Source organism: Semicossyphus pulcher, unplaced genomic scaffold, assembly GCF_022749685.1.
Source record: "Semicossyphus pulcher isolate SPU_LCO1_2020_fin unplaced genomic scaffold, fSemPul1.0.p SCAF_18, whole genome shotgun sequence".
Lineage (NCBI taxonomy): Eukaryota > Metazoa > Chordata > Actinopteri > Labriformes > Labridae > Semicossyphus > Semicossyphus pulcher.
The window spans coordinates 22,738,282-22,882,460 of record NW_027211691.1 but is presented as its reverse complement, the minus strand read 5'-3'; the positions used below and the strand labels follow the sequence as shown (position 1 = coordinate 22,882,460).

Below are 144,179 nucleotides of genomic sequence, written 5' to 3'. Positions count from 1 at the left end.
TATTCTCTCTCTGTGTCCACCAAAGACCATTTTATAGACACAGATTTTTACTTTAAACTGCTTCACACAGTGTTTTTACACGTTTTAATGAACAGGTTCATGTGTGTTGCAGAGTAGGAGACCTCTACGGGTAATTCGGCATCCATTTAAAACCTAAGAAACAAAGAACTATAAGGAATCCAGACCTAAAACAAGCATAATCCTGCAAACATGCTAAGCTAAAGTTCCCCCGATATTTGCCGATATTAAAACTTTTTTTACAGATCATATTATACAGAAAACATGTCTGAATGTGCTGAGTCCATACATTACAATACTCTAGTGCTGTCAAAATTGGCGTTCGATTATTCCTTCTAAAGAAACCCATTTTTTGCAAAACTATTTTGCGCAATATGACGACGACAGACAGACCTACATGCAAAGATATATTTATTTAAACATAAACATGCCTTTTAAAAGATCAACATAGGCTTCTACATCTTGCAAAATACACAAATAAAACAATTAGGTTACGGTAGAACGGACATGCAGCGCTCCGAGCGAGCTGTGTTGTGCTGTGTATATTTAACTGAAAACATGTCTTAAAAAAATCAACATACGTATACCAAGCGGGGCTGGGATATGAATTCTCCGCCATCTTTAACCATACGCCACAGGGTGGCTCGTTTCAGCTAGACTAAAGTTAATTATTGACGTACAAAGCGACGTGTGCATTCATTGATGCTCCGTAACCAAGAGAGTGCACGTGAGGACATACGAGAACACGCGAGAGCTCGAGAGACAGTCGCGGCACTGCTGATTTTTTTTGACATTTTCTATTACAATTTGGTTATACACTCACAGGCCACTTCATTAGGTACACCTGTACAATCCAATGCAGTTCAATACAACAGCACTGCCATGGATTCTGCTTTTATGTCTAATCTTTTTTCTGTTTTTAGACCACTACGGGTAATTCGGCATCCATTTAAAACCTAAGAAACAAAGAACTATAAGGAATCCAGACCTAAAACAAGCATAATCCTGCAAACATGCTATGCTAAAGTTTGTGGCGGCTGGGCTTGCAGCCCCTCTGGACGTGCCGTGTCTGCTGAAGAGTCAGAGAAACACAGATTTCCAATGTGAAGCTGCTTCATTCAGTGCAGCTATGACTAACTTTACAGTCTCCAGTAGCAGTGCAGTGTTGACGTTACCTGAAATCAGTTCACCTTTGCAGCATTTCAGGCAGTAGGCTTTTCTTATACTGGTATGGAAACAACTCTGTTGGAAAGTTTCAAGGGAAATAACAGATTTTGGAAATGTTATTAAGCTGTTTTTCTTGGCTTCCTCTAACTATTCCACTTTTCATTTCCTTTGAGGACTTTCAAGGAAACTCCAGAATGAGGCGGGCCCCTCGTCTCTCCTTTTGTCTGTGTACTTTATTTTTAAACTTTCTTTCATAGATGTTTCCAACACTGCGGAACAAGGTCTATAAATAGCGCAAAGAGACCCCCGGGCCTCAGTGTCTTTGAGTACATTTGTGCCATCCCTTTGAGAAATCCACCAGATCCTCAGTCAACAGTGGGCAGGGACGGTCGTGGTCACAAAAATCACTGGAGGCCAAGCGCAGGCACAAGTACAAGCAGATGATGGAGGGTGCGTCTTTGCCAATGCCTTTGGTCTTCTGTTTATAAAGTTGTTCTTTGTTGCATCTCTGCATTTGGCAACCTCATAATATCGGGTTTTTATTGCTTGCCAGAATTAGAAAGAGAGGCAATTAGGGGGGTTATATACGCAATCTCAGTCCTTTGCATTTGTGATGAAATGCTTTCGATCTGACACGCGTTCAATCATCAGGATCCATCCAAACAATAAACACTCATCTCTGGCTGGACTCGACTCCATAACCTTAAACACAACCTCGCCGGCCCCCAATGGCAACTTGGGAAAGATTTCCTGTCACACAGGTGAATGACTATTAGTTTACTGACCCTAGAGGTAGAGGGAGATTGTAATGATTTTTAGAGAGGGTGCTCGGGGGCCTTTCATTATGAGCAGCACTGGAGCGCTCCTGCAGGAAAAGTGCGAGGTAGAAATAGAAATGGAATACTCCATTCTGTTGAATTGATTAAATCCTGCTGATGACTCCAGCGCTATTAGCATATCATTCTTAAAAGATAATGGCTTTGGGGGATCAATAAAATTCCTCTATGCTTATTTTAACCTCATTTAGGCTGTTTGGTGGCAGTCCGTTGACCTACCTCTGTTATTATTAAATAACAACTAATGAACGCTGGAATTGCAGCTGTAACTATCTGTTGTTTGGATAATCACTTCATCTGTTTGGTCTCTAAAATGCCCCCAAAAAATGGTAAGCACTTGCTATCACAAACTCACAGGAATGGAGGCGACGTACAGCGATAGGCGATACGCCCTATCAAAACGCATCCACACTAAGTACTTGTTTTTGCCACTGACATGCGAGGACGGCTATTCTTAGCGTCTACCAATATTAAGGAAAGGGTCCCTACAGAGGTTGACCTTTTTGTGGAAGCGTAAGATGCCATTTGGAAACCAGACAGAGTCATAACATCTCTATCTCCAAAGCCCCCAGACTGCACTGACAAAAAGAGTCATTTTAGCACACAAAAAAACAGGAGTAGCTAATTTTACAGCTGTACAATTTAGTCAACGGGGTCTGGAAGATATGATGAGAGCGATGTTAAGGCTGTTTCTGGTTAAAAAAGAAGGATCCCATCTTGACCTTTGTTGGGATGATTTCTCGAGGTTGTCAGGCACTTTGAATAATAATGTCAGCCTGCACAAAAACATGCACATTTCGTCGCCGTTCTTTAATCAGGTGCAAATTTGCAGGAATTATATTGCAGCCTTTTTCATGCCTACCAGCTGAGGCAATCTTCCAGGGCGATTCCAACACTTTTTGTAACCTTAAGTCATTTAGACCTCCACTTATATTACAATCAGACCAAGGTTAAAAAATGCAAAAGTGCCACTTTGAAGTCCAAAAACCAAACCTACTAATGTTTAGATAAGAGATTTTGTTGTGTAACCCAAACAATCAATATATTTGTAGGCGCCATAAGGCATGTTGTACTTAATTATCATTTCCGGTTATGGACAGGGGGCGGGGTTTTGTTATTATGGGTATCATTCAGCTGGGTGGCGGGAGCAGAACAACAGAGGGTTAGTGGGTTGAATATTTTCTGTTGACTAAATTGTAGCGACTAAGGTGGTAAAATGCTGCTTAGAGTGCAAGAGTGGGCTGTTACTTTGACGCGTATCGTTCCAAAAGAAAATCCAACGTCCAAATCCAATTTTACCTTTTATTAAACAAAAGACGATCAAAGTACTGAAACAAAAAAGGCAATAAAAGTAACTTGAAAACCACTGTAACGAAAACGGTCAACAGAAAATATTCAACCCACTAACCCTCTATTGTTCTGCTCCCGCCACCCAGCTGAATGATACCCATAATAACAAAACCCCGCCCCCTATCCATAACCGGAAATGATAATTCAGCCGTTAAAGTAGTGAAACGTAACAAATAATCAACACAAGTAAAACAAGCATTATGGCGCCTATAATATTGTTCAAAGTTTTCTAACACACTTTTCCTGAATTTCCCCCCCAGGGATCAATAAAGGGTTATCTTATCTTCCATAACATAATGCTAGGTCACTGTTTCCATCAGACATAACACTGGCATTGAGATAGTAAGGTACGCTGTAACCGAACACCACAGTGTACCATCTTACAACTGCTCCAAATTGAATTTCCTTAAGTCTGTGATAAGCGATGGTTGTGTTGGCTCTCAGGAAAGAGGTCTTTAGCTGGTATACTCAGCGTTTCCCTTTTTCCTCTCTTTAAAAAAAACCCCACAATTAATTCTGTCCTCTACTGTATGCCACATGAAATTTTCATTTTTATTCATCCACGTCAGAACTCATCAGCGTTTCATTTAAAGAAAATGTGCTCCTTAAATCACATCATTCCCCCGCGCGGCAGACACCACCGTCCTGTGAAGTACCTCTCAAAAAGTGTAACGTTTCACATTTTGCTTAACACACTTGAGCAAGTTATCCTCCCCAGCATATAGACTACTTTAAATGCACCCGTGCTGCATTAATGTTTTACTCTATTTCCCAGCTGTTCAGTAATCCTATCACAGTATCTCACACCAAATTCATGTAGCAGGTCAGACATGGACACCGTGCTGCATACTGTTGAGGGTAACCTGTTCTATGTAAGACACTTCCAGAAGAGGAATACCTCACAGAAATACGCTTGTGACTACAAAATGACAGAACAAAAAGGATATACTCATTTTAAAAACTGCTGCATATGTATTGCAATGTGTAATTTAAAGTCTGTGTGCAGAGGCTTGTGAAGGTGCTGAGGTTTAGTTTTAAGTATTTACCCATGGATGTCTCTCCTTCTGGTATCTCCTCTTATCGTTATCATGGCAGAGAGGGAAATTACATCATAACTTACTGGAGTAGAACACAGGCTGAGCTAGCACAGCAGTAGGCAGACGTTTGATAGGGGAGGATGGGAGCTAACTGCGAAGCTCGGTCGCACTTAGCCATGAAATATCCGCCTGCTCGTTTATATAATTATGAAGTTCTGGGTGTGTTGTATTTTGGATGAGACTGCCAGTCTTGTCACCTACTGCTGTTATGATGAAGGCTCCACTCTGTGACCACAGAGACATTTAAGTCTGTTAAACATGCCAAATAACTTTATTGTCTTTTTCCCTTCTACTGACTCATTAGATAATACAGAACTGTGATTTTCATTAACTTTATTTCACTCTGCGTTACAGCATTAGGATTCTGCAATAGAAATGGTACGCCAGTGTTTTTGCTCATATTGATATCTTTTCATGGAGTATTTCCAAACTCTCTATATCCTTAGAACTGAACAACCTAAGCTAAAAGTTTATGTAACTCAATAAAACATAATTAAAGTCATAATCTTGAAGATTTTCATTTAAATAAATGTCTATTAAGTTGCTATCACCGAATGATGATTGAGCCTATGGCCCACTGATTAAAGCCTTTGCATTTGCAGTATTACAGACTGGCTGTCTGTGGCGACTTTCAGGGAAAAAAATCCCAAGCGGCGCCCAGTTAGTGACGCGTTTCCCATCAGCCAGCAGTGGTTGGTCTGCCAGAGAGGGTAGGCGGAGCTAAGCAGCTGCTTTTCTGGTCTCTGCAAGTGTTGCGAGTAAACAGTAATCTACTATGGCTGAACAAACAAAGAAAAGATGGATGACTACAGATACAACTTCAACAAGAAGTGAAAATCCAAAGAAAAGAAACAAATTCGACGCTCAGATGAAGCAAACAGTCTGAAAAAGAAAGCGACCGTCAGCCAGGAAAATCAAGAGTTACAACCGTAACAGAGGGAGCCAGCCGTCTGGCTAAATTAGGAAGTGTACTCGTGCAATTACCGCGTATCGCCAAAGGTGGTGCCAAAGAGAATGAAACTGAAATCTTCGCGATTGAATCTTTAAGGATCAAAATGTGTCATTAATTTAAATAATGCAACATTCGGACATGTTTTTGCAGCAAACGAAAACTCTTCTAAACCTTATGCTCTAGCTATTTCCGTTATTATTTGTAACGTTATCTGTAAGGTGACACTATGGTGCCATCATTAAACGTCAACTTTCTGACACAGATGAACCACCAGGAAAGCTTTAATGAAATTGAACCATGTTGGGCTATGGACAGCAGAGAGGGTTTGCTAATAATGCTAGGCTAGCTGGACCAGCGTGTTGAGAAAAGGGTGGATCTTTATGAGTGAAAAGGGGTGGGCTGTGTGGCTTATAATAAGATATCTGAACAGTCCATCCAAGGTAACATTAAAAATACTGTCAACATAACCCCGCTGGAAGAAGAAGCCGCAGCAGAAATGTCAAACCAATGGAAAACTTTTGTGGCAGCCAGACAAATCTGAACTGTGACTCTGAACTGTGGTCTCAGATGGGAGCGTAAGGACAAAGAAACACTTCCCTCTGTGTTCATTCATGCTTATCTACCAACAAATGCCTTAGAGGGAAATGTCATTGAAGAGATAGGGCGACGTTGTCATCTGTTTCTTAGTTTACTATTCAGAAGAGTGCGATTTTAACATAAAATTACCCATCATCCCTCCTGCAACTAAATCATCATGACTCATAAGGACATCTTTTTTGTGTACTGGGTTTTTTCACTTAGCAGCTTACCATTCAAACAGGGCCGGCCCTTATGCTTTATATAAACCGTGAACCTGGGGAGTGATAAAGCATTGCACTTCTTCTATTAAATAGAATAAGAAATCATCTTGACAGACCCTAGATCTTGGCCTGGGTGAGTCTTCTTATGAGCGAGACTTCCTCAAGGTCAGCACCATCGTACTTTCCTCAGTGTGTGCAGCGCCTGTGATGAATAGGACACAGTGGAAGGAGGAGAGGAAGTGAGGGCCGGGAGATGGAGGGTGGAGGGGGGGAGATTCAGGCGGGGTTAATGTATGATGTTTACCTGTAAGTAGAGGCCGCAGAGAGTTGTGTGTTTCTCTGTTGTGACTGAGATTAAAGACACGAAAGTTTCAGGAAAATTTGGAACACAACAAAAAATGTATTATACTCTGAAATATGCTTGTTTGTGTTAGCCGCAAACAAATATAAAATATTACAGTTTTAGGAGTTTTTGTCATCAAAACAATTTGTGCAGATCGGAAGTACAGATTGGAATACTCGGGCAGAGAAATGTCAAAGGCAGTTTGTGTTTCCACGGTCTGCATCCTAGTTAATGTCTCGAGAGAACACCTTTGCTCCGGTTTATTTTTTCATTCATTTTTAGGGTTACCGTGAGAGTCCATTTCTCCTCAACTGAAAGTGAGCAGAAAATATTACACTTTGCAAGGAGGCAGCCTCACCACGGAGGAGGGCAGAAATGTGTTTCTAGTGTGCTTCAAAGCAAAGTAAGAAGGACAGAACGCTTTTTGAAAAAGGAGAGGATTGGACTAGAGAGAGTCTGGATTTTGAGAATCAAATGGTTTGGTCGGTGCAGCTGAGGGATGAAAATGTGGCAACAGCATCAAACTCTCCCTCTCGCCTTGAACAAAATCTAAACTGATTGGCTAACCGGTGCCAGGGTCCGAATACAGAACTGAACAGAACCAGGAACTGCTCCCCACAAAGGGGGATATAAATGTGCTTCAGTCTGTGGACGAACTCCTTTAAGTCTGCTTTATTTTTGTCGCTGGCCAGGTTACCATAGTGCTTCTGGATTTTGGATCTGTGCTCGATATGGAGACTGCATGGCGTGTTCGTGTGCGTTTGTGTCTGTTAACCTCCGGCATCAGCTAGCATGTGTTGTGCTTGCACAGGTGCATCGGCTTCTGTATCCTGCACATGTTTTTTAGATTCGACAAACAGTCCCGAGGAAACCCCTGTCTTTTTAACACTCTCAAAACACCTGTGTGTGTGTATCTCTATGCAAAGACCACTTTAAAGTGACTCAGTTTGGGTCCAGGAAGCACTCTTATCCTATTCTTATTTTATTTTAAAATGTATTTAAGGTTCGATACTTGGCTCCCACAGTATCAGCCAGTATTTTATGTGATACAGGCTCATCCCCGCCTTGTGCATGGGCTCATGAAAAGTCATGAAGGGTATATCAAATCTTAGAAATACCTTTAAACGGCGTTGAATCCAGCACCGCCTGGAAAAATGAAAAACCACCACCCCCGGACTGTTTTGTATATGATGGATGGCTGCTGCTCTGTCCATTTCTGAATGTAATAATAGTGCGATGTGTGCTGCTTGCTTGGCACAAAGTAAATTAGTCGGCACAGATGTCCGTGCACTGACCCATGTAAACATCTGCGCCTAGTGTTAATGCACATGTTGTGACGGCTGGGTGTTGAAGTGAGTGTACAGATTGGTTGGTTTTTCTCAGGTCTAAATACTATGAATACTAAACACTAACATTAAGTGGACACAGTGTCACAGGAGTGGCTGTTGTTTTCCACAGGTTCAGCTTTGCTTCTCTTCACCCGAGCAGAACAATGAGTCACAAGGAGCACGATTGAAGACAAAACCCAGAGGGGCTCGGGGCTCTGCATTTTGACAGCTGTGACCCCGCCTGCAGAGTTTGCTGATGAGCAAAGCTCCTTTGACTTCATTGTGAAGAGCATAAACAACAATATGCCCCGTCTTGCCATGCCTGTGTGGTACCCTTGTGCGAGCATGGCCTTGGCCAGCCGCATCTCTGATTGTCTACACAATCCACTGGAGTGACAGATCTATCATCTTTCTTAGATAGAGCTATAAATCACAGGGACTCTGTTTTGGGAAACAACTTTAAATTGGAAAAGTTTTTGGCTCAATAAGTTGCAGCAACACAACCGGCGTGTTGTTATTTAAAATGTTTAGAGGAGCCATTTCTTACCTTAATTAACAGTACGAGTTGGAGGGTGGATCCTGCACCTGCACAAACCTGCACCTGCGCATGCACCGACGAGAGAAAGACAGAAAATGATACCAAATGGAAAAACTGTATTTTAAATCTCCAATCCAAATTCTAGAGTCAAAATAACCTGTGCTACACTGTTCCCACAGACACTTACACTCGCCGGCCACTTCATTAGGTACACCTGAAAAATCGAATGTAATCCAATACAGCAGCTCAGCCATAAGATTTGCTTTTATGTTGCCTGTAATGTACAGGCTTCTTTCTGAGCTGTCATAGACGTGTTAATGATATTTCAGCGTCATGATTGGTGGTGGGGCCAAACGGAGCTGCATTATATTCAGAGGCGTTTCTAATATTCTGGCCCCCTCTTAATAGGGAGGGCAAAAAATGAGGCACACATCTGAATATAATTTAGTTCAGTATAACGACACCTTTAACTATGGCCTCAGTAATAAACATCCAGGGTTCCCGCTCTTTTTAAGACATCATTTTCGAGGACATTTTCCAGGAGTATTTCTTGACAATACAGGACAGCGCTTTCTTGTAAACTGTTATATAATTTACCGGAAGGCCTTGTGCTGGGTTCATGATGGAGTGTCCCCTTTTACACTGCCAGTTCAAGGCGGGATTATTACACCTCTGTTATGTTCCATATTCTATGTAAAATGAGTTACACCTGAAAGAACACAGCAATATATTAAGAAAAAAGATTGTAATACTCAAGTGTCATACTTTTCTATCATCTTTCAGTTGGTTAGAAAGCATCTCGATCTTATATTGTGCGCAGGACTCGATTGCGAATGTGACAGCTGTGGGAGCCGAGACTGGAGTTGAGATGGCAAACTTGTGCTACCAGCTCGCTGACATTCGAATATGTCATCGAGTAATTTTAGGCGGCGTTTTAGTTGTGCGCTAACGGAAATTAGCATGTGTGCTCATACTTACAGGAATATAACTAACTATTAGCTGCTGGCTTCACATTGTTAACAATCTGCTGCTTCAAAACTGCACACTAACCAGGTACAGCAACCTCAAAGGGTCAAAACTCAGAAACGCAGTGGGTTTAAAAATACAGCCACCACTATGAGGAGACACTGCGCGCCAGGAGAGGGCAAACCTGTCATACCGCACAGCTTATCCTACCAACAGTCAAGTTTCAAACAAAAATACGCACCTAGGTTTATGTATGCAATCTGAGTGAAATTTTCCAGGACAACATAAATTATTTCCAGGATATTTGGTCATTTGAATCAATTTCCAGGTTTTCCAGGTTTTCAAGGACGCGTGGGAACCCTGACATCATTGAATTTACACACTTCCGACTCTCAACTAAACAAAAGTCAACCAAAACTAAACTTCATAAAAGCAGAATCCATGGCAGCTGTTGTATTGAATTGATTGTACAGGTTTACCTAACGAAGTGACCAGTGTGTGTGGTTGTTACACAAGAACAGATTTATTTTGGAGTTAAATACGGCTTCAGGAAGTTTAGAGATTCCAGTAAATATCTGCTCGTTTGTCACAAACTTTTGATAATGCGGGTACTGCATTATCATTATTCATATATTCAAAGGAACAGTGATAACTGAACATATAAGATTCATGAATTAAACTGTGGGTGTGCATATGTTTCCGTTCTTTAAAGCCTCCAACTACACAAAAATAAAAAGTTATTTAGATTCACTCGAAGCCAAAATGTTGTGCGCCATTCCTTGATTACTTCTCCGGAAGGTAATAGTTTTTGCCTCAAACTAAAACTGTCTGAAGGAAGCAATGTTTCCTGTTCTATTATGCAGAACTCGTCTGGTGGCTAATGCATTCTGCCATGTGGCACATTTACTCTTAATCCATAATGCATCCACAGAACATACACACAACACAATCCAGCTCTGGGGTGCACGGATATTTTGAAATCTAGCTAATGCAGCGAGTGATCGTGGTGCACTCCGTAAACTTTGAAGATCTCATGTAAGGCAATTACAACAAGCCCCGGTGTATATAAACAGATCTTCCAGCAGGCACTTTATATTCTGTATAATGCTGTTTACTTCACTCCTGCAAGAAAACATTTACCTTTCACCTCAGAGAAACAGAATGAAAACAACCTGCAGAAGCTGCACGGGGGAGAAGATTATGTCTCCATATGTTAATGTGTGTTAAAGCATGATTAGTGCGTCTAAATATACAAACGTGTGTTAACTGTGTAAAGGCAAATAAATCAGAAATAATAAGTGGGACATGTGACTCATCCAAGAAACACGTGGATGATCTGGTATCATGAGCATGGATTACATAATTAACAGTCGCTCTGGGGAAATCATCATTTGAGGCTTGAAGCGTCTTGGGGGTAAAAAGAAGCAGCGTCGTGTCGTCACATTAGACAGATGATGTCTCACAGAAGCGGCTCATCAACACGTCATGTTTTTCCTTCCTTACTTTACAAATTCACACATGGGTTCATTTTTTTTTTTAAGTTATGCAGCAGCTTGTGTTACTGGAACAAGATTATCTGTTTTACTTGATTTATTTCCCAGTTGCATTATGGGTGTAATCGTTTAGTCGTGAATAACCTCCCAAAATGTTTGAGCATTTTATTTACGCTCTATTTAACGGTGAATTCCACTCATTGTGAGTAACCCTCTGAAAAACATAGATTATTGTTTACATTTTTAAATGGAGATCTATGAAGAAAAGAAAGGAAGAGCCTTCGTTCTTCTGTCTATCACGTCATCATGTTGTACAATGGGGTTACGGGAGATTGTTGGCCGCATAATCCTGTTTAAATTGATCTCAAACAAAAACCATAAAAGCTTGCACATTAATTCTTCCTGCAACGGAAAGCCAAGGCTTCCATCTATTATGTCATCACTGCAGTATGTAATGTGAGGTTTACAGCATGGTGAAAACGCAGTTGGCAGAGAGGGGTCACAAACTGGTCACTGGAGTTTTGTCGTTTGCATAATCCTGTTAAAATTGATGTTTAAAAAAAAAGGGAAGCATAATGGCTTAAAACACATCTTACATAACTTCCATAACCTTTAGGTTTTACAGGGACTGTACTTTTATTGCAGATGACACTCACCCAAATGTTTGTTCTCATATAAATAAGCAAATCTTTAAAATCAGGAAATGTTTACAGTTCAAATAACTTCTGAAATGTTAATGAACATTTTGATCATGTTTTTATACTCAGGACTGTTTTGGATCGATATGCTGGGTGAGATTCTTTAGCAAGATTTTATGGATAACCATCTTGATGTTAATTTGTTTTTCCTAATTGTCATAATCTCAATACTTGATCAATTACCCACCAAATGATGACATCACAAACTGCAGAAATACTAATGTAAGAACCGGGAGATCATTTCCATCGCAGAGTTTTAACGACTAGAATACTACATTATAAACATTACACACATTGGTTCTTACATTAGTTGAACTTTTATTGAACATCGCACATGTGTAGATAATAATAACAATAAGAGCTTTATTTTAAGGCTGTCAATCGATTCAAATATTTAATCGCGATTAATCGCACGGTTGTCCAAAGTTTTTAATTCTCTTATCAACATGGGGATGGACAAATATGCTTCCTTTATGCAAATGTATGTTTATTTTTACTGCAACATTCCAAGGACAAATACTGTCCAGAATATTCTACAGAATAACCCCAAAGGTACTGCATGCTCAGAAAATATGCTGAAAGCACAACATGGCCTGAAGCCCAACAAGCAACAACAGATTGCACATTGATCTGAGTGTAACATTCCTAAGTAATAAGTCATTGAGTCTGCAGTAGGAGATAAAATAATATAATTTTAGTCAAGGTTTAATCAGACATTTTTCACAACCTGGGGCTCTCTGCATCGGCTGTGTGCTCGGCCAGCAGGTGGGATTTAAGACTCGACGTACTCTGGTGGTCACTCCTCTTGACAAGACAAAAGTTCTTTGTATTTACTGTTGATGTGAACGAACCATCCAGCAGGGCTTTGAGGCTGAACTTGAAATTAAACAGACCCTGTTCTTTATCCATTTCTGCTCACGGGGGTTTCTGCTTGATATCCACTGCTTTCCCAAACTACGGGGCAGGCGGAGGGTCATAATAATAGAACACGCATCAAAATTAAAAGTGGCGTTCAAGTGAATGTGCGTTAACACATTATTATCGCGTTAACTTTCACAGCCTTATTTTATTTATGAAGCAACTTTGAAAACAGATGTTTACAAAGCGCTTTGACGGACAAAGCAAAGGCAGGAACTCAACAAGGACGCACAACAATGAGACCAAGCACAGAGGAGTCTAGAAAGTTCAACAAAAGGCAGGAACTCAATGCAAACACAAAAGGTCAACAAGGATAAGTGCAAATAAAAGTGATCGAACAGAAACACGTCGGTAAGAGAAATAAGAGATAAAGAAATAAAAGCAATACAATAAAAAGACGGGGTTAAAGAAAGAGTGAGGCAGCCGTTATTACCAGAAACAGAAGCAGAAAAGGATTTTTCTCTATTTCATCACAGGATCAGATTAGCTGTGAATCATTTACAGCCTACACTATGGGGCGGCTTTGGAAAAAATAAACACTTAATGGAATCCGTTTTATATTCACTTTAGCTCATAGCATTATGGATAAACAACTTCTATTTTCTGGGGAAGATTTCCCTCTTTTCAAGGAATTCACATTAACCTGCTCCAGTTTAAATACATGGCAAAAGCTTTTTCGAAGTTTACTCGCTAACTGGAACTGAATAATGTAGAGGAGGGGGGGGAAAAAAGGCAGAATGTGAAGTTATTCATAAGCCTTTCATAGCCATTGTCAGCATTAGACTCCATCTATTCAATATTTCAATACAGCTTGAAAAGAATAAAGTACAAATGGAGGCGAGAGCGAGCGAGAAAGTTCCTCCCTGTGGGACTTTTAGGGCCAGCGTTGTTGCCACACAGACCAGAGATATTGCATATCTGAAATACAGAATAATCCTTTCTAAAAGTCAGCTGGTGCAGGAAAAAGGTGTTTCCATTTTTAGACGGCAATAAAGGCATTCCTGTAAATATTTAGCTATCTCAAACGCAACAGTCAATATATTTGACTGTTAAATATAGGAGCCTCTATTGTAGGAATGTCAGCAATGATTCTTTAACAAGCGGCTTTCACTTCATCTCAACTTAACAATGCAAAAAAACACACACTCACGCACCAAGGCCTGACAAATAAAGCTTTTAACGCTGAGGAAACAAAGTGGCACAGACAGACAATCAGACAAAGGAAGCATTTCTACGCAGACGAGCATTAACTCCTGTACTCTTTATTTTCCACTTGGTGCATGGGACAAATAGGTTCCATTTTGTACCTATCAGTGTGAGTCATGAAACCCCAGTGCACCATCCTCAAATCTTCTTTTCCCCCAACTCTGTATGCCGTGCCACTCTGCATCATTGACCCAGTGAGACAGAGCCATCGCAGAAAAGACTAATTCTTAATCTAGAATATTGCTTTCTCATTATTCTCCCTCCCTCTGGCCTCCTGCGTGATAACTGTTTGATTAAGGCTGTTATGTCACTTGAGAGGCTGAAAGAGCCCACCTTTTAATATTACCTGGCTGACTGATTATACCAGCACTGCTTGAGGCTAATAATGTCGAACTGTGATGCTTGATTACCAATGCTGATGGGCCCTCTGTGAAAAAGTGGCCTTCAGAATGCTCAAATATTAGTCAATAAAAAATGCAAATTAATTTTCCCAACCGCCCCACGACTGGATGAGACCGCCGTTTCATTCTTAATGTTCAGCACTTACAATGACACTTCCCTTCTCGGCTATTTGGGTAGAAGATTGCAGCACCATTGCCGCTCAGGGCTTGGCGATAAACGATCTTAATATGGGTTTATTGTCAATAATGATGGAAGACTTTGGAATGTTTTTAATCATTTCCGACAGATCAAGCAGCCTATAATAAAGCTGAAATAAAAGCGACGGTCTGCAGTTGAAGCTTGCTCGCCAAAGTAATTTCCCGTCTACTACAAAGCATCGCTCCAGCTACGGGTGAGGAACGAAGACGTCCTCTAAATAGAAAAAATAAAATCAAAGAAAGGTCAATAAAGTGTTGATAGGTTAACTCAAATAAAAAAATTATTCAATTATTTGGACAAAAAGCGAACACGCTTCCAGCTCTTCCTCACAATAGATCCTTTGAGAGACCCTGATGCTCTTTAGATGAAACTGTTTTATTCTGTGGTTTTGAAGCTTTTCATTGCCAGGTCTGGTTGCTCTGGAGACAAGAAGACCTTGGCACATAATTTAGCTTCAGTAAAAAATCTTAAAGTGAACTATGAACACTGAAGGGGTCTTGCAGAGCACCTAGCAACAAGCTGAACGAATGTTAGCTGCAGCTCTGCGGACAGCCCCAAAACTATTTCTTAAACGTGAAAACTCTTCTCTCGTGAATTCATGTACCAGCTTTTAACTGTTTACTTTAAGAGAAGAATACGGCCTTAAAAATGTTCAAGAGGGAATTGTAGTGCATGTAGGGCTGGGCGATATGGCCATAATCCTATATCACGATATAGGCCTATCATGTTTTCATTGGTCCGTATGAAATAACCGCATGGTAAAGCCTATTTTTTAGTGAATTAAATACTTGACAAATAAAAAGAACTGAGTTTCCGTTTTAGCTTGGGCTGAGCCGGAGTCCTTTTCTGCACGTTAATGTCCATGTTAATAAACAGCGCCTGCCTCTATGGGTCGCTCCAGGTTCACTCCCATGTGCGAGGATTAGAACGTGAAGCGTTCACAAAGCAGGTCAGCCGCTGGTTTTGTGACATCGCGATAGTGATGATATAGAAAAACACATACGATAGACATTTTCATATTGCTTTAACAACATATATATATTGTCATACTGCCCAGCCCTGCATGCATTTTAAACTACGTTATAAAATTTAAAAGGTATAATAAGTAGCATTTGTCCATTTTGTCAACAACACAGGCGCCTCCCGGGCTCTCCGTCACCAGAAGCTCACTCTCACTCTAGTGCTAGAACACGCCCACCCCGCCGAGCTAACACCAACAGCATCACGGTTACTTTTGCACTAGCATGCTAACTGCCGGTTACCTTTGCGCTAGCATGCTAACCGCTGGTTAGCTTGTCCTACCCGGTTTAAAGCACCTACCTGTCCAACAGAAAGAAGGCCAACTCTGCATCGCTCTTTCGCCATGCTCGTCAGTCTGAATGGGGCCCAGTTGCTAATTTGAACCACTCCCACACTCACCTGTATGCTGTGATTGGCTGTCGAGTTTCGTCAAACCTGAATCTGGCAGCCCTACCGGCCCTACCGCAGCTGCCCTTTGTAGCTGCATGTTATAAACTGCATCATGTTTCTGCACCGAAAACTGCAGGAGAAGAAGTCGTGCTCTTGAGTGAAATCAAAAAACTGTCATACCTTCAAGAATGCTTTGATTAAACGCTCTGGGACCACTGCTCGTGTCACTTTAATTAAGTGCTGAAAAACACCAGTGCTTATGTAGATTTGTGAATGCCTTTGGAGGTCAGACTACTCCACTTTAATAGTGAGGCTCAGTTGAGGGTCCGTTAGATTATCTGTGATTTGAGATGGGGGCTTGACAGCTTGAGAAAAATGAACCTCAGGGAGGGGGGAGAGTACGCAGTGGGAGTCAAACTGCACTCAGAGACGGGAAAGACAACTGTGGCAGCTTATTTACTTCTAAAGCCGGTTTTCATTTGCAGTAAAGCAACAGATTTACAGAAAGTACACTCCATTGAACTGAGCATAAAAAATGTCCCTTTTAATTGAAAGCTCATCACCCTTTCTTCTCCTAACGCTCTCTGTCAGCTTTGTGCATTGTATTGTTTCCAGTAATCAGAGCCAGACGACAACAGGCGGCAGAAGAGGCAAATAAACGAGATCACAAGCGCTTCAAAGCGATAATCCCATAAAAACATCCACCTCAAAGTCACTGAGTCCCCTCCTATTTGCAGAAAAGGTATCACAGGTAAAGGTGAGCCTTTTTGGCTGGCACTTATCTGAGAGTAATATCGCCCAGCAGCAGAGTGCAATGCTGCAGACATCAATAGCTCGCGGTACCGATTGCTAAAAGGGAGGAAGATGAGATTCCACGAGGCACGCCGTTTATTTCACATGCTGCGGTCACCGAGGGCTGCCGGAGGCTAAATCCAGCACTCCATTCTGCCGTCACTCCTTTGATCTGCATTAATTAATTAGATAACTATTGCACTTAAGTTCCAGTGTGTGCAATGTGCATAATAGCCCATTAGTTTGAGATGATATGATTGGACCACTGAGTTTCTAACACTTGCGATGCTGATGAGGAAATGTTTACTGCTTTGTTTATCAGTCGTCTTACATTAACACTCTGCGCACTGCGATGCTCCTCATTTCCTCAAAGACAAATACAGACATGCACCGATATGTTCACGGATGCACAACCTTAAAAACACGACCATTAGCTTATAGCACACACACACAGGCGTGCGGAAAGCACAGACACCCATTAGCATAACCAATGTGATGATCATAGCTATACATCAGTGAGTCCCAACCCTAATGCTTTTGGAGTTTATCTTTGCACTGATAATGAGGCTCAGCTCAATGTGACTGTGTGCTTAATAACCCGTAACATCATGAAAAAAAATATATTTGCTTTTGTGTCTCTCTTTCTAGTTGTGTTTTTGCAGCACAGTTAAGCAGAAAATGGACAAAAGGTAGGAGAGAATGGAGGAGACATTAACTGCAAGGTTAAAAGGAAGCAAGTGGAGGAGGAGTTGAGGTTGACTGGAGGCCACAGCATGGTAACCTGTCTAAGGTTGATTCACTCCCCGCCCACCACCCTCCCCATCCCCCCTCTCTGACACAGACTGGAGATCGGAGAGTTCAGCTGCATCATTTTAGGTTCACTGACTTGGCAAAATCTACCGTTTAATGAAATTAGGTCCAGAGTGCTTTGTCGGGAGGTTTCATTTCAAGGACATAACGGCAATAAAGGAGGAAGAGGCCGGCTGTATTCCTGATACGATAGTCTTGTTCATGCTTCCACTTTCTGCACTTGTATTTCCATTTAAAAGATAAAATGTGTTTTGAGCGAGGGGCTTTCTGCATCCCGATGAGACATAACGCACATCTGTAAATAATAGAGTAGATGGATTTTGGCTGCAGGATATATTGTTCGAACATCAACATTTCCATGTGTGTATGTGCAGTAGCCAAATCACAGGACGTGTTATGCTAACTTCAGCACTTAACTGGGTTAAGTCACTTAATCACTTAATTTTTGGAGCTACCTGGCACTATCATTTCCTTTTGGATTAATAAAGTTCTTTCTTATCTGAACTGAAACTTGCACAAAGTTGCACATTTCAAATGTTTCTGACTAAGCTACACGACAAGTCAGTCTGATGGTCTCTTCACAGACACCTGCCCTCGACATTAATGTAACGCGACTACTATAACAGTCGCCTGGATGCCAGAGGCAGGTACGAGGCATCTTTCCGATACGTGTATTCCCATTTTAGCAGCACCTTCTTTTGCTGCTGGTTACAGCTTTTAACACATTGTCGTGTGCAGACCATTCACAGAGCTGTTTGTGCAGCGGAATTAATCCGTTTAGTGGCGACACCTTCGGAGCACATTCTGCACGGGGTTATGTGTGATACAGGCGTGTGAGCTTTTGTTTTAGAAAGTCACTTAGATGGTCTTTGTCTTAATGCAAGAAGCTCTGAACACAAAACACACAAAGAAAACTGACTGAAAATAACAAAACGACTGTACAGTAAGGCTGTGTGTGCTCGCTGAGGTGACAGGAGTTAGCCCCAAAGCTAGCGGCAGGAAAGACTAACATTCAGAACTGGGGAGGAAGGGGCGGGGGGAGACAACGCTCTCAAATATGGACTGGACTGCAGTACCCTTTTAAGCAACTGTCAATGTTACAAATTGTTCCTTTAAGTTGGAGAGTTTTACCATACCCAGCCGCAACAGGAGGCCTGTTTTCTACCATTTGTAAAGTTGATTTAGAAACGTGTTGTTTTTCCCCACTGAAACTTTCCTTTTTCTGTCCACTTGTCCATGCTGGTGTCAGAGTCAGTGGCAAAGCAAGTGTGGTATAAATGGGAGAGCTTTAAATGTTCCTAATTAACAACTATTATGTTAATTGGGTATCCGTCAATGACTGTATATATAGATGGAAAACGTGTCTCCATCTGCTCTCGTTGTACGGAATTGATGCCAAAATAGCCCTCGTGGTAGGTGCTGCCATGTTGCGATGGTGACGTCATTCGGAGCCAGAGACTGCGCAGTAGAGATCGCCGGTGGAGCCGCCGTAGCCACTTCCGCTAACCAAAACACACACTTAACTTACCGAAAAAACAGCAAGGATCCCGCACGTCGGCGTATTTATTTATTTAGCAGAACAGCTTATTTGTGTTGGTCTGAGGTTAACATTCACAGTTATGTAAACTTCAATGACTGTAGTGATTGTTTTCGTTACGTTTCCCCTCACTGATTGTCCTCTACTCTGCTAATCCAGAACAGATCAGCTGCAGGAGCCTGATTGGTCAACAGAGCTGTCAATCATCATTTTGACAGCATCAAATAACTAATTAAAAATACATTTGTCAGGAAAATGGATGCAAATCAGCCTGATAAGAAGTAACTATAATGACAGAAACCATGTTTGAGAAAAATGTATTTGACGTGTATTTTGATTTTATAGTTTGACTCATGTCCCATCTGTTAACATGGAGGAGGCGGGCTTTATGACTTATACTGCAGCCAGTCAGCAGGGGGCGATAGAGAGGGTTTGGCTTCACTTTTAGGGAGCTGTCATGTCGTACAGTTTCATACAGTCCATGGTATCCGTATATGAATAACACTACATGTGCATACTGATATTTCTTCTATTTTTCAGATCACAACATGTCTTGCATGTGATAAAATATATTTAAAATCAGTTGACAGACAGGATTCTTCATCAAATAAATCTTTCTGTCTACATCGATTCAGCTAAAGTGGGCCAGTGACCCAGCTGTGTTTTATGCATGTTACTTCAACTAGCTCCATCTGTTTTGGCATATGAAGTCTGTTTAAGAGATAAACATGAGATTGTTACACAACACTATGGCAGTGGGTTCACAGTAACAGCTGCCCAGCTGACCCAAACTGATGTGAATCAATGTCAACAATGATGTGTGATATGGGAGATCGTGCTAGCAGACACATTTCCTGTTTTTTATTGAAACAATTTATTGTGTTGTCCTTGGTAGAGTCTTCCGGCAAGATAAATGAGTAGACAGCCTCTCTGATAATGTGACAGCCAAATAAGACAACAAAAGACATGAAAAACGCATCATGAATGGGGAGGTAAAGTGAGGCTGATTAACAGGAACAGACAGCTAAAAGAAAAAAACTACAAAGCGAAGAGACAGGATGCACAATGGCTACCGCACGAGAGAAAAGTGAGGACAACAAATCAGGCTGCTGGCAATTTTCATACGTGGAGCCTTTCAAGTCTTTACTCAGATCTCTGGCCTGATCTAACCCAGGGGCAAGAGGGACTTATTCTTCCTCAGGTTAACCGCCCTTAAACAGATTAGATACCTTTGACTTAGAGTCTTTATAAGAGCTGCACTTTCTTGGAGTAGAGGTTGTACAAGTTCACGTGAAAACTAGAACACCTTGTTGTCACTGGTGGCATAAGAAATACCGAAACACTCCACACTCACACTTGAGTTGATTTAATTTGATTTCGCTCAGACAAAAATTTGTCATGCTGACATTTTGACACTTAAGCCAAGGGGAAATATCGATTAGAAGACTCAAGTGGCATTTGTTTAAAAATCCACAGCACTACCACACATTATCTAAAATCTATCCAAAAGCAGGGTGTAGAAAGCGTCATAATTAGAGCAAGACCAGCAGAGCCACATTTATCGTCCAGCTCAGATCCAATGATATTTCTACCCTACCTTCAGCTCTGTTACACATGACCTATTAAGCTTATTTGTGTATTGTCAGAAACACAGATTATCAGCGGGTTTAGTCCGAAACGGGGGAACCTATAGGTCGCACAGTGCAAACAATGCCCTCCATTACTGGTTCATGATCTAAGGTCCCACATCATGAATCAACAGAAAGGGTGTGCAGCAGCAACAGCTTGCACACCCACTCGATCCATTCTCATCTTTAAGGACAGTAATCCATCTTGGTAAACCTTTGCATTGGCTTATGAGGTCAGTGTCAGGTCTCTGGATTTGTCCTGCAAAAAAAAATATTGAACATTTAATCCATACAACACCCAGTGATAGTTCATTCCTTTGTCCCACAGTGTAAACAAAAGACACACTGAACCTACGTTCACACTGATTAAGGCTTCTGTACGATAAATCTAAATGTTAATGTGCTCCTCTCAGGGTTACAGCAGACTCCCTGCAGTGTCTCTGTCATTATTTGCGGCAACAGATGTTGTCCAACAACAACAATACCTGCGGTGTTTGAATCTATCAACATATGGATAGACTCAAACATAAATAGAGCTTATCACTGTTTACCTATGCTGATTTTGCATGTGTAATTTTGTGGTCCTTTGGTCAGAACATAATTTTCATTACACGCTGCCATAACAGAATTCATTATAGTGAAAACACTGCATGAAGTCCTGGGTTTCATTAAATAGTTATTTTTAGTTTGCTTGTGTTTGCATGTGGATATTCAGAGAAAACAAATGATTGTTAACAGATGATTGGAAATGAGGGGAAAGGCTTACATTTCCCACACAGGAGTAAAAAAACCTGTTTTCTATTCAGCTGAGTTTAATTTGGAGCGGCTGGGAAGTTGTGTGGTGGAATAATTGTGATCTCCTTATCCTCCTTTTGATGTTCATCCATTTGATGTAGTCTACTACTGAATCCATTTGAGGCATTAAATAATTAAGCAGACCTTTCCGAGTTAAAAATGTCTCATTATTTATTCTAAATGCTCATTGGACTACAGCAGTCACAGCTCTCAAACATAATTATCATCAGGAATGATTAAAAATGTGTGTATGAACCTGTTTCTCTTGTTACAGGCAAGCTCAACATGAGTTTGCAAATACAGATTATTCGAACAAAAGCTCAACATTTGCTGTAAGAACAATTCAAAAAGGCAGGTAACTTTTTAAAGCTCCTGTGAGGAACTTTCAGTTTGTGTTGATTTTGGCGCCCCCTGTGGACAAAACTGTACCTCTCATCTCTTTGCTGATTTTGTCCGGTACATGCTTCAGTGGTGTTTAACAAAAAATCTCTTCCTGCTTTCTTTAACAGTCATATGTATCACTCACTTGCCCTGGAAAATGTAAACAAAGGCAGCGTTCAGTTAATCGCTTCGTCTGACACCTACCCCCCCGCCAGCAATTTCAGGCAATAAAAATAACTATGTAGAAATAATCAATGTTGTCGCTGATGGTCTGGTTTGCTTTTGTAGGTCTTATAGATTCATCAGAATTAATTTCAGTCTGTTTCATGACCAGTGAAAAACTCCTCACAGGAGCTTTAAGTTGAAGTTACACTTATTCAATGTTTAATAATTATACTGCATATCTACAACTATTGACTATGCATTGATACTTGACTACCAAGGTTAAACCTAGTGATGTTTGACTGCAGTTGTAGGACGTTCACAGTGTTTTGTATATAAGCTCCATGTGCGGCTCTATTTCTATCCGTGATGCTAATTCTAACAGAAAGACAAATCAGCACCATGGACAGCGACAGAGAAGGAACAAGTTGTTTTGGGGCTGTGCTGAGCTGCATTACATTCAGAGGTGTTTCTTAAACTCTGGCCCCCTCATGTATGTAAATAGGGAGGACAAAGAATTAGAGACACATCTCAATATAATTTAGTTCAGTACAACGCAACCTTTAACTTGGCCTCAGTCATAAACATCATTGAATTTACACACCTCAGACTCTGAACAAAACAAAAGTCACCAAAAACTAAACTTCAAAAAGCAGAATCCATGGCAGTGCTGTTGTACTGAACTGCATTAGGTCGTACAGGTGTACCTAATGAAGTGGCCGGTGAGTGTATATTATTATATCTATGTGTGACTGAGACAAGACTCCGTCCAGACGTTTCCTCTTCTGTCGCCGACTAATCAGGAGTTCATTAGGCTTCGGCTAAAGGTAATTGCCAGTTCACCTTTAAGCGTGTTACACTATTCCTGTGGTGCAATGAAGTCTCATCATTAGTAATTGTGTTTCCAAGAGAATTCAATTTATCCTCTTGTTACCTGCCACTACATAACCCACATACCCTCAAGCAGAGGAAGAAATTAGCCCCTGCCACCTGTATTATGAGTAAATGTTGGTTGTGGCAGGTACTAAATTTCACCTGCCACCAAGGAAGATTTTTCACATATAAAAAATTATTTTTATAAAAATTAAGTTAAGTAGAGTCGGGAAACATGACATATCCCATATTTATACTGTCAGGTAGTGCTAGCTCAGTTTGTACACCTGTAAATCACACTACATAGATTAAGAAATTGCAGACGAGAAAATTACGTACCTCGCAGAAATGTTCAGTGACCTGGCGAGGAGGAAGGTGAGGATAAAACTTTACTTCAGAACCTGCCCTGAGGTCACTGTAGAGCACTCCTACGTCCTTAAAATCTGAAGTCTCTAAAATCACTGTTTTTATTTCACTTGTTGTTTTAGGTTTTATTCAGTATGTGGAATTACCATGGCTTTTTAACACAGTGATTGAAGGAATGAAGAACGTGTCAAATGCTCAAAGACAATGCCAACAGAGAGCAAAAGGAGACTTTTTTCATGTTTGGGTGAATTAAAATCTATGTTCTGCCTTCACTGTTTGTGTTCAGGCTCAACATATCAACACTGTGTACTAGGTCTACTGTTAGAAATACATTCTCTTACATTTTCAGTGTTTCATTTAAAATGAAAAGTTTAGGAAAAGATGGAGAAGTAAGTCACAGTGCAAACGTTCATGAGACGGAAAAAAAAGGATGCTATGTTATGCTCTTACCTGGTTTCACAGCAGTTCCTGAGGTCGTCATGACATAAAATACAAAAATGTACTTTTATTTGTTAAAGTCAGCAAAAATGTAAAGCCAATATTTCTATTGGAAGTAGATTTAGAGCCTGCAAGAAAAAGGATAGGGTAGGTGGTATAAAGAGAGATTAAGTCTATTTATTGTTGCAGCTGAGGGCTGATGGATGGGTCAGACAAACACGGGACTTTCACCCAGGAGGCCAAAACACGAGTCCTAAGTGCCATGGAAAGTCTACGTTAACTTGTTCATCAGAGACATTAAGTAGCATACGTCATGTATGGAAAGTAATATTACTGTCATATACCTATTCTAGCCCGAAGCACAAACTTTTAGTCAGCCTAACCAACTGTTTCACAAAGTTAATCACGATCGGAAGGCTTTCTTCTTCTCCCAGGTGCACTTTGCGGTTGTTTCCATGGTGCTGGCATGTTATTTTAAATCATAATGTGCACCCACAATGCAATGTGGTGTTCAGTTCACATAGTTGTGTGAGACCAGGCTGTAGCAGTAGTTAAGCATAATAGTCCTCTCTAAATTTTGATCTGTGTTTTGATCCTTGCGTTATTCTGGAGTTGTTCTTTGTTGCCAAAATGCCAAATGTTAAGTGAAACATCGAATCCACCTTTACGCTCCAACAACGCACAGACAGCTCAGTTTGTCAGCAGAGACTGTAAAAATGTATAATTAGCCTCAATTGAGAGCTCCTTCTTGCACTCATCATTCTCTTATCAGGTACTTCTACCAGCACAGATAGCACCCACAGTGCTGGCATTACACGGGTCTTTGACTCGCCGCTTTGTTTTAAAGCAAAATGTCAAGTTGTTTTGAAGGTTGAGCTTTTCAAACACTCTTATGGAAAATAGATTATGCTTCATACTGTGTAACTTTGCATGACATAAACTCCTGGTGACTGCACGGTAAAACTGGCAAACACACGCGCAAAAAAAAAGTTACTTTAATAAGCGAGGCAACAGAATTGAGTGTGTTCTGTTGAGCAGAAGTGGCTTCCCACTGGTAGATAACACACAAAAAACATTGATAGTCTTTCAACAACCATGCACTGTGGGAGTGTAGGGAGAGATGGTTGAAATTCATTTAAAACATCCTGCCTGAAAGCCCCCTTGTTAAAAAGAAAGATTGTAAAAAGGATACAATTTGCTGTCTCGTTTAGACATCCTAAACCTCCTAAATCTCTAGTGAGCAAGCGGAAATTAAAGTTCTGGGGATTTTGTTGCCCAAAAAGTGTAAACCTGATATTCTTTCTTGCAGGGCCAGCTTTCGTCTGTCAGACTTAAGCCAATAATTTGCATTTTATTCTAAACTCCAAATAAACTGCAACATTTTCAATACACTGAAGCATACTTGACGTCTGCAATTTATTTTAACATAAGAAAAAGGCCATGACGCAGTGATTTGTTGGAATTTTTCTATGTTGCAGGGATAGTTTGGAATTTCGACTCATGGGAGGCGGATAAGTGTCATTGCAGATAAATGTTACCTAGCTTTAAGAGACAGTGAGGACATAAAGGAAGTGGATGGTATTACACAGCCGTCACTCGTCTAATGAATTGGAGATGATAAAAAAAGGCCACAGCAGGCGACCCTGACCACAATGATAGAGTACAATTGAGTGGCAATGCCAAAGTAGCAACGTGCAGAGCAAGATTATTGGTATCAGACCACCAACACGTTGGTTTAAAGTTACACGAGGACAGTCACGTTCAGCTCCTGCGCCGCGGATGTATTTACAGTGCAGAGGAAGCGCGCAGATAGGAGAGAGCAACTCACCGGGTGTCACTCAGGACTATATCCATGCAGGGAAATTGATGGCAGGGGCAAGTCGGAAGGCAGGAATGATGAAGCCTTTCACTGCCGCCAATCCATATCAGGGCATCCAGGATAGCAGTGGCATCACACTGTGTGTGCGCCATGTGCATTTCCTCATTCCTGCCACAATGAAAGTAACTACACCGACGCATTTAGTGGGAAAAACTCTGCAAAGCTTCCATTAAAACCCAGATGGTAAATGCAGCCGTTTCCTCAAGGATTACATTTAAACAGTTTATTTAAAAGTAGATGCTGAAACTGTGAATTGATTAGATTCAAAATTAAACATCTGGATCATTGAAGAGAACCACCATGAATGCAGAACTCAGCTTCTGATTGCTGCTAGTAATATGATATATTTTAGTTAAATATTTCCCTCTTTATTCAACCCTGAGGGCTGCTTCAAAAGATTCTCTCCTCCGAAAGCTTTCCCGTTTTACTCAGCTAACTTTGTCCGGCAGAAAACAGTGTTGGAATCTGACTTCAAGGCTTTATTTTCCGTTCCGATTAGTGACATACTTTCTTTGTACAATATGTCAACACGATAAGCAGTCCTTGTTTGAGATAAGGTAGGAGAGGTAAAGGAACAGAAGGGGGAAAGCACATCTCAATTCTAGTGCACATGCTGTGCCAGAAGCATCATCTTGTTGGAAAAAGGGACAGTTAAAATTTGCATTTAGATTACTGTGGTAATAGAAAAACCATGGCGATGAATCTTGCTCTGAAAAAGAGACTAATGTGGTTGTATTTTGAATAAAAACTGTAAAGTTAAACACTTAGGGTAAATGTGTATGAAAAGATGTGTCACGGAGTCCAAGCTATCAAACCTTAACAATAGAAGCTCATCCACAGTTGTGTGGAAAACATCACATATTATCATAATGAATGTAGCTGTACATGCTGTTTTAATACTGTAAGGATGTAGGTTATGTTGCAATGACACAACAGCAAAACATTAAGCCAACTTCTAAACTGCAGTACCTCAACTGGCCACTTGAAGCTGGCTCCAAAAGCGAGTCAATCCCCATGGAGCACCACTATATGGTCACTTATATCAATACTAACAAGTTTTGTATTATAAGGGGTGTGGTTGCTCTGAGCGGCAGGTGTCTGCTGGGTGTCACCTCAGGCCGCCCAAGACGTCTGTTCTCCATGTCAGTGAAGTATTACAGCGTTTATATGCTAGCAGGTATCAGTGTCTGCACACACCACACCTGGCTTGTTAACTCATTCGATGTCATCTCAAACCTCGATTTATAAATGGCTGCAGCACTGCTGTGCGCTTTCCCCACAGAGAAGACAGCGGCCTGTAGAGATGAGAAGACTCGTTTCATGTAACCCGCTTTGTTATGTTCGCCTACTGCTCGTTCCTCCACCTGAGCTGTGTGTGACCGGGCAGCAGGCTCGTTACACTCCACAATCTCTCGCAGCTTTTTGCTCTAATAAATAAACAGTTCCGGTCAGCAACAGCTACAATTAGAATCTCATTCAATGGGAAACACTGTCATTAACTATCCAATGAGCTAGCTAATGAATTCGCCTTGAGCACGGTGTGAATAACTTTTCTCAGAATCTCCCTCTGCTAAAATCTCCCTCCTCTCGTCCATATATGGTCACTTCTGGCTCCATAAGAAACAGGACTGCAATAATGTCACAGTGGCGAAGTCCCCTTCTTAGAAACAGTTCCATACTTTGAAGATAAATCTAGTTTATGTAGCAAACAAGTGTGTTGTTACATTAGGAAAAGGAAGGAAATTAATATATGTTACATTTACTCTCTACAGATAAATCTCCACACAAGTAAAACACCATATGTGTTCCTCTTACAAACATGGGGAATGGTAAATCTGCTGTCAGGCTTTCACCACAAGCCACATCAAGTGCTGACTCTCATATGCATGAGCACCACATTGTTTGTCAATGTGCAAAAAAAAAGTCGTAATTTTCTTTCCCAGTTCTCCCCCATCCTCCCATCGCAAAAGTGACGGCTCCACAGCAGCCGGGCTACTTAATTAAGCATTACCAAGCCTCCACAGATACACACTTTTAAGAGCTGTCGCACATAATCAAATAATAAAAAGCGTTCATTTGGTGAGAATTCCCCCGTCGACCGCAGTCATTACTGCAGTGGGAGGAAATATAAACACAAGGAAAGAAATGCAAGTTTTTGAACACAAGCTGCAGAAACTTCCTTTTTTTTGTGCTTAATTTAAAGTTGAGAGAAAACTTCATATTGAAGCACAGCATGGCAACAAGCTGGCTGTTACCCGACACTACCGGCAATATTGTCCGTAAAGTTTTTTGCAGGGTAAGAAAGACAGAGTTGTGGCATAAAAGATGTCAAGCCTTGAACAGTTCAAAGCCTTAGCATTCAGTCACCTACAGAGGTGAATGTGCTTATTAAACACTGAAAGCAGAGCGCTTCAGGCAGCCACAGGACATTGATGTTTGAATAATCCCATTTGAATGGATCTATCACAAGTCTTTATTCTTATTGAAAAGGAGAGCTATGACTTCTGTCGTTTGCGTCATTTAGTTTTATGTTGGTCGATGATGTCATTGCATTAAGTGCATGTGGTATAACGTGGTGACAACGGGTGGGCAGCAGGGGGCGGCTGCAAACTCACAGAGAAGGATCATTTTTTGTCGTGGTCAGCCCTACACACGGGTCTGTATGTGACTGAGTAACTCAGTGAGTGAGTGGCGGTACTTTCAGAGCCCTAGAGAGAGAGAGTTGCGACATCGCACTGGCAGATCATGAAGCATATTGGACCTCCACTGACGGGACTCTCTGTCTATACGGCTCTGGACACTTTGTTCGAGGAGTAGGCAGGGCTGCTTGTCCGCTGTCCTCACCTACGTCCGCAGCGCGTACCTGCTTTCAAACACGTTGTTATAGGCCTCTTAAGGACAGTCCTTGTAACACATTGCCCACAAAAGCGCACATTGCCCTGATGCGGTCAGCTACATACGAGGTTTTGGCTTAGCCTTGTTGATCTTAACAATACATGAAAGCTGCAGAACTTACACAAACTTTTTTGTTTTTCTGCATTCAGAGAAAAACGCCTTTTCTTTTCATAGCAAAATTCCAATACTTTCATCAATTATAATGGTGAATTGTATAACATAAACTTTTTAGCTTTCACTGTACTTTGGCTGGGATACACACTCACTGGCCACTTTATTAGGTACACTGAAAAGTTGATGTAATCCAGTACACCAGCTCGGCCATAAGATTTGCTTGTATGTTGCCTGTAATGTACAGGCTTTTTTCTAAGCTGTCGTAGAGGTGTTAATAAATTATATTTCAGCATCAAGGTCATAAATGGCAGTGGGGCTGTAATGAGCTGCATTATATTCAGAGGTGTTCCTAATACTCTGGCCCCCTCATGTATGTAAATAGGGAGGACAAAACATTAGAGACACATATATATCATTTAGTTTAGTACAACACCACCTTTAACCACGGCCTCAGTAATAAACATCATTGAATTTACACACTGACTAAAGTCAACAAAAACTAAACTTCATGAAAGCAGAATCCATGGCAGTGCTGTTGTGGTTAACTGCATTAGATTGTACAGGTACCTAATGAAGTGGCCGGTGAGTGTCATCTGAAAATACTAAAGGCAATCACATGTAGGCACTGAAAACCATTTTAAACCATTGTATAACAATGTTGAGGAGCTTTCTATTTATGTGTCAGTACTCCAAATGCAAGATCCCATTCAGCACACGCTTGCAAGATTTCCTTTCCCCTTGGACAACCCTCAGCACAGAGTTATCCGTCCACTGCATCAACATGTGGCTGCGTTTGATATAAAGGCTGTTATTTGGTGAAAGCCTGTCCCGCTAAATGTTGGCTAAAAGATGACATTTTAAAGCAGCCATGCATAATAGCTATGCTTTTAAGAACGTAGCTGCAAGACAAAAAGAAACCGAAAAACAGTGGGAAGAGAATAGGGTGAATATGTCCACAATAGTTGATTAGAATAGAGACTGGCACCTCTAACAACACCACAGAAGCGAACATGGCAGGTTCTCTTTCTGCTACCTTTTAATGGGAATTCAGGAATTGTTTAGGCTGCTGCCCATTCTCTCTCTCTCTCTCTCTCTCTCCCATTCTGTCTGCCTTTTTCTCTCTCATATCTAATTTACCACCATCTGCTCCGCCTGGGTGTAAATCTGAACGCAGACTGACTTGCTCGCCCAAGCTTTATCTGTTAACATTTAGCAATGTCTAATTAAGCAAAAATGGGAATTGCGTTGGCTGAAAAATGCCGCGACCGGATAATGACAGTCATAATAGTTTGGGATATATGTCTGTCACAGCAAGCAAATGCACTTATTAGATCAGGGTAATTAGAGGAAGACAACAGCTGTAATGGGCAAAAGCTGTTCAGCTGTGATTAAAGAGGCTAACTAGCAGCACATCAATTGTTTTCTGCTGTGCAAATGACTGATGAAGGTCACACAACGCAAAACACCTAAAGATTCCCTGCACTCACCGAGGGTTGATAAAAACCTAGAAATAGTGAAAATGCTCTTTTGTCTAATCTGATAAAGGCAGATAAACACTAATTAACGGCGCTGGATCAGCTCCAGAATATTGAATCACAACAGAGTCGGCTCAATACAAAGCTTTAAGGTGTGTTGTATCCACCAGCAGAGAGAATTGAGAAACGACAGCTGAATCACTGATTGCTTTTCTATATGTATTACGTGCAACCGGAGATTCATAGACAGGGTAAATCTCTGCGCTCTGTACTGTGTGCTTGCTGACTGAATACTTTGCCTGTGACGCATACAGATGGGTGACAAATTAGAGGGAAAGCCTCCATACTTAGTGTGTGGAGTAACAGCTCCAATGCACCAAAGCATTTATTCTATAAGTGTGTGGAGCTCTGCTGGAGGGAGAAAACACATGAATCTTACATTAGTGTAAAAGTGGGTTGAGACCTGGTGACAGCGAAGGCCACAGCGTATGATTTCCATGATGATACTCATGCAACCATTCAGGCTGAAACAAACAATTATTCTTCGATTAACGTGCTAAAGATTTTTACAGTTAATTGACTATAGTTCAGTCTATATCAGAAAGTAGTGAAAAATGCCTATCCTAATTTCTGAGAGACAAAAGTGACATCTTCAAATCGCTTCATTTATCAAAGTAGAAGTCCAAAATCAAAGATTTTCATTTTAAAAATGACCCTGAAACAACATTTCTTGCTTGTAGATCCACTTGCCTACCGTCATTTACCAAAGTACGAAACTAAGGCCATGTCTACACATACACGGCTAATTTTCTCTGGCCTTTCCTCCACACACAAACGCTGTTTTAGGCCACTGAAAATTGATCTATTGTAAAACTCCGGCCAGGGTGAAGACTTTAAGGGGGCCCGGACCCGGATCGGAGTACACTTGACAAAAACTCCAGTTCATTTGATCCATGTGAACACTGTGTAACGTACTCAAGCACGGTTCGTTGATCTGTGCCCGGGTCCTCTTGAAAAGGTTGTCTCGAGTACGCTTCATGTGTACTCAGGTACGGTACCCATCAGGTGTGAAAAGCTAACCATACTAAACCAGGGAAGTGGACCGCTTTTTATAACGTCTCCTCCGAAATCCACTTATGCACGCACACACCGCCGATCTCATCCTCTGAACTGCACAGTAGTGCTCCATTAGGCTACATTGTCTGGCCTTGGCATCATGCGATTCACACGCTTTTCTACACTGGAACAACTTAACAATGTTCCGTAGTTGATGTCACTCTTCTTCTTCTCCTTGATTTTGAGGTGCATTACCGCCACCTTCTGCTTCGGAGTCCTACCGCAACTGTACTCGGGTACAGAACAAAATTATTAATGTGAAAGCTGTGTGAATCAGCCAGTGACCGGCGGGGGAGAGGATAGGGGGGCAACCGCACTCCAAACTCAGTTTCCACGGAGACGTGTAGACGAGGTAAACGTGTTTTTGGCTTGTGCGCCATTATCTCCTTTGTGAGGCGTGACAAATGAGGTGACATTCCTTGCAAAATGACGGCCAAAAGCAATGATGCTTCTAACGTAGCTAACAGGACTTTTTATATGTTTACACATTCATGTACAGTTACAGTTACCCACTATATTGAGGAACAGAGGCGTCGGGATGCTCTACTTCCCGCAATAGATTTTTTCAGACCTTTGATTGGCCGTGATTTTCTTTTTCTTCTTTGAATGACCGGGTTATATCACCACCTGTTGGTGTGGCATTCTCATGACAGCGTTTCTGTTGTGTTTATGTGTTTTTGCGTTTTCGTTTGGACGGGGATTTTTGGAAACGAAGGAGGGAAAAATACCCGTGTCTGTGCAGACATGGCCTGAAGTTGATTAGAAGTGACACTCTCATGTGTCCACGATCCTAACAATCACAGTTTTCCACCTAAATTCTGCTTTTGCGTGGTTGTAATGCAGCTGTTAACAGGAATCTGTGAGTGCTTCGGAAACTGCTCAAGAAACTCTGGACACTTCTTCATGTGCTGCCAAATCTGTACCAGAAGAGATTCCCTGACTGGTGTCACATAAAACTCCACTGAGTTTATACAATGATGCTACTAATTCAAGGGGAAAACAGACTGAAGGGCAGTTAACAGCCCAAAGGTAACCCCTTAATGATGCTCCTGCTACTCAATTTATCCCTCCGTAAAGGGGTTTAACCCATGACTACGTTTAATGCACAGTCAAGTGAGGGGCCAAGTGATGCATTAAATTTAGCGATTTAAGAGAGAAGATTTACATTGCATTAGGGACAATGAAGGCATTTTAAACTGACTTCAGTCCCTTATCAAGCACTACATCTCTCGAACTTTGGGACCAATAAAGGACCCTCGTGATGGCAGGAGGAGATCTGTGATTCAGATGAATACTTGTTAACCTTTAAAGTGGGACTGTGGGACTGAGACGCATGTCCTGAGCAGTTGTGGTAGCAGGAGAGTAAAAAATGACATTATTTTACTGTCTCATGCTTTGCAGCTTAGCCTTGGCCGGTCACCAAAAAGCTGTGTTTTGATCCTTTTTGTGGCATGAAGGAAAATAAAGTGAAGACAGGAATGTTTCAGAGGAAGGTCTGGACATGCTAACTCCTATGAAACAGGCATTTTAGCCTGAATAAACACTTAACCCACTTAAATATTACACTATGATAGTGTTTCATTGCAGGCGGGACTTTAATTCAGCATATTACAGAATTATTGGCACTTAAATTACAATGTCAATAGTCTTTTTGCTGTAACGTTTATGAATCAGTCTTTGGCAAATTGCTTTTACCTCCAACTAGTAATTTTACAATTATGAAAAAACAGTGTTTTTCCTTTTTTATTTGCAGGGGCAAAATGTTTTGACTACATGTAGTTATATTTTCCTTTTCACAGGTGCTTGACCACCAGCCCGATGCTATCCGTCTTGTTATAATCTCACTGACCTTCCAAAACCTCCTCTGTCAATACTTGGCATTGCCTCCAGCAGGATTTAATGACACACTCTGTAACACAACAACAGGGTTCAAAAATTCAGCCTCGGAGTTTGCCTTTTCTTAGTTCAAGCTGAAGCAGCGGGGGGCTGAAGCGCTATCTGAGTTTGCACTGCACACACCCTGTTGTAGCAGGTGAAGCGAGATTCCCCCTACTGTCAATTTAGCTTGTGGGCTCGTAGTCAAGCTGAGTGCTGACAGCTCTCCCCACTCCCACCTTTTTTATTTTAATGTACGTTCATTCGCTTCAGATCAGAGAACAGCGGCAGCTTTGACTCAAGCAGCAGGAACCAAGCATCAGTTTTGAGCTGTTCCACCTTTCAGGGTACTTGTCTTTTTTTTTGTATGCGTGCGTGTGAGCGTGTGTGCAATATGTCACCGATTATCCAAAGCTTCTAAGCGTAAGGTGGAAAGAAATCCATAATTTAAATCCTGGGAGCCTAACTGAAGTTTTATATATATATATATTTCTTTTTTAATCATAACCTTTCATTGGAGCCATATCTGTTGCATCATAGACTTTGTTGGCAGGGGATCCAGACGTGCTCACGCTGGGGAGAGCTGAGTCAGTGTGGTGCTTCTTTATTGCCTCAGGCCAGTTTTGTCTCTACAGTTAAGCCTGCCATATCTGCAGGGGGGGAAAAGTTCAGTTTCTAACAGAGAGGCAACCTTCGTTCAGTAGGACACGCATCTAATTTATTTTTCATCATCACTGGACTATATTCAAGGTGGTATAGCATCTCAGGGAGTGCGTGCACTCAGTGATATGAAAGGTTCCTAAATGGATAAAACTGAATGATGAAACCATTTCCTGTCAGTTTATAACGTCTGACTTTTTTTTTTCCCTGAATCACAGAATGATGGGAAATGTAGCATGAAGGGGTAATTCAGGGTTTCAACAACATCCCAGAAAAGCTGAACACATATTATATACAGAACCAACATGGCAGAGCTGGTTTCACAGCTCTCACAAAAGATTAAAAGGTGTCCATGATGCCCATTTTATTTAAAGAACTGAGAACAAGTTTTCTACTATTCTGTTTTGACATCCCAAATTAGGCCTACCTAATGCATGACATTTACCGCTGAAGACACGTGGAATAAACAAATTAAATCTGGGTTTTAAGAGTATTCTTATATTATGTACACAACACATTAAGATTACATGCCTGAGGCCTGTTGTCTGTTTCCGGTCAGCTCCGTTTGTTGTTAAGAAACCATTAAGCCAACATTTTACAAGGCGTTTTGCAATTGCGTCTCACATGAAAAGCAAAACGTTGCCTCACGGGTAACTTAAGGGAAGCAGGAGGATTTTCCAATTCCGTTGAGGTTGTTTTTGTTGATTCACCATCATCTCCAGCTCCAGCAGTGACCATGTTGTCTCTTTCTTTTTGCTTTTTTCTCCCATTTTGTTAGTTTTTTCTGACGTGCAAACCAAAAGGGATTGAGTGAAAAGGTTTTAAGAGAATCGCCAAACTTCCTTTTGATTGCAACTTTTGAAATTGACATCTCATTCTAAAAGTTTTTTCGCCTTGGAAACAGAATCTTGAGACCTCTTAGAAAACATAAAAACAAGAAGATTTGTGAATTGCATTTTAAGGGTTATTGGTTAGCAGCTTTCAACACATTTGGCCATCAGCTGCATTGGCAGGCTCCTCTAACAGGCTGTTCACAGCAGACACATTCAGCCTTGTTTTCCAGTTGTCCATCAGACACAAGTGTTATGTTGATTACACTGATACGCCTCTTTTTAATCAATGCAGCTGTCTACACCGCTCACGCACACAACTCCCACTTAACATGCATGGCTGCGACCTCAAGCATATTTTTGGAAGTCTGTTTGCCTCAGACTTACACACATGGCAACAATAATTATGTATTTGGCTGCGAGGAAGTGACAGTCCCTCATAGAGAGGAGAGCCCCCACAAAAGCGTTTTCAAGCAGCACAAGTCATGGGGTCAAGAACTAGCTGTAGCCCTCCCTGCTCGTGAACTGTCTGCCCGGATGACAGCAGTTGCCTGTGCACCAATGGCGCTCCACGGCTGCCTTGGGGCAAAAGAGCTGCTTCATTTCATCTCTGTAGCTGCCTGTCTCTCACCGCTCCAGAATAAGATCAGGCGTGTCTCCTGACTCTGAATATTTGTATGTGTCAAAGCTTTAGATGTCAAAGGCGTGATAAGAGATCCCTGAGCACCACATTATCAGGATGTAGAACACTTAAGGGGGAAAAGGTTTGTTGATTTCATTCTTCCTTGTTTGTGGTTTTAATGCAAAAAAAAGTCAGCGATGGTTTAACTTGGAAAACAATGATTATGCCTGAGTGAACTAACTTTTTTTTAGGGGAAATGGGTTTTGTCTTACCAGGTATTACTTTTTTTTGCGCTTTCAAGTGAAAATATTGCAGGTGTCAAAGTGAAAATGCAGGAGTGACAGGGTGACAGACATTTCATCTAACAAAACTACATGTTGACATCTGTTGTGCTTCTGGCTGTGACAAACCTGACCTTGTCTCGTTTGCTTTTATTGCCAGACTCTGCTTTCTGACACTCACTTGTCAGAGTGTTTCCAATATAAACATGGGGAACGTTCCTGAAACCTGGGAAGGCCCGATCCAGATCCTTTAATAATGGGTCTAATCTGATCAAATACTTACACTGATACTTGTGCTTACATGTTATAAGCTTCTTGATCTATATACTTAAGGCTCTGTTTCTAAACTAGGTAGATCAATTCTAGTCCAATAATGAAAGTTAAACCTGGAAAGTTTGACTCCTTAATAGCTGTGAAGTGATCCCTCTGTTAGCATTGATGGATCTATAACAGCCGTCTTGGTTGTGCAGTGGTGTTACAGTTCTTCCCTTTGGCCGAGTGCAGACACAGGGGTCCACAGAGCACTTAAACCACACAACACAAGTTTAATTTTGGCCTGCAATCAAGTTACTAAGGGAGTCACCATTAATTAGCTACGGCTGATATGTGCCACAGTCAACGAGGGTTGTCATTGTAATTGGTAAAAGTGATGGTCTGAGCTAGCAAAAATATGAGAAGCTGCCACCTGAGTGTTTTGTAGGTTGGTGTCATCCTGCTGTACTTTGTATCAGAGTCGTTTTTTAAAGCGCTTTTTGCTAATGAGAAAGAGAACAGTCAGAGCTCAGCGAATAAGTGTACAGTTGTTTTTCTTTACCGATTCAGGTGTTAAAGCTAAGAGTTACTTGCACTGTTGCACGCAATTACAACCACATTCATATTGTTGTACTTGCCTGCAGGTTACATTCTGTAGAGATGCTGTTGAGACTGGCTGTGGTAAAGAAGATCAGAGCGGCATTACTTGCAGGCAGAGTTGGAGTAAACACAGAGGAGAGAAGAGAATCGTGATAGCCTTTATTTTAATGCTGCTCCTTCCAGATATACCCAGATAAGCCCTGTTATCCAACGAGATGGTCAGCAGAAGAGCTTGTTGGTTGTGCAAATTTACACATTTCCTTTAGGGTGCTAGGAAGGACTTACTCGCAGGTATTGATTGGTGTTCACTGCAGCCAATAAAGCTGAATGTGAAAACATTGAAACAACCTGTAGCTGCTAGTTAGCTCTTTGCTACTGTGTTGGGCCATATGATGGTGTATAGATGACAATCAGTGCAAGGCATATGAACGTTTTTAAAAATATTTTATCTCTATTTGTCTTCAAAATGAACTTTAGGATCAGCCCAGGAAGTCTGTAGCTTAAGTATTATTCCAAAAACTGTAACTTGATACAACGTAGTGATATAAAGGAAGCATTTGTGACTGAACTACTTGAATTTAATAGATTTCTTGAATGTAAATCTTCTTTACTCCAGTATTTCCCAACATTAAATAACTAACAGCAGCACATTAAACTACATTTAGCAGCTTCCCCAACTTGTCCAAAACCCTCTGCAAAGTCTCTCTCCAGTCTATGTTCTGCCGACAGAGCACTTTGGAGAAGTAAGCATCAAGGCACATTTATCACAGAAATAGCCTTGGCAAGAGGAGTTGTTGCCATTTATCACTATTAAAAGAGAGTGTTTTGTCTTACTGTCTCAGTGTTCTAATGAACTCATAAAGAAAAGTTCTTCACCGGGACAAATCTAAGGTTCAAAAAACAGAGTCCTGCATTTAATAAGGTTATCATCTCTTTTAATGGTTGAATTTGTTTTTTTAGAAGGGTAGCAAATTAAAAATGCTTCACTGGTGGTCCAAACCCCTGTAATGTGCAAGCTCAGGGGCTGGACAAAGTAATATAAATGTGATATGATGCGATATGATGCGATATGATGCGATACAATGTGATACGATGCGATGCTATGTGATACAATATGATGCAATACGATGCGATACAAGGCGATACAATGTGATACAATCTTATGCGATACAATGCAATATGATGCGATGCAATGTGATACAATCTAATGCAATACAATGTGTTACAATATGATGCAATATGATGCAATACGATACCATGCGATAAAATGCGATACAAAGTGATATGATGCGATACGATACAATGCCATAATATGCAATGCGATGGTTACAATTCATTATACTGAGATACTGTAGGCAGGGCAATAATATTTTAATATACAGCCCTGCCTACAGTTTCTCAATATATCACAATATATTAAATATATTGAATATATTATTAACCTCATTTTGGTAGGCATTGTTTTTAATCAAAGTTTCTGAATCGAACTGCTGACTGGGCAAATTAATTTCCATTTTTCTATATTGGTAAAAGAAAAATAAAGTCTCTGTGTCTTTAATTAAATACTGATTCAGTGCTTTGGACACAAGGGAAACAATTTTGCTCAAGCAATTTTTTTACACCCCCACTTTTAATATAACCAAACCAGATAATCTTTATTCTGCTAACTTGTAAAATAAAGCGTCTCATTAATTTAAACCCGACTTTAAATAAAAACACTCCTTTTGTAAGGATTGGGTGGAAACAATAATGGTTGTGACACACTGAGGGCCAACTTTCAAATAAAAACTCATCACATTTCTTGAACGGGTGCCGACAGACTTTCATATCCGCCAAAAAGTTTAACAACTGCCCAGACGGAATGTGAGTGGAAGGCCTTCCTTGGCTTTCCCCAAACATAATGTGCGTGGGATGCAAGAAAAAGTGGGGAAGACAACTCATCAGATCATATTAATGTTCCCATTGTTCAGGGAACCAAGTTCTGCGCTCCTTACAGCTTTGTGCACAACACTTTGCATGCAAGCCCCCCTCAAATAAATACCATAAAAAGAATAGAAGAAAAATAAGTGCAGGTTCTTTTCCAAACATATCCTTGCATCTAACAATATGTGTTATTGTTTCACACCTAGCCCACAGAATAATTAGTCTAAAAAGAGTACATTTATCTGAGTAACTAACAGAGGAATTTTTTTGTGCTATTCATTAGTTTGGTTGAGCTATAACCTACGCATGAGGTGTTCTTCGATAATTTAGCTTGACTGGCCAGCTGTGTTGTTACTCCCATTTTCATTACATTGCTTCCACCTACAGTTCTGTCCTCCCACTCTTCCCCTGAAGGGTTTCAATGATATTACACTCTTCTTTGGCCTTAGCCGTGCAAAAACAATGCCTTCACAGTGATTTCCCTGAATGACTAACACTGTTTTCCTTTATCTTCTCAGCTTTAGTGCACATATTTTTAGTCATCAGTCAGGGATGTGGGTTCAATGATCAGCACTAGTATGCTACTGGTGCATAGAAACAAAAAACAGAGACCTCAAGTCTTTCAACAGTCTGTTTTCTTTCCTTTAATTGCTTACAACTGGTGTTTGTTTTGCCTTAGACATCTAATACTTATGTCTCAGACAAGTTAATGCGAGGGCACCTAAAATCTTTCCTTAAAAAGACACTTTATATTAGAGGTTCTAATTTCATAACAAAGAAAGCTCAGAGATAAAAACAAAGGGGCCTGGGATCATCGTCTTCAATTGTCCAAAGGAAATAAGTGCGTCATTTCTTAGAATGTGCGTCATGTTAATATTACTTAATAGTGTTGTCAAACAATTAAATATTTGTAGGGTATTATCACATTTCTACAGGTATGACCCCAGATCAGCCACCTCTAGAGCCATGGTTCTCAACTGGCGGGTCGGGCCCCAAAAGTGGGTCTCTTTTCAGTGGGTCGCGGATGTGTGCTTGAAAGAAACATTTTGTGGCATGAAGTCGATGCTGCAGGGGTTTTCTTTTTCTTTTTCTTTTTCTTTTTCTTTTTTTGCCTTCATTCGATAGGACAGCTGAAGATAGACAGGAAATGTTGAGAATAGAGAGTGGGGGATGACACGCACCAGATGATTGGCAGACCAGGAGTGGAACCTGCGATCAGTGCGACGAGGACTGTGGCATGTACAGAGCATGGGGCGCCCGCCCATGGGTTTTCTATGACGTGTGCACTAGAAGTGTAGTTTATTCACACTCCATGTATCCACTGATTTGGTAATCCCAGCTACAGTTACATTTACAGTCTTGAAACTTGATGAGCCCGACAGTAGTTACATTTATTTTGCAGTTTATTTCTGTTGATAAAAGGTTGTTAAGTGAATAAATTGTCGAGGGGATATTTTCCTTGCACTTTTACCTGCTGGTCAGGTACCCGTCTCAAGTCCAAAATGCATCATCTTTTATTAAAATATATCAGTGGTTGAAGTTTTTCAGAAATTGGTGTTGTGATTGGTCATTAAGGAGGCGATGGTGCGTCCTGAGGCTAGACCAGTAGAGAACCACTGCTCTACAGAACCTCCAGGACTTCCTTTCTGAATTATTACATGTCAAATGTTTAAACCAGTGACAGGGTTCATGCAACATGAACTTATTGAATTATCTATATAATATTTATATATTTTTCCCCATGGTTGCACTACTGTTTCTCATTTGTACAGTGATCTACATTACATTGGACGTGTAATCGGAGGACTTTTGCCTCTATAGCACGGACTACAGCCCTTTAAACTGAGCGAGAATAAAGCCAGTTAATTAAAATTGTACTTGGATATTCATAGAAACTATGTATGCATCTGCTTTAAATGTGAATCGCTTTTCGAACGTGAATCATCTTTCTTGAAAACACCTTGATAAATAATGTATTCCAGTCTGAACGTAGGCAAGGCCGTAACCTCATCAAAACAAATGGAACTTCTTTATGTCTCTGAACGAGACTTCAGCACACAGTGCTGCAGCAGTTAAAGATGAGGGGGAAAGGGAAACATCTCTGCCCACATATCCATCAAGAAATGAAGCGTATGCAAGACGAGAGCTTGATACAGATGACTAATTTCTCCCCTCCATTCCACAAGTTAATGCCTACTTATTTGTTTGTCATGTTTATGGCAGCCTTGACGAGTAATAACTTTCTGTGGGAGTCTCTGGTGGGTGGTAATCTGCACCGGCAGATCGGCTAGCCATATGCTCTTTGATTATTGAAGGTGATGTGTGAGAACGCTGTCAGCCCACTGCGTCGTGTTATCTGAAGTAGACACACGGGTCAAGGCTCACAACCGAAGCCCGACACATGCTAATGAACTTATCTCATAAAATATGCATCAAGCCCTCCCAGGGCCGTACAGTGGCAGAGGCGTGATTTTGCAGGAATTATGGGAACAGTCATTTTCCATTATGTCAATGCTAAATGAGGAGTGACCCACGGGAGAAGCATGTCTGACCCGTGTCAAGATAGTTCCTGCCAATTTTGCACAGAGAACTTTGCAGATCAGTTCTGACTTTTAAGATACTGTGGTGACAGAGAGAATAAATGGATCCGGGAGCACGGCGTAACCTTGTTGAAGTAATCTCCCTCTGAAGCCGCTGTTCCAGGTCTGTATAATTAATCAAAGACAATGATGTCAATGAGGGCTCCGCTTATGAAATTAGAGGCACGCTGTCTTCCATTACTGTACAGCTTATAAGTGCATTAGGAGGGAAGAGAGGAACAATAAACCAGGTGTGGAAACCATTAGCTCCATTCGTCAATCCAAACGTTTGTGGTTCCCGTCTCTTGTTTTTCGGCACAATTAAGTGTCTCGTAACAAGGCCAGAGCTGAATGCCTGTGTGTTGATATGGCAGTCAGGACAGCAAACAAGGTGTGAACAGCAGCAGTGAAATAGCTGTTTGCTCAATAATGAATGAGGCTTAACAAATTAGGCTGGTTCGGTATTATTTATTGTTCTTGTATGCTTTTGGCTGAGTAATGAATGATTGTTTAGTTACAAAATCCCATATTGGTCCCATTAATTATAAAACATGCTACTTGTCCAAACACAACCCACCTGACATCAGCAAACACAGGAGAACAGCCTGAGTCCTTGTGTGGATTTCAAACCATATCTATATTGCGAGCTTATATTACGATGAAGTACAGTGACTATGATACCCTCTAGGTTCTGTTATTTTTATACTTTTAAATAAGGTAGACCAAAAGGGTCTGATTTATGACTGGGAGATTACATCAATCCCATTTTAATAAGAAGGAACACCATGCTGCATAAACTAGACATGGGGTTGATTTTCCCCTTTAATGGGTGGCGTCCACGACAGTGGACTGATGTTATAAGGCTATTATAACAATTTAAATGTCCCAACAAGCATATGATAATTATATCTGTTTGTATTTTGCATGTTTTGATAAATTACTTCCTGAATTCAAATTGGTGAAAATGGGATGCAACAAACTTAAGGACGAACTGTTAAACCCTAAGATATATATATTATTTTTTTTATAATTTAATTGTTAAAAATACTTTTAAAAAGATTTTAATAATATATTTTTGTGCATCTATTTCTGACACTGAGAATAAATCCTTCCACACCAGTGGATCAAAAAGGTATATCTTGCCTAACGAGCTTGTTTTAAATGTTCTGTCTTACTTTGTATGTTTTAAAATTATAACATACTTTAAACTTTAATAGTTTAATAAGACAACATGAAAACATTTTCCAAATTATAGGGAAGCACGATATTGGATTTTTTGCTGATATCCGATATACTGATATTTTCCAACCCTTTTTGCCAATTGCCGATTTCGATACAGATATATTAGGCATATAATACAGTGCTTTTTGACATGTACACAGTCACTGGGCGATATATAAGAACTAACTACTTAAACTTTATTAGGTACAAAATGCCATATTTATTTGTATGCAACTTTTTTTTTTCAAATAAAACTGTTATATTCATACAACTTAGACCAGCTTGGTTGATGAGATTTGGCCCCTCCTTGCATGACCGATGCTGAGCCACCATTGCAAATAGCAACCTTGCTGTCCCTTTCGGAAACTTTGAAAAACCGCCATACCGCAGACATCTTGCATCCTTCTTCACGCTTGACGGAAGAGGTGCGTTGCATGCAGTGCGCCGCGCACTCGCGCCGAGTTAATGTCGTAGCATTACGTCAAGATTTTTAAGGGAATCATTGAGCATTTAGGCAGAATGAAAGCGTTGTTTTATAGGCGGAAAATATCGGCAGAAAAATGACATATCTGCCAATGCCGATATGTCATTTTCAAGCCATAATCTTCAGATACCGATAATGGGCCGATACTATCGTGCATCCCTACCAATTTTGTTGTTTATTTCAGTGCCTACAGTCTGTATTTATTATGTAACTGGTTCTGATGATGGATGGTTTCCACTGCCGTGGACGTATATATAACTCCCTTAATATAATAAATATAATGGAAAAATGTAACACTGCTGTGCTTTCTTTCCTTGTAAAAATGGAAAATAGTCTTGAAAGATATGCGTACCTTCAGACCTCAAATGTATTTTTTCCTAAGTACACATGACATGCTTCATCGTGCCTATGCTCACCGCTCATTCGAACTCCCACTGATATGTGAAGACATAAAAAACATATTGGAGGAAAGATTAAATATTCAATTGCATGTCTGCTAGTGGGATTATATATTAGTAATCTTCTGTATGAGTTGCCTCTTTCACAGAAAGCACGTCTGTCAAATGACAGGCTGCGGCAGGCGGCACAATCTCATGTGGCCGTTGGTTGTCAAACGTGTTTTGCTGCTCACTGGGATGATGTCTGAGACAGAGCAAAGTATCTGAAAGAAGTGATTGTGAGCGTGTTGCTTTGCTCTCACGTTTCATACGGCACACGTGTCAATTTGATATATGAACTGCCAGTAAATCATGTTATATCTCCGCATGGTTGCCTGCAACTGACATATCAACTGCACCGTTTTCCAGCTTTCTGAGACGTTTTATAAAAATCACTACGACAAGTTTTGTGAACTAAACCTGAAAAAGCTCATCAGCAGCCTCTCATTACGGTGTCATTAAATAATACATGACTTTCAACCTCTATGGGCAATCAAGGAGCTGGAGTCAGGCTGGCAGGTCTGCAGCACAGTGTGGGGTGGCCCATAATTGACAGCAAAAATAAAGTCACAGCGTTCACTATGGAGACAAGTGGTGTAGCTAATTAGAGCCTACATCTAAGAGAAATGTCTAGTTTGGAAGTAATGTATCATCAGGCAAGTAATTAAGACGGTTATTTTTATGTTTCAGAATGTCAGAATCATTCGTCACAGATTTGTTAAAAAAAGGAGGGGGTTGGGGGCAAAGACGGGTCACGGAGTTATGAACAAAAAACTATTAAATGGGAATCAAACATGGGCCTTATTTCTACATAATTTGGGGTCTAATGACTAATGGGTATGAATCGCTTGAGCCCGCAGCCACAGAACGGCCTGTCAAGGCTGCAATGTGATTGTTACAGGGAAATCCAACCAATCAAAGTGTATCCACTAAAAGTGGTTGTTTTGCCACGGACAGACTGACATTGTTATGTCATAAACATAACAGAAAAACTTGGAGATGTTCGTTTTAAACCAGAAACAGCAGTTAGACCGCAGTGTTCAATGCCACCAGACTCCATTGACAAAAACAGTAATTTTACCCCAGAGATCACAGGGAGTTCTGGTCTATTGCCGCCATGATTGGTTAGTGTAATTGTACTGTAGTGTGATAAGTGATTGGTGTTTTCAAAGGGTAAACTCCAATCTACAAAATATCAAAAACAAACAATCGGCCAAACACTCCCATGTTCTGTGGGGTAAAATTCTGTCAATGGAGTTTGGTTGCTTTGAACAGCGATGCAGCTTACAGTTGTTTTTGGTTAATAAAGCATGCTGCTCTCTAATAACAAAGAACATCTTTGTTGCAATCTTTACGTAAGTTTGTCAGAAAGTTTTAAAACAATCTGAGACTGTTGGTTCACTTCTGGACACACTTGGGTGAGGTGTATTTGCCCTGAAAGATCAAGTTACAGCCATTACAGCTTGTCTCATGGCCGCCGGCTGAAGTGATCTACTGTCGACTTTTAGACCCCAAGTTTTGCAAAACAGGGCCCAGGTTTAATAATGCCATAATTCCCCTGTAACATCCCATATCTACTCTATATGATGACCATTTGTGCCATGAGACTTACAACTCTGCATACCTTTTTAACTATGTATTTTGTTTTCTTTCCTTCAGGTGATGAGCTCCATACATCTCTGAGTGTGATCCTGACAGGCCCAGGAAAACTGCTTATTTTGGGATTGCCACACCCGGCACAGCCCCCATTTTCCATACACCACCTCCACAAGTTGTTTCAGCGTGGCTCAGCTTTCATTACTGGACTTTATCCTGGGGACCTGAACCTCACAGATCGCCAATGCTAACAAGGAACTGCCTGCTGCTGTTCCTTTGGATTCTCGTCGACGAAGGCTCAGTCTCTTCTTTACGCGCGCCTTCGCCGCCGCTGGGACGGAGCAGGACGGGGAGGGAGCACGCCAGGAGCTTGGTGGGCCCGATGAGGAATGGGGCGGCTGGATTTCAGCGGGTCAAAAGGGGCTGGGTGTGGAACCAGTTCTTCGTGCTGGAGGAGTACATGGGGTCAGATCCGCAGTATGTGGGCAAGGTAAAAAAGCCTCATTTTTTTCCTGTTTTTTACGGCGCGAGAGAGGACATAAATCACATAGTAAGGAGCTTGGGAGAAATTGAATTGGTGGTAAATGGAGGGAGCGGTAGAACATGAGGGAGATAAAAGAGGAGAAAGGGAACAGGAAAAAGCACTAATACGGAGTAGGTTTGAAGTTTACTTCTACTTTCAGACAGGAAATTTCAGCAACATAAAATAGCCCTATGTTTTTTTATAAGCAGAAAATCACAATATTTAATCTACCAACACTGATAGCTATTGCTACTTATTGCCTCTGGAACTAAGCCTGTAAACGTGTCCCTGTCTGTTAGTGTTTTAAGATATAAATAGTCTCAAAAAATCTATACATGCTAATGGAGCTGTGCCAACATTTCTATGCCGGCCTAGCCAGACACACATGACATTGAAGTGGCGAGAGAATCGATGGCGTGGCAGAGATAAATTTAAATTACGGCCCTTGTAAAGCTGTCAGAGCATCATAGTTATGAGCCGCCGAAGATGCTGACAACAATAAAAAGGGGGAAAAGCCCAACAGCCTGAATTGAATCCAGACTGAGATATACACACATCCCATCAGACACACTTCTTTTTGTCCCCGCTAAAACCTTGGCCGCCTCTTTTTTTAGTGAAGGATTTTTTTATTCTCTGCTGTGGCTTAAGACATTCGTAAGTAAACTCTGTGGGGTTTTAAGGCTAAACTTGTAATTTGGCACTCCTAGCTTACATAGGATAATAGTAAGACTGACTTATCTGCCCCGGTGCCGCTGCAATCAGCCTTGACAAGCCATGCTGTTTGTGGAAGTCTCTGAGGCTAAAAGCAGGGGGAGGGAGGCTGCTGTCTGCCGCACTCCTAAGTCACTTAATCCTGGGCTGCTGCACCGCTTCAAAATAATTGACTGATTCTTTGCCATATGAAAAGCATTTGGAGATGAGATCCTCGGACCTTTGTCAGGACAATTTCAAAATGATTGTCGCTCTAACAGGATAAAAGCTAAATGGATAATGCCTGGGGACAGAGGGGCAGGGTGTGAGCGACACATCTTCCAAGTGCCGTCACAGAGGCCTATTAAGAATACAGCTTTGTTTTCAAGGCACATAAATGAACTCTAACGAACCGTGAGTCTTAGTCCAATGAACGCTTGTCCTTTAATACATCATTGTCTAATTGTAGTAATTTATTCACTCCAGAGGGTAAACATGATTTCCATTCATTGACCTGTAGAGTATCAGGACTATAGGTGCCTCAAGCCACTGCAGCTGTTCTGTACCAAATGAGGTAAATATAAAACAGTATTACTTCTTAAGTGTCAGAATGGATTTCTTTCAGTGACTGATTTGAAGAGGTCCCAGGGGTGCTCAATAAAAAAAATCATACGCAAAAATCCCATCAATATAGAGATCATGATTATTTAACATGATTCCTTCGCCATCTTGCCTCGAGCTGAATTAAACATGTCACAGACTGGCTGAGAGGTTTTAAGCAGACATGAGACGCCAATCTGAATGTAACTTTAGTGGACGAGAGCAGGGAGGTGAAATTAGGTGAGGCCACCAGAAAATACTCGCTGCAACAACCTCGATAACTTTTTGAATAATAACAATACGAGTTATTTATTCCTCCCCACCTATCCTGCTTTAATACAATGAGGAAATAAGATGCACTGTTGGTATAACGGGCTCTGCTTATACAGAAAGCACTTTTTTCTTGTTTGTTTTGCTTTGTAAGGCCATGCATAAGATTCTCGGCCAAGTCTGAACCGTTAGCCACATGGCTGCTTGGATTCCCTTGAATAATGGCTTAAAATAAACTAGTCTGCTATTCAAGCCAGATCTCTACATTTACAGCAACACTGGCTTCTATTTAGTTTGATTTTCTTGGATTCAGATACAAACTACTTATCCTGAGAGCTGCTGCCAACACATTAGCTGCGTCCCAATCCAGGGGCTGCATCCTTCGAAGGCCGTATTTGAAGGCGGATTGCGTAACAGCGGCGCGTCGGAGGCTGTCCCATTTTGAAGGCTCCTTCAGATGCGGCCGACAAATGCGTCCTCCTTTTGCCGGGCTGCGAAGGATCTGTCGGGTGCATCCTTCGCGACCCACCATATCCCAAGATTCATTGCGCGCCAATTCAAACGAGATGGGCGAGGAATACACTTTAAAATGTAAAAGTTTTTGGTTTTAATTCAATTGAATAGCTAGCGATACAAATGTTTAAAAAAAGAAAATGAAAGGGGCCTTGAAACAAGCTATCTTTAAAATAACGCTAGTTAGCCTGCTAGCTACCTGTTGCTAGGCGACAGGAGCGGCAAACAGGAAATCCTCCATAGACCAGACCGTCTCATTTCAGTTCGGCTTTAGCGTCTACGCAGGTTACGAATGGCTCATCCTCCTTCGACGGCTGCAGCCCCTGGATTGAGACACAGCTTCAATATTTGCAAAGTATGTGATGTGGCAGGGATGTTCTTTCAATGATTCATCTGTTGGAAATCATTCTACAGTGACAATGACAGTTTTAACAAAGAATTTGGACTTTTCCTTTTTAAGCACAAAGGAACTAGTTCATGTTTTGGCTGTTAAACAGGTGTACCCATAAGATTAGAAACTAGAGGTAAAAGTAAGCCCGCTTTTATCTGTGGATTCAAGGTCTTGTTAGCAGCTCTTAACTCGGAGGTCTCTGGGTCAAAGTGAAGTGTTTCATTAAGCTCTTAGGTTGGTTTCTCTTTTAACTCTCAGAGCAATTAAACTCACAAAAGAAGACAATGTTATTCAGTTAGTGTTATGCTTCCAACATTGTGGGAGCCTTGATGAAATTCCACACTTTTTTTGGGGTCTTTTTTTTTAACAGAAACCTGACCATGACAGCAATAATACAATCTATTCCAAGAGACTTGTACTGAATGCATCACTGCCAAGTATAATTGCTACAGTCAAATCACTTCTAATTAGTGCTGGCGATTAAGATTCACATAATTCACATTCCTAACCAGATGCAGTAATTCTGTTAGTTCTGACAGCATAAAGAATGCAAAACAACCCCTGGAGGAGGAGGAGGAGGGGAAGAGGAGGATAACGGCTGATGATGAAGTGGAGAGTCAGAGTACCGGTGTTACGGATCAACTAGTTCCCCTATTAACTGGTGGCGTCCGCCGGAGAAGCAGGCAGGTACTTGTAGTGACGGCAGATGTTTGGAAACAACACGATAACATTAAGTTGTCCTTGTGAATGTTTAATTGTTTCCTATTCATTAAAATTTCAAGACGTACTCATTTGAGTCTCAGACCTCATTAAAGTTAGAACCACAGGAAGAAGTCAGGCGCAGAGATTACAACGATCACAGTACTACGAGAATAATACGCTTACTCTACCTTATACTAATCTATGTCACCATTAAACCAGTGTCCAAGTAAGAGTCTGTATAAGAAGATCAGCTTCTGAAAAACTGTATTCTTGTGTCCCACATATATTCCTCATGGCAGACACCATGTTCAAAAGATTTCAGCAGAGGAAAACCCAACAGAGTGCTACCTCATACCTGCATATCTGCAATATAACCCATATTCTCCAACCCAGTGGAAACTAAAAATTACTCTGGTAAACTTATTAGAGGAGATAACTACTTTATAGCACAGCTGGCGTCTTGAAGCCAATACTACGATGATTGAAAGATGTCTCAGATGGAAAATCAACTTGGAGGACAAGCCATTTAACAGTGACACTTTTAAGAAATGACTCTGAACTTAGTTTGGCATTTCTGTACAGCAATTTCATGTTCCGAAACTGTTGACAAATACATTGATAATCATCTGCAATAAGCAATTAGTGGTCGATATATCTGGTTGATACATCAGTCTAGCTAGTTTGGTGTTTTGTATTTGACTGTCCTGATGTGATTATTTTGGAGGCCTTTAACTTTGGGGTCATTTTAATATTACGTACACTGGAAATTGTTTTTTGTAGTTACCTGAAACAGAGATAAGTTATTGGCTCGATTCTAATCTCCACACTCACGGACTTTGGGGCGCATTCCCGCTGAGTGCGATGAGTAACTGTCAAATCACCAAGCGTGTGAGGGCTCTGATGGGCACTTTACAAACGCCAAATTACGGCCTTTCTGTGAGTCCGCACATGTGCAGACTTTCCTGCGGGACTTACCCAGAGTTCATAGCGAAGTTGGTGACGTATACAAACGTGATTGTCCAGCCCTACACTAAATCTAAACAACAAAAAAATAAATGTAAACAAAGCGAGCGCGGACGGTGACGGGAACCGCAAATATGTTTATTTGTATGTGACATATAAAGTGACAGTTAAACATTCGTAAATGATTAAGAATAACACCTTTGTGACTCTTGATAGTTTGTTAATGTAAATACTGTAACGTAAGACAAGTACATGCTGAAGGTCGACTTTCTTTCCTATATTTAATAACGCATCTGTTTCCAGGCAACTTGTGATGCCATGATAGTGTGTCCAATTCCTGTTTTGATGCAGTTCTCAAACCCTCACAGACTCACGCACTCACACCCTGCAAGCAGGACATCATTAGAGTCCGTGGGGGTTCAGTGTTTAGGCTCAAGGGTGGAGATTAGGATTGTGCCATTGGTGGAGCATCCTGGGCAGTATAGGCGGATGGGGTCTTGCTTACGACCGAGTGCATGTCAAACTAACTTACAAACTTACATTAAAATCATTACACAAACTTAATGTTCTTTTCAGTACTTGAAAAATGACATGACAGCTGCTTCAAGAGTGTCATGTTGCATTCACAGGAGGGTAAAATAAGTGTTGTGCGTGGAATCGTAGAGCAAAGACGTCCAAAACAAACATGATCCATCTTTGCATGCTCTTTGCTCTGCCACAGATTAATGAGTGCAAGCAAAGCAACATTTCATCTCTTCTGCGACACAAGGAGAAAAATATGCCTCGTCTGCATTTCCAATTGTTTTTGTGGTATTGTTTGACTACAAAGTAAGAGTAAGAGAATGAATTTAGAGTCAAACTCTTGTACTGGTTAATGTATGCGGCCTACTTTGTGGATAAAAAAAATATTCAAATTGATTTTACACACAGACAATGCTACATCTTCATATATTTGCTAGAATTGATATACTCTTGCCTTTAAAGCCTCCTGGTCAGATAATCTAAAGTGCCAGACACCAAACATTTTAGAAGACAGACACAACCGACAGCTGCAACTTACACTACTTACTGCTTATCCACTTTGCTCCCTGAGGTGCAAATAGGGTCATGGCAAGCTGCAGCAGAGTCTTTAGCACTGCTACTTTTCCCTACTGCTGGCATTAATATGCAAGTAACTGCTCGGTGGGCTTGTTTAAGAGAAACTGAACTGTGGATGTTTAAAAAAACTAAACAAAAAGAGGGTTCTTCTTTATTTCACATGGAGTTAAAATGTCTCAAGAGTCTCTCACTTAGATTTCTCAGTGGGAAACGCAGCTGCTATTGAGTGTGAATACAATGTACTCTTGAAATAGCAGAATTGATGAATCAAAAACACAATGAGCCTGCTGTGGTACGAGTAAAGAAAAAGCAGTCTACCAAGGATGTATAAAAGACAGTTTAATACCACTTCTTTATCTGTTCAAGTTTATTGTGAGGCTGCTCTTGGGAGGGAAAACCAGGCCCGTGCTTGTTTCATTACCAATAGCTAGAGAGAAATAAACATTATAATTTTATGTTTGTCCGCCACTGTTTTAAAAAGACGTGCACAATTATTCTGTCACTTCAGAAACAAAAGGAACCACAACAACATGTTGAATAGAAATCACTTTGAGTACCAACATTTCACATTTAATACGAGCATTCATGTTGAAAAACTTCTGACAATCTCTCTTTGACAACAACCGCATTATTGCAGATTAGCAATTAAAGCCCAGAGGGCTTAAGGGGGTTGATGTAACAACCCCGTGCACTCACAATTAGATAATGCCGAGGCCTTTCCAGTGCTGAGCACTGATTATCTGCAGGAAAAATCTGCCATTAGTGGTGTGGCTGTATATCAAGCGAGGCTGCTTCCGCTCACTCTCTATTAAACTCTCCGCTGAGTTCAGCAGCTATTTCTCCAGCTCTTTCTGTCTAGCATCATGACACTCTCCATTTGAACATAATGGTTTATGAATTGCTGTTTGACATATTTTCCCTAGAATTACAGTAATGTGGCAATTCGGAATCCACTTAAAGAAACTGTGCTTGTCGTTTTGACGCATGATAAATATAACGCCTGCTTACGAGCCGTAGAGGTGTAATCCAAAGCAAAACATGTCTCAGGTTTGCCATCGGTTACATGGTATGGATGGTACTTAGAGCACAGCGAAGAAGAACACGAATGTTCAAATGTCTATTAATTTATACTGACTTAATACTGTGATAGCACACTGCATACACAAGCTTTGATATACCAGGGTTATTCCAGGCAAAGTGTGGGCCTTTGGGGATTGACGCACGGAAGTAAACACGATCAGTCCGGGCGATGAGTTTGCCTTACCTTGTTTGACAGAAAACAATGTATTCCTTGTTGCTTCTGACTCTTTGAAAAACATAGAACTAACTCTAAAAATGCTTGACGTTAAATGTAATAACTAATCATTATCTGGAAGGCTACTCCTCCCCAAACATAGACCTTTGTAGCAAAGTAAGGACAACCTGCTCTCTTCACTCTCAGTGTATCTAAAGATAAATCTTTGCACGTCAGAGGGACTCCGCTGTGTAACCTCCCACAGAAAGCATCACCAGACCCCTGCCTGTTTTCCTTTTATATCATTGGTACATGACAGCAAGGCAACGTGTGAGACGCTCTGAGAGGGGATTGAACAAATTATACACTGTCAAGAAAATGCATAGAGGGAATTGTTTCCATAAAAAACACCTTCCAAAGCAGCAGCCATCACGGTCAGAAAGCAAACATTATACCCGTAACAGCACACGCACTGAAGGTTAATGATAAATCCAATCAATTTAGATTTAGGGTCACGCTGCGGACCTATAAAATGAAAGGTAAAGAAGGTCTCTCAGTACGCTTTATTGCAGTACAGAGCATGTGATGGCATGCAGTGGCATGCTCCGATGCCCCGTTTCTCACACTTGCAGACAAAAGGTCGCTCATTTAAATACAAGTCAATAAAGCACTTTCTGTGGAAAGGGCAGCCCTGTTTTCTCCTACAACTTGTTTATTCCCTCGCTTCCTGCCTGACAAGGAGTGACCATCCCTCTTTTTATTGATGGCTCTTCTTCCCAGTCCCACCCCACACCTGGCTGAGATTTATTACTGATGTGAAGCCCGCAATTTAATCTTTCAATGAGGACCCATAAGAAGGACATAAAAACCTTTCCAACAAGACGTATGCGCCAGGCGCCGACAAAGAGAGATTCCATCATCTGACAATATGAAATTTACCAGCCTTGCTGGGATAGCGTGTTCCGCGTCGTTAAATATGGTTCACTTTAAATGCTTTGAAATTTGGCTGTAAAATGCTTGAAAAACCTGAAGGGGTTGTATAAAGGCAGCAAACCTGTTTACACACCGTGATGATGATAGCCGCTGTTGTTAAATACTTCAGTGGGATTTATTGCAAGCAGGTAGTTAATTAGCATCGACTCCAAAATCACAGGCTTGATAACTTCATTGCTTTGCACTGTTCTATGCAGGAGGTCTATGCAGTGACCTGCAGCATAGCGAGGCTCCTACATGCAAGGCCAAAGCAAAGTGGCAAACAGTAATCATGTTGATCCGTCCATGACGCCCATAAAGCATGTCGAATGCACTTGCTGATTGTCTGACACAACAATGCTGCAATCAGTGAGACAGAGAACATAGCACACAAGTATATCAGCAATCAGGTGACCCTAGACTTTAGTGGTAATTCAATTATTTAATGATGGAGGGTTAAGGTGTTTCTTCACAACTCTCCAAATCCAGCATTCAGTTGCATTTTCAATTAAAGATTTTCTTAAGCACTGATTGCTGTGTGATTGTTCAGTGAACACATTTACATGTGCACCAATTTTACACTACTGTGACAATTTTACACATTTGTTACACCTCTTTTATTTCCTGTATTCCTCAGGGACATGTGATTAACATTATTATAAATATGTCAAAAGTAGCCAAATGGCTGGTGTAAGTGTGTTATACCTGGTCAGGTGTCAAGTTAGCAGCCTCAATTTGATCTAAAAGTCGTCATTTATTTATTTAATGTTCATTTGGACAGGGACAAGCAAGTAAACCGATGCCACACACTACAGCATTTATAGCCTTGGCTAATTTGCAACGTTCGTCCCGAGATGGGCCTTTAAATATGTAAAGTCAACGACAAGAGACAAAACAGACTCAACCATTGAACAGATAAAACAATACACGATACAAAATATCCTACAATAAAATCATACACGACTACAAGACTGAGCCCTCTTCAAAAACGGTTTCAGATTGAGTTTGAAATGCTCCCAGTCAGGCTCCAGTTTGAGCTCTGCAGGTGAGACGTTCCACATATTGATCCCCTGCACAGAGAAAGCGCTTCATCCATGTGATAACTTAGGAAAGGGCACCTTACAATCTCCATCAGATGCTCCATGTGTTATAGAGCCTGATCGTCTCAGTGGGACCACGAGGTCACCGAGCGCCTGAGGAGCCTGATGATGTAAGCTTTTATGGACCAGTTTAAGATGAGCAAATTTAATATAATGATCATAACATATTTAATTTGTTTAGAACATCACAGTGATGTGATCTCATCGGCTTCCTGTCTAAAATCTTTATGGCTTTATTATATATCATCATCAGAGGCTTGATTGTTGAGGATGCTGCTTGTGACCAGGAGGTTACACAATGACTTCATAGATGGAGTAAAGCACGTCAGGAACAGGAAGTAGAACACAGATATGGGCAGACATAAAGCAGAGCAAGTATATTCTGTTTTAATAACCTCAATGAGGCATCATTTTCAGCCTAATACAATCAGGATATGCAGTTATGATTCAGGTTTTAAGTGCACTCTTCTGATACCTGTAAAACACAATCAAAATATTAGATTTCTTTCTGCTGTTTTGGACAAACCATGGCCTCTTGTCTGTTTACGGCAGCTCTTTGTATTGCAAAAGAACCAGCAGTTTGCTAGTCTGGTGCAGAATGTACAGCTACATGTTAACAGGAATATTAGAGAAATATATATTTTTGATAGCCATGTAAAAAGCAGAAGTAGAACGATTGTTTTCTTGAGAAGAACATAACGAGGGCACAATCTGCAATATTTCGTGCATGCAGACGTTGTTTTAATGTTACCGTTTCACTCTCGTGTTTCCTGTGGAAGACAAATTGTTGCCAAACCAAAGACTTCAGGGAGGCAGGAGGATTCGTCAGTTCAGTTGAACTTGTTTTTGTTGCTTCTCTGTCAACTAGCAGTGACCATGGTGTCTGTGGAGCTGCAGGCTAAATGTAAGCTACAACGTGTCGTCTTTATTTGGGGTTTTCTAACGTGCGCAAATACACAGGAATAGAGAGAAAAGAATGCCGACAGAATCGCTGACCCTGCTCAGCCTGTCATATCATATATGTTTGAGTGCTGGTAAATATATACACATAAAAGACCATCTTTTAAAATTCTCATACATGACCTTATTCCTAATTCATCTGGAAATTTGTTGCCCAAGTAATTGACTGTCAAATGCAAAGTAATCAGAAAGGATTGCCCTGCTGGAGAGTATGCAGATCAGGGATGCTGGTGATCCAGCTGCTAGTTAGAACATATTAAAAGGTTGAGGGCATTTACAATTGTAATGTATGTTGATGATGAATGTTGCGACAAATCCTGAAGAGAACAGCTGAAATAAAAAGCTAATGATGCCATTCGTCTGTCCTGCCAAAGTAATATGTTTCATATATTTTGTCCTCATGGGTAATGGACTTTTCTCCTCAATTGCATGGATCATATTTCCAAACGGTGTGCTAATGTCCCAATCAGTATCACTTACGACCCTGGTCAACGTTTTCCATTTGCTCCCTGACATTGACGGGCGACACCAGTGCGGTTCTGGGGGGAAAATTGCAATCTGTATGTTGTATCAATATCAATATATTGTTTAATCAAGTGTGATATGAGAAAAGGGAATCAAGCTTTAACCCCAGTCTCGAAGATCAATAACAATCATGTACATTAATGTGATGTGTCAAAAATCATTCTTACACAATGTTACTGGATATGCAAAAGATAACCTTGCATGAAAACACATATTATTGGAAACTTTGAGTGATGTCGTATAAAAGCAGCGACTTTCTGCCTCCTCTAAGTTTCTCAGATTGTTGACGTCTGTTACTTAAATCAACCGCGCTTACAAACTTGTGAATGTAGCCGTCTGTTGTTAAGATGAATGCCTGTTTAGAGCTGAAGGTGAGATGTAAGTAGCACCAAAATGTGCTAATACAGTTTCAGAGGTGACTATAACTCAGCAGCGTCTGTCTGTTGTCACACACCCAAGGCTATATCTGTCAATCTATCCCATTTTGTCCTCCCCGTTTTCCCTTACCTCTCTCTCTCTCACACACAAACACAGACACACACACACACCCATACACATTTCCTGTTGTTGCATATCTACCAGTATATATTGTAGCCTCCTGTGTGTACGTGTGCATTTATTCCCTCCATCCCTATTACCTGACTGAGGCATGACACAACCCAGATAGCGAGCTCCGAGCTGTCAGCAGCAGAGAAATGGTTCGCAAGCCAATATCGATCAGCTGTAATAAGCTTGCAGCGTTTGACATAGTGGTTTTTTTTTCCATCAGCAGCTCACCAGTATGACTACCTGCTAAAAACCCACCGAGCAACCAGCAGCAGTGGTGACATGGCACTGGTCTGACAATGCACAGGCTTGGAGCCTACAACACACCAACGTGGCATCGGCGTGCTGCTGTCATCACACTGCTGGGTTTGATATGAGAGCAGTTGAATGCTTGTTGGATTGAAGGGTAGTTTCACACCTAATAATATACAGCAGCATGGAAATGAAGTGAAGACAGCAGTAAGCAAGGGATGCATACAAAGCACCGGTCTATAAAGAATTATTGACGCTAATTAACAGCGTGTAGTATGAGCTCTGCTGGGAGTTATATATCGCATATTCCCTGGTCTTGCTTAAAGCAGGACCCACCGTGTGATATGAATCAGAAACTATTTATTCTTAAAGATTAATAAATCTGCATTAAGTGGCCTCATGGCACCAGTAAGGGGACATGCATGTAATGTATACACAGAAACATTGCTTTATTAACAAGCTAAGGTGCAGGACAACACGTGTGATCATGTTTGTAGCTTAGATAAGAAGAATTTAGCTTAAGAGGGGTACACACTACAAGATAATCGGCCTGTAAATATTAAACATGTTCAATATTTACCATCCGTTATCCTGTTGTGTGGGGGGAACCCCGACGACAGCCGAGCACGCACTCTGTGGAACAAAACGATAGCCAATGAAGCAGCAAGCTGACTGAAGAAGGAACCACAACAACCGCAGCCATGGCAACAAGAGTAAACGGGGAGCATGTACAGCCCGTGTCCACGCCGTCTCTAACGCTTCATCCAGTTTGTTCTCTTTTCTTCCTGAATTTTCATTAAAAAGTCCAAAAACTATCATCGCCAATTCTTCCTGCTCATCGTCCGCCATGTTTGTTTAGTCTAAAGTCAAGTTTGAGAGTTTTGCAAGATTTCCAGTTTTGAGAGTCGGACTCTGGTTGTTCGTTAGTGGAATCTGTTAGTGTGTGGTGTGCTGTTGTGGCGTGATCGTTGCTCTCAACACACTATAGGAGCAAAACCGTTAACTTTCTGATCATATATCGTCATGTGTGGGCTCTCTCATATTTTCAACATCTGTTTGGATTTGAAAAAATCTTTTAGTGTGGGTCAGGCGTTATGTGGTATGAACATGTGACGTTACTGCTCTATTCAAGATTTGATTGGCTGCAGGGTACCTAGACCGAGCCCCCAGAAAGTGTGCCAACACTTTGACGTAGTGACCAAACTGTAATTGCAACTTCTTGGCCTGTTACATGATGCTCACTGGCCCAAAAAGACCTTTTCCCCCATCAATGTATAAATTGAGAGAGATGTCTGTAAATAAAACAGAACTGAGGTACATGTACTCCCCAGTAATGCGCAGGGAGCAGTATAGCTGCAAGCCTACAGTGCAGATATACATAAAAGCTAAATAAGACTTTGAATAGCACAGTCCCCACATTTTTAATTGTATGTTAAGATACAGAGAACAACTTACCCTTTTCAGAGCGTTCACTGATTTGTAAATGTACGCGCTGGTGGGTGTTTGCTGGGCCATTCACGGAACAATGTTGGCTCGCTGTCAGCAAAGGGTTGCGGCTTCCATATGCATTCCTGCGAGGAGCTCCACATAATCCTGGTCGCGGAAATCCAATTACAGCATTTTCCACAGAGGTTGGTTACATTCTCCTCTGGAATCATTCAAATTAATCAATGTGCGGGTTTACTGCATGGCCAATGAGGGACCGTGCGCTGTATATCCTGGAGACACCAGACTCTCTCACGGCCAAGAATTCCCTGTAAATCACTCGTCTACATATGCGACCAGTCCACAGGCAGCACAGATTTTCCACAATTTGTACCAGTAGTTGAGCATTTTGCACTGATAGGAGATGAGTAATGGGCCTGCTGATATTTGTTTTGACAACACTGCTGATGCACTGGCTGGCCATCTGCATCGCCTCAACTGTTGGAGACAGGGCAAGATGGCCTGATGGTGAGACAGAACGCTGTGGAAATGTTAGGTCAGCCTCTCTGGTTCCTGCTTTACCCAATGTCTGTCCACACACTTGCAAAATGAGGTTAGGCAAGACTCTGAAGTAGGGGTGGGCGATATGACCTACAATTTGTATAACAGTATTTCTTTTCCTTTACTCAACTCAAATCCCTCCTACTTTTACCACACTTAGTTCAGCGACTACAAATAGACTTGTGGGCTGCAGCTGAGTTACTTGTACAGCCCGTGGCGGTAACTTTTGGGAACGAAAAACTTGCGCATCCTACTTCCTGTCGCCAAACGCACAACCTCATGCCGTGTGTACGCAGCAGGTGAAGCCACTCCGCGGCACCTCTGCTCCGTGAACGGTCCGTTCATGCGGCCACAGCACCGGGATGAGGTTCCGCTTACAACGGGGACACATTCACTGAAAAGCCGACTCGCGTAACTACGCATACAGGCAGCGTCAGGTCTTATTCTCTGCAGAAGAGATGCACTCTGTGATATCAGACTGACTTTTCCTGTAGGTAAGTTATGGAAAACGTATACGCAAACCAAAATGTTTGTGTTTATCCCGGTGTTGACGGTTGGAACGTGACACCAGTGACGGTGTGAAACTGGTATACCGCCCACCCCCACCCTGAAGTACATCAGAATCACTGCAACATCCATCTAACTAAAGCATTAGCTAGCTTTCTAAGATGTAAGTGATATGGGCTCTAGTAAGGTGATCGAACCAAAGAGGATCAGTGATCGGCCGATCTCACGGTTAAAAAAATCTGTGATCGGTATCTGCCCTAAAAATGCTGATCGGTGTGTCCCTGATTAACAGTCTTCCTGGTGTCTTAAATAGTTGTGAACACACAGCAATCGTTTTGGGAGAGGGAATAAAAACTGAATGCAAACATGATTTCTCAAACAGATGGTGCGAGTTTGGATTGTAACACAGATCTTAGTTCAGTTCCTCGCACTACCTGCTTCTTTTTATAGCCGTCGTGTCGACTGCGACCCTGCGCAGAACATCTTGCTAATTATGCCTATCATGAAAAATGGAGTGTTAAGACATTCTCGCCATAAAAATGAGCACATATCATCGTGCTGCCTCGGTGAGCCGGCTCCCACTCAGTCATTCTGCACATGCTTCGTGTTAACCAAATGTATGTTTGCTTCTCTTGGATTTACATAATCAGTTGCGTCTCCGTTAGAATTCTGCATGCATAGAATCAGTTGTATTGTGTGTTATAAATTGAAAGCAACTGCTACAAGAAAGGAACAGACAATTTTTCATCTCATTAGCAAAATCACTTATTTTCTTTTGACACACTGTTAAAAAAGGTTGTGCTTGTGATTCTGCCGTTGCCTACTGAGCCCGATGGTTGTTTTTGTAGTTTAAAAGCAGCCATGTCTGCCTCCATATTAATTAATCTTTTTATATAATTGATTACCATTGTTAGAGTAATGGGATTTTTAATTAATATCAGTCAATTTTCACTTATAATTAATGAGGCAACATCCCTGTTCTTTTTATATTTGCATTTACATTTCTTTTTCATCTTTAATTGTGTAGTTCTGAATCGATTCGCAGGTGCGTCTCCTGGGTGCTGGTTGGACCAAATGAACTGCAAATGTTGTTGGGTTTTTTTCTTCTCCTGTCAAAGGACAACCAAATGTAAACACCCTATTAATCATAAGCACAAAGTCATGATTTATTCAGTAGTACAGAAAATTATGAGTCTGCCCATATTACAGAGAATACTAATGCAGCACCTACCTTCTGTTAACAAAAGTATTTTGCTCAGGACTGGACAACCCGTTAAAGAGAAAGTGTTTATAGACCAAAGTGTCTATTTCTCTTAAAAGCCTTAGAGGAGTGAAGAACATGTAAGGGAACAAAAGGATGCTAATGCAAGACTCATGATGACATAAATGAATGAAGGACGTATCATGAATACCTGTTGCTCACCATTAACACATTAATATACATTATATTAATATTAATATAAAGGCTTGGTTAACATTTATATGATAAACATGAATACTTTAACATACATAAACTTTTATGCAACTGGAATCCAGCTCACTTAATGCATGACTTAATTATAGAATTTATTATCTCATCATTCTCATCCTTTGCAAGATATAAGCTGTGTCTCGATCCAGGGGCTGCAGCCCTTGAAGGGGGCCATCTACGGAGGATGCGCCATTCATTGCCTTTGTAGACCGCTAAAGCCGAACTAAAATGAGACGGTCTGGTCGACGGAGGATTTCCTGTCACCAGCTGTTCCTGCCCTTAACCTTGCGTCACCAAATGCCATTCCTGTCGCCTAGCAAGAGGTAGCTAGTATAACTAATGTCACGCAACTCAACCGATTTTAAAGATAATTTGTTTCAAAGGCCCTTTCGTTTTTTAAAACGTGTAACGCTCGCTATTTGATTTAGAGCCGAAAACTTCTACATGTAGAGGTGTATTCCTCAGCCGCGTAAGCGTCCGCCATCTTGTTTGAATTGACGCGCAAATGAACCTCTGGATATGCTGGGCCACGAAGGATGCACTTGATGGATCCTTCATGGCCCGTGAAAAGGAGGACACATTTGTCCGCCGCATCTGAAGGAGCCTTCGACGCGCTGCTGTGACGCCTTCGAAGGATGCAGCCCCTGGATTGGGACACAGCTGTACACTCAGAAAGAAAGAAAGTGGTAGCCTCCTTTTGAAAATATTCCTCTCTTTGACAGTTAAACATCATGGGGTCATCACTGACATGAGTGGACCTGCACGCTGGTGTTTGTCTGTGTGCAAACTCCACCAACTCAGCGAATCATTTGAAGATATAACAATCATCCTAGCCTGTAGATGTACCAAATTCAGCATTGAGTCATGTGAGGGCCGATTCAGTCACCAGGACTCCAGGGCCCAAACAAACACAAACAAGTCACTGGAGATATACAAGAGCAGTTACAGGACACGTAATTAGCAATATAACTGTCATACGATGGAAACTACCATGAAAAAATAAACAATACAAAGCAATCCAAAACAGATGCCCAAACAATTTCTCAGAGTGTGTCAGAAAGATGTTGAGTCAGCTCTACAAGGTGTAGACTTCATTGTAAGGTGGTTGTTATTTTGTTGCACAGTGGGTTTTCTGTCAGCAATGCTTTTTTTTTTTGCCTGGTCTAACTAGTAAAAGATTGTGGAACCTGTTATGATGCCATTGTTGCAACAGTCCATCTGTCTCTCTGAAGTGCCACAAGAGAAAAAGGAGGAACTACTTTCATCATGCCTACGAATGAGATCGTTGTTCACTGATATTGTCTTTGTCATATTAGTATAAATAGCTCAAAACTGTATGACTCAGCCTGCAACAACAAAACTCTCGAGATAATCTGTTACAAGTGAAGCTGCAGATCGTTTAAATGGATAGCAAAAGATTACAGGATTAAAAGACACTCACAAACATGAAGGATAATAAGTGAACAGTCCCACAAGACAGCTGCAAACAGCTATTGTTGCCGGATGCCTTTAAACTGTCCGACTGAAACACAGGGTACTGGGATGCACAGTGTGTTATGAAAGACTGCAACCCGCGAAGCACAAGTTTCTGGGGAGCACCTGAGGGCAACAACACAAACCGCACTGCTGACAGCCAAAAGGCCCACATGTAATAGATTCGGCTCAAGTGAAAATCCAACACTTGGTTTATTGCATTTTGTTATTGTATCTACGGCTACAGGGACCAATCATTACCATAGTCTATCTACATTTTTCAAGTTAAAGTTTATAACATAGATAAAAACACTTCAACCTTTGCTCACTCGTGTGGTAAAGGGTGGCTGAAATTCTGGCGATGTTGTGCTACTATTTACTTCTTTGCAGTCTCAGCTAAAGTCATAACAGATGCGCCACTTCACACAATCAAGGAATGATTGATAACTCTGTTCATTACTGCTCAAATAAGTACTTCACAATTTTCTGATGGGTGTACTTTAATTAGAGAGTGGGCTCTCTGCCCAGTTGTGATTTTACAGGGGACTGTGTAATCAATAACCTTTTTCCAACAAAGCTTAATAAAAATGACTCAAAAGTCGACAACCAATGCCAAAAGTGAGACATACACACAGGAAAGCTCGTGGTTCAGCAACCAAGATAACGACACAGCAGCCAAAACCAAAGCAAGAAAAAAAAAAATAAAAAGAATCCCCTCTGGCTTTGTGATAATTAATAATCATTGAACATTTCTGTCATGTCTCACAATGATATATTACAGCCAGAAGTATTTCCCGAATTTGTCCAGTTGTGAGGCCTTACAAATAAATATCCATAATAAGAGACAACATGATTAATCCACAAAAATCAACCATCTCCAGCAGCCCCACAGCAAGAGCGGGAAAATCCATGACACATGCACAAAGGCAACTTACTGGTGCAGCGACCAGCAATAACATAATGGCACGGCGGCCATGCAGTACAGTAAAGAATAGGAGAGAATCATTTCCTACCTTTATGAAGTCAGGCATCTCCAAAGTGTGTCAAATCTGCCGCCCAGACCATAACTCCATCTGTGTACATCAAAATATATTTATACTTATAACTTACTCAAATGATTCTGTTTGCAAAACGTGTTCTCTGCAAGGATCACAACATACTATACAAAAGAGGTTTTGTGTAGTAATAAAAAGTCACATCATTCATTGCAATACAAGATTTGAGACCAGCGAACATAATTCAATTCACACACAAAAGCCCACAGAGTGAAAGGAGTAGCACAGCAGCCAACAGAACCAGAATGATACAGCAGCCAGCAACCAAAGAGCATATCAGAGAGAAAAGATAACATAGTAGAATACAATAAAATAGAATAAGATAAAATGTGCATGTCATAGACACTAGGACGAGCCCAATATGTTTGAAATAAATATCCCTGGATTAATGACTATATCATATGAAACATAAAACACCAAAAAATATGTTCGTAGGTAACACAAAATATGTTAAAAAATCACAAGTAAAAACGTCAATAGCCCAGTAAGTTACTTTATATTAATTGCAATAATGACATGATCATATTGTAAAAGAATCACTTGATTTAGATCAAATTAAAATCCCATTAAAAGTAATTAATTGTTAATAATTAGACTATACCTGCCCTGCATTCACCCACAAACACACACAGCCAACACCAAAGAATGAAAACCAAAGTGACTTTAACACAGCACAAAATAATAACAGGAAAAGGCTGCATCCAAGCACCGCAAAATAGAGCCATTTCCTACCTTTTGAAGTCACACTTCAGGTAAGAAAGCTCGGAGAGCTCCATCCATTTCCTAAATCCTCATCATTTCATTTACCAGGTTGACATCGGACACACCTGCAGATGTTAGTCCTTTAAAAGTTCAGGTGGGGAACAAGCCTTTTGTTCCGTGTATGGCGGTTGTAGCCACACCACAGGTAACGTTATTCATCCAAAATGAGTTTGACCTGCCCCTGTGGGCAGCATGACACTGTAACCTTAAGCCAGCTCCGTTTCCAGGGTGATTTAAGCTCCTACTGCGTCTCCTTTTGCCCAGAAAAGTCTTCTTGACGGATGGCCTTGACTTCACAGTGAGTTGCAGTAACGTTATTACAAACGTCGTGCAATGCTAGTTTGTATCCTTTTCATCTGTTTTGCTTGACATCTCGCGATATCACAGAGTGGCTGGCACGCGCTGTTTAAGCTAGCTATCCCTCTCTTGCGCAGTTCAAAACTTTATTAGCACTTCCAACTAAGTAAAAAGCAGACTTAAATGCCTCATAATACCCGTAGACGTTTCTGTTATTATCTGTTTGTGGTTATCTTGGATATGAGAAACGCTTTTTGTGTGCGCAAATTGGATTCAAAAGCTAAATGTTTATTTTTTTCCTAACTGCTAAATAGGCTAAAATGAAATTGAAGCAAGTGAGTTAGTATCCTCTCTCGTTCCCTCGTTTTGTCTCATTGCAGCAGGGATGTAAGAGCCACGATAAAGAGGTAAAAAGCCTGTGGAAAAGCTTGTTCATATTAGATGCCTGATTATGTTAACCATAAGGTGCAGTAGATCTTACATGAATATATTTACCATTAAGCTGTTATAGATTGCAAATTGCAAATGAATCAGCCGATAGCTCTGATTTGTACCAAAAGCAAATTATAGAGGACAGGCTACTAAATTAAAAATAGGGGCGGATATTTTGGCTTCAGCTTCTTCAGCACTTTTTTAATATTACCCCATAAATATGCAGTGTTTTACCTACTTCTACTAAAAATATATAATAGGTAGGCTATCCTTTTCCAGTGCTGGGAAAGGATAAATAGTGTTCAGTGATCTACTGTTTTCATTGTCATAGATTGTTGAGGAGGAGCATGGTGCTCATATTATTTAAAATGACAATAGGAAATCTACAGTTCATTTCATATGTTGTGCTCATTGCAAAACTGTTGAAATATGGAACTGAATAATGCACCATGGGTGAGAACAGTAATGCCATGCTATACTTTTGCAAACTGGCTAATTTTCACTGAATCACCAATTACTCTCAGTGTGTTAGTGCTCGTGCCTGCATGTGTTGAGTCTTTTTGAACTGTGAATTATGAATTTATTCAGTCATGAGCTAAATCACGGCAGCTATGCTGTGGTTAATGTTAGTGAAAGATCATGGCTAAATGATAAAATGTTGTTAATATATGGTCATGGTTCAGCAATTGAAACATTTTGATAACAATAGGGAAATATTGCGGTCACAGTTAATTGTAAACAATACATTCAGGTCTGTGACGGGAGGCAAACTGCCGTCACCTAAGTTGGACATACGGCAAGCCCATCAGTCTCTATATCTGCATTTTTGTCTTCTCTGCAATTGTTTCTCAAGTGCAGTTAAATTGGGGTCTCAAATACTTAGGCTACTACTTACTTATACTTGTACCTAATATTTATATATGTTTTAATGGGATTTATCTCAATGAGCTGCAGCACTCCCAAGGCATTGGGCTTTTTTTACTGGGAGAAGTTAGCCAGCTTCATTAAGCTAGCTCAGCACATGAAGTGTTACTCAGTAAGAAGGTTGGTCTTTGGTTAATCAGAAACAGACTGCACAGGGCTGTAATGTACCTCTTTATAAAGGCTATTTTTTACCACCAAGATATATTATGCAGTTTAGAGGTACTTAATCATTTCAAAGGGGGTACATTATTTTAATAAGTTTATGAACCACTGAAAATGGGCACACAGTTTCCCGCGTTGACACTGAACGCTGACATTAGCCTTAAATCGTGACTCTTAAATCGCCCGATATAGACATAATTCAAAGGGATACAAGGCTGATAAATTGGGCTGTGATTACAGGGCAGTTATGGTTGCTAAACTTATGTTATTGCCTTACATTATAGTAGTTTGACAGCAAAAATTCCCATCCAAAAGCACCCCAAAAAATACCATGCCAATTCTGTTTTTAAAGTGCAAGAAAATGGCCCAAAGCCAATCATAAAATGCAGATTGAGAAGAATCTCAGTGCGAGTTATGGAAGCTTTTCCGTCTGAGAAAATGGCTTCAGTGCTTCAATACCTGTTCTTCCATGTTGGTGGAAATTCCATGTCATTGATAAGGAAGCAAAATCCATATCCTTGTATGGTTACAGCCCTTAAATATTTAAAAGGCTTTGAACTGTATGACTGGTCTCCCCAGGGAGGAAAATATAACTATGTCAATAAGCTTTCCGCCACCAGCCCAGAATGTGTTTGTCTTGTACAAAGAGAGCTGCCGTGGCCCTGGATCTATATTAACAAAGATGTTCTCCGCTTGGAGTAGTGATGTTTTGCAACTGTGCTGAGAGTCATCTGTTCACGGACCTCCGCTATCAGGAGAAAGCATTGAAAACTGTTCTTGTGGAAAACGAGTATTTACCTCCAGTTTCCAGAATCTGATCTGTCTCACATAAGAGAAGATTTTTGAGTCATGCTAGAATAGAAATAAGTCTGCGATGCTGAAGACTTATCACTGCAGTGTAATTGCACTGAGGGAATACATTATTTATGAGAGATTTAGCCTCATTAATCTGTGAAATGCTCTGAAAGTACTATCATTTTATTTTTCTCATGACTTAGTGTTTTGCAGATCTTTGCGGAGACATGAATCTGCTCTTTGATGCGCAGTCAGTTTCCCTGACTGTCTTTGTGAAATAGTGTTCTTTGACAGCTCTTCCCCAGTGCTTTCAATGAATCATTATCTGTGCCAATGTTTGCACTCAACCTGTCTTTTTCTCCTCTTTTGTCTTTCAGCTGCACACTGACCTCGATAGGGGGGACAGTGCGGTGAAGTACACTCTCTCGGGGGACGGGGCCGGCTCCATTTTCACAATTGACCAAACGACGGGGGACATCCATGCCTTAAGGAGCCTTGACAGGGAGGAGAAGCCTTACTACACCCTGCGCGCCCAGGCTGTGGACCTCGACACCAACAGGCCCCTAGAACCAGAATCAGAATTTGTAATCAAGGTTCAAGACATCAACGACAATGAGCCAAAGTTCCTGGAGGGACCGTACACAGCCAGTGTCCCCGAGATGTCCCCAGTAGGTAAGTGTCCATCTGAAGTGAAATACTTTCCTCTAAAGATAGAGAAGCTGTACCTTTCTTAATTGATAAGAAGTCTTTGCACTGAAAGCTGGTTTTCTCCGCTTGAACTTCAGAATACAAAAGTTTTAGGAGCTTCACAGGTGCAACCCGAGGGGCAAAGCTTCTCCCCCCCCCCAACAGATTTTGACATTTCAGAGAACCAGCTATTCTTGGTGTGCCCTGAGTATATTCCACAGCTTTGTAATTCCCCGGAAGAGTGGTTCCTCTTGATCTGAATGGCAGTGCAGCCCCCAAACTCTTGAGAAAGCAGGAACAACATAGCCTAGCCCCAGTGAACGCTCTAAATCACAAGCTTCTCTGCAACTGTTTGCTCAAAAATCTGAGGCGCTTTGAAGTTTAACAGAAACACATCGAGCATGACGGCAAAAGCAGAGAACGGAGTGGCTTAAAAAAAACACCAGAATCAATTAAGAAGATCATCAGTTAAATAACTGAAAGAAAGCAAATGGACTTTAATTATGATAAACACATAAATATAAAATAAATTTTTTAACCAGATTCAACATTCAATCTCAATTATGGATACCTGACATCACCATTAACCCTTTAGAGGGGTACTCCCCCATTGTGAAGTATGTTGAACTTGTGAAAAATTGATGAAGCCACAGATACCCCTTGATGATGATTCATGCCCCCAAAACCCGTCCTACATTTCCCATGATACAGCTGGATTGCTTCTTCATTCGATACTGCCTCCTTGCTAGATGTTCTGATCTTTAAAGGGGCCGTATCTTTTGAATGGATATTCTCATATGTTGCATGGGTTTCACACTTTTGGGTGTTTAATGTTCACAGTGAAAACTGCATAATTCCGTGTTTTTCCAGAATTACATTTTTTAAAGAGGTCGCCTTTGAAATGGGCCGTTCAGAGCAGCTGCAGGTTTCTACGTGGAACCTTGCTCTCGCTGGAATCCACCAATCATCACTCACCGTCATCCACCTCAGGCTGCCTTCCTGCATGAGCTTGTAGTCAAGTCGTCAAGATTTCAACTTACCATTCCGATACCTCCTGGAGATTCTGGCTCGAACATATAAGGCCGAATAATCAATCCTAGAGCAGCCATGTTTTCTACAACTTTGAGGTGACAGTGCAGCGCGGCCGCTCCGCCAACGTGGGATCACATTTGAGGGGAGGAAGTACGCCAAATACTGTGAGCCAATCGTGGCTAAGGTCTAACATTTGAATGGCCAAACGGCCTGTTCGTATCAGGAGGAAGGAGAGGCTCTGAAAAATAATGAAAATATGTATACCATTTTAAAACTAAACAAACTTAATCAACGAGATTCAGAAACGCATTAGAGTAATAGAAACATTAATCGCATAGCTAAAATATGTCACCTTTGAATCCAGTTTGCAATACAGGTGTTCTGATCTGTTTGGATTTCACGGTTTAAGAATACAACTTCAGACATACTATAAAGCATGAACAAATAAACTGTGAGTTTAGAAATGCCCTTTACCGTCACTCATTACTGGTCAAAGCATGAAAATGAATTATTTAACACTGATGAATGTTGCAGTGACATAATAATCAGAATTATAGCAGAGAGCTCAGTTCCTTCTCACACCTCTAAAAAACAGTCGGAAGGTTGTTCTTACTGCTGGAAAAGCATCTATTGTCCAAGCATCAAACACTTTCAAGTCTTTATCAATATTTATAGCAGCAGACTGGCGTGATCAATGGGTTCATTAACTGTTACATCCCTCTTGTCTTTGGTTAGAATCCCCCTGTGGGTGTTTTCCTGCGAGCAAAGCAAAACAAAAACTGAAAGAGAGGAATGCTGAACATAAATATGCAATGATGGTTGTAATGAAGACTAATCTTTGGCTAAACATTATAAAATCACTTATGGCAATAATCTGGAGACTCTCTTAGAGTTGTTTAGCAATTAGCTCATCCCTGAATCATTTAGGGGGAATTCCACAAGTCCTTTTTCAGTGGATAAATCTTGTGCTGTTTTTTGCTCTGGTAATTTGTTTCCTCTGCCTTGTTTTGTTACATTTCAGTAATATCATAAATATTGACAGAAAAAGAATATTAGGGAGTCTTAGAGATGATATATTATGCAAAGCTGGCCTGGATTCTCCTCACGTGTTTACCAGCAGTGACCTTTTGAAGCCATTCCTTCCACCCAGTTCTTAATCACACACCTGAATTTCCATAATTGCATGAACGGAATTCATTCTTGGTGTTTATTGTCTCACACCTGGGGTAAAGGCTCCTGCCGGTGTCTCCTGGAAACGCGTAGGTGTCAGCCATGCTTAAGGGCTTTTAAACTTTCACTACATCTGAGCTCGTGGAGCTGCGGCTGTCTTCTCCTCAGCTGAACCTAAAAGCCGATAACATTTTTTATCTCATCTATTGTATATTTACGTCGGACACGATGCAGTCCTTCTCTGGCATGTCTAATCAGGTATGTGTGGCTTTGTAAGGGAGGATTGAGACACTAATCTGTCTCACCTAATGGTTTAATGCCATTGTTAGCATCTGTTGTGACGGCAAATCCTATTAAATGTACAGCAAGTTCTTTACCAGGAGCTTAGCAGAATTTAAAATGACCATGTAAATACCAGCCCTCTGGTCAGTGTCTCCTGTTCAATATAATCGTTGGAGCAGCTTTTTACACTGCATGCTTTAAAGCTAGCCAGGCAGAGGTGTCGAAATCTGGTAGAAGTGTAAAAGAGCGAGCTCTGAAATGTGCTGAACCTAAACTTAAATCATTCTTACTTTAAAGGTGACGTAATTTAGCTGTGCAATTAATTTTCTATTATTCTAATGTGTTTCTGGATCACGTTGGTAAAGTTTGTTTCATTTTAAAAATTGTATAGATATTTTAATTTAATTATTTTTCGGAGCCTCTCCTTCCTCCTGAAACAAACAAGCCGTTTTACCTTTCAAACCTTAGCCACGATTGGCTGACAGTATTTGGAGTGACGGCATAGCCCCTCCCACACGTGTTGGAGCAGCCGAACTGCACTGTCACTCCAAAGTTGTAGAAAACATGGCTGCTCTAGGATCAGCTATTCGGCCTTATATGTACGGACAGAATCACCGGGAGGTATCGGAATGGTAAGTTGAAATCCTGACAACGACTTGACTACAAGCCAGTGCAGGAAGGCAGCCTGAGGTGAATGACGCTGAATGACGATTGGTGGATTTCAGCGAAAGCAAGGTTCTACGTAGAAACCTGCAGCTGCTCTGAACGGCCCATTTCAGAGGCGTCCTTTTTAAAAATGTCATTCTGGAAAAACACAGAATTATGCAGTTTTCACTTTTTCACTGTGAAGAATAAACAAACAAAAATGTGAAAATCATGCAACAAATGAGAATATCCATTCAAAGGAATCTGCTCCGACGTTGTCTCCAAGGTTGGCTGGTTCACTTTCATCCATGTAGCTACAAGTTCTCCCTCTCAGTTACTTACGTCACATTTACTTAACACCTCTTAACCACAGTCAAGTGTCCCTCTCTTGTCTGTTTCATCTGGATATATTTTATTCATCATGTTGCATGTGTTGTGTGTGTGATATGCCAAAGTTGATACATCAAGTAATCGTCTTTTTCATGTTGTATTTTCTCATCCATTTAGATTGTAATCAGTCTTGATGTTGGAAAGGCGGCAAGCAAGGATGTAAAATGAAAAGGATTAATAATACCCCTCAAATAGGTAGCGGCTAAAGTAACACACCTGTGTACAAGTACAGATATTTGAGTTACAATGTAGGTGATTGTAGAAAAAAGTTTAAAAAAATACTCAAGTAAAGTAAAGATACCTGAAAACTGCTTTAGTACAGGAACAAGTATTTGTCCTTCTTTACATCCACCTGTGTAGCCAGCTGAAGGAATATGATTGACACCTGGACATGCAGCATGTGCACAGAGCTGTCTGCAGGTGGAGGAAACCATGTCAACCCGTCCGACAGAAGTCTGTCTAAAACATTTGCCCTTCTGCCCGAGACACACCAGGCTTCTGTCTTAGAGTTATAAAGTGCTCAGGCTGACGAGGCATTTTTGTTGGTTACTTGAAACTTTGGATTGACTCTTTTATTCAAATACATGGTAAATAAGGCCTGTGTTAATGAAATGGTGTTTTCAATGCCAGCTAGTTAAGGAGGATGAGCCAAACAAGTAATTATCCTGTCCCTCTTACTGCAGGAGGCTGGAAGACTGCCATCCTAATACTGTTCTTGCCACAGCCCTTTGTTTCGCTTAATGGTGGCATTGTTTAATGAATTGTCGCACAAGAGCTTCCGATTTTTAAATAATGCCCACTTCGTAATGCGACAAATGTGCAAATCAAAACACACAACAGGAAAAATTGAACAACTTCTTTTCTCCTCCACACTCCTGCTCTTTGCACTCCGTCAGGTACTTTGACTGCTCGGTATTAGCTGCAGCATTCTCAGTTGTGATTCATCGTTCATTAGAGTCAGGTGAGATCTTTCAGCAAACTGATGGACTTCAAAGAGATCGGATTTCAGTCCCATGTGGGGAAAAATTAAGTCAAAGTCAATTTGTCTTCCCACTCTTTTCCACAGGGACGTACGTGACGCAAGTAACAGCCACAGATGCAGACGACCCCACCTACGGAAACAGTGCGAGAGTGGTGTACAGCATCCTGCATGGCCAGCCATACTTCTCTGTTGACCCCAAAACAGGTAAAGGATTGTTCTGTCTGATTTATTTAGCAAAAAAAGTGAGTGCAAAGTTCATGAACATCTTTACATTCGTCCTTTAAGTGTGCAAAAATATGCATAGCATGGCAGTGAAACAGGGCCTTAGGCATCTAGGCCATTAGTCCTGAATGATATGATATATAGGCCAACTATGGTTTTGTGATTTATTTTTACCCTGGTGAAGCGTATGATTGAGTGTCTTCTAAAGTTTAAAAGACACTCAATCATGTCCTGCACCGACTGTTTAGAATTTAGACAGTGTATGCAATACCAGTGCAAGAATACGGTATAACTTGAGAAACATTGATCCAATCCACAAATCAAAACTAAAACTGGCCAATGTTTCTAGGGGCTCACTTTTCCAAAAAGTCAAGTTCAAACAAATTCAATGGAATTCCGCTGAATTATATTGAACACTAACGTCAAACACCACCACCACCACCACCACCACCCATAAACGTTTTGCCAATAACAACAACATATTGGGTAAGTGGTGGTACATGCAGCACTTCTGTGGTGATGAGATGAGCAGCTCTATTTTGGGAAGAGCTAAGTGCATGAGAGTGGGGTTTAAGAGCGAGTGAGACTGAAAGGAAGTGTGTGTGCACAACAGGGCTGGGTTTAAAATCAATTCTCATTTGAATGACCCAATATCGATTAATAAATCCCAAGATCGATCTTTAAACATATGTGTAAAAATGTGTATCACTCACGTTTCTGAGCGCTCCTGAACGCAGCACGACTCAGCCGAAACATGGCAGTAAGGGAGACATGCCCGGACTCGTTTACTGCAGCTACTACGGAGACATCAGTGATCGCTGACAGACTCTTTTTATCGTGTGTGCGTCCATGTTAGTTTTGCACTGATGTTTATGTTACTCTATGTTAGCGTCAGCTTTGGTCGCGGCATGTTGTTATACAATATGCTTTTCCCCATAGCTCTTAGTCTCATGTGGTTTTGTTCTGTGAGATCTCGTGGCCAAATCTCGTGCAAGTTGAACCCCAGTTCGTTTAATCAAAACCATGAGCCAGATGTTCAGACTGAAAGTCTGAAACTGGACAAAAAGTTCATAAGCTAGTTCATAAAATTGTTAATATTGCTGTGTGTTTGTCATGTTAAATAAAAAGTACATGATGTTACTTCATTGGGGTCAATTCTTATTGTAAACATTAAAAAGTTTGATACTGCACCAGGTTAGATGTGCATTGATATTGTAACTGAAATACCCCTAACCGAATCAGAAATGGAATCAAATCGGGACCTTGAGAATCGGAATCGAACTGAGAAATCCTTATCGATACCCAGCCCTGGTGCACGAGTTACGTGAAGTGTTGGGGACTGAAACAGCGTAAGAGCAGAGAAAAGAGTGATGGGTAGCTGTTTAAACAACAGAACTGATGTACAGTTTACGACTCCTCAAGACTCAAGCCGCGCTCCCGTGTCTTGCTTGCTGCATGCCGCTGGCGTATTAAAGTGAGGGGAGTTAGCCCTGAAGCTAGCTACAGCTTCGGCCCTGGAGCAGAACAACAATAAGTCTCCCCTGTGTTTTCTGACTACGATCGGGATGCTGAAGCAGGAAAGGGTTAACGACGGCTTGGCTCGTTCGTTTCCTCCATTTGTTTGTAGCAGGCAGCGTGTTATCTCCATCGGTTGGAATACAAGGCACACTACTTTAACCGTGAAGCATTCTGGGACTCTGGGCAGCAGATATTAATATTTCACCAGGTTTGAACGATATATTGAATTTCGTTTGAAGTGACAGCCCTTCATGTTTCTTTATGTCGAGTAAATTATTTCTTTGACTCATAATTTTAAGGCAAAAAAGTATTCAAATGTAGGGTAAACATTCGGGAGATCTGCCTCAGAAAACGCTCTATAAGAAAGTTAAATATAACTTCTCTTCCAGCTTACGTGGTAGCTCTAAATATGGTAGCTTCTATTGCTGGAGCGAATGCCATCACTTTTTACAAAACATCACATTGGCAGGTGAACCAGCAAACTGACAGTTTCAGCATCAGAAAACAAACTGTGATCCTGAGCTTTTGCTGCAAGGACACTGCCGCCGCTTTAGCAGGCAGCTTCAATTGAAACCGCCAAAAGACAAACAACACAATGGCATTTGATGTTTAACATTGTAACTTCATTTTTCCACATTATTCATACCTCCCCTGGTGTAGGCGGATGGTGTCATAGGAGGAAAAATGGCAGTAAAAAGGCTGTAGAGTGGCAGCAAGGTAGAGGAAGGCAGAAGACTGCTCTAAATCTGCAACACCTTCATACCACCAGAGTTTGATGGTAGTGGGCTGCTGTTGGCTTACCATCTGGGACAGTTCAAAGCGTATGAAAATAGGTTCATACATATCACACAGGCAGATACGCTGGAATGTTGCTGATTATTCCGCTCAACCCAGAGCTTTACAGAGCACACACTGTGAGTGTATTTCAAACTGATGCTGGGAAAAAATCAAACTGTTAAAGCAAATGTTTGCCCTGCTGGGAACTGAAACTATCTCCAAACGCACATCAACAAGGGGAACAAACACTGGGAGGAAAAGGGTGAACAGGGGGAGGGGGGCAACAACAACATATATGAGTAAATCCATGCATGTCACACAATTATCCCTCTCATAGACGGACATCCTGCTCCTTGAGGAAGATGACAGAACCTTCAGAAAATAAACATTTTCTTTGATTTCGAGTCACACGTGTCAGGGGTCTGCACATCAAATCCTCACATCTTTAGCGTTTAAAATGGAATGAGAGGAGGGAGAAAGTGAACACCCACCTATGCGCTTCCTGCTTCCCTTTAGCCTGTCAACCTCCCACTGACCTAGCTATTAATCTGCAGTACAAACGCTCTCTGATCTCAGGGTCTCTGATCCTCAAGTGAATCATTATATGGCTTCACCAGAGTTCCCTATTGAATGTCAAGTGTCTCCAGTTTGTGAAATGACCTCTATTTCAGCCTTGGTCGGAGCCACACGTGCAACATCTTTTTGGAAAGTGAGCTGGTTTAGGAGGAAATAAATTGTGCATTTTGGAGTAAATTGTGTGTTTGGCGTGAAACATATTTCAGGCGAGTTTTATGTTGACCACTTTTTCCCCCTGTGTCTCTTTTTTCTTATCTCACAGTCTTTTCTCCTTCCTCCATACCTCACTCCGTTTATTGTGTCTATTTCTCATCAATCTTTCCGTTCACCAGGTGTTATAAAGACGGCCTTGCCCAATATGGACAGAGAGGTGAAGGAACAGTACCAGGTATTAATCCAGGCCAAGGACATGGGGGGCCAGCTGGGGGGCCTGGCAGGTACCACCACCGTCAACATCACCCTCAGCGATGTCAACGATAATCCACCCAGGTTCTCTAAAAGTGAGTGCACTATAAAGATTATAAACATGTACCCTAAAATCCAGAATATAAGTGGCACAGTATTCCACACTATTTCAATTTATTTTCATTAGAAACACACAAATTAAAGCCGACCTGTTTTCACCATGTCAAGTTTGCAATCCTGAGGGGTGCACTACAAAGCGAGATTAGAGGCTTAGCCGGGTCTGTTGAGCCTCAACCCAGGGTTCTCAGTGTCACAAAGCTGGCTCTCCTTTAACCTGGCTAGATCACCAAGGTAACTTACTCTGCAAAGCTAAAGCGTCTGTAAAGCGGCACTCTTTCATTAATAATGTCCTGACGATGTTCTCCGCTGATAATATAGCTCCTCAGCTGAGGGTATGTGTATAAGGAATGTAACGTTCCGCATGTAAAGACACAGAACAAAGCCGTGCAGGTACATGTCATGTTTGGTCCTGATTCCCTGCCAAGTCCGTTTTACACGGCTGGTAAAACGGAGATGATTAAATTGATGAGTCTTAGGTATTCATCGAAATAATACATAAAGATCTGCACACCAGGAAGCATGTTGGCTCGAAACGTCACTTTGTGCTGAATAAAACCCTCTACGGGAGCTTCCTGGTGTGCGGATATTTATATATGTTTTTGATATACTTGATTGTTATGGATCCAGCACCCACCGGGGGATGTGCGTGTCTATATTGGATTTTTTGCTCTGTAGGTATTTATCACAGATTAAATCTAACTAATTAATTTGTATTCTATTTGGACAAATACTAAAGTTATTTCCACACATTTTTCATGGAGTAAAAGTATCCGACCTAACTGTAGTTCCTTACTATACTACTAAAATCATGTGCATCAGTGTTCATTGTGTGTAGTTGTTACATTAGAAGTAAAGGGGAGGCACTGAGAGCATTCCGTGTGCTAAAATCGGCGTGCATGTCCGTGACGAAGCGTAAGCAACAATCAAGCAGCATATTGTAAATGGGAGACGTCGTAGCTGCTTGGACCCAGAAATAATTAAATGCAGAGATGTACGTCACAACTTAACAACCGGATAGCGCCGTAACACAATAACATACCTCTCCCTGCATTTTATACTGGTATACTGGTCGCACCGGTGTATAGGACGCAGCCCACTTTTTATATGAAAAAAAAAAACACTTTAAAAGTGCCTCTTATACACCGAATGTTAGGGTAAATTTAACGGCTCTTGAACGACCATCTTGCCTGTAAAACAGTAATAAGGCAGATAAGCAGGTTCACATTTAATAATTACAAATCAACCCTGTGCAAATTACAAGCGGGAAAAGGATATCCATCATGCCTGCTCTTTGTTATTGCTTTCCGTTATTTGTCATTATGTGCAGTCCTAAGAAGAGGCCTGTTTATTTAGCATGATTGCATCTGCTGGTAAATAAAGCAGGATTGGTGTTATTTCGCTCGTGGGGCATCCCTCTATATTTAGATCCGGTTTGAGCTTTATTGTGCCGCACAGGGATTGAGCCGCTGTATTTAAACACTGCATTTTATCTGGTATTTTATATAAGCTGCTAAACCAGATTAATTTGATTGTACCGTTCAGCAGGTCATGTAAAAAAGCCAAGCCGGAAAAAAATGCTTTAAACACATTGATCTGTGAAAGCTTCTCTGCTCGAGTATTAAACTGTGTGCAGATCCTCTACTATTCCACAACAGCAAGTGTATGACAGCAAAGCCAAAATGCAGTGGTGTATTGCTGCAGTCTCTTCAGGTATTTTGCGGCGACACCGAGTGCTCTCCTCTGAATGTAAATACAGGCAGTCAGCCGGTCAAGCTCCTTTGGCTGCGAGGAAAAGATGATATTTCCATAATGCTGTCACAGCACGCGGGTTTGGGCCCAGTATGGTGGTTTCTCTGTCCTGTCCCAAATCCTCTCTTTGTCTCCCTCTCTTTTCATCTATAAAGGGGTTACAGGTTAAAACAAAAAAACATTAGACGGTTCAGTTTACTTAAAACATTGCTGCATGGATCAATCCCACATCTGTCTTTTCCAAAAATCCCCCCCTCCCTCCCTAGTTATTATGGATTAAGTATTAGTAAACCATAAATCCCCTGAATGCGCCTTTGTGATGGCACCAGATGTGGTCGCAACAGTCATGAATAATAGCAGTTTCTATACCTGCACATGGCTTTGCTGGATAATCCTAGAAGCTTGTTAACTGACTGAGAGTGCAACATAACAGACTGTTTGTTAACTTCTCTTAACCTGCAACTCAGCCTACACGACTACGTTTCATGTTAAGCCGGCATTTTAAAATAATAATCTTTGATTTAAATAAATGTCTGTTAAGTCACTAAAGCCGAATGAGGTAACACAGTGGTGATTGAGCCTATGGCCCACTGATGGAAGCCTTTGCATGTGCAGTATTGCAGACTGGGTGTCTGGTGCAACAATCGCGGAAAAAATCACAAGCGGCGCCCAGTTAGTGACGCGTTTTCCATCAGCCAGCAGTGATTGGTCTGCCAGAGAGGGTAGGCGGAGCTAAGCGGCTGCTTTTCCAGTTTCTGCAAGTGTTGCGAGTAAACAGTAATCTACTATGGCTGAACAAACAAAGAAAAGATGGATGACTACAGATACAACTTCAAAAATAAGTGAAAATCCAAAGAAAAAGAAACAAACTCGACGCTCAGATGAAGCAAACAGTCTAATAAAGGAAAGCGACCGTCAGCCAGGAAAGTCAAGAGTTACAACCGGAGCCAACCGTGGACGTCACACATGCAGCACTGTCTGGAAATCTGGGAAGTGTGCTCCCGCAATTACCGTTTATCGCCCAAGGTAGAAACTGAGATCTTCGAGGTTACAACTTTAAAATGAAAGTCATTTCTGTCCACCTTAAAGTGACCTCACATGGCCAATCGCATACAGTGGGAGTGCCTGCCTGTGTAAAAATGCACTCACAAAACTTGCTTTGGTTCTCTCACCTAAAAACATTGCATTACCTTTAAGTGGGGATTTTTTTTTTTACTTAACAGTGCAAGTCAGGGCTTATGTCCTTTGATTTCTTCCAGAAAGGATCACTAGTGCATGACAAATCAGGGAAGAACATGTTGTGACAAATCAGACCCAATCAGGAAGCTTAATTGTGCGTCATTAATGCTGCCAAATGTTTTTTTTTTGTGTGTGTACACTCTAAACCACAAGCCTGGAGTTTTCAAACTAAAACTGGGTCAGCAGTGTTTCCCAAAATCTTGCTGGAGTAGTGCATAGTAGTAGGCATAAACGTGCTGTGTTTAAAATGTGTGTTAGTGTGGGTGTAGCCTCATTCTGCTAACAATGGGAAAGTTCTCATTGTATCCTTGAAAGGACATGAACCTGAAAGCGTGTCCTTGAAAGTATTTGATTATTTATTGAAATTATCGTTCCTAAATTCGCCAATATCCCCGTTCTAAATCCCAGGATCAACACTGAGGAAACCGCTAAGATCCGCGATGAAATTGAGGAATAACAAATGGCAGGGAGTGCAATGACGTATAGACATTTAATGCAACATTTTACAATATCCTGAGCAAAGATGGGTATTTTAGTTTTGTTATAGTGTGTATTTCGGTCCTCCACCAAGAACAAAGGAATATCCTTCCTGACAAGAAGCATCCTTTTTCGCCTTTGTAGTGCCTGGAGTCTAGTGTTTACTTTTTTCCCTCAATTGGCTGAAGTGGCACTGTCCTCAGAAGAGGCTCATACATTCCTTTCTCCCTGGCACATCTTTTCTTGGATGCATCGGTTTTTTAAGTGCAGGTTCAAGTAATTTTGTTTATACGGGACAAATAAATCACTTCGCCCAGTTTTTCAAGAACCCTTGCAGCAGATAAATATGTGAAGTATTCATTCAATCAAGTGGAGGAATGTAGTAAGAATTTAGTGAAGTCAATGTAAACACAACATTGAAGCAAAGTGCTTTCCTTTGATTATAGAGCTTTATAAAATTTAGTCCCAGTGTAAGGTCAGAAATGAATGTTGTTGGAAAAAACAACGTTTGAAAGGTTTAAATTCATATTTGGTTTATAATAGAATATAGAATAAGTATAGGATGTATGGATGTATCGTGCACCATGAGATGCTGGTTTCAGGTATAACTGATAATCATTTTATCCACTGTCTGTTTGTAGATATCTTCCAAAGCCCTCAGCAGTGGTCTCTGCTTTTTGAGGGGTATCAAAGCCTCTGAGTTTTTTTGTTTGTTGATCTGACAGTTTGAGCCAGCCAATTACAAGGTGCTGAGCAGCCTTGATGTCCAAACACGTCAAAATTGAATAATGTCATGCCTCTAGCTACAGGGCTGACTTCAGAAAGAGCATATCAGCTGCTTGCCTGTGGGTGGATAAGACAGCCCCGGGTGGGAGAGAGACTGCATAAAGGACAGAAGATGTGAAGAGCTCGGTATTTTTCCTTCCCATGTCAGGTGATGATAATAAATAAGTCCAGTTTGATTTTTGTTTGTTGACAGGTTTCTTTCACCTAAGAGTCCCTGAGTCCTCCTCAGTGGGGTCTGCTGTCGGGAGGATCAAAGCCCATGACTTGGACATTGGGAAAAATGCCGAAGTGGAGTACACCATTGTGCCGGGCGATGGAGGCGCCATGTTTGACATCACCACCAACGAACACAACCAGGAAGGGATCATCATTCTCAAAAGGGTACGGAATCTCACCAACACATAATGTTAAACTCAAAAACAGTTCATTGCTTCAACATAACAAACCTGACTGTCATATTGTCAAACTACAGCAAAATATACGCAAACCAATGCGCTATGGGTTCTGTACAACAGCATAGCTAACATCAATCTGGGCAGCACCATGTCTCGTTATATAAGCCATACAATCTCACCTAAATAAGGCATAGCATGAAGTCATCACCAGGATAATGATACACTCCCAAAGTGCTGCTGTTGGTTGAATACTGCATTTGAACCCTTTCATGTTGGAGAGGCTGTCTAAATCCTGTCCAAACCTTCTTCTAGCGACTGATCAGGCACAGAAAAAATTATACATGAACCACCAGGAGAGCCGGCTCTGCTCACATTGATTAAAAAACAATGAACAGACATCACAGGTGACAGGGGAAGGGAGCGATGGTATGTAACACAACAGCAGTTTTTGATCTTGCAACCATACTTGCTTACATATATATATATAGCTTACCGTAGCAACCTGCAGGTGTAACTGCTGCATCTGGGGGCCAGGGCGTCGCAGCACCCACAGCACCCCGACTTCCTATAGGTGTGCAATTCTGTCTGCTATATTTACTCCTAGGAACTTCCTCATGCTGCTATTCCAATGGTGTGACTGTTGTTTCTGAACCCTGCTGAAAGCTACCTTTGCAGTATATTTTACATTCAAGTAAATAAAATATCTCTAATATCATACGACAAAACAATGGAACTTTAGGAAAACAGATATTTAAATGAAGCAAATAAGATATGTACTGTAAAATCTGGAATATAAGAAGCAGTCTGTTTTTGGGGGGTATCGCAGAGGGGAAAGGTTTTCTACAGCTATTTATTAATAAAAACGTGTATACAAGCTATTACAACACTATTCATTTGTATTAATTCAAAACAGACAAATTACAGCCTACCATCTGTCTTCTCCATGTTGAGCTTGCAATCCTGCTAGCTACCGGTGTAGCTAGCGGTAGCTGGCAGCCTGCGGTAACATTGATTGTTGTGAGGGTGGCGGCTGCAATGGCGATCATGACGGTGCATGTCCATGACGAAGCTTTAGCAACAATCAAGTTAGTTTTCCTCGCTTGAAACAGAGAGGAGAACAGCACTGCAGCATTATTTAAATTGGAGACATTGTAGCTGCTCGGACCCCGAAACCGTTTAATGTGGAGCTGTGACGTCACTTACCAACCGGATAGCGCCATCGTTTGGTAAAATACTGCAACACAACAACATACCTCTCCCTGTATTTGATACTGGTATATTGGTCGCAGATGAAAAGAATGTATTAACAGTGCGTCTTTTACATCGAATTATACGGTAATAAAAAAATGAATACTCCACTGTGTTGCATAATGATGTACCAGCAGGACACTAGTGAGGGCTGGACCTGTGATCTTTCAGTTGTGTGATGTTGCTCTCTAACAGTTGTCTTCTCGCTGGCTGTCCGTGCCTTAAAGCGCAGCTCAGAGCACAGGCAGAGCTCTCCCTGAGCGCCTGTGCTATATAAAGAATTCACTCAGCATGTCAGGGCTCATTTACTATGCCATATGTTCTTCTTTTGCTAAATGCGTTAATACATCCAGCGCACTGTGACCCAAAGCAAAAGGTCTTGATCTTTGGGTGCACTTTCTTTGAACCACACAGCAAAACGTTCTCAATTTAAAACCAACTTTTACCACATATAGCATTTATAGGGCTGTGATTTGTTCCCCCAAATGGCAAGTGGCACAAAAGCGGGAGTGATATTAAAGGAATTTATTACTCTTTGGATAAAACCCTTTGAGATCTATCATCTCATTTTCAAGGGAGACCCACAGCGACCAGAGGTGAAAGAATAAAGGACATTACATCTGCTGACTGAAATTAGAAGGAGAAGTAGAGTGACCCAGCCAGTGCAATAAGTGCGAAAAAGAGAGACATATTATGCAATCAATTATTAACTTCAGCCTATATATAAAGAAATTAAAAAGATTCTGTTTCAAGATTTAGTCCAGTCATATTTAAAGCAATATCATGACCTTGTGTCCTTTGGACCTTAGGAGTGAATTAATAAATGATGGAAGCTTCATTTTAAAATAAACCACATTGTAGTTTTCTCTACATAAATCCTTTAATAACCACACAGTAACACATAACCAACAGTTTCAGACAATAGCTTAACGTCAGCTTTCATAATGTGTTTATGTTGGTTTGTTTTATTCAGTCAAAGTCTTCCCTTCATTCTCAGCTCTGGTGTGGCACTCTCCTTAGGGTATGCCCAGTTAAAGACGATAAGATCCATCATGTCCGATCACACTACATAGAAATAATATCATTATTTATACCCACGGGCTTGACTGAAGAGAGCAGGAGTGTGATATTATTTCTCTTTGGACGTTAAAAGCATTCTGCTGGGTGACAGTGGGTGGCTGAATTTGTGGGTGGTGCATAAGCAGAGAATTCAGGAGGATCACTTTGGTCTCATTAAGGTTCTTGAAAAGTACACCTATTTTTAAAATGCTACCAATGTTAATATCAATGCTCCAAAAAGGGCTTTAATAAAATAATGTGTTGACGCCTCTGGAAATTTGGCCTGAAGCGGAATGAAAGCATTTATTTCAAAGTTGAGTCTCAATAAGCATTTACTAAATCCTAAATATGAAAATCAGTGTAGTGCAGCCCCAAACAGTTTGTTTGAGCCCTCTGAAAATTACTTCTTTTAATCAGTCACTGAAAGGTAAGCTGTCAATATCATAGTTAGCACACACAGTCTGGGAATGTAATGCTGAATGATGGCTCTGCAGGAGGGGTGGGAATCACAGGGTAAGTCACGATGCCCACGATAAGGATAATATCACGATACAGCGATATATTGCAAGACGATCACATAATGATACATCACGATATCTGATTAACTGAAGAGTATAAAATGCGCCTAGAAAAATGAAGTGCATAATTAATGTATTTATTCACAGACACAAATTGAGATAAACAATGATGCAGTGACTCAAATTGTCAGCAAGATTTAGAGCGCCCTATTTTTATTAAATTAAAATACCGATATCTGGCGGCAGTGATACGATAATTTTATCACACCAGTCGGGACGACAATATATCACAATATCGATATTTTGTCCCACCCCTACTCTGCTGTGTCAACTTCTACTTTATTATGACGGAAGATTATAAACTCTACTGTGCAGACACAAATCACCTGCCGCCAAAAGAAGATCATCACTTACCTCCAGCATACAAAATAATCGTGAGAAACATTAGTGGCTGTCAGATTTTTGCTCCTGGATGCTCATGCTTGATGTAAACAGCTGAGGTGTGACTTAAAGTATGATCGGATCATAGAACACATTTGAGCTTCTGTAAACTTTCCTGATGTTTGAATCCTCCGTGGTTAAACTTGGAGATCTAAGGACAATATTTCTATTTGGTTTGAAACTAATTGCTAATACTTTTTAGATTTAGTAAGACTCTAAATCACACAGTTAAAAGGCCATTGAGGATGTAGGTTTTCAGAGGCTGTGATAAAATTATCATTAGACTGAATCATTGCCCACATTTAGCCGTATCAATCAGGATGTAACAGCTCTGTTGGAATCTGTGCTCACAGATGTCGGTTTGTTTGTCTCTCTAATCTGTCTGCTATTTTGCAGCATCATACACTGCAGGCTGGCCAGGTTACCAAACAGAGCTGTGCAATGTGCAGTTTCTAACAGTTTACAAACTGTTACTTCTAGCTGCCATTTGGAGCCAACACTAAATCACAGAGCTTCTCACGATTCAACACTCCTGCCAGCATGCTATTAAAATACATAATGTCAGTGTCGCTTGAACAGCTGGCAAATGTTTGGCTCAGATTCTCTGAATGTAGCAGTTAAGAAGCGTATTATACGAACGTGTAAAGTTAGCAGGTCTCGCCCACGCAGCAAACTACACAGGTGCACACACATGCAATTTCCTGTGTACTCTCACACACGCGCAGGCGAACATGTACTCGTACAAGCTTTAAACCTGTTATTTTGTTACACTCACACAAAGCCCTAACACACTGATTCCTTCATACTATCTACTGCAATTCCCTCTGGCAGGATGCACTAGACCCCTGTGGTGAGTTTAAATGCCATTTGTTGTCAGTACTGTGGAGGTTCAACGAGGACTGCAGAGTCGTGTTAGTTTGCATATTGCAACAGCCACAAAATGTCTCAAAAAATGGAGAAAATTGTAAAGAGTTTTTATGCACAGATGAGGATTCCTTTTACTGAATGAGTTATCTTCCTATTTTCCAAAGTAAATGTAAATAGAGTCACAAATAGTATCAATTCTACCAGTGAACCTCAAACTTTCTCGTTAAAAACAGTCCCACAGACTGCACACACACAGATTCATCTCTGGAAGATTAAAAAACAGGATTTCTAATTGAATCTTTTCTTTTCCACGCAAATTCACCTTACCAAAAACAATTTTAAGGAGTGATAAACCGATTTTTGTCGGTATTGTTTCATTTCTTCAGACATTTCATCTGATTGCAAAAGTAATGTGCAGCCAATTCACTCTGTTCTCTCTCTTTCAGGGTATTTCTGATGTAAGTGTCTAAAATGTTCTTTGGGGAAATGCAAATCTCGCATTTGTTTTTCTGCTGCATCAGATCGGGGGTTACTTTACTGGTACATTTTTAGTACATGCCCTGACGCACAAGCTGCACAAAGGTGTGCGATCCTTTGATCCCCTAAAATATGCGGCTGAGTGGGTAATTGATTCCCTGCTCAGTGCAAGAGCTCCCTCAGTATGCTCTCCACTTTCTGTATGAACATATAGGAACATCGTCATAGCCGCTATAGATCATTGCATAGCGACCTTCTCATTGACAGTAATGGAGTAACAGAATGAGACAGGGGGCAATTATAATGTAAATGAAGATGGTTGTTTGTTTACATCGTGTATACCCTCGATGGATGGTGAGGATGCATCTTGCCTCCTATTGTTTTACTTGCAGTGTTTGATTTGCTGCCATAGCACAATGAAGCAGTGTGATGAATTCCCTACAGCGGTAGGCTACCACACAAAGGCAGTGTTGATGGGGGACATCCTGAGCGCCTTTAACTGGCCAGGCCCCCCCACAGGATAATTCACTAAACAACATGTGCCTCTACCCGTGTGGGGTTGTGGTATTAGCAAGACATGGACAGAGAAAGAGAGAGAGAGAGAGGAGAGAAAGAATTTGCTTTGGAAAGGTGTAGGGAGTAGGTAGCTGCAGATGAAGGCTTTATGAGTTGTTCGCTGTGTTCCCAGAATACTGACCCGCCCACAGACTTGTCTTATTTCAGATTGGTGGAATATCCCCAGAGACAGGTGTGCAAATGTGTGCAGACAATCCCTCTCTCCCTCTCCCTCTTCCTTTCTCATTCGCTTTTGACTTTCCTCCCTCCCTCACATCAGCCTTAAAAAAAAAAAAACACAGCAGGACAGAGACGAAAGCCACATTGTGCGCAGAGCAGAGTTTGGCAGACCCCAAATTAGAGACTCGGGAAGGTTGGTTATGATAAGAGGATCAGGCTGAGTAATGGGTTCAAAGGATGATCATCTGTTTCCCAGACTGCCGATACAGGGGCAGAGGAAAAAAGAGACACAGAGGCACGGAGGGGGTTTGCACATCCCATCTGCAAAACATAGGATTATGGGAGACAATAGATAAATCCACCGCTGAATTCCCAAGGAATTTTGCAGACAAATGTGTGCACACAGAGCGACATACTGTACATGAAAAGGCATGTGGAAAGACACAGCTGCATTCAAACGCTGCCATACCTAACCGTGTATGAAAAGCAGCACAACTCCCACACATTGGGAGCCCTGGCATTATAACCTTGGTTTTATGTTGGCAGAATAATTTTTTAGTCAGATTAAATGTAGTTTGTCCATTTGTTTATTTACTTCCACCTGGGAGAAGAAAAGATGGGAGATATGCGGAATTGAAATCTGCTGTTCTAAGCCTAGAGGAACTGCATTGTTTAATGACAGCATGTGTGGCATAATATTTGCCGGCACACATTCAGGGAATCCATTTTAATACAGGACTTACTACTCGCAGTACAAACTGAATGCCCCCTGCGGCCACAGCGCATTGAATAAAGAGAACTTCCTGCAGACTTCTGGCACTGGCTCTAAATCCTCTGCCCCAGAGGGTCAGAGGGGTTCAAACAACAGTGTAGAGAAGTGCAGGTGACTTTTTTTTTTACTGCACACTGCTGCATTTAGACCTCTGGTATAATGTAGTATTTATTTAGTGTACTTCATTTTTAATGTGTTTTTACTTAATTATGTCAGTGCTGTGTATGTGTAATAAACCCATTGTTTTATTATGTACTATAATGTTCTTTTTATAAGGATCCTATATCCACTTTATAGAATGCTGTTTTTATTCTTGTGTTGTGAAGCACTTTGTGTTTTGGAAGGCGCTATATAAAAAAAACTTTATATTATTATCAATAATTTTGTTATTGAGTGTTAATATTTTATTAGAATTAAAATATGATAAAATAATAAAAGTTATGTACGATTGCTTACCAAGCAAAGGTTGTTTGGTTTTTTGATTCTTTAGGATGTAAAATGCTGTTTTTAATTTGTCTGTGTTTTGATAAGATGTCACAGTTGGGTTCCTAGATAATCGGGGTGGTCACTATGCGCTTGCTGAGCTGATGTTTGTGGGGAACCTCTGGCTCTGGAGATAGAGCCGTCCCATTATTTGCATGGTTGGCGGATCGATTCCCCGGCTTCTCCGGTCCACATATCCTTGAGCAAGACGCTGAACCCCATTTGCTTCTGATGGGCACAGCGAGGCACATTGTTCACGCTTTGTCCAACTGAGGATGAAAAGTGCTATAAGTGCAGCCCATCCAGCAGGCTTTATGTGTTCTATGGATTTATCATTTGGGTGTTGCATGATGATTTCTAGTTGTTAAGGTGTTATGGTCTTGGTAGTTGACTGTGTCCAAAATATCTGGTCATTTACTGTAAAGTACATTTCATTCATGTCCCAACATTTTATTTCACTGTCTGAATTCAGAGTGGATTTTATGCTCTACATATTGCCCTCAAAAGGACCCAAGACTACATACCTCCTTTTTGGTAATGTAGTGTTCATTATACAGGGAAAGGCAAACAATACAAGCAGCAAGAACCTACATTTAAATGTTTCAGCACCATGGACAGAGACAGAAAGAGACTGGTTTACAGGGTTCAGAACAAACAAGGGAGACAGATTATAGCAACTTGAATTGTTAACTTCTAATTTTTAATTCCAGACTAGCTTGAGGTATTCTGCAAGTTTACAATATATTTACCACCACAAACTGATTTGTTTCCAGTTTTTAATAAGGTAATGCTGTAAGAAAAGTACCCAATAATTCATACAGCCTGCATTAGGTTGTATTTTTCCTTCTACCACAGTAAGGCCCATTCGAGTGATTAATGTAATGTGTTCTATGACATTTAAGTAAAAGAGCTTGTCAACAACAGAGTGCAAAACTGATAAACATTTGCATACTCAACAAATGTCACTAATTGCCCGGATCGCCTTACCTCAGATGTGGCCCTATTAAGACTGAAGTCAGAGTCGTTGGCAGTATTGAGGCAAGAAGCCTTTTTCATCCTTCCTGCCATCAATTAAGGACTTAATTTCACTAAAGCCAGACAGTGACTGTGGTCTAATTTCTCTATCACAAATGTCATTACTGGGCTGTTTGAACGGTAAATCATTTCAGAGAACGGAAGCTGTTACTGCCTTTCAGACTTGATGAGATACTACCAGGCAGAATGAAAAACGTAATGGTCAAATGACAAAAGTAATGAACAAAATGCTAACTTGAGTCAAGGGCTGAAAACAGAGGAATAGTGGTTGAATATTAAAGAACACAATGAGCTATGGTTTAAATAGAGAGTACTGTAGAGGGAGCAGTTTGTAAGAGCAGAAAGAAACACTCGCACTAGAAACCTGCTCGCTGCCCATTTATAACACAGCTTACTAAATACACAAATAATTTTACATACGACTTTAATTTGGAAATTATTTAATTGATCTAGAAATGATCTCTTCGGTAAAGAAATAGTCCTTCAGATTCTACGGTTGGAAGTGTCATGGCAGCAATAAACTCTTAAAGTGAGTTGGAGATAGACCTCTAGAGTCGGTGATCAGAGCTTCTCATAACAATGATTCTGTTCGTCATAGCAGCAGACTGCTATACAGAAATAACTTGACCAATCACAATGGATTCAAGGCAGCCATGTAATAATATGGTTTACAGTTGATAGAAGGTCATATTCATGCATTTTGAAATAACAGAATGTCCTTACCTTCTGAAAGTGAGACATAAAGTATATGTAATCACTATATAGCCACGGGTAACATTAGCAATACATCATAGCTTCAATCTGATAGCGAAGAGCTTATTCTGCGGCATGATACCAACTGAGCTTTCCTCCCAGACAGGGGTTGAAACTAATCCATTGATTATAGTGCTGAATGTTCCAGTGGGAGGTGAAATGAGTTATTTTAGGCCCTGGTGTGAAAGGAGTCGAAAGAAGGAGAAACAAGGGAAACAATACCTCAGAACAACAGGAGATCCAGGTGTCCAACACAGAGCAACAACACCTCACTGAGCATCCAAGCAGGGAGCAATGTGTGTGTGCTTGCTTGTGTTTTACCGGCTATGCATGTGTCCTGTGTGAGTGAATGAGTGCAAAACGATAAAAAAGAGGCGGGAGAGTGACGAAGAGGCAGCTGAGGTGGTGCTCGAAGTCGATGAAGTGCCTTCTCTCTGGTGGCCTGGGGAGGCGTGGGTGTAATAGATTAAACTAGTGTCTCGGGGCTCATCCCGTGGCTAACCCCGTCCTATTAAGAGTGGCAGCGCGAGTCTTTCACAGTCACTCCACTCCACTGCAGTGTGGACAGGGCTGCTGGCAAGGCTCTCAGATGGCACTCCACTGTTGTGAGCACAGGGGGGATGGAGATGCTCCGAGGCAGCCAAGGACACAAACCGATGTGACTGATGGCAGCACAATAAAGTGAGCATCCCCTCTCCATAGTGTTAGGACCCCCGGTATTCAGAGGGACATCAAATGGCTCTCTGGGGCATGTAAGCTTTTCTCCACTGATGATAAGCTCATTGTGCTCTGTGGCCAGTTGACTGCTTATGGCACAAAGCTGGCTAGAGGTCTTTTGCATTCTTATGCATGGCCGAATCTTACTAAACTGTCAGTCAAAGACATGCAGTGACCTTATAAAAAACCCTCTCATTCACAACAGAGATATCAGGCCCGACTGAATCCTCTGAGTCATAATTGCTTGTCTTAGAATCGCAGTGGATTTTTCACCCTTAACACATTCAGGGGTGCAAATTGGTTGAAGCTTATTGGGCATTGTTTGAACTGTTACTGCAACCCACCAGTCAGATCTTTAGCCTTTAGTTGACTGGCGCTGTCAGGCAGAATCAGGAGGTTTTGGCCTCCTCTATGAGGCATCCAGACATGGTGTGATGCTGCTGTTTTTAGAGATATTTTGGTTTGCACCACTATAATTAGAAATGTGTGATATTCTTGGCATCTTTGACTAAGCTTCTTTCAGAGTTTGGTGGCAAAAGTACACACATTCTTTACTTAAAGCACCAGTTTGCTGATTTTCAACCTCCGTCCTATCGTGCTATTTCAATCAGGAGAGACTTAATTAGATTGAACAATTATTTATTTACAAGATTAAAATGAAATGAGCAAAGTCTTTAGCGATTAGACCCCATCGTGATGTCTTCGTGTGCTTGGAGGGGTGTAGAGGCTGAGAGCAGGATAGGATACCCCCCGATGGAGTCTAGACACTGGTGGTGAAGAGAGGATGCAGGATGAGCTGAGCTGACTTGGACACTGATGAGATGGATCGGAGGTGACTGGGGTGGAGGAGGGTCGCAGTAATCATCTGAAAATGATGAACAGACTGCGGAAGAGAGGGGAGCAGATGTAAAGTTTGACAGCAGCAAGATGATTGGTTGACAGACGTCGTGGCTAACTCTGGTTGGTTAATAACTTAAATGGAAACGCCCGTAATCAGCTGATCTCAGAACAGAACAGAGAGGGGAGATAGAGAGAGAGAGAAACATGGCATGAATGCATGATGGTAATGATGAATGAATGAGTGAGAACAGTCTTCCTGCTTGAACTTTCGCTAAGCTACATTATGGGGAGCTAATGCCATCAGCATGCTATTCGCTTCTCCAATGGGCCCCGGAAAACCTCTGCCAGCATCAGGCAGAGGCCAGGGAGCTCGCTAAACTACACTTCCTCAGTCTAGGACGCCCGCCTCCGATGTCATGTCTCGTTCAGAATCGTCAGGTTTGAAATGTAGACTGCAGACCTGAAGATTTTTTAGGCGATCCACCGGTATATTCTCGTCGTGTTTCTGATTCTGTACCGCTCTGAGCATTTGCCTGCAGCGATCAATGTCCTTGACTCTAAAACGGTAGTGTCTCTCGCTGGGCCGTTCATTCCAGAGGGAGGGGCGCAATGCACGCTGGGTGTTGTAGGAGTGTAGAATGGGCGAAACCACGAGCTGTTTGTACAACTTTCTCCACAGCGATGGCGCCAATTTCAAATATTATTGCTTCTATCGATTACAGAGAACACCAGCTTTGACTGGCAGCGGCTTTTTCCAGGGGAGAACTGCTCCTTTGAGTAGTGCTGAAGTAAAAGTGGAAAAGTACATGATGTGAAATGTACTCACAGTATAATAGTAGTAGTCTAACAGGACATGTCTACCGGCTGTTTCTGTGCAAAGCTAATTTCAAGTCGTATTTTGGTTATTTTTATATAATTCTAACTGAAAAACAATCAATATGCTGAATATAATAAACATTATCTTTGCTCCAATGTGCAAAACTTTCATTCATTCATGTTCTCCCTGATGGTCACAGAAAACATTTACAAGTTTCCCTCTATTGACTTCATCTTTATTCTTCTTTTAATAGGTTTTAATCTTATGTTCTCTTATTATTAAAGTACTGTCAATAATTACCCTCCAGTGTATTACAGCTAAAAATCTAAATACATGTTTTTCTGCTAAAAGATTAGGGAAGGGATTAGAAGTAAAAAGTGATCAGAGAAATAAATACTGTAAAGTAGAGATACCAGTAACAGTGTTTGTACTTAATTTCTTCTCACCTCGAATAGATGATAAATCCTTTGAGGGGATTTGAATGATTCATAGATGTTATTGTGAATTTATAATACTGTGGTTAAATGGATTTAAGGCTGCTCTGCTTACTGCAGATTAAACATTTACAGTATTTTTCACCCTATTTAATCTTCAGCCTCTTCAGGTAACACTTGTGTTCGGCACAAACAAATGCTTTGTGTCTGCTAATGACTCGCTGTGCTGAGATAATGAATTCTTCAAAGGGGAAAGGCTACATTCACCCATGGGTGTTGGCAGAGGACCATCCCCCATAATAGTGCTCGAGTGTAACTGAGATTTGAGAAGAGTATTGAACTCAGCTATTGTAACAGCGAACTGAACACTCAAACAAACGGAGAACCTATTCAATATGCATATCATCTAGCTTCTCCCATCCCCAAAATAACCAGCAAGCTGAAAAAAACAGCTGTGACTTACACTTTATACTGCGCAGGGAGCAAGCTGTGGGGGAAGGACCTGAAAGTATCAAGTGAAGAAACAGGTTTCGTTTTATGGATTTGTTCTTATTATATCTCCCCATAAATTGTCAACAAGCACATCCATTGTTCGGCTTTCACACATGTGAATCTGACGATGTAAGGACTTTTCAATGCGTGTGAAGTATAAAACAATGCCTGTGAGACTGTGATGCCTTGATTAGTCCCCTGTTCTAAATTAACAAATTCCCTTGGAACATAACACGTTCAATTGGGGAGAAAAAAAGTTCCTTCATTCAGTATCACTGCCAGTGCAATGAAGGTGCACATTTACATATCAAAGGGCGCAGCACCATGTCTAGAATTTCAAGTGTGTTCTGTTGTGATGTTGAAGAGCAGCAGCACTGACATGAGAGGAACTCGGTCTGTCCTCCTTACAAATTCCTCCGCTGATACACTTCCTTGTTGTGTCCGCTGCAACCCATAAAAGGTGCATAACAACTGGAGCTATAATGAGACACTTCAAACGCACAATTGAACATGCATAGGTGTATGCTGCTTGTTTAAGCATAATATATGTGTGGATATGGGTAATACTTACTCATACAGAACTGGTTCTGAGCTCATAAGTAGGTCATCTTCTCAGAAGGGGAAAAAAAAGCAAAGTGAAACATGCAGTCAGAGAATGAATGGACGTTTTTTTTTCCTTCCTGGGAAATTTCCCCTATGGCCTCCTGATCTGATTTGATTCTCCCCAAGTCAGGCGTCGACACATTAGCACGTCTTCTCATTAACTCAGAGTTTCTCATTACCCCCTCCTGGCCCCATTTTATTCCTATTTAACAACAGATATCCAAGACATTCTTGGACCATCGCATGTCTCAGGCACATAAAAAAAGGCAGTGAAGCTCTTAACGTCACTCTTTTGCACCCAAACTGGAATATGTAAATTAATCTGCGAGATCTATTTGGCAGTTAATCATATGGATGTCCATGAATTGTTCCATGGGTGTCAGAAAGGTTTCCTCTATCCCTCTCCATCTGTTCAAGAAATGAGTTCATTCGACAGCTTCTCTTTTCTTGACTGAATGAACATAACCTTTAGTAGAGTTGAGTTGATGAGATTGTTTTTGTGGACTAGAATGAAAATAGCCTCGTCAAATTAGCCATGTAAAGTTTTTAATGAGTTAAATGTTGCACAAAATCACCTGACATGGATTCAGACCCCAAAGTGTTTGATGTAGTTCAGCACCAAGCCTCAGGCGCCCTCTGGTTTGAGTTTGTTGTTAAAGTTAGCTTGTTAGCTGGCTAATGAGAGCATCCAGTCAACTAACATCAACTTACTAACCATTATTGGAGTAACTGTTGACTGTAAGGCCTTCATTATATGCCGTTTTTGTTGGTTATTTTATCCACATGGCACATAACTTAAAAAACAACATAAAAATGGAGATACCGCACACTGCTTTGAAATTGCAGGAATAAAATGTGGTCTTTTAGCTTTCTTTTTCCATATGTATTTGTGAGATAGGAAAATACACAAAGAAATTTTAAGTATTTGTAGTCTAGTTTCATTGGTATCAGTTATAACTCTTTTACCAGCTCTGTAAGCTAGTAGTTGTTAGCAGTAGTTAAGCTAGCAGGATCTTGCTAAGTCAAATTGGAATTCTTCTATTACAGGTAACATCAAAGGAATATGTGCGCTAATGCTAGCTGTGGCTATTGCACTACCTAGCTGTCGGTCGAAAAAGCTCTGGTATTAGCTCACTTGACAAAATATGTAGCAGCCAGCAATTTGGAGTTAGAGAAAGCTAACTGTATGAGTCTGTTGTGGTGCTGTTGAACGTCTGAGTGCTTCTTGAGCTTGAGCGACAAGGCTAAAACCGGTTAGCTCTATGAATAGCTTAAATTATGAAGTGTCTTCCAGCACTGCTGAATCCGCTTGCACCGAAATAATATTCCCCACACTGTTTTAAATTTAGAAATTATTTACGCGCAGTAATTTGTCAAATGGAACCTCAGGATGCCAGCTGTGCTTCCTGATATGTGTCAGGAGTTTAAAGCCCGTGCGTGAAAGGATTTCACCATCCCAATCCAGGCGTCCCTGTCTTGGGCTAGCTGAGGATTACATGAAAATTAGACAGTTATAAAGGGTGAGAGCTTGGGCCTCTTTCCTAATTGTGGTGACGCAGCATGTAGAGATGGAAAGCAGTGCTTCTCCTTGTCCCCCGGTGAGACTCTGGCTAATGAGGCCTGGTGTACACCTCCTGCTGTCCACCTCCCCATCATCACCCTCCTTCTTCCTCCTCCACCTGTGCACACAGTTCAGCTGAGCTATGCATGCTTGTCTACACGTCGTGGTTCAGGCACAAAGTATACATTTTACACAAGGAATACATTCATTTATTTGTACGTTATGAAACTCCACATAATGCGAATGTTTTGTTTACATTATTAATGCGTTTATTTTCGAGTCTGCTTCTTAACAAGTTTCAAAGTACACCGAGTCCCTTTAGAAGCTGATTCTAAGCAATTCGCAGGAACCAGCAGGGAGCTCCGTATAACCGAAATAATGACTGCTGTAAATTCTCGCCCACTTTGTGAGTGTAACTTGACAGGGAATCTTTTAGTTTGATTGTAGGGATCAGCATTTGAATGGCACCTGCAGTGAATTCAGTTGTTATGCGGGACTGTTGCTTCAGGGAGCCTGGTCTTTTCTCAGTGTTGTCGCTTCTTAAAAGAGATTGAAAGGGACAGAGTGTATTTCCTGTTGAAGGATCTTATAGCTGTGCCTAGCCAGTTGCATCTGGCGCACTGTAATCAAACCAATCACGGTGGTTGATGGTCAATGATTGCTTTCAGATTGGCTTGCCTTCACATAGCTCTGTCTTTTTTTATCTTTTTACGGACACCTGCTGTAGCAGCGAGAGTGTGAAACCATGGAGATGGAGGAGAGGCAGAGGGCTCGGGAAGCATCTGCTATCAACGTGAAATCACGATTGCACAGCCTCTGGTCATTTCTGGTTGTTGGAACCTGATTAGAACGCTAATTCATGTGCATTTTATTTGGACAGATGACTGGTCATATTTATCTTGTATCACAAAAAATCATTTTCAATCTCCTTTAGTTCACCACCCCTCTCACATTCACTGTCTCTTTACATAAGCGCATTATGCAGCGCTATTACCAGCTGTTTTCACTTGGTGTCTCTTGGAACAGCATGCCAGAGAAGCCCAAGTCCTGGGGCAGGAAGATAGCATTGCTGCCATAGTGGTTACATGTTAGTCAATTTGAAATACACAGAAAGGAATGTCTCTCATGTGACTGCAGGGCCAGCAGAGCGTGAACAAGTGCAAGCTCGCCAAGTGCGGTCGGTCACACATGAGAGGGCAGGAGACAGGCAGAAGTACGAGCACGGGTGTCACTGCTGTCGGATGTTTACACCTCAGCCGCAGACACAGCGAGGATGCAGATTCCTCCCCTCGCTTTTTCACTAATTGACCCTGAGCTGATGTGTCAGAGGCTTGAGGAGGTAGAACATATGAACCCCTGAGCTGTTGTTGAGAGAACTCATGTAACAGGGTGTATTTCTGCTGAACCAAGTAAGTGCAGCTTGACTTCCTCACACTCGGGGGAGGGGATATTAACCTGGTCAGGACCTACTGTGTGCCTCTCACGAAATGGGTACCACTGAACTATTGACTGCCATTTTCACAACAAATATTACATGTGATATCATATCTGAGGGAGCCTATTTGCTCCTTTACTTCTGCTTTTCATGCCGTTGCAAACAGTGCAATTTAAAGCTGTTTTAAATGTGTGTTGAGTGACAAGCGTTTGATATCACACATATACTGAGGTTTACTGAGGCTGATGATGACAACTGATAGCAGTTACTCATCCTTGAAAATGTTAGAATAACAAAAAATGAACTGAGGGCGAACTTGCCGTCAACGCTGATGCTCATGCTCAGTTTTTTCATCCCTCAAGTGCTCTCAGCTCGCGCAGTATCAACACTACAGAGAAAGCAAATTGTGGCAGGAGTGCTGACTTGTTTGACACCATAACACAATTATGACTTGAAAATGAACTCAATATAAATAACCACCTTACATTTCTGTGTTTTTTTTCCCCCCAGCCGCTGGACTTTGAAACCAAGAAGGCGTACACCTTTAAGGTAGATGCCTCCAATGCTCACCTGGATCCACGTTTCCAAAGCTTTGGGGCCTTCAAAGACACAGCCACAGTGAAGATTAACGTTTTGGATGTGGATGAGCCCCCGGTGTTCAATAAGCCCTCCTATGTGATGGATGTGTATGAAGACACACCCGCGGGCACCATCATTGGAGCAGTGACGGCACAGGATTTAGATGCCAGCAGCAGTCCAGTCAGGTAAAGTTTAACTCTTCTGTCTGAAGCAAAATACACTTTAAACGCAAGTTTCAGTATATTGGTTTGTTCTGTTACATTCCATCTGGTTGCACTCATCAGAATGAGCACATTACAAGTAAATCTAAGATAATCTTTCAGGATAAGCCTTCAATTGCTTCCCTCCACTTAGGCTAAAATGTTTGATAAATGTTACTTTATTTTTGGTCCACATTTCCAGTTTTAACAGATCTTAAAGGGCCAGTTCGCCAATTTTCAACCTCAGTCCTATCATGCTATTATGGGGAGCTAATGCCATTATGGCAGGGAAAAAAGCAATTTCGCTTTGTGCCTTTGGAGGACGCTGTCCGCTTCTCCAATGGGCCCTGGAAAACCCACGGCAGACTGCGTAAAACGCGTCATCTGGCGGAGGCCAGAGAGCTTCCTACACTTCCTCAATCTAGGACGCTCGCCTCCGATGTCATGTCTCTTTTAAAATCGTCAGGTTAGAAATGTAGACTGCAGACCCGAAGATGTTTTAGATGATCGTTATATTCTCTCCGTATTTTGGCCTCTGCACCGCTCTGAGCCACTGCCTGCAGCGATTTATGTTGTTGACTGGAAAACGGTAGTATTTCACTCCAGCATCTCTGACTGACAGTGGCTTCATGACAGGGAAATCATAAAGTACATTACAGGCCGTATTTTATTATTAAAGTCCAGTTTGGTTTGAAAAATACACTTTTCATCCTATTTGTATTTATTTTTAAAGAAACATTTCTTGTTGTTTCACTGGATTTTTTTAACCACTTTCACCATGGACCTAAAATCCTAAAATCAGTCTTATCCAGAAATAAATACGTATGTTGAAAGAGTAGGCCTGGATTTGAACCCTCATCTTCATCTTGAGAGGATTTTCCATTGAACCAAATATCCTGCAAGGATAAAAGAGCTGACGGGAGAAGTGCTGTGATAGTGCAGCCGCTGATTGAAGGTTTTAGAACTCTAATCCATTCATCAATGTCTCCAGTCTACATTCATCAATGTCATCATGGCTTTAATCTGGAGAGTATTGTCAGTTTTACTCATCACTTTGAGGACTAATCAATCTATGTAGAACATTTGACATTGTCATGTAAAATCCTGCTAGCGTCATCTCTCGGCAGTCCGGGCCGCGTCGGTGACGTTATGCAGCAGAGACAATATTATAACGTTATTAGTGGCCCCCGGATTTGCATATCTTAAGCTGCTATCTGCACTCTCATAATGAGAGTTCAGATATCACTCTCATTTTCAGAGTGCATATATTATATGACTTTTTTGATAATGAACTCACATTTTAAATTAATTCGACTACAGGACGTGCAGCGGGAAATTTTAAAGCACAGTGAGGAGTTTTTATCTGGTTATGAAACAGACTGAAATTAATTCTGATTAATCTCTATGACCTACAAAAGCAAAACAGGCCATCAGCAACAAGATTGATTATTTCTATATAGTTATTTGTAATGCCTGAGACAGCTGGCGGGGGGGTCGGAGTCAGATGAAGCGATTAACTGCACGCTGCCTTTATTTACATTTTCCATGGCAAAAATTTAAAGTGAGTGATACATGTGACTGTTAAAGAAAGCAGAATAATTTTGTTTTGTTTTGTAGCACTTAAGCATGTAAAGGACAAAATCAGCAAAGAGATAAGAGGTACAGCTTTGTCCACAGGGGGCGCCAAAATCAACACAAACAGAAAGTGTCACTGGAGCTTTAATGTAACTTAAATTCATTTTGTTTTATTAAATTTGCTTATTATAATAAATAGAAAACACATGCCCTGTAACTTATTAAGAACAACTGTTCATACACTCAAATCACAGCTGATTTTCATTGCTGATGTCTGTTAAACTGCAGCTCTTAATATGAAAAGGAATTATTCTGTCACATCTTGGCCGGGCATTATCTATTTAAAGGAATCATAGAGTTATAGAGTCATAGAGTAATCATAGATACATAGGTTATCCTCTAAGGCTCCACTTAAGGTTTAAATATTCAAGTTTAGCACTTTAACTAAAGGTGCACATGCTCCCCATTAACTGTTTGATTATAGGCATGCATATTTTTTTATATATGCCTGTTTCTGCATGAATATATTCTATGAATACTCAGCCATTTATTAAGAGTTTTCACTTAATAGATCTTGTTAAACTTTGCTTAGAATTGTGGTACTACTAATTGTAATTCACATACAACTAACTCTTAGTTAATGGTGATTATTTGAAGGCAGTAGTAACTGCTTCGTAGTGACTTAATAAAGCATATATTCTACGAATACTTGGTCATGAGGAATATGTGTATCTTTAGTTGTTTAAGCCAGCTCTTTCTTAACAGGTGCAGTATGAAGCAGTTCTTTAAAGCTGTTATTAGAGGTTTGTTTCGGAGGTTGCATTATTTAACTGTTGTTTATAAGGATGATTAATATAACTTAATTAATGAAAATGTAAATAATCTGTAAATGTGTGTAGTCGTGGAACTACAAAACAATGTGAGCCGGTTGGTGTTGTGTGGCTCTGCAGAGGACGTAATTGAGAGGACAGTAAAATGGATGTTTTATGTTTCTGTCAGAGTTCTTTAAGCTGCTTCTGTGGTGGTAATTGAAGTGGACCAAGTCACACACAGGAAGCTGTCCCCATGCTGTTCTGTTTTAACTATATCCTGAATTAGCTATATTATACAGTTGTGTTTAGTTAAAGGAGAAAGAAAGCTAAGCTGGTGTTTGCTGTAATCAGTAGAAGCAATAATATTTGAAATTAGTCATAGCTGCGGAGGAAGTTGTAGAAACAGCTCGTGGTTTCGCTCATTGTACATTCTTAGAACACCCAGCATGCATTGTGCACCTCCCTCTGAAAGGAACGGCCGAGAGAGAGACGCTGGAGTGAAATGCTACTGTTTGAATGCAGGCAACGGCTCAGAGCGGTACAGAATCCGAAACACAACGAGAATACACCGGTGGATCGTCTAAAAAATCTTCAGATCTGCGGTCTACATTTCAAACATGATGATTTTGAACGAGACATGACATCGGAAGCGGGCGTCCTAGATTGAGGAAGTGTAGTTTAGCGAGCTCCCTGGCCTCCACCAGATGCCGCGTTTAACGTGGACTGGCGGAGGTTTTCCAGGACCCATTGGAGAAGCAGGTAGCGTCCTCCAAAGGCACAGAGACAAATTGAATAATGGCATTAGCTCCCCATAATACCATGATAGGACTGAGGCTGAAAATCGGCGAACTGTTCCTTTAATGCTCAGACTAACTTGTGTTCAACTATTCATCATTTTGGGGTTAGATAAAAAAAAAACAACAGCAGCTGTTTGAATCCTAACAATAAAGTTTGATTAGAACATGTAGAGAATATTGTATTTATTCCTCACAGAAAGGACTGTTAATCAAAACTCTGTTTTGATTTCTACATTTGAATTAATCTCTCTGTTCTAATTTTATTAGATTCCACAAAACCCATCAAATTAAATAACAAAATGTCCAAAAACCAGAGGTCCTAAATCATTTCACAAGGCACTACGCTGTAAAACACTGCGCTCTCCTCTGTTATTATCAGGTGGGACATTCAAACATCACTTCTCGGTTTTATAGTTCTGACATGCTTGACTCAACTTCTGATTTACACTCAGGGCAACTCATTCCTTATATTTCTCTATCTCTCTGCCTACTATGCAGCCACTACCTCTCTCTCTCTTACACACACGCGCGCGCTCTCCTGTGTTCTAACATAAAGCTGAGTATTAGATAACAATAGACCATCATTGACAAAGACAAAAGAAGTGCATTCTTAAAAATGCATGAGAGCAATTTTGTCCAAATGTGTTCCAGAAGTTATTTTTGCTCGGCCACATTGCTCTTGTAGTAATGGTTCTTCGAAGATGTATCTCCACAAATGGCAAATATACCTGTTGCACGGACAGTTGTTTTTTATTATGAATATTTTATACCAAGAGGCAACAAAAACAATGGAAGAAGCAGAGATTTGTTCAACAAAAAGCTAATGCCCTCTGTTCTGTGGATCTCCACTTTGTCTCCAGTACTTTAAATATTCATCAATACCCGCCTGACATTGTTCATTTGTGTGCCTTCAGAGAACGGCCTTGCACTCTTCACTTCAAAACAATAGACCCAATGACCCATCATGCATAGGGAATTATGCTTTTAGTTTTTAGACTCAACTGATTCTGCTGTTTAGCAGTATAGTGCTGAGTTATCTGTAGCTGCAGGAAACAAAAGGGCATCATGAATACTGCATTATGGGTCGATTCTAAAGAGCTTCCTAAAGTTGGAATAAGTTTTAAAGGCTGAACTTTTGGCCTCAATCTTAAATGATTATACCACGTTGTCACGTTGGTCATGAAATATGTAATCTCTATTTACAGACTCTACATAGAAATGTAGACATAGAAATGTAGAATCTGAAGGCAGGGACATGGATTTTAGTGTTCCGTTTGTAGTATGCTTGTAGTCCGAGTAATGTTGACCAATCACGTATCAGCAGGCAGCGGCGTATGCAGGAAAAACAGTCCGTGTGGTTCGACATCTGCATGCTAACAGCTAACAATCCGTTCTATATCTGAAATTCAACTTGAGATAAATTACCTTGATGCTGTGTCACGTTCAGATTTCCCGACTTCCTCGAATGCATCGGAAATGATCGATCCGACCTCCGTTCAACAAACGAGCATTTTCTTCTCCTCTTGAGGACAGACCTGACAAAGCTTCAGTTTTACTTTTTACTAATCTGCATCATAATATTATTATTGCAAACTTAAGACTCGTTCATCAAAGTAAATCACAAGAAAACTTTTTGTTTTATTTCGTAAACAAAGCAGCACGCGGGAAAAGGAAGTTCGTTTATCGCTAACCGCTGGCTACAAACCGGCATGTTCACCGTTGTCCGCAGAGGTTATATCATCGTCGGACTATAGCCGGTGGGATCCGAGATTGTGAACTATGAAACGTTAGCTGCAGCAGAATCATAAACTTTAAAGATAAACACCCTGGAATATAAACTCATGCTTTTAATTTAACTTATATTACCACGCATATTGTGTGTTCACTGGACTGATTTAAACTTACTGCAGTTCAAAGTGGGAGATAACGCTGTAATTAATTTTCCTATCTACACTTCTCAGCGCTGAGTTGAGCTTAAAGAGACTCTTTGGATCTGTGATTTCTTTTTCACAGCTGTTGATGAGCTCTATTCTGCTTCAAGATGACTCTGAGATTGATCCAATTACAAGTAAAACATTTCTGATGGTTTCTGTCACGCTGCTTATCTTTACAGATAGTGATTTGTGCATCGGGGTGGGTTTGTTGTCTTGCTCGAGTACATTTTTAAACATTTATGTCTTGAGATTTAATCTGTAATAGTCTATTATGAGGCAGGCTGTCTAAGCACTAGGCCACACTGACAGTGAAACATATGCTGCAGCAACAGCTTGACTCCGATGATACCCCCCCAAAAAGCGTTTTGCCCTGAGGGAAAATTGCAAACCATTGATCTTTTGAACTCTTGATGGGAGTTTGGCTGTAATATTTATCAAAGAGACTCACACTAAACTTTTTTGACATGATCATGTTCTCTTCAAGGCTGCGTGCAACACAGAGTTAAAGGGAGGACGTGGACAAATCAAAATTGAAAGAGAAAATTTAATGGAACCAAAGCTTGCAAAAAAAGAACTCTACTGAAGTGGTTTTGTTGTCGTTCTTATTACAGTGAGAGACTTTGGGGTTCGGTCCCTTTCTCTTTGTGCAAGTCAAGTCCAGTTTGAGGCTCTATAGTGTAAAAAACAAGCCTTATAAATATTGATGAGAAATAGCCTTTTAAGATCAAATAGTAACGAAAACAAATGGCAGAACGGTGGCCTAGAATGTCGTCCTTCATGTGGATCAAGCCCAGGAGAAATCAAGCATCTGTCTGGTGGAAGTGCTTGTGAGCAAGGCACTGAACCGCCAACCTCTGACCTCCCTGTGAAGGAGAATGAAAGACAGCAACATATTTTCTCCAGTGGGAACTCCACAAAATTATTAATGAAAAAAATAGCCTTTTAAGATCAAAAAGCATGGCATGATGAATGGCGCTGTCAGTGGCATGCGGTTCGGTTTCAGATCTCTTTTGTGTTTCATAGTTTGCATTCAGAGCGACTGGGCAACAACAAAGATGTATTTCTCCGAGAGGACGCCGTACCCTCTGTTCTCAGACACCCAACCAACATTTTATGCCTCTTGTAGTTCACCGGCCGTGAGAGATTGATATGGTTTCAGCGGTGCCTAAAATTCATTTATGTTCCCAAGAAAACCGTCTGCTCAGCATGGCCGAAGTACATGTGCCCCATTACTGGATTGGAATGTATGTGCGATCCTCAGCACATTTTCTGGAAATGACCATTCAGAATGAGTAATGAAGGCTGCGCCAACATTATATTACACCTAACTCATATACATGAGCCCAGAGGGGAAATCAGCGTGGTTTAATTCTCTGGTTTATGTTGGAAATGAGTGCCATTAAACAAACATTTTCTTTCAGGTATTCCATCGACTGGAAGAGCGACTTGGACAGCTACTTTGACATTGATCCAGTGGAGGGGACCATTTCCACAAACGAACTCCTCGACAGGGAGAGCATCGCCCAGCACAATATCTCCATCGTGGCGACCAAACTTAGTAAGTATGACGACCGGATCGATTGTGATTGACGCAGGTGGCGCTGTCCTTCCTCGGCCATAATCTGTGTGAAGGATTTAACACGCTTTTACCCAAGTCAATACTCAATCCCATTTTGCTGGAAAGGTTTATAGGTGACTATAAACCACGATGGCTCCCCTGGAGGGATGTATCTTCAGGACATTGTCTCCTCCAGCTCTGTTTTCATTTTTAACTGTCTTTTTTTCCACCACGTTTGATGACATTGGCATTGGAGGGGAGCTTTCCTTGTCAGAGTCAACTTTTACTTACACTGCAGTAAACCGTGAACCCTCCAGAGTTTTTACAGCAAGCAGATGCAGCCGCGTCACAGCATGTTGTGAGGAGGCGAGCGGCGGCTTTAAGACATGTCTTCAAGCTAATTATGTTTTTATGAAGGAAGTGGAGCAAATTTCCGGATAAATAAGCAAATCCATCGTCATCAAGTCATCAAATCTGCTAAGAACCGTCAAAGTCATTATCCCAGAGGCAGGCGGGTGCTCAATCAAAATTACCCACGCTGTATATTCATTAGGACAGACTGTGAAATATGGGCTGTTAAAACTTGAGTCATTGTCGCCTTGGAAACCGATGTTACTCACTTCCCCTCAAGGTCATGGCAGTGACATGCTAATTCTGTATTTCAATATGTGTGTGCGGTTCTTTGTGTGGCTCTTCTGTGTCAAGGAGCTGCATGATGAGGTAGGGAAAAAAAGACATGAGGACGAGAGTTTTACAAGGACAGTACATGTTAAGTCTGTCACGTATGACGCCAAGCAGCATTCCCTCGCCCACCTGCGTTTCACTCCTTTCTTATCTTCTTTTCCCAAGTCGGTCTCTGAACAAGCTCCCTGCCCTCTGTGGGAGCGATGTTCCTCTCGGGACTATTTTCACAGAGAGAAAAGAAAAAGTTTCCATCCACAGCCAGAGTTAAAATAATAACGGCTGCGCTTGTGCAGCGGGGATAGAGATAAACCCGGCACCCCCCGAGTGTGCGTCCCAACTTGTGAGTTCAAATCTGTTTCTGACCTTGAGTGATATTTGGCAGAACTTTTTGTTCTGGGCTCTGGAAAGCTGTTATGGCTCCTCTGTGATGCATTCTATTATCATCGTCGGGATGTTGTCTGTCTGTTATACGGGTTTTAAACCATGAAGAGCTGCAGTAAGTACTGTAGCCAAAGACCTTCAATGCCAATAGAAATAATTTAATGTATGAGGAGAGGTCATGTACAGAAATACATTCCCTGACTTCTCGGTAGTCTCAAGCAGGCTCGGTTGGACCTGCACAGCCATTTTAAACAAACAGTGAATTATTGCAGACCTCCGTATTTGACCCGTTTCTGCATCTACTGTGTGTCCTTGCTGCTAATGCTTTCTATCATTTATCCACCCACACCTTTTATTCTCCATTACAATGAGGGAAATATCCAACAATACCGGTTGCCCGCTGACATTTTCCTTGAATAAAAGAACCTTTACTGTGAAATGATTTGCATTCCCACACCTGAGTTTGAGACTTTTCACTTGACAAAGCCTCCGAGATTTGTCCGGTCATTGCGAGACACCGCAGTCATGCAGCAAAATGAGAGCAGTGTCTGCTGCTCCCCTGGGACACAGCACACAGCAGAAGGCGTGCTAAATAAGAGCCGGGGCTAGATTAACGGTTCGCGTTTTGGCATTTAAGCCCACTGGCAATTTTTAGAAGTCAAAGAGAGGGGAAGATCTATTAAATGCAATAATAACCTTGGCAGGAGGCAATAAGATAGCACACTTCCTATCTATTCACAGCAGTTAAGTTGGTTTCACACTTAATTTGGAGTTTGTGTTGTTGCTTTGCTGACTTATTCTGTCCAGAGTTGCACTTTTAACAGATTGCGATCTTTCTATCCCTGCTTTGCAGCACGTTTTATAGATTTGTGGTTGATTGCTCGCAAAGATGGAAGTTTTTTTTTTATTAAAATGAGCTTAATTAAAAAAGTAATATCCAGAAGAAAAGCACTATAAAGCAGGCGACTTTATGGCAAACCACCCAAGCATTCTGTAGCAAGACAGGAATGTGTCTCAATAAAATAAATAGAGCATTTGTTATTGGGCTGAAATGCTGACACTAGTCAGATTTGAATATAACCACTGTACCATTGCTCCATCTAGTGGGCTGTAAGATATATCACTGATGACAGACTAAGAGGCAGTCAGCAGTTATGAAGATGAGTTTTCTGGGTGAGATGAGCTGAAAATGATGACCTCTTGTATGAAGACGTTTGAGACTTTAAGGGGGAATTTTTATTATTCTAGAGGATTTGAAGTAACTTTTTAGAGGCCAATGAACTCAGGACCTCTGTGCCAGGAAAGATCAGTATTTTTGCTGGGTGAGCATCAATGTTAGTAGTTCAGTCAGTGCAAAGCAGAAAATCCCATGGTTGGTGTCATTTTTACCTCGGTGGGAAGATTGCTTTTTCCATCAAGGTCAGAGGCAGGTTACTAACCGAGCTGCGGCTGCTTCTCCAATCCTCTTGAGAGGACTCCACAGATCCCCCCCCCCCCCACTACCCCCTACATTCCTCTAAACCACCCACCTACACACAAACCGACTCACCCAGGCAACCCGGCGCTGGCACTCACACAAACAAGTGCACACTAAGCCCCCCCACTGCAGAGCGAGGCCTATTCCCACATCAAATCCATAAAGTTTACCTTACCTGGGCTCTCACACAAAAAGAACATTTCCCCATCGAGCCCCTGCTGTGAAAAAAAACATTGTAACCAACAACACCGGATTCAAGAGAGGCCCTCTCAAGGGGGCTTTCACGCTCTAATTAATATGGGTTGCACATCTTATGGCTAACATAACCTGAGAAAGGGAAAACTCTCCTCTCCACAGAGCCATACGCCATCATGTGAGGCTTACTTTATTTGGCCGCAGCACTTGGGATGCATTCACTGTGTTTTTGTAATTTAAATTCCCCTTTTCATCATCAATCAAAACCGACCATAAAACAGCAGTGTCCAAGTTCAATTTATGCGTCAACATGTTCCAGACACATCAATGATTTTCTAGCAGACGCGTTTAACCAGGGCGACCTACAGTGGGCGAGCTGCTAGGCGCTTAAGCATCTGTTCAAGGACACTCTGACTGGACACCTGGGCAGCCTCTTTAAGCACTTGGCTTTCCTACTGCAACAATCCTTTATGCTTTGGCTCATCATATGACGGTAGTACTTTAGGAATCCACATGATGTCAGTGCTGTGGAACAAAAAAAAAACATTTATCTCTGTATTTGTGCAACACTTTCCAGTACTGAGTGCACACTTGGTCTGTGTTTCAACTCTTCCGTGTCGTGTTGTTTTTTGTCCTCCAGATAGTCCAGTTCTGACCAGCCGGGTTGCCGTCACTGTCCACGTGCTGGACATCAACGAGTTCCCTCCTGAACTCGCCAGCCCTTATGAGACCTTTGTGTGTGAAAATGCCAAAGCGGGACAGGTAGGTTCCCGTTTACTCTCTCTCCTGCCTCCATGGCTTTGAACCCAGCACTTTTTCTGGTGTTAAGATGTGTGATTTTTACATCAGTTGACATCTGTTGATTGGAGTGTTGTGCTTTCCTCCCATAGAGCTCATACGACTTTAAGGTGGTAATTGAATACAATCTAAAGGTGTTAAATTGGATGTGAAAGGTGTGTATTTATAAAGGCAGACATAAATGCCAATTTTGTGGCGTGTGAGGATGAAATGAAGTGGTATTTTTCAGCACCATTTTGCTGTAGTAAATACACACATTTAGCCTTCAAATTGATACCTAACAGAGGGTTGGTTTCCACCGTTTCTCTCAAGGTCACTTGAATAAAACCTTTTATTTCAAGGCTGTTTGCAGAGAACCCTCCAGCGCAGAGTATGAATCTAAATCTTGAGCTGATTGTGTCATAGAGTTCGATCCAGCAGGAGAAGCAATCATAAAGCACAGGAGTGCTTTGCATATCAGCCTCCTCGAGTACATTTCAGATGATGTATTTGAGATGCAGCGGAGAATTTGCCTGTGCGCATTGTAAACCACCTGTGCCTGTAAATTAGCCCATTAACCAGCATCTATATGCAGTTAGCGTTCGGAGGGAACAGCTTCTTTGGCAGTCTATCAAATTGCTGCAGACTCCTCATCACATTGAGGATGTTTTGCCGGTCCTCAGGCCTGTTGCAATCAAAACAACGGCTGTGCCCTGCATTTGAAGGCATCACTGTCTTCCTAACATGAAGGTCGGATGTGGTTTTTGCCATGTTGTTAGGAAAATAATGCAATTTCGAGGACGCTATGCACTTCTCCAATGGGCCCTGGAAAATGTTTTATGTAGTCTGGCCAGGGAGCTTGCTAAACTACACTTGCTACAGTTGCTTCAGAATTGTCAGGTTTGAAATGTAGACTGCAGACCTGAAGATTTTTTTAGACCATCCACTGGTATATTCAGATTCTGTATCGCTCTGAGCTGTTGCCTGCAGCGATCAATGTCCTTGACTGGAAAACGGTAGTATGTCACTCTAGCGTCTCTCGCTGGGCTGTTCCTTTCAGAGGGAGGGGCGCAATGCACGCTGGGTGTTGTAGGAATGTAGAATAGGTGAAACGACGAGCTGTTTGAGCAACTTTCTCCACAGCTATGGCGCCAATTTCAAATATTATTGCTTCTGTTGATTACAGAGAACACCACCTTTGACTGACAGTGGGTGAATTGCTCATTTAAGAAAAGTAGGCAAAGTAGACAAATTAAAAAGTCTTAACACATTTGCATTAACATATATTCAGATAAGCTGCAATCATCATGCGTTCGGTGTCATGCATTTGAACGGCATCACTTTCTCTCGCCCTCCTTTCCTGACTCCCTTACTCTAATCTCCTTCTTATTTCCCTCCTGTTCTCCCTCTCTCTCCCCCTGTCCTCTCTCGCCCTCCAGTGCAGAATTTACACTTTCCCGCAGTGTTCCCACAGCGTGAATCCGCCAGGTGTTGCACACAGCTGGTGGATGATAAAGAATTGCAGATCCTCTCGTGTAAAATCCATCACACGTCTCCCTTCATCATTAACTGCACTCACACTGCTGAAAAACATACAAGCCACTTGTTTTGGAGTGGCTCATGCTGCGGCATAACTTCCCATGGAAATAATTTGTAACCAGGACGAAGCCAAGCAAGAGGTACAGCAGGCTAAACTGAGATTTGCAAATAAATATAGCTCTGACAGACGAATATTTCCTTATTTTATTATTTGGTGTTATCAGAGTCTTCGCTGGTCAACTGGTCAAGTGTGAAATGAGAAAAAGCAACCACAAAAGAGCATATTTACTACTATGGAGTTCTTCTTATTAGAGCCAATGCTGTAATGCATTCCTGCTCTTTAATGTTTTTCCATTTGCTTTTTTATAATGCCACATTCAAATGCTATCCTCCTGAATCAGCTTGTCATGCCGGTATAATTACATTTACATTTACGGCATTTAGCTGACACTCTTATCTGGCTTAACGTACAATGCAAGCTGAGTGCAAACGCAGAATACACTTAAACTCATTTAACATATACAATAGCAGCCGGTAATGAGCAGTTGCAGTAACCATGAGCATGCTTATGATAGAGAAGAGGTGGGAAACACTTCTGAGCACAAGAATAGGAGCAAATGTTACATGGCTGATTATTATTATTAGTGTAACAAGAAGATAAACAACTGCCTTTCTTAAAATGCCAAATACTGATAAACAGCACTGAAGCTGAAGATGGACGAGGTCATTTAGTAACATTTCCACAGGAGCAGGAATCATTAGACTGATATTGTTACAAAGAAACATCACTGAAAACAATAAAAATGTTAAATAGATAAATGAACAAAAAACTGTTGAATTATTGAAGTTTTATGGTGAGATGTTTTTTTAGCTGCAGAAATAAAATGACAGATTTTATCAGTGTTGGAAGTTTGACTTGCCATCATTTTATGTTAATTCATTACAGTTTTTATTAGACAGCTTTTATCGTTTCTTACATTGTAAATCAAATGCATTTAGGTTTTTGGACTACTCAGACTAAATACCGTTCTTTTGTATGTCTGCCCTCTTTGGACAAATTCAAAAAAAGTTCTTATGGTCATTTACCCACACTTAGTGTGATAATCTTCAAGATTTTCATTTAAATAAATGTCTGTTAAGTCACTATCTGTCGTGGAATGAGGTAACACAATGGTGATTGAGCCTATGGCCCACTGATGAAAGCCTTTGCATTTGCAGTATTACAGACTGGGTGTCTGTGGCGACTTGCGTGGAAGCAATCACAAGCATCACCCAGTTAGTGACGCGTTTTCCATCAGCCAACAGTGGTTGGTCTGCCAGAGAGGGTGGGCGGAGTTAAGCGGCTGCTTTTCAGTAAACAGTAATCTACTATGGCTGAACAAACAAAGAAAAGATGGATGACTAGAGATACAACTTCAAAAAAAGAAACAAATTTGACGCTCAGATTAAGGCAAACAGTCTGAAAAGGAAAGCGACCGTCAGTGAGTTACAACCGTGGACGTCACACATGTCACACTGTCTGGATATCTGAGAAGTGTGCTCCCGCAATTACCATTTATAACCATAGGTGGCGCCAAAGAGAACGAAACTGAGATCTTTGAGATTATAACTTTAAGATAAACTTTTTCTAAAGTTTTAACACTTTCCTAACACTGAATTTATCAAAACACATACACCTGACTCAATATAAAGCATTATTTCATACACTGTTTTCTATCCAAGAGGAGCTTATAATCATTCAAAGCGCAAAAGATTTTTACTATACTTCCAGTTGATGGCTTTACAAAAAACGCATTACTTTTCAAGGTTCAGTTCCAAATGCGATAGATGAAAATATAAAATGTGTCAGATGTTTGCATTTTGGTGACATACTATCCAAAAGTGATGGAGTCATCTTTTCTTTATAGTATGTACAGAAGATAAATATAGTAAGCGACAGTGTTGCTGCCCGGTCCTCTTCCCTGTCCAGATATATTTCTTCTCTCTCTGCTCTTCTGCGTTGTTCTGCATCCAACCTGAACAAAGTCAATCCAAAAAGTCTCCTTTATGCTGCGTTTGTTCATGTCTGCGAAGACTTTGATACATTGCCTTGCCTACCTTTTGAGCTGCTGTTGTTGCAGAAGAAAAATGTTTTTAAAAGAATATAGCGTTATATTTTTGTATCTGACTTGCTGGGTGCAAACATTTTTAAATGAGACGAGAAACATCTGTAATTTTGGCGTTTGGTTAGCTTGGGTGAAATAAACAAATTGTGTTAATTGAATGGTCTGCAACGGACAGATGTTGTGCTAATTGTGGTATCAACTGAAATTAAAGATTAAAAAGAAGTGAAAGTAAGTGTTTGTTGCAGCTTGAGATTTACTCATCACCAGGCTCATTTGGTCGCCTGGTATCAATATTAATGGTGTGAAGTGTACAGCTGCTGTAGGGAACACAAGAGAGCACTCATCACACCGGGTGTCAGGTTTACTCCCCTGCAGGGGATTTTATTCAAATCCTGAGTAGGGGAAGAGAGGAGAGAGCTACATAGTCAGGGTGATATAACAGGGAAGCAGGGCTGATTTGTGACTCCTGCATGCGGGGGATCCAGAGTAGAGGCATCAGGTCTGCAGCGGGTCAAACCCAGTGAACGCAGAAGAGCAGACTGGTAGCACAGCTGGGCTGGCAGGACAGACGCTTTCAGACAAACCTCTGAGACGTTTGGGGAATAGTGGAGAGCAGGAAGCCGTCAGCAGTCTGGTACAGACGAGGCTGAGTCAGCGGTCTGTGCTCTGCAGAGTGAAAGGACAGGAAAGTTATTTGTTCATCGGCGTGTTGTTGTTTCAGTAAACTCTTTTACACATTTGTTTGTCAGAGTGTTGCAGCAGGAAAAAGAAGATGTTGGATTTATCAAATCTTTTCATTGTGGAATTTTTGGGGGGATACAGATGGAGTTGGAACTGTGCTCTTAGAAGATGTACTGCAATATAAATACAATATGAAACAACTGCTTTCAGTTCATGACCCTTGAACAAGCTCCAGCGGTTTTGAATGAACTTAATCCATCATACTCCGTGTTGAGGGGATCGGGAAATTTCTACAAGTTATCAATCAAGTGCTCAGCGACTGTATCCAAAAAATCCCAGAGAACATTTCAGTGCCTTGTTTCAGCACTGACAGCTCCGACGTGCTGTCACTTCAGGACAAGTTGACACTTTTGTGCAATGTTTAATTATTTCACCTTTTCTTCTGGAAAATGTGACCTGTGGTAGAGTTTCAATTAAAACATCAGATTAAATATTCAAAACAAAACCTTCCACTTGTACTCCTTCTAAAGACAGTTCTCTGTCACTGTATGAATGAAAGGGTAACCAGTCTAAAACCAAATAGCAAACCAGGACACTCAGAATATCTTCCCTTTTATAATCTATCCACCCATCCATTATCTGTACCACTTCCTGTGCAGGGTTGCGGGGGGCTGGGGCCAATCCCAGCTGTCATTGGGTGAGAGGCGGGGTTACACTCTGGACTGGTCGCCAATCAATCACAGGGCTGACACACGCAGACAGACAACCTTTCACGCTCACATTCACACCTACGGGCAATTTATTTATTGGTGACTCACCAACGAGCCTAACGAGCATGCCTTTGGGCTGTGGGAGGAAGGCAAGGCGAGTTTATTTATAAAGCACCATTCATACATAAACCCTGGAGTCCCAAACTCTTTACCTCTCAGCACTTATCAGAATCAGGTTTGTTGCCAAGTAGGTTTACACGTACAAGGAATTTGTTTTGGTGGTTTTGGTGCAGAACAATTAACACAGAACTAGAATAAAAATCAGTAAAGGACTTAAATAGAATAAGATAAAAAAAAAAAGGTAATAAGAATAAAAATATAAAAAGCAATATGTATAATACAAATATGTGTGACAGGTGTGATTAAAAACTGTACACATGTGCAGGATATTGGTGAGTGCATGGAATGTTGAGTGACTGAGGATGGAGAGTCCATGCAACAGGAGTACCTGGAGGGAACCCACGCATGCACGGGGAGAACATGCAAACTCCACACAGAAAGGCCCGCTTCGTCTCAACCAGGAACCTTCTATCTATGAGGCGACTGGGCTAACCACTGTAACACCGTGCAGCCGCCCTTTTATAATCAATTAACACAACATTTTTCTGTATTTTCACAGGTGATTCAAACATTCAGTGCAAAAGACCAGGATCTCCCGAGCGCAGGACAACAGTTCTCCTTCAAATCACCAAAGGAAGATGTAAAAAACAAGAACTTCACCATCCGGGACTTTGGAAGTGAGTGTGTTTTGTGGCCACGCATCTGTTTGTTCACATGGCAAATGATTACAGTCTTAAAAAGCTGATTGGGTTTGACTATATAGCCTGAGAAGATCACCTAGTGACTCTTTCTATCACAGTAATAGCCTCGTCGTATAATCAAACAAACTTGTAGTTTATGAATTGATATCACAGAACAGATTTCAAAGTCAAATCTAAAATCTACGTGAATAAAGATAATGTGTTTACATCAGTCTACAAATCTTATTCAGTATAGAAGCAACTAGTTAGTTTGGAATTAGGGCAACCACCCTGTCAAGATCAATTATCAGCTAGCAGAGGAGTTTGAGCTAAAAATAACTTTAACACATGCAGTCAGACGTTGTCTCGTGATCAAGCATATATGCCACTCTGCGGCGTGCACTGGCCAATCCCTTTGAAGTCTAACCAGAAAGATGGGTAATGAAAAGTGGGACATGGCAGGATGAGGCCGGGGAAACGAATGCATTCACCATCCTTAACAAGCCCAGGTTCGAACCTCTGATCCAGTTTTACCTTTTGGACACCGTGTCTTGCAGTTTCCCGGCTGCCAGAGGCCCCTGCAAGCACACTCTTTGGATATAGAGTGAGATCTGATCGGCGAGGACAGAAAAATACAAACACCACGGGCACTGCGGACAGGTTTAGCAAGAGAGAGAGAGGGGGAGAAGGAGCACGAACAGAATCACGCTTGTGCGCAACATGCAAGGTGTGCTAAAATGCCTGACCTCCTGTCAAGAAACAGTGCCAGGCCTCGTCAATGGAACAAACCCGGCTCGACAGGGGTCAGACAGTCTAGCGGTAGCAGAAAGAGCCGGGCAGGTCCAACCTGACACGTTCTCTCTCTCTGCTATACATTGTCGAATTCTATTCCCGTTGCCATCATCGCACCTCCAGCTGCCTTCCAAACGCGTTCCCTTTTTGTATTCTATCTATTATCTCCTATTGCCAATCTGCTGCTTTTTCTCTGGAGTGATGCTGCCTGCACAAAGAGATAACAAACTAACAACAGATCCCGATAGTTCCCACAGTGCAGGTAGGCAGAAAACGCTTTGCAGTGTTTCAGGGAATGATGTACAGGGTGTGGTTAGACCCTATCTGACTCTAAAATGGTGAGAGCTTTGATAAGACAACTCTTTGATACATCCTCACAGCATTCAGAGAGGATTTGATATCAAACATAAAGACTTATCAGACAGTGAAAAGTTTTATCCGTCTTCTGATTCTTGGACCTCCAGACTTGCGATGAAGCTTACAGGGTTTCTGATTGATGAGGTTATACTTAAAATAAATCTTTCACCTTGGTCAGAACGCTGCCTAACCCGTGTAGATGAAGGAATAAGCACTTGCGCTGCACTACTTCAGGCCTTTTCATGCTAATTTATTTAAAGTAAGACCACATACAGTTTTAAAATATGCGGCTGCTTTGAGGATTCCTTTTCTGATTTTTGTATCTTAGTTTTTTTGATGTTTTTTTTGTTCTTGTTCTAGACAACACAGCTGGGATTGTGACAAAGCGGAGTGGCTTTCGCCGGCGTTTGCAGGAGATCTACTTCCTCCCCGTGGTGATCGACGATAATGGCTACCCACCCAAAAGCAGCACCGGCACGCTGACCATCCGTGTATGTGGCTGTGAATCGGATGGCTCCCTGCTAACGTGCAGTGCAGAAGCCATCTTTCTCCCTGTGGGCCTCAGTACAGGAGCGCTGATCGCCATCCTTCTATGTATCATCATCCTGTTAGGTGAGACCTGTTGTCTTCTGGCTTGTAAACATTCTTCATTTCAGCAAAGTAACAGGGGAGTGTTGGTTGTATCGGCTTGTTTTGAAAGCCATGATCTTTAACACTTAACATGAGGACAGGGTAACCGCACACTCAGGCAGTTTGAATACATCTTGTATTTTCCACATCGTGTTTGCTTTCAGCCAAAATGTAACATTATTTGTCGTCGGTACTGGTAGTGAATATCATAATGAGGGTAATAATAAACTTTACTTGTATTGCACCTTGCATACAAAACATGCAGCTCGAAGTGCTTCAGAGCAGGAAGACTAAATGAAAACAGACTGGATGAATATTAAACAAAGCATAGAGGCAGAGCCTGCAAAGCAAAGTACCAATCTCCTATCAGAACTGTTTACGCTCATACACCGATGGCAACGCCTTCTGGAGCAATTAGGGTTTCAGTGTCTTGCCCAAAGACACTTCAACATGAAGGCTGCAGCAGCTGGGGATCGAACCACCAACCAACAAACCAACGCTACCACTGAGCCACCTTGAAAATGAAACATTTTTCATGTACAGCACATGACAGCTCCCTTTAAGTGAAGCCAAACCCTCTCTATCGCCCCCTGCTGACAGGCTGCTGTATAGCTCATAAAGCCTGCCTCCTCCATGTTAACAGATGGGACATGAGTCAAACTATAAAATCAAAATGCACGTCAAATACATTTTTCTCAAACATGGTGTCTGTCATTATAGTTAGTTCTTATCATGCTGATTTATGTCCAAGTGTTCATTTTTCTTTGTTTTTATTATTTGATGCTGTAAAAATGTTGATTGACAGCTCTATTGACAAATCCGGCTCCTGCAGCCGATCAGTTCCGGATTAGCAGAGCAGAGGATTCCCATATCTGTGAACGTCTGCTTCAGACCAACACAAGAAGCTGTTCTGCTGTTAAATACGCCGGCATGCAGCATCCTTGCTGTTTATTTCAGTAATTTAAGTGTGTGTTTTGGTTAGCGGAAGTGGCTATGGCGCAACTCTGGCTCCAAATGACGTCAAGATGGCAGCGTCTATCACAGGGGCTATTTTGGCATCCATTTCGTACAATGAGAACAGATGGAGAAGCGTCGTCCATCTATATATACAGTCATAGGTAGAGCAGTACAGCAGTGCAAAACAAAGATTTAAATAGCCTGTATATGGAGACCATGTGTTTCTGTAGCTTTAAGAAATGTCATTCAAGTGTCTATACCTTAACTCCAATCTTAATCTGTCCAAACTATTAAAACTACAGTGTTCAGCAAACTGATTTAGATTAAGATTGACAGGTGTGATGTATTTTTACCTTTAAAACTGTCCCTGGTGCAGTTTAAATATTCATTGGTTTGGGGTATCAAAGTCTGAGATTATTGAGGCCACCTAAATTCAAAACGTGCATCTAACCGGCCAGATCTAATTAAATTTCTTGGCTTTTTTGACGACACCTGACTCCAAACATGCCAAGCTGACCGTCAGAAGTGGTCTGGCGTCTCTCCAGCGGTGTCTGCAGTTAATTATGGAACCCATATGACTTTGGACATTCAATGAGACGTTAAAGATTGGAGGGAGGTTCGCTTAGCTCTATAAACTAAATCCAATCTTGCCGCTCTGTCGCTGCTTCCCAGGCTACAGCTTTTACATTTCACCCAAGGTCACGGCTGTAAAACTCCTCCTTAATTCCCTGCTATTAATGTCCAAACTCATCTACATAACAGAGAGCAAGTAAATGTAGGTTTATGGCATCATTTTCTGATTTATGAATATGGGATGGCTGGTTGTTAAAGAAGTCCCTGTTATACAGTGGAAGTCAAGGCCGGCCATGACCTTTGAATTGAGCTATATTTACATTTCTCCAACTCTCTTATAATATATGATCCAACAAAGAATCCAGAGTCAAATTCCTGCTCTAGTTCATCATAAATCCCTTTTTCATTACCTTCATGAATGTATTCATGTGAAACATCAGCTCAAGTTTTATTGTTTTATGTGTGAGGGAACATAAAAGCACACGGTGTGATGGTAGGCGCGCGCTGTAGGAGCTGTGTCCGCGTGTTCACTTCATCTGAGGAGAATGCCTTCAAAGCTCGGAGACGACTCGCCTGCGAGGCTGCGACTGACGTCCAAACTGTCATGCTGTGGCGGGGAAAATCAGAACTCACACTGTGAACATTTCCATAGACCCACTTAGCTCCTGCTCAGGATTTGTCAGGATGACCCAGTTGTCCTGTAAGGAGGAATGATGAGGAAAATTAAACAGACCAGCACAGAGGCTTTCATCTGCACCACTGTTTCTTCCAAACTGATATGGATTGGCTGCACACGCTGACAAGCTGTGTTCAAATAGTGTGTCCTGTAATAACTGACTGTTGCTGAAGTCTGCGCTTGTACCACTGGGGGGAGCTGACACACTGTACACAGGCAGATAACATCGCCTGAGAGTGAAGGGAGGCAGAAAGGAAGTGAGATAAAGCAGGGATGAAAGGAAGAGACCTACTTAAGGCTTTTTTTCAGTGCGAGTGCATTTATTGGACTCCTTCACGTGACTGATTTCACTTTCATCCCGGCCATCGTTCTTCCTTCCATATGCAACAGAGGGAAAACACATATTTTACTGCAATTTTCACCGAGGAGACGGGGACAGCGATGCACAGGGAGACAGATTGCACTGACAGGAGAAAGAGAGGGAAGGAAATTTATTGTAACATTATGTGTTGAGAGCAGCACGCTGTGGTACTCCAGTGTCTAAAACGTGCAGAACCTCAAGTGAACTCTGAAGGACTGCGTGCTAAAGCCGTAAAGAATTGCTTCGGGTATATTCTCAGTGGTACAATTCTACCCAACAGTGTTTACAGTTCTTGTGCCATCTATTAAAAGTATGCAACGCTGCCGGCACACATTATATGCTGTGAGGCACAAAAGCAATTCAGCTGCGGGTAGACATTGATTTGCAGGTCATAATACGTCTCGACGTTTAAGTTCCTCCAAATTTCGATCAAAATTGGGTTTTAGATGTCTGGGCTCCTTTTAACAGAAGCTGCAATGGGATTTCATCCTTTGTATTTGGACGTGAAGCAGGTTTTATCTACATGATTTAAGAGCTGCTAAAACAAAAGTTGCAAGTAAAAAAGAAGTCTAAAATACTGACTCTGAGATCTCTAACAGCACTAGCACCTCACAGCTTTGCTAGCAGCTCTGTGAGGCTGTACTGAGGCGCAGTGGTGTGTTTAGTTTAAAGCTCCTGTGAGGAACTGTCAGTTTGTGTTGATTTTGGCGCCCCCTGTGGACAAAGCCGCACCTCTTATCGCTTTGCTGATTTTGTCCTCTACGTACACCACCACAAATCTCATCCTGCCTTCTTTAACAGTCATATGCATCACTCACTTGAAATATTTGCCCTGGAAAATGTAAACAAAGGCAGCCTGCAGTTAATCGCTTTGTCTGACACCTGCCCCCCACAGCAGTTTCAGACATTAAAAATAATAATGTAGAAATGATCAAGCTTTTGCTGATGGTCTGGTTTGCTTTTGTAGGTCATATAGAGTAATCAAAATTAATTTCAGCCTGTTTTATAACGAGTGAAAAACTCCTCACAGGAGCTTTAAGGTGATCATCAGCTGTAGGGATGCACAATATTATCCGCACGTATCGGTGTCTGCACATTATGGCTTGAAAATGACATATCAGCATCGGCAGATATGTCTTTTATTTATTTATTTTCTGCCGATATTTTCCGCCAATAAAACAACACTTTAATTCTGCCTAAATGCTCGATGGTTCCCTGAAAAAGCTTGACGTAATACTACAACACATGTCTGCGGTATGGCAGTATTTGGCCACTACAATAAGAGTAGGCATGATATCAGTTCCACTACAGGGAGACTTCTTGATGTTCTCTGTGATTAGATGGAAAAAAAACGTGCTTAATATATCGGTATCAAAATCGCACGATCACAATGACAGTGCTTACATGCTAATTAATTTAATGTTTACCATTTAGTTAGCTGGTAGTTAGCACTAAACAGCTGAGGTGATGTGAATGTGGTGTTGGGGGTGAAGTCAAGTAGCATGCTGACAGGGAATATCTATCTAATTTCAAGGTAATCAATCCAGGAGTCGTCTGGAACTTAGCCTAATATACTTTTAAAAGCACCTAGGGAAAAGAGTTTAGGGTAGCATCTAGTTACCTGCTAATTATTCCTATGCATCACCTGGGGAACTTTAGTTTCTGTACAAACTTTCATTGCAGTCCATCTAAAAGTTGGTAAATTGACTGATAGACGGACCAACATAGCCAAGATCAATGCTAAACCATTCCTAAAAACTTTGTTGGCATCTAGTGATATCTCCTCTTTCCTGACAGGAAATGTGTTTAAGGCTCAGTAATGTCTTGACAGTGGTCTAACCTGTACTCTCTGGATTTGTTTCCCACAGTTATCGTGGTCCTCTACGTGGGCTTGAGGAGGCAGAAGAAAAAAGAAACCCTCATGTCATCCAAAGAGGACATCCGGGATAATGTGATCCACTATGACGATGAGGGAGGTGGAGAGGAGGACACGCACGCTTTCGACATGGGGACGCTTCGCAACCCCAAGGTTGTCAAAGAGAACCTGTACCGCAGGGACGTCAAGCCTGAGTTGAAGCGAGGTCCCAAGCCGCCTGTCTCTCAGGACAGCGCCGACATCCGTGATTTCATCAACCAGCGTCTGCAGGAGCACGACATGGACAACTCTGCCCCGCCCTACGACTCCCTGGCCACATACGCTTACGAGGGCAACGGCTCCGTGGCCGAGTCTCTCAGCTCCATCGAGTCCCTCGTAATAGACCCTGAGGAGGACTATGATTACCTCAATGACTGGGGCCCCCGCTTTAAGACACTGGCAGGGATATTTGGTGAGCAATCAGAAACTCAGTCGGACTCAACCACCACAGAGAACACGCATTGATGTTATTCACGGACTCTAAAAGCAAATATGTAACAATGTTCTTTGGGTTGGCGACACACAATGTTTTACCATCGTTTTCCTCCAACGTTATCCGCTCTCATGTTTTTCCAGCTCACAGTTTTTCTATTTTCTGTGGTACTTTTTACCATGCTCCGTCCCAAAATTGTAAAAAAAAAAAATAATGAGGGAACTTATGGTAACATGATTAGATGGGCAAAGCAGCCATTCAATTACCTCTCAATTGAATGTTGTTTCTTGTCTTACATTTTGTTTCCTCTTGGGGAATACGCATACACACGGAAATGTTGTCATTTCCTAGAACATCCTTAAAAGTGCCTCAATATAATTGTTATTTCACTTGCTATTTCATGCCACACATCCAGTGTCGTTTCCCAGAACCCATAGGTTTACCTAATTCAGTTGGCATACTTTGCTTCGACTGCGTTAGGCATCTACCACGACCAATGTCAACTCTGTGGGGACGATGAAGTGGCCCGAGTTTGGCCAAAGATGTTTTGAATGTTATTTATTGTTCTATTTATTTATTGACTGATTGAGTTTTATTAGATTTTTGTGTATTTATCTATTTATCTCTCAGTCATCAATCTGTATTTTTTAATTTTTGGAGACACTCGAGGACTTTTTGTAATTAATCATGGCCCACATAAAAATGTACGTTTCTGTTAGGTGGGTCCTGTGAATAGACTTGTACTAGAGTTGTAAAAAATAAATTAGGGCTAAATACTGCAGTTCAGTCATGTAATAAACACAGTTTTCTTAAATAAACAGCACTTGGACAAAATCCCTTTCAGTGTTAACTTATTGTGCACACATTACATCAGATCTATTAATTATTAAAGTTCAGCCACCACTGAATAAAACTGTGCTGTTTATGATAAGCCTGCGTCTGAGTGGTATAAGGGCCATAGAACTCTAGAGCTGACCAGTTCATTAAGTGGAATTGGAGAAACATTAAAACTTAACAGAGTGAATATGTATTTTTTTAAGTAGGAAACCTAAGTAGGTTGAAGGCAACATTAAAGATTAAGATCAATTGAAAGTCATCCATTCCCTCTATTTATGCTATTTTTAGCCATGCTAGTATAGAGTCAAGGAATGGAAATATTGGTTGCTCAGACCACTACTAAAAAATGCTTTAAAGGAAGCAATCTTAACAGCTGTTCCTGGGTAAAAAAAGGATCTTACCTTTCCTAAGAGGTTTGTTCCTCCAGCAATCCATTTTATAAGGTTGTCAGACAGTTATGATACACAATACTTCAAACTACTTCTACCCATAAGTCATTTAGACACCAAAATATGTGGGTTTAAAATAATACGCCCCTGGTCTGAACAATTCCCTTTCAACAAACAAAGATTGCAATTCAATTTTGTCCAGTCATTTATCCTTCCAGGAGGATGAAACCTCCCGACTTTGGTGACCCTTTGAAGTTTCTCTAGTACCGCCAGCAGGTTGACATATTGAAATATAAATGGTACCGATATTCATGGTGCCCAGAGGAACCTGACGGTTTGGAACAAGTTTTGGTAACTACATTCATGATTCCAAGACGGTTGGTCACTGGAATTCTCTCGAGAGCCACCAGCAGACGACATTGGTTCAGAGTGAAATATCTTGACGTCTTCAGGATTAATTTGCACGGACCGTCGAGGTCTTCATGGTCTCCACTGGATGACTTGAAACAACATCTTCCTGTACCTGAGTCTTTTTTAGGGAAAGTCTGCAAAGAATGCCAAAAAGATAAGGACATAATTGATAAGTCCTTGTTTCAAATGTTTCAAATGCACACGAACTTCTTTCCCCTTATCACACTAACAAGACAGCACAACCTTCCTATAAGAGAGAAATTACTTTACAGTTGATTGGGTTCCTTCGGACAAATCAACAAATAAATGCTTTTAAAGAGAGTGTTTCCGGAATCGGCTAAACATCAAATGAAAGGCAATCACGCTGCAAGAATTGCAAATCACACTGAGGCTTCAGTATGGCATCGAAATGGCCCTCTTTCCCCAGTCATTGAATCGAGGTGCTCAGACTCTTCCTGCCATGGTCTGGTGACGACATAATGGAAGGTCTGGATGAAAGCCAAAGCAGTCAATAACATACAATGCGGAGCCTCCACCAATGGAAGTGGAGTGATTCCCCTTTCTGTCTCTCTCTATCGCATCCAACAAGCAGACCTCAGGGCTGAGCTACAGTAAATGTGTGGTGATGTGTTTGAATGGACATTGAGTAATCTATGACCCCTGAGGCAGCAGTAATTGCAAAAACAGTGACTTTAGTTGACTTCTACACCTTCATCATCACCTTCTGAGTGATGGTGGTCTGTAAATGACACTAAAAATACATTCCTGTTTTCAAAAGAAGTCAGCTTTTCAGTGTGTAAGCAGAATTTCTTTAGAAAACTTTGGAGATCTCCAGATTTATATGTAGTGCTACCATGTGGGAATCTTTGTCATTAAATGGCCTAGCTGTACTTTGTGTTTAGTCTTAGATAGCAATATTAGCACGCTAACATGACAAACTATTAAAAGAAACATGGCAAACTTATGATTGACTGTGAGCATGTTAGCATACCATTGTTTGCATGTAGCAGATAGGACGTATGTGCCAAATTACAGCCTAACAGAGCTGTTAACACGGCGGTAGACTCTTAGGCTTAGATGGAAAAAGATGCAATTGCAGCACAGCACATTGGGCTCTGTACATACCAAAACATCCATCCAGTGTTAGTCCAGATGGCTCTTACCAGAAACGTTTTCCAGCTCCTCTTGGAGAATCACAAGGCATCCAGCAAGGTATGGAAATACCCTAGCGTCTCCTACCAGTTGGACGTGCCTTGAAAACCTCCAAAAGAAAGGAACCACCTCGGCTGGCTCTTTTCGATGCGATGGGAAGCGGCTTTACTCCAAGCTCCCTTTCCTTAAACAAATAAATAACCACGTATGACTCAGCCTGTCTCGTGGCACAAGGCAGCGTTGACAGACCAAACAAAGACATCAGCACTAAGAGGGAGTAGTGGTAGTGTGGGAGTGAGGGGGCTTTCATCCTGTGAATAAACATGAGACAACTAGCACACTCTACGCCAAAGCTCAGGGGAGAGTCACCATTACCACAAGCCAGAGGAAAAGAAAGTGATGGCATTGATACTGTTTATGTTGGATCGGGTTCAACCCTCTGTGGCCCAGAGAGCAGCACTATCCTTGCTACTGTTCAGTCCCATCTCCAGCCTTTCTCTGCCACTGCTTCATCATGAGTCAGGCAGTCATTGCTGGACTCTGTCCTCTAGCTTATTGTTTTATTTTATTTAGCAGAAAGAGAGTTAGGGTGGAGGCCAGTGATGATGGATGGGTTAATCTGTCAATCTGGAGGCCTGGCTTCGCTTCCCATGTAATACAAAATTAAATAGTGACTTCTTCAAAGAAGTTGACTTCCTTTTAAGTTGAGGAAAGTACGTCCTTGCGTAAGTTACAGCATATATGTTGCATATGGTACGGCGTAAGTATGTTAGGTAACTAGCCTGGTATGTTAAACCCAAACCATGATTTATGTTGAACGTCCAAAAGTCTTGAAATGTGGAACGTTTTTTGGCAAGTTTGAAAATGTAACCGAAACCTTTTGAAAGTCCCACTGGATCTTGTATCCCAAACATGATCCAAGAGCCCGACAGTGACACATAGCTCGTCATAGAAGCTGCTGTATTTGACGAGTTGAAATTGAGAATGTGTAAAGCAAAAAATATCTTCCTTGTGAGTCACTTATCAATATTTTCCTTACAATAACATGCGTTACTTTCCACAGGAAGAATGTGACTTTCCAATGTATCGGAACATCGTTTTACATTAAAAGAGCGTTTAAAATACTGGAACATTGCTTTGTTGTGAGCCCAGGTGTTTACAGCATCCAATTTCTGAGTCATATGCAAGCGGAGCTGTCATGATCCAACAAAGACGAGTTGTCACAGCGCCTTTTGAATAAACTCTTCCATTGTTGTGGTGCACAAAACAATTTGCTTTGAAACAAATGGATCCACGACATCACCACAAACACTCTCTGTTATTACTTTTCAGTTTGCCATGGAAACATGCCTCCGATTCTAATGAACCCCTGTATAGCTGCGGCTGTTAGGGATTACATTGCTGATGCATATGGGTGCTTTAATTAATACCAGTCACTTTGTATTATTCTGCATCTTAGGGTATTTTCTGAGTGTTTATGCATATGGAAATAAAGCTGTCACCGCAGCTGCCGAGCGCTCTCTAAGCTGACAGGTTTGCTTTGCAGGAACGTGCTGATCTTAGTGTGAATACATTTGTGCCGACTCACCTTTGTTAACCCTTTTAATTATGCAGCAGCAGTGGTGACTAACCTTGAGACGGTGGCATGTAAGTAAACACAGGAGTCATTATCACACTGGAAGAACATGTTTACTAAGTGTTCAGCAATGATTAAGACGTTAATAAAACAATTATTTGCACGGGCAATTTATGCAGTGTTTCCATTCTATTAGTAGTTTCACTCTGATCCAATGCTACTAATAATCCTGCAAGATCTTGTAACATTTTGAAGCGTTTTTCTCGACAATGTGTCTGAGACTTATGTGTCTGAAAACTACAGTTGGTGTGTAATTGTATTTCATTATAGTCGTGTAAAACTGCATTTCAACCTTTTTATTTCATTGTGATTTATTATCAGTTGTGCACCACTATCTTCGACTTTGAAATGACTGAAGAACCAAACACCACCTCCGCTCAGGTATCACACTGGAGACGGGGTCGTAAAGAACAGAGTGAAGGAGTCAGCCAGTGAGTACAAAGCATTGTACTTTCTCCCTTTGAAGGTATTACATGAAATTTAAGCTGCAAAGTAACTTTTTAAACCCATGAGTGCAATTTCCAAAGCATGTGTGAAAAATTCGGAATTATTTTCTCATGTTATGTTTTTTTTTTTTCAGTCACGCTGCGGTTGCTAAAAAGCCAGAGGAATAAAGACAACCCTGTATTGCTTTTGTTTTGTGTGTTTTACTCAGCGGGACTGGCAGAAGAACTAGGGAGCAAGTCAACACTGACTTAATATCTCTGACAGTAACTGAGAAAGTCAACCCTTAACTCTAGAGCTTGTCTTGAGAGAATAGAGATATGCGTATTGCAGCACAAGACCTTTCAAAACCAGAGGCAAAACTAATTCATTAATGAGACAAGGAAGAAACAAAATGAAGAGAAAAATGAAATAGAACTGAATAAAAAGGAGGAGCACTCCCTGACTTTCCATATAAATACAATGTTTGGTATCATGTTTCCTTTTTTAAATTCACAGAGCTAATCCATGTCCCATAAGTCAAATTTGGGTCTTCCCATCAATCCTCGATGACTCGCAGCAGTTTAGAAGGTCCTGGATGTTACGGCTCCGGGCGATAAACCGCAGGAGTGGAAACAGATGCATTAAACATTAAACGCCACAGTAACTCAGCATGCAGCCTGTACCACGCTGCAGCCCTCACTCCTTCTCTCATGCTTTAATACGGCAATGACACACAACATAAACTGAGATGATTGCATCCTCTCTGTGCAGGTCAAGGTGGTATGCAGCACAAATGTTGAACTAAAATGTTGAATCTTTGCAGTCATGTATGCGTCTTTAACAAACCGGCATGTTCTCATTCCCAGCTTGTCGAGTACGGCGGCTCGGTCTGTGGCCTCAGATTTACATATGAAGATCTAGGTACCAATGTAACGTCAGTTTGGCGACATGCAGGACTGTGCCACCAGTGGATAATCGTCAAGATAGACTTTCAAAAGAATTAGTCAAGTAAGCAAGTTGTCACGGTTTCAGTAGAAACAAGAAGGTTGAGGACCCAGATGCAGACTTTGATAAGATTTAATAAACAAAAGGCAAAAAAATGCTAAAACAAAATATAAAATCCAACAAAAGACAAAAAAAGAAAATCAAAAGGCAGAGCAAAAAACAACAAAACCAGGAACAGGTAATCTGAGGGACACGAGGGGTCAGAGGAAGCACGAAGAATATCCAGGGTAGAAACACAAGGAACTAAGTACAGGTCATGGACATAGACTAAACTCCAGAGGAAGGACGCCAATGAACTGGCCCAGAGGGGTAGGAGCACAGAGACTAAATACACACAGGGTAATCAGGGACAGGTGAGACTAATTAACACAGGTGGACACAATGAGGGCAGGGCACACAATCTAAAAGGCGGGAAACAGAACAAAGGAAGGAAGTAAAACAAGACAAGACATACAATGGGCGAGAACTACAAAATAAAACAGGAAACACTAGGAACCAAACTCAGGACTGACAGGACTACAAAGTAAAATAGGAAATTCTCTAAATCTAAAAGTTTTTAGTTCTGAAATCAAATTTCACGCAAAATATTGATTTGGAAATGATTGTATTAATTTTAAATGGATTACCTTTCCGTTTAAAAATAGTCCCCAGCAACGGTTAGCTCTGTAGCCTTCTTAAAATGAGCTAAGCTAGCTGTTTTTACTCACATTAAATGGAAACGTTTCCTCTGATGGTGAAGTGAGACTCTGCCAACAGGCCCACAGGAATCAGCGCAGCACCTGATTGAGGTTTTCTGTCTCGTCACTGTCAGAGTCTGTTGACATTTTCTTTTCCATTCAGCGTCTTTAAACGGCGTCGTATCCCGCACCGTGCTCCGTTTAATGTTCATGTGCCGTCTTCAGTTTTGCAGCTCTCTCTGTCGTAGCCTTCAGTTTTTGCCTCATTTAACCTTCATTGCTTTCTCTCTGCTGCTTCGTCTCTTTCTTTATTCTTTTCTCTGTAAACGGACCAACGACAAATTTACCGGACTTCTTCCGGCGGAGTGATATGATTACAGTTAGAGACGTATCCTAAGCAACAGTCTGTTCTTCATAACAACGGCCTGTAGACAAAAAACAGACCCCGGAATGACGTAATTAACCAATCAGAATCAAGTATGCCAACAAAGTTTCATAACTTTTGAACGTGCAGAAATCAGAAGCTCTAAAACTACTTGGTTATATTTATAGAATAAAGATCATGGCGTGTTTCATTTAGTACTTACATATAGACACTGTTGCGTTGATCAACGTTATCTAGTTACGTAACTTATGTTGCTGTTTAAATAACTTGCGTATGTGACATAACTTAAAATAATTAAACGCTGAGTAATTTTCTCTCACAGGAATTTTAACCGTTATCTCCCAGATGAAAGATCCTTATTTGTCACCCAAAACCGCCTCCCCAAGCCAACGTCCACGCTCTTTATACTTTGCCACCTGACTTCAAAAACTGTAAGTTAGAGGACAGCGTCCACCAATTACCCTAGAGGGGTACCTAGAGCATCATTTGAAGAGTTCATACTCTGACCAAGCTGCCGTTTTTGAAGATTTTGGAGTGAGAACAAGCTGCAAAAAAACCTTTCTGTCACCTTCACACGCACAGGCCCGGCTGAGCAGCTTTTACCTCTGAATCAAAGAGCAGCAGCACTTTTTCTTAAGCCCTCTTCAAATCTCAAAAGTAATAATATCATGACCAGTAATTGTTAAGAGTTTGACAGGGGCCACTTAAGCTGATTGCAGATCCATTAAATCTTACCAATGACTAATTGCAGAGAGTTATTCCTTCTACTTCTGGTGGAATGAAGCGGTTTCTGTGGTGTTGCTGAAGAGGTAAAACTCGGTGTTCTTAAAAGCTTCGATAACAGAAAAGAAAAGACCCCGTCTGTGAACTCACAAGATTTTTCATGGTTGAAATAAATGCCATGAATATACTTTCCTATTTTATAACTTGCTATCTCTCTTTCTGAAGCAGGAAAGGTAATCTGAACAGCACAAAGTCTTTCAGACACCCCGTCTCTGTTCACCACTGAATCAGTTCAGGGCCATATGCTCTCTGTTCTTTTTAGGCTTAACATGTAAAGTACACGCGGCTTGAACTCGTTCCCTCTCGTTCATCCGATCGGCTGCCTGTGTGCCTCACTAACAGCCGCAGACACAGACCATTTCCTGCACGGGAACGGTCCCAGGGGAGCGTGTGTGTGAGTGTGTGTGTGTGCGCTATTTTTAAAGTCAGTACGAGGCAGGTTGAGCTGCCTGGTGAGATTCAAACGCGGGTGCTATTACAACGCCAACTACTATTACTAAGGTAGAATAAAGTGATGGCTTTTACCTGCCATCATCGTCTTCTAAGGCTTATTTTTTTATTATATATTTCAATTTCTGAATACATATCAAATCAAAAGAAAAGAAAATCAACCCAAAAATACAACATTTGAGGGCTATAAAAAGTGTATGTTGGTATCCAGTAGTCAGCACTTACTCATGCTTGTGAAATGAACCAAGGGCAAACCGCTTTAACCGCTGTGAAAACCAGTTTGTTTTATTATCTGTGTCTGGGTTCACCTTGTTATCGTGGCACCCAATTTGGATCCGGCTCTGCTGCGAGCGAGAGCTTGAAGAGTATTGAGTTTCGCAGAGCATCCCTGCCTGCAGCTTTCCTTCTATGCACCACCGCTACAGTAAATGATTCAGCGCGGAAGAGCCTGATTCCTTGAAAAGATTTGACCACAGATCTGTGAAATTGAACAAATTACTGATTAACAGTAGAGAGCTCTCACAGAGTGCACACCTCGCCGAGGCCGCACAATCCTCTCAATCAGTTATTTCAATAAATCTGTCTGGGAATGTGGGGATTAGTGTAAGGAGGACATACCCAGCAAAGCATTGGACGTTTGCTGCCTTTACATCCCATGAAAGCATGGGAAAAACAAACAAACAGGTCACAGTAAATTCAACTGAAGCTTACAATATTGATGGCAAAAAGGAAGAATGCATTTGTCATATCCCTTAATTGATATATCTGATATGTCAAATTATCAGTCTCTCTTGGTCCAGATCAGTGACTGTATATAAAGATGGACAACGCGTCTCCATCTGCTCCCATTGTATGAAAGTGATGCAAAAATAGCCCCTGTGATATGCGCTGCCATCTTTCGATGGTGACATCATTTGGAGCCAGAGCTGCGCACTAGAGATCGACGGGTGGAGCTGCTTTAGCCACTTCCGCTAACCAAAACACACACTTAACTTACCGAAAAAACAGCAAGGATCCCGCATGTCGGCTGTGTTTAACAGCAGAACAGCTTCTCTGTGTTGGTCTGAGGTTAACGTTCACAGGTATGGAAACTTCAATGACTGTAGTGATTGTTTTAGTTACCTTTCCTCCCGCCGTTCGCCTTCCACTCTGCTAATCCGGAACTGATCGGCTGCAGGAGCCTGATTCGTCAACAGAACTGTCAATCACCATTTCGACAGCATCAAATAATTCAAAAATAAATTTGCCAGAAAAATAAACACGGACGTAAATCAGCATGATAATAACTAATTATAATGACAGAAACCATGTTTGACGTGTATTTTGATTTTATAGTTTGACTCATGTCCCATCTGTTAACATGGAGGAGGCAGGCTTTATGACTTATACTGCAGCAAGTCAGCAGGGGGCGATAGAGAGGGTTTGGCTTCACTTTTAGGGAGCTGTCATGTCATCTATCTTTTTATACAGTCTATGGTCCAGATCATCATTGTTTTCTTTTATTCTGAAGGAGCTATGTAACGTCTTGCTGTAACTCTGTCCACTAAAATGAGTTTTAGTTTATAGTCTAACGTCTGCCTGAATCCATGTGAATGCTGCATTTGTCATGTGAAACCTCGTTTCTATATGACCACGATTATTTATTGACTTTATCCCAGTAGGTAGTTTGACCCAAATCAATCATCTTTTCCGAACCTTGTAATCTTTTGTGCCTCCACCAACCATGTCAGACACAAACATGTTTTTCTTTGTGATCTTACAACTACTACTAATGTATTTTTGTCCTTCCCGACTTGTTATTGCAAATGAGCTACATATATCGGGCTTAAGCACACAAAGAATATTCTGGAAAAGATGCATAATAGTATCTAAATCTGCAGTTCAGTGCTTTTTGCAAATGACTGAAGACTAGTCCAACTGTCACTTCGCATCAGGAGATCTCAATCCAAACTTCCCATCATGTTTGTGCTCCTTCCTTGGCGGTGGAATGAGTTAGCAAACTTGATTTGGTCAGTGGCATCCTGCTGCTGGGAGTTTCCTACCCACATAATATCCCCCTTCCCTCTTTCTCCATCCTTCTCCATCTCTCCTGACAGAGAAGTCGCTATTTGCTTTATGCACCTGTGCCTGTGTGACACTTGTATCAGGTGGAACTAAGTGATGAGGCACTTATTCTCCAAGGCGAATAAGTGCAAAAGTGTCAGCCATCTGAATAAGTGACAATAATAATAATAATTAGACGTTCTAATATGCAGTGTTAGGGAAGCTAATTTGAAAGCACAGCTTTGCAAGATACCAATTACTCCACACTGGATGAACAACAAAGCAACACTGGGGAGAAATGTAGTCTGGTTAGCTAAAGCTGCTCGGAATCACAGTTCAAACTGCTCAGTAAAAAAATCATGTTAAGAAATGATTACAAAATATAATTGAAAACAGTTTCCAGCAAATATGCCGCTCATTTAAGAATTTAAGACTTTGAGAAACTACAGTAAGGGTCTGGCATGATTCAGGATAACTAAATAGCATGAATCAAAACTTCAATGATTCAATGATTCAGGCATTGTTTGGGCACAGATGCACAGCAGCAGTCAGGATGAAAAAGAAAAGGGCAGAGGCTGATCAAAGGCGAAACTACGGAAGCCTGAAGCGGACATGCATCCATACATTTTATTAACTCTGTTTTCCTGTGATAACGATGCATTTCTGGTTGTTTCTTTGAGATCTCGACTTATTTGTTATCTCGAGATGCACCATGGTAACGACAGATGATCTTAACTCGCTTGCAAAAGCACAAAACAAACACAGAAACAGGATTAAGTTACCTCATTGGTGTGGGCAATGGCAGCATGGCATGTCCTTGTCCTTCAAAACCAACCTATTTTAATCCATGAGCTCTTATTATTTCTTTTTAACTTTCTCTTACCTTTAAATACATATTTTATTTAACTGTAAGTCTTGTACTTTGATTGTTTTTCATTGTATGTGTTCTTAATGTCTTTGCTATTGTCGCTTCTGTTCTTTCTTTCATGTAAAGTGCCTTTGAGTACCTTTTAAAGCACTATATAAATAATATGTATTATTATTATTATTAATACCATAGTGACCTGCCTGTTGTTTTGTTTTCTAGACCGACAGAAAATGATCCTGTAATCACAGGAAAAGCAGCTTTGTTATCTTGAGATAACGAGTATGAGTGCATGTCTGCTCAGGGCTTCCGTAGGAAACAATAAAGTTGAGAAGCGAAATAATAATATAAAACATTTTTTTGTTCATTTTATGGCCCAAAAACTGTTTGTAGTTTCATTTGTTACCAACAAATGAACTATTGTATCTGCATGTAGTTGAACTACCAATTACATGTCATTCACTACTTCCTTACAATGTTTATATACAACATGTTAGCAGTGTAACTGCATCCCTGTTAGAACTCGTGAAGCTGTTGCTATTGTTATTTTGGTGGTAACTGTTTTCTCCACATAGATAACCTGTGTGGCATATTGTGTGGCAGTTTTTATATCACCTGCAAAAAGCCGACAGGTTGAAGTTGAGATGTGTTGACGCTTAAACTGAGTCTCTGACAGATTGCAAACAACAACATTTAAAGTTACAACACCTTGATGAGAGCGAACCTGCAGCTGACACGCAGGTGAACGTGACTGAGACGGATTGATTCTAATCAGAACAGGTCTATTTAAAGGCTGGATATACTGCATGTGTTGTAGTGAAATGAAAGATAACATTTACTAAAGTAATTACCCATTGGAAACACTTGTTACCTTTAGAACTCAACACCTATTTGCTAATTACAAGCTTCATCCATTGAGGCCCCTGTATCAAATTGAAAAGCGCTACGTTCTATTGAAAAACAACCCAAATAATGTCTCGACCATATAATACGGAGTAATGAAGGCTGTGATTATCCCTGCACTCTGTGAAATGGCACCTTGGCAAACATCTATTCAAGCGTGGGGTGAAACACAGGCGCGCAGACTAAAGCTAACTGCTAATGTGTTTTCAGCGCACAGATTGGGAATAAAAACAAGCTGGGAGGGCTGCGTGTGACATTAGCTCTAATGTTTGTCTATGGGGAAAAAAGCAGGAGATTATATGTGCTATACGGAAGCCCGAAGTGGACATGCATCCAAACATTTTATTTATTCCATTTCCCGTGAAAACAAGTAATTTCTGGTTGTTATTAATCCTATTAATCTTTGATTTACTTGCATCCAGAGCTTGGACCCAAGATCCATCTATCCATCCATTATATATACCGCTTATCCTGTTCAGGGTCGCGGGGGGACCTTTCGCACTCACCCCCACACCTGTGGGCAATTTAGAGTCACCAATGAACCTAACAAGCATGTCTCTGGACTGTGGGAGGAAGCCGGAGACCCCGGAGAGAACCCACGCATGCACGGGGAGAACATGCAAACTCCACACATAAAGGCCAATTTTGTCCAAACTGGGGTTTGAACCAGTGACCTTCTAGCTGTGAGGGGACAGCGCTAACCACTGCACCACAGTTAAAGAGTTGAGAAAAAAACCCCCAGAAAGGACTCGTTATCACGGGAAAAACGGAGTAAATAAAATGTACATAATACATAAAACAATATATCTTTATTTCTCTCTGTGTCCTCTGCTTTAGCCTGTAATATTTAATCCATAACCAGAACAGACCATTTCTACATTTCTTTTACAAGCAATATGAAAATATATAACGAAAACAGTCGTGAAAAGAAACTAAGTGATGCCAATTCCCCCCGGTTACATTATGCTGCTAATGGCTGCCTTTGCAAGTATCCACACAAAGACATGACAGGTTTGCTTTTATGCACTGGCTGCTTTACTTGTCGTTGGAGAAGTGACATACTGATGCTGATGTTGTTCAGACAGTTTGATAACAGTAATTAAGTCTTCAACATTCAAACTCGTACTGTATGTGCGATGAACAGATTCATTTAACATTCAGAGAATTTAAAGGTTAAACATTTTGTTAAATTTGATTTATTACATCAAATGAAAGAAGTGGGAATTGTGTTTTTGTTCTGATGATTTAATGACCTTGACACAGACTTTTCCCTGTCCCTTTGAAGTATCCCCAACATGTAAAATGCATCTCCCTGCAGAGATCTGAAGGTCTCTTAAACCGTTGTTCAGACCTCCGTGTTACTCCAGGGATGAGCCCGATTTTGATCTGCATGACTCCGTCTTAATACTGCTGGGTTTTTATATCTCTCTGACCTTTGTATTCCAAGATGGACGACAGGAAGATTTGCGCTTTGAGATTCGTGTTGCCTCAGCTTGTCTTCAGTTCAAGATTCAACCGCTCAGTTCACTTAATCCTGTGCACCAAAGAAGAAGATCTTCAAGGGAGGCTGCTGCAGCCGAGTGTATTCAATCATCTAATCTCCCCTTGAATTTTATGCATCTGTTGTCGTTTTTATGGCGTTTTGTTCTTTGTCATTTAGTTTCATCTCGTCTTTTGTGTACTTACAATTGTTTTGTTGTTTTGTTACTTGCTTTACATCTTTTTTTCCCCCTCTTCTTTCCTATTTATCATCTTTTTCTACCATAAATACACTCTTGGGTATCATCACAGCCGCCCCCTGAGATTTGAGACTCCTTCAGTTGAATCCTTGCCGCCACCTATTAATTAAAAAGTAGTTTACTTTATACTGACTATATATAGATTATAGATCATTAATGTGACTCTGCAAAGGTACTTGTTTCTTAAAGCAATAACTTTATAACAGACTATTTAACATTATTTTGAATTGTTAACAGATTCTAGAGCGATTCACCGTCTGCTTAAATGTGACGTTCTGCTCCATCAGCTGCAGACGGTGCTGAGAGTGTTGTGAACTTTAGAGTTGTAAAACGCCCTCATGGACAAGCTAAGTGATAAGACCATTTCCAAATCATCCCAAACATTATTTTGTGCATTATAATCTTTCTATTGGCGCATATTGGAAAAATGTACACCGATACATTATATCTTTGGCCAATGTAGACCTGTTAATATCGGCCGATATATTGGGCATATATCGGGCTCAAGTCTCTACTAGCAATGAAAGAAACACAATGCAGCACAGACAAGTTGTAGACTTGTAGCTGTAACTTTTAAAAATGAGGAGAGAAAGAAATATCTTTATCAGGATTTATCAGTTGTATGAAAGGGTGTAGATTTCATTGTAGCATTGGTGGGGAACGACAGCTGCATTCTCCCTGCATTTTAAAGGAATTATACATTCACAAACAAATAACTACTCTCAGGTGATTATTGTTTCATCACCGCTTGAGGCTGTAAAGAAGAAATTACTGTACTTAAGTATATGAACTCTAATCTGTTTCTTTACCTTTTTTACCTGTAAATTGTCAATATGTTTGGTCTATGATGGTTCCTCCAAAGTGACATGCTTCCATGATGAGGCGTTTCCATTTCAAATGTGCCGCTGTAACCAAAGACGTTTGGGGAATGACATTGATTATTATTATAATATTTAAACAAACTTAAAGACAACTCAGACACGATACAAAAAAAGGTGATTTGGTTGTGACAGGTTGTCAAGGTGTATAAATTTCAGTTTAGTGAAATTATTGGTAGAATATTTAGTAGGACTGGAATATCAGCACATCAGTTGAAATGGTTGAAGATGTCATCTTGGGTGGGGTTGAGTTGGGTGATGACCACATGGCGCCACCAATACGACACATCATCAGTTGTGCACCCCGTTCTCATTAGGTGTTTCGGCCTTTTATCACAATACACCCTCGCCCGAGGCTGGCCTGATGAGACCTGGGTGTGTGCCGCACTGGAGGCTCCATGTGGTCATTTGGCAGCCCATACTGTCTCCTTCCTCTTTAGCCACAGCCAGTGACAAATTTTTTCGGCGACACTGGCGAGCTCTTTGATGGTCCTCCGGTGGGCCTGCCCTCTGAATCCCACCTCCTTCAGTAGCCTTGTGGTGGAACTGGCTACAAAGCCCCTGCAGCCCACCTCCACTGACCGCACCTTTACTTTCCAGCCTCGGTCTTCTGCTTCAGCTGCCAGGTTGGCATACCGCAGCTTTTTCCTCTCGAATGCTTCATCGATGGCTTCCTCCCAAGGGACTGTCAGCTCGAAGATGAAGACATGCCGGCAGGATTTGGACCAGAGAAGCAGGTCTGGGCGCAGGTTGGTTGTTGCAATTTCGGGTGGGAAGGTGAGCCTCTGACTTAGATCTGCTTGCATTTCCCAATCCAGGGATGCATCCAGTGGGATTGAGTCTGATGGTGATGGATTGGACTGCCGTTTCTCCCCTTCCCGCATGAAGGATGTTAACCGTGGGAAGTTAGTCTGGGCTTTTGGAGGCATGGCATTGGTGGTTACCCTCTTGCTCTCAAGTTCAGCAGCCAAGCACTTCAGCACTTGATTGTGGCGCCAGGTGTATCCTACTTGAGTTAGACTGGCCTTACAACCCAACAGGATGTCTTTGACGGTTGCTGGTGCAGCACACTGGAGACAAGCTGGATCCTCTCCAGACCAGAGATGTAGGTTAGTTGGAGAGGGCAGGACTTCATATGTGGCTCTGATGGTAAAGCTCAGCCTGCTGGACTCCATGTTCCAAATCTCGCTCCATGTGATCTTCCTTCTCTCCACACCATCCCACTTCATCCAGTGACCTTGCTTGGCGTGGGACACAGCTGTAGCGCATCTGGCTGCTTCTTCCTGGTGGCGCACCTCCTCCACTACCAGGTGCCGGCGTTCAGATGGAGTAGCCTTTTGCCAAGTAGGTGTTGTTGCTCCAAACCCAAGAACCCCTCTGCCATGTTGGACATGCCCCACTATGTCCCGGTGTCTCAGGGCGGTCTTAGCCTCAGTAACTGCTGCACCTGGCTTCCATTTCCTCCCTGTTGCTAGGGTGGGAGCAGCACCCCTGACAAATGGATCACGGGATTCAGTGAGGGTCATTTCAAGCCTCGCTTTGGCACATTTGTACTCCTCCACCAGGCTTGAGACTGGCAGTGAGAGGGCTCCGTTCCCATACAGGCCTATGCTGCTGAGGCATCTTGGTAGTCCAAGCCACTTCCTCACTTGGGCATTCACCAATCTCTCCAGCCGACTGGCATGTGATAGGGTGACCTCATAGATGAAGATTGACCACATGAGCCGGGGCAGCAGACCAAACTGGAATCACCACAGCTTCAGCTTCCCTGCTGTTGATATGCTCGAGGCCATTGATGGTATCCTGCCTGAGTTGTTCCACCTGTCCAGACAATTCAGTTATTTCTTCATATGGGTAGGGACATACCCAATTCTACGCCATTGGTTGTTTGTATATGCTGTATTTTGGAGTCATATTGTTGTTGGGATAATGGAAAATTCAAATAAAGTGTGACTTTACTAAAAGCAGAACAGAAAACACCAGCAGACAGAGGCCCAAGTTCAACCCTAACGACTTTGCCAAAAGCACCTCCATTGCTGAAATAGAAACGCGCCAAGAGAAAATGAGGAAACTCATTACCCATGTCAGTTTTGTTCACTGATGAGAAGCACACTCCTCTATAACTCAACAACTGCCAGGGGGGAGAGAGCGAATAGAGAAAAAGAATATAGTTACCCCGAAATTGGCCACTTCATTCAGGTATAAGTGCAGACGTTTACAGTGTAATTGTGTTCTGCATGATGAAACTCTCATTATCACTCTGGCGCAAAAAAAAAAGGATGAAACTAATTCTTGTTGCCTAACAAAGATGGTAATCAAACCCAGCAAACAGTCTGTCCTCTGCAAACTACCTGGGCGAAAACACTAGACTGGAAAGGCAAATGTTTATGCAGAGATTGTGGTTTTATTTCAATGCTGTTTTTAAGTCTGTCAAGTCCAATCCTGAGAGAGATATTCCACCCAAACACACATCCTGTGCTGGCTTATAAAAGTGTATAGCTCGCTTTATTCAAAGAATTAACATAAATTAATAATTTCAGGAATTATTGCGCTTTTGTTTTCTCACTGTGATCTTCGACTTTCTTTATTATCTTTGTGACAAAGCTCCTGTTATAGATTAAACACTTAATTGTCTTCACTAAAATTGTTCTTTTCTGTTAATGTGTCAGTCCAGGAGGAATTGTTCGGTTTTGCTTGTTTTCTGTCTGTCTAATGAATAAACACATATTTTATTGTTATCTTTGTGCTTTATGCGTCTTTTTAGTTTGCATACTTGCCTGAAAGAGATTACACAATCATTTGTTCTTAATTGGCTCTGATTGATGTTCTCCTGTAATATTGTTGTCAGGCATTCAAACACACATTCCTCACTGTTACTAATGACTTTCCCAAAACAAGTCTTACGGGACATCTATGCAGGCTCTCCACGGATTATCAAACATTCTTCTTTTTCTTTTACAGGTATGGAAACTTTGGATTTAAAGTCATAAAGCACATTTATATGAAAGTTCAAGACTGAGAAAATTGATATAAAATAGATATTAGACACATTATACACATATAATGCATCATTCATTCATTAATATTAAGACTGTGTTTAAGTTACACTTGAGAAAATACAAGCTTGACTTCTGCACCTGATGGTGTCATGGTTTTTGTTGCACATCAAAACTGTAATAAAAATACCAATAAGTGTTTGGATGTGAAACACTGCAGGATTTTTACATGGCTTGTTTTGTGCAGAGTCATCCATGAAACCAGTGAGCTGTGAGCTCTTCCAATTTGTTTGTATTTTATTAGAAGTGTTAAATGTTTTTATAGAGGAGGATATCAATCCAGTGCTTGCTTATAGCAGGTTTCTGATGCCGGTCACGTCTGCTCAGTGAGGGTTTGAAAACATGTTAACAAAAGTTTGGGCTTGTAACTGTTTTTTTTAATATCTTTATGTGACAATTTCACCTTTTGTTCTATTAAAGACAATAAAGTACATTATTATTTTTGGCTGACCGCTGGGGTCAGCCCTACACATGGGTCTGTATGTGACTGCCTGAGTAACTGAGTGAGTGAGCGACGGTACTTTCAGAGGAGTAGAGAGAGAAAGTTGGGACATCGCATTGGCGGATCATGGAGCATGCTGGACCTCCACTGACGCAACTCTCTGTCTATATGGCTCTGGATACTTTATTTGGGGAGTAGGCAGGGCTGCTCCTCCACTGCTCGTCCACTGTCTTCAACTATGTCTGCACCGTGCACCTGCTGTCATCAGCCTCATAAGGACAGTCCTTGTAACACATTGCCCACAAAAGCGCACATTGACCTGATGCGGTCAGACACATGCTAGGTTTTGACCTAGTCTTGTTCTTAATCAAGTTTTGCTCTCATATTAATATTAGCAGTGATAATGCCATTTTAAAACATGAAGAAAATATCTTGTAGCCTGTGTTTAACTTTAAAAATAAAATGCCTTTATATCTTACAGTTTAGTTTATTAAATTGAAGTATTCCAACCCCAGGACTGTAATTTTTTAAAAACATTTGTAAGACAATGTAAGACAACACTTTGTCAGTATTCATTACTTGATCCTCTGGACAACAATCCTGTAAAGTGATTACAGGAGTTTTATTGTGAAATGGAAAGTGCAGTTCTCCCTCAACATTTACACCAGCCAACACGTGAAACTGATCCTCTGCTTCTGCTTAATGTGAACATTAACAACAAGCTTCGAAAAGCAAAACTGGATTTCAACTATGCATACATTTATGGTTAGTTAGTCGTCCTTTAAAATCAACTTCAAAATAAAGTCAGGTGGAAGAGAAGTGCGAGTTAGTTTGAGGATAAGATCAGTAAACCTCCGTTTCTAGGCAACATAAATAAAGTGATTACCTGGATTGGTGAAGCTCATTCTGCAGGGAGAGAGTGGTAACAAGAGGTCATGACATGTGAACCTGTGGTGCATCAAGTCATCCAATTATGGTAAAATTGTCATCAACTTAAAAGGAATATACATTGAAGCGTAATGAACACTGCATTATACACTCTGTGTTATATGTGAGGCATTACAATTTATGGAATTAAACACATATATGTGCACCCAAGGGACGTTTTATTAACATGAAACGTGCCTTAGGGACATTTTGTCAACGCACCAAAGGGACAAGAACAAATAGAGAAAATGTATTTTATCCTCTGGGGGAAATAAACACAGCAGCTGAGAAAAAGGGCTAAAGGAAAGCTGATTTGATCAGTGCCAAGGAAACATAAGATTGACAGAATGTCAGCAAAGTGACAAACTGAAAAAACACACACACGGTTCTCAGAACAGACAGAATAAAGAGACATATTCTTTGTCCTTGAGTGTCGAGCAAACGCCAGCGAAAGAACTGAAAAAGACCAAATAAAAAGGTTTTGCAAAATGCCTCTACCCTCAGAGTGCAAAACGTTTAAAGTCCATGCAGTCAACAATCTGATGAGTACACTGTTATTATTTATTACAAATTGATCACGTGTGGGAAAGTTGTTTTAAGATATTCACTTCAACAAAAGAGAAACAGTTAAATGAGGGAGGTAGCACTGTTCCTCCTCTGAAGAGATGTAAGTAAGGCACAATGCTCTAAGGCTTTCTCACAAGCACGGCTGTGTTTAAACATCTGGGAATTTGTGTCTCATAAAGTGTCGTCTTTTCAAGTCCTCAGACTGAAAACATAAAATAGGTTACTGTCTCCCAAATTGACCCATATTTCTGTTCCAAAAAGAGCTCGTACGAGTGTTTTATTACACCTTTTTGTTCAAGGTCTTCCGACGTTGAGGCAGCTCAAACTCTTTAATAGAAGGTTAAATTCTGATTTAACAAGGTCTGTTTACAGGTCACAGGGCGCACTAAAGCTGATGGAACACAAATTGTGTTGCTGCAAAGGTTTCTGCTTGTAGTCTTTTAAATTGAATAAAGTGATGTTACTTAGATCAGAGTCGGTTAAGGCTAAAGACTTCCAGTATGAAAATGAAACCAAAAAACGGATGCGTGGCATTAACAAGTTGCTAGATGCTCGAGGTTGTGTTAGCTGCTATTAGCATAACACCCTGAAAGTTTTAATGGCATGGACTGTATTGTAATCGGACATCTTTGTTTCAAAAGTAAAGCCGAGCCATGTCTTAATCAATCATGAAATAAAGGACGGTCAGCTAGGATAGACATGTAGGAATTCGTATTCATCCTGTTGTCCAAATATGGTCAATTCTGCTTCCAAAAAACCAAGATGGCGACGGCCGAAGCACAAAAATAATGGCTTCGAAAAGGCAGTCCAACAACCAATAGGTGATGTTACACTGGCTATAAGTCCACTATACAGTCTATGGCTGTGTTCGAAATGCCGTACTACATACGACATACTATATACTACATACTACATACTACATACTGCTTGTCAAATTCATTTTGCAGTATGCTACGCCAGGCGGAAGTGAACAATAACAACTGCTTCTTTACCTATAGCGCCCCCTTCTGCTGGAATGCTGCTGCTACCCGTCATTTCAGCTGATGCTGTGACCTTCCAGCGCTTTGCATTGTGGGATACAGTAGGCGAGGTAGACTGGTCCGATGCATACTGGAGATTTTCTCCCAATCAGTGCGACATCCGGGTATTTTTGGCATACTGCACATTTTGCTTTTGTTTGCATACTGCAAACTACATTTTGGCCAAATCAGTAGTACTGCTAGTATAGTACGACATTGTTGCATTCTGGGTAATGTAGGCACCAGGGTTTAACAAAGAAGAAGAGCAGTTTTATTGGAATGTAATGCTATGGTATGCTATGAAGAGTTATCATGGTCAAGGTTTGTGAAAGACTGCTGTCATGGTGGAAAGAAACCAATGTTGGTTGGTTTCTTGGTATGATGTTGGACATGGATGTTGACCCAACCGCCAACCCTCTTCTCCTTTTGTTTGTGATGGTAACTTTGAATGCTTTCAGCTTTACTATACAGAGAGGATAGTTATTTATGGCAAGAAAGCCACCAATGCTTTTGTGAGGAGAGTCTTGTTTTTGGTCACGGTACCAATGCTGATAACTCAAAATATGTGTACAGTCTGTAGACGTAACTGGTCTGCTTCTCCAAGGACAATTACTCAACAAATAACTGAATGTAAGAATGGAATGGTCACATTTAATAATCTATTCATTCATGCTTATATTTCTTCCACTGAGAATGAAATGCTTTGTCATTGACAAAGAAACGCATAGGAACAGCATGTATGTGACATCACCGGTGTTTTGCTGCGTTTTCCTCGGATGGATGAGCCGTGAGCCAATTCTGAGCCAAGCAACACTGACAGGAAAAGATAAAACATATCTGATGTTATTTGAACCTGCATTAGACTGGCTGTCTGCCTCCATACAGTTGTGTGTATTGTGTGTGGGGGCTATAAATTCTTTATCTCTTCAATTCACAGTTCTTCCTTCTTGGAAACGAACGCTGACAGACTGACTGACTTTATAGTCGAGTCAAGCAAACAGGTAAGGAAAGAATCTAGACCTCCTTTGATTCACAAGTTTCCACAGTGTGCGACATGGATTTTAAATGCTCTCCAAAATCATCAGCGAGGAAGGTATCCATCATTACCGGCTTTGGCTTCAACTTTTCTCTGAACCTGCAGTCACGTGACACGTCACTCAACTCGTTGTTGCTCTTGCTTCTGTTTTTTCCACTTTATTTCCCGCACGTTCTCAGGCGAATGACATGTTGTTGCAAGTTATAATACACACACAGACACACACAGCACCTTAATCGTGAACACTTTCTAATCACGGCCGGGTCCTCCCGGATCCATTGGGTATTACACATAATGTTGAACAGACCCGGAACCGAGGATTATAGTACAAAGCCCGACCCGGACCAGTTTGAGCACGTAAGAAGTGGACCCGAACCCGTCCAGGTCCTGGGTCGGGTCCCAGGTCCTCGGGTTCTGGTAGACCCGTGAAGACCTCTACACGGCACCACCATGCAGCCCCTTGACTAAACCTATACAGACTTTAAAAAAAAAGTCAGGGATGGAAGTCTACAAGAAGGCTGGCTTTTTAGAAGCCTCTTAAAACAGAGCTGATAGATTCTGGAAGATGATTCCAGAGGATGGAGGTTAAAACAGCAAAGGTTTTTGTTTTGAAGTCGTAGCAGGGGATGGATGAAAGGCTGAGGTGTGAGAATCAGAGAGGTTGGAAGGTAAAGTAAAGAAAGAGATCAGAAATGTAACTGAGAGCAAGGTCATGCATGTAGTCAAAAGGATCTTACAGGAAGCCAGTGGAGGCATGCGACCGCTCGTTCTAGTTAATAACCTGGTCAAAGGAGTTGATAACTGCTTTGTAAGTAAAGTGTAATGAGATTAATTTGTTGTGATCTGGTTGTATATAAATAGAAACTGATTGATTAAGATAATTAACTGACATCTCCATTGTTAGTGGCAGCTGCTGCCATGGCTAGCAAACACTCATTGGCAAAGATGTACAATTAAAGGACATACTCTCAAAAGGCCAGATGACATCAGGATCGGGGTATTTATACCTCATCAGACATCAGAGATAAGTCAAACTACAGTGTTGGTAAACAAGGCTGATTTGTACCCAAAGACATTCCCTGTGTTTGTTCCTTATAGTGCATGATTCATCGAGTCCTGAGAGAATAATTACTAATCACCAGTGTCTCCCTTGGTAATACTAATGCCTTCTGGCGTTGCTCTTTTAGAGAAAAATATCCTGTTTTCATCATAGACTCAGAAGTTTTGAGGCGTTTGATTCACATCAACATTGGCAAAACAAAGTAAGTGCTAATTATGCTATAAGCCTATGTACCCGGCTAATAATGCACTTCATACTCTGGAAATATTTAAATTAAATTACTTGTGGAGGACTTTTTAAAGGCTTACTAATCTACTGAGTGCATTCGGCCAACAACGCTCGGGCATGCTAACTAGTGTTCTCAGCTTCTGCAACCTGCAAAACAAAATACAGGATTTGTTAGTTTGTGCTGAACCACTTTGTTATCCAATAAATACAAATTACAATAAATTATAAGCTGTATTGTTCGATTCTCTCTTCTCAAAAGCTTCATGCAAATCATTTCATGTCAGACAACAAGCATTTCCACTTTTCTCTGCGTGCATCCCCCCGTGTGCTCAGCCTGCCACCTGGGTGCTTTAGGTGTGGATCAGCACAGTAACACAAGCTTTGCTGGCAGAACTCGAGCTCCGTGCGCCTGTAAGCCTGTGTTTTGAGAGCATGGGAGTAAATGGCGGATTATGTGTGAAGCGCCTTGCAGCAAAAGCAGTCAGACAAGGTGACCCCAGAGAACAAGGCTGTGTTTGGAAGATATGAAGATCAGTGTGGTCATCCATGACCAGCAGTCTCTTACTTTACGCACGTTTGTTCAATTCCAATCGAGCTGCAACATTCCAGATAGGATGAACTGCATGTCCACGAAGCATTCACACATTTTACAAGTTTATCTCCATAATTACAAGGTGGAATTTTATTCATACAGATGATTGTTCGACCAATAATATGAGACTAATTCAGAATTATAATCAGAGTTTAAATCCCTCTGAGAACGAAGCTTTCACCAAGAACATGAGGACACAAGTACATTATAAGATCTTTTTCTGTAAGAACGGTTACAAGTTTATACTTGTCATATTTCAGTTGAGAGTTTTGTGAGGCAAAACGTCTGGAAAAATATTAAAGTTCAGTTTTTACATTCTCAGGTTGATAGATATGCTCAGGGTGTAAAACAAAGACGACACCAGTGAAAACTTCGTTTTGCATTTAATATTTTATATCAGAAAATTTCGGGAAGTTTAGTTCATCAAGTTCTATAATTTAAAGGAACAATATGTAATATATTTACTGTATTTATGATTAAATGGCCATGATATGTCATCAGAGATTAAGGAAATACTGGCCTCTCCGACAACAGCGCTGCAGCCGGTATGTTCCATTCCGGTGCGGAAGGTCTGTGTGTGCTTTATGCCTCACCCCGGATGGCCAGATATGAAACAAATTGGCGCACAAACACAGTGAAGGACTTGTTGCTTGTCATTGTCAAAGTGCACGTCATGCGCTCAAGTAGGTTCAGTGTCCTCAACCTGGCAACCCGCGTGAGCTTTGAATCTAGGGGGTCGGGGCGGGGGGAGACAAGGCTCTCCAATGTTTCGAATTTGGACTGCAGTAACCTTTTTAGACGCTAGCTGTCAATGTTGCGTATCGTTCCTTTAAAGTCCCTGTCATGTTAGCATGTTTCCTCATGTGACATACCATACCATCTTTCACATATTCAGTGAGCCCTGCCCATAAATTGAGTATGACAATTTGCGAAATCTGAGCCAAAAAAACTTCTCAAATGAATCTCATTTTGACATAGATGTTCGAAATGTTAAGCTCAAAAGCACAAACAGTACCATCCATCCATCCATTATAGATACTGCTTATCCTGTTCAGCGCCGCGGGGATGCTCCCAGCTAGCAGGGAACGTTCCCATAACATCGGCTAACCTACAAGTTCAAATTACGTTTTAAAGAAAACGTTTTAATGTAACATTCAAAGAAAGTTTTAAGGGTGTTTATCATTTCAAATAAAGTTCTTGTAACATTAAAACTTAAACGTTTTAACTGCAACATTCTGAAGATATTTTCAGGATGTTATTGAGGCCTGGGATGTCAGAACGTCTTTTATAAAACATTTACTCAATGTTATATAAAAACAAAGGTAGAACATGCTCACTGCAACATGCTGAGGATCTTTTCAGGATGTTTTTGAGGCCTAAACTATCAGAACGTGATTTATAAAACATTCCTGAAATGTGTTTAAACATTCTCGCTGCAGCTTTCTGAAGGTGTTTTCAGAGAACGTTCTCCTGCTATTAAAAGGAACATTCTGGGAACCAAATTAAAACTTCCTGCTCAAAACATTACCAGAACATCCCACGTAACATTCTCAGAAAAAAAATATTGCCTATCCCAGCTGTCATTGGGCGAGAGGCGGGGTTACACCCCGGACAGGTCGGCAGTCAGTCACAGGGCTGACACATAGAGACAGACAACCTTTCACGCTCACATTCACACCTACAGGCAATTTAGAGTTGACCAATTAACCTAATGTCTGTCATGTCTTTGGACTGTGGGAGGAAGCCGGAGTACCCGGAGGGAACACATGCGTACAAAGGCCCTGGGATTTTAACCAGGAACCTTCTACATACAGTATCAATGGTCCTCAAACACAGATTTATCCAGTATATGTTAAAAACAGAGTACAGTCTTTTTATATAGAAACTTTACTATTAACCGTGAAGAAATACTTTATACTTCAGTTGCCTCTCACTGCACTCTAAGCTCACATCAATCAATCTGTACGTATATCACAAACCGGAAATCCTGCAGTGATTTTTTTGTCACTATTAAAGTAAAATGCGCTGTCATTCTGTCATCCGTTGTTTCTGTCATGTCATGTTTATGCTCGTGGGCAGGTCTGTATATCTCAGCACACTATTCACAACAGTCAACTGCTGTGCTGCTGAAAATAGTCACGCAATGGCTCCAGAGCAATAAACTTTCAACAGTCCTCAACTTTTTGCCTTTGTTCCGACACCTTTGAGACATCATTTCTTATATTTCTGTTCCCTTAAGATGCCTCCTGAAATCGTGTCAGTGTGTTCAAAGCAACTCAGGCTGACGCTGCCCTATTTCAGTGACAAGACAGGCGAGGGAGCAGTATTCTTCTCAAAAACAATGATCCGTTGTGGAGATACTCTCAAAACTCTCTTTTTGTGGGCTGTGAGTGTGCCAGAGTGGATTCACTCATAGTGCTACAAAGCTGAGCCTCAATAAAGTTTAGACTTCAAGAAGGGATCCCCTCATTCAAGTGACAATCTTTGAAAGAGAGGTTCTTATCCTTCTCCAACGGTGGCTACTTAAAGTGTGATATCACTCAGTCGCTCTGCCAAACATGCACACACGCTGAGAGAGACACAAGACAAAGCTGTGGAACTGTTTGAAACAAAGCTGACGTAGCTCGCTGTACAGCTAATTTTCTGATGTGTCATCACCGTCCTCTCCTCCTTCACCTCGCTCAACCCGAAATTAGTCTTGTCTGAAAAATCACCTCATCGCAGTGAAATTCACCCCAGGCCACCCGCTGACACTCTCCTCACGCAGGGTGAAGCTAACAACAGTACACTGAGTTCGCTTTCCAAAAGGAGGTTAGAAAAAAAGTCATTATTGATGGAGGTGTGAGCCAAGGGCAGCAGGCTCTCCCTGTGAGGTCTGCACAGGCTACAAAG

The 144,179-nt window shown here is 41.2% G+C and overlaps 1 protein-coding gene across 3 annotated transcripts; it reads left to right on the top strand.

Moving 5' to 3' along the window:
* Window positions 1-44,585: 44,585 nt before the first annotated feature.
* LOC138595594 (cadherin-12-like) lies at window positions 44,586-118,605 on the top strand. Of its 3 annotated transcripts, none has more exons than XM_069666905.1 (11): window positions 44,586-44,831; window positions 65,922-66,216; window positions 70,817-70,936; window positions 74,158-74,325; window positions 78,795-78,982; window positions 94,794-95,047; window positions 101,602-101,738; window positions 105,116-105,237; window positions 110,967-111,084; window positions 112,597-112,848; window positions 117,302-118,605. In XM_069666905.1, exons 1-11 carry the CDS (start codon window positions 44,586-44,588, stop codon window positions 117,811-117,813), a joined length of 2,412 nt encoding a protein of 803 aa, XP_069523006.1. In that variant the 3' UTR covers window positions 117,814-118,605. The 3 variants fall into 3 exon arrangements, with proteins under 3 accessions (XP_069523006.1, XP_069523007.1, XP_069523009.1); XM_069666906.1 differs by having other exon boundaries at window positions 101,602-101,742; window positions 105,120-105,237; XM_069666908.1 differs by lacking the exon at window positions 70,817-70,936 and having other exon boundaries at window positions 101,602-101,742; window positions 105,120-105,237.
* The last annotated feature ends 25,574 nt before the right edge of the window (window positions 118,606-144,179 follow it).

Excerpts from the sequence above, each read along its gene's own strand:
- LOC138595594 (XM_069666905.1), top strand. The coding sequence starts at position 44,586 with ATGCTAACAAGGAACTGCCTGCTGCTGTTCCTTTGGATTCTCGTCGAC. Across the intron at positions 74,326-78,794 it reads TCCACCCAGGTTCTCTAAAA|GTTTCTTTCACCTAAGAGTC; the intron begins GTGAGTGCACTA and ends GTTTGTTGACAG. Across the intron at positions 95,048-101,601 it reads GCCAGCAGCAGTCCAGTCAG|GTATTCCATCGACTGGAAGA; the intron begins GTAAAGTTTAAC and ends ATTTTCTTTCAG.